This window comes from Engraulis encrasicolus, chromosome 24, assembly GCF_034702125.1.
Source record: "Engraulis encrasicolus isolate BLACKSEA-1 chromosome 24, IST_EnEncr_1.0, whole genome shotgun sequence".
NCBI lineage: Eukaryota > Metazoa > Chordata > Actinopteri > Clupeiformes > Engraulidae > Engraulis > Engraulis encrasicolus.
The window spans coordinates 45,186,262-45,302,417 of NC_085880.1; the positions used below are offsets into that span (position 1 = coordinate 45,186,262).

At 43.6% G+C, this 116,156-nt stretch overlaps 4 protein-coding genes and 2 pseudogenes across 10 annotated transcripts; 4 read left to right on the top strand and 2 right to left on the bottom strand.

Annotated features, from left to right (window-relative positions):
• Positions 1–13,547: 13,547 nt before the first annotated feature.
• Positions 13,548–16,461, top strand: LOC134441119 (uncharacterized). The gene is made up of 4 exons (XM_063191309.1): positions 13,548–13,634; positions 14,304–14,738; positions 15,261–15,830; positions 16,137–16,461. Exons 2-4 carry the CDS (start codon positions 14,323–14,325, stop codon positions 16,459–16,461), a joined length of 1,311 nt encoding a protein of 436 aa, XP_063047379.1. The 5' UTR covers positions 13,548–13,634; positions 14,304–14,322.
• A 387-nt stretch (positions 16,462–16,848) lies between these two features.
• LOC134441120 (uncharacterized) lies at positions 16,849–58,008 on the top strand. Its single transcript, XM_063191310.1, is given in 24 exon segments — positions 16,849–17,183; positions 17,602–17,901; positions 18,054–18,145; positions 18,365–20,141; positions 20,426–20,596; positions 20,730–20,903; positions 21,186–21,359; positions 21,451–21,497; positions 21,932–22,454; positions 27,836–28,414; positions 39,921–39,992; positions 44,072–44,230; positions 45,049–45,159; positions 45,428–45,499; positions 51,056–51,151; positions 51,560–51,652; positions 51,913–51,993; positions 52,390–52,482; positions 52,751–52,938; positions 53,101–54,886; positions 55,023–55,487; positions 55,582–55,755; positions 55,838–55,884; positions 56,078–58,008. Coding segments are annotated over 24 exon segments (8,082 nt in total). The 5' UTR covers positions 16,849–16,920; the 3' UTR covers positions 56,623–58,008.
• Positions 58,009–59,620: 1,612 nt separating this feature from the next.
• Positions 59,621–65,241, top strand: LOC134441890 (peroxiredoxin-like 2A; annotated as a pseudogene).
• A 516-nt stretch (positions 65,242–65,757) lies between these two features.
• selenou1a (selenoprotein U 1a) lies at positions 65,758–75,221 on the top strand. 5 transcript variants are annotated; one of them, XM_063190883.1, is made up of 7 exons: positions 65,770–65,859; positions 68,436–69,014; positions 70,470–70,649; positions 71,562–71,653; positions 71,991–72,131; positions 72,961–73,125; positions 73,931–75,221. In XM_063190883.1, exons 2-7 carry the CDS (start codon positions 68,522–68,524, stop codon positions 74,027–74,029), a joined length of 1,170 nt encoding a protein of 389 aa, XP_063046953.1. In that variant the 5' UTR covers positions 65,770–65,859; positions 68,436–68,521; the 3' UTR covers positions 74,030–75,221. The 5 variants fall into 5 exon arrangements, with proteins under 5 accessions (XP_063046959.1, XP_063046953.1, XP_063046954.1 ...); XM_063190884.1 differs by having other exon boundaries at positions 70,473–70,649; XM_063190889.1 differs by lacking the exon at positions 68,436–69,014 and having other exon boundaries at positions 65,758–65,859.
• Positions 75,222–82,209: 6,988 nt separating this feature from the next.
• sfxn3 (sideroflexin 3) lies at positions 82,210–101,652 on the bottom strand. 3 transcript variants are annotated; one of them, XM_063192308.1, is made up of 11 exons: positions 101,588–101,652; positions 99,925–100,103; positions 97,611–97,781; positions 94,528–94,626; positions 92,808–92,883; positions 91,650–91,735; positions 86,754–86,881; positions 85,409–85,458; positions 85,172–85,221; positions 84,869–84,916; positions 82,210–83,909 (listed from the first exon to the last, which is right to left on the bottom strand). In XM_063192308.1, exons 2-11 carry the CDS (start codon positions 100,086–100,088, stop codon positions 83,813–83,815), a joined length of 969 nt encoding a protein of 322 aa, XP_063048378.1. In that variant the 5' UTR covers positions 100,089–100,103; positions 101,588–101,652; the 3' UTR covers positions 82,210–83,812. The 3 variants fall into 3 exon arrangements, with proteins under 3 accessions (XP_063048378.1, XP_063048377.1, XP_063048379.1); XM_063192307.1 differs by having other exon boundaries at positions 101,479–101,624; XM_063192309.1 differs by lacking the exon at positions 101,588–101,652 and adding an exon at positions 100,657–100,691.
• A 2,738-nt stretch (positions 101,653–104,390) lies between these two features.
• Positions 104,391–114,387, bottom strand: LOC134441121 (deleted in malignant brain tumors 1 protein-like; annotated as a pseudogene).
• Positions 114,388–116,156: the final 1,769 nt, after the last annotated feature.

The window sequence follows — 116,156 nt, forward strand, 5'->3', positions numbered from 1 at the left end:
CTTTACCCCTTCCCCCAGTGGTGTTGTCTACTTTTTTATGGTGGGTATATTGTATATTTGAGCATTTTTGAAGTGGGTATACTGTATACATTTTGCTATTCAAAACAATGGATCAATCAATTTTAAGTGGGTATACTGAAATCCCTGAAATTTAGAAGTGGGTATACTCCGTATACCCGCGTTCTACGTAGACTACACCACTGCCTTCCCCTCTGTCTGAACGTGAATTGGGACGGCCCTAGCCCTTCACCCAACCGTATCTCACTCATTTCGTGAAGTATTCACGAAAAAAATAGATTAATTTTCGTGGTGCATTCACGTTATTGCCCGTTTTTCGTGGTAGGGCAAAAAAACGCTGCCTATTCACTTGAATTGCCCGACTGTTGCCTAGCGACCCACTAGTTTGATGCCCTTTCGGTAGCCTACCGTCACATGGTAATCAAACATTTCAAACAAGCAATTTAGGGTTAGGTTTAGGGTCAAGGTTAGGGTTAAGGTTAGGGTTAAGGTTAGGGTTAGGGTTAGATTTAGGTATAGGTTTAGGGTTAAGTAGGGTTAAGGTTAGGGTTAGGTTTAGGTTTAGGTTTAGGGGACATAAGGCGTAAGTACCGAAAGGGCGTAGAATTAGTGAGTCCCGAGTGTATCAGCAGTGTTCTGTCAGCACCCCCTCCCCGCCCCTGCAGACGCTTGGATAACCATAGCAGCAGTGGGGCAATTCAAGTGAATAGGCAGCGTTTCGTTGCCCTACCACGAAAAACGGGCAATAACGTGAATGCACCACGAAAATTAATCTATTTTTTTCGTGAAGACTTTACGAAAGGCGTGAGATAGGGCTCCTTCACGTGAACGAGCAAAACGGAGGGGAAGGGGAAAGGCGTAGAGCTAAGGAGTGTAATGGGATTCAGCCCAAGTCTCAAATAGATTTGAAAGTCAATGATAATCGGGCTCATTTCTTTCTGCAGCAACATCAATTAGGCCATTTTGTTACATTAACAAAAACAAAAACAGTCTCTCAACAGGAAACATTTTAGTAGAAATAAAAGCAAAATATTTTTTTTTATTTTACTTTTTTCCAAATGGGATGTGTAGCTCAGTGGGCCAAAGTACTGTATCATATCAGGAGAGACGAGTTTGAGTTTGATTCCTGATCCATCCCCCTATCTCTCTCCTACTCATTTCCTGTCACCATCTCTCACTGTCCTGTCCAAATAAAGGCATAAAAGCCACAAAATGTATTTAAAAAAAGAAGAAAAACCCTGCATTGCCACATCATGGCTACTGTGGTTAAAATGTTGCATCATCATATTGCATAGCAGACATTAGGGAAGAAATACACTAACTTCCCATCGCCTCATAACTCACTGCCACACTGATATTCATGGTGGAGGATAAGAGGTGATAATCGCAGAGCATCAACTTCCATGACCCTCAAAGATCTGGGCAGCTGTGGCCTAATGGTTGGGGCAGTGGTCTTATGATCAGGGGGTTGTAGGTTGGAATCCCACCATTACCTCTCCCTTTAACCCCCACCCCCCCAACTTGACTGAACAGGATTAGATACATACACTATGCCTACATGGAGCATGACAGGTGACAAAAACGTATGGAAACACGAGTCTTTGTCTGTGCCTGCTTGCCTTCCTGCCTCTCTCTCTCTCTCTCTCTCTCTCTCTCTCTCTCTCTCTCTCTCTCTCTCTCTCTCTCTCTCTCTCTCTCTCTCTCTCTCTCTCTCTCTCTACCTGTCTCTCTCTCTCTACCTGTCTCTCTCCCTCTACCCGTCTCTCTCTGTGTCTCTGTCTCTGTCTCTGTCTCTGTCTCTGTCTCTGTCTCTGTCTCTGTCTCTCTCTCTCTCTCTCTCTCTCTGTATTCAGCTACTGGGTCAGGTAGCCACTGGGGCTGGTTACAAACCAGTCACTTCCAGAGCCCAGTGGAGGGAGATAAAGCTGCCAGGGGGCCCATCGCACCTGAAGGCCGCGGCTGACCAACATGACATCTGGACCTTTTATGCAATACATGGTGATACTGTATGAGGGTGTTTATGCAATGCAACACATCTTATATAAATAACAAAGAAATTAAGTTGACTTATTCCTTGATAATCTTAAATGAATTCTTCATAATGTACACTTGATCTCCATTCTTTTTATTGACCCAGGTGACGTCAAATAAAACAGGAAAAGGCTTTTGTGTGGCCTTTGTCTTTGTTTTTGGATGCCTTCTGAATACACTATACTGATTGACTTTGTGTAACCTTATTATAAATCACTTATACAGACAGACTGACATGCATTAGTACCTAATATGTAAACACTAAAATAAAATGTAAACCTTGTTTATCTACAATTTGAAAGTAGTAAATCGTTACTTGTGCACTCATGCACAGAACAGTTGACCTACTTAAAAATATAATCCAAGACACATGTTTTACAAGATGCATGTGTTCAGGGCTCTAAATTAAAACCAGCCAATACACCAAATGCTGGTGAAATATCAATTTGACTGGTAGAAAACACGTGTTAGTGGCTAATATGCAAACACTAAAATAAAGTGTAAACCTTGTTTATTTACAATGTGAAAGTAGTAAGTCGTTACTTGTGCACTCATGTACAGAACAGTAGACTACTTCAACAAAATAATCCAAGACACATGTTTTACAAAAGATGCATGTGTTCCGAGCTCTAAATTAAAACCAGTCAGCATGCCAAATGCTGGTGAAATTTCATTTTGCTGGGTAGTAAACGCCAGCTTATTAGCCATTTTGACCCATTAGTGTGTATGTATTTGGCTGGTACAGTAAGATTAACATCTAAACATCTCTAGGTGTAATGTATGTATACTGTCTACGTGTATGTCTAAATGTCTATGTCCACACCTAGAGTCTAGAGTCTATGTCTGTCTGCATGGGAAAGTAAGAAACGTAATTTCAATTCTTTGTATGACAAGTGCATGTAAAGAAATTGACAATAAAACCAACTTGACTTGACTAAACCATTTTGGCTGGTAATGATAAAAGTGAATCTAGCGCGCTGCATGTGTTTATGGTTGGTTCTGCTGCCATCCTGTCATGAGGGGGGTGTTGTCGGACCAGGAAGTGGAACACTAGTTTGCCCCCTTCTGGGGTCCTGTGAGGACACTTGCCAACCAGCAGCCCAAGTGGATAGGAGTTAAGAGGAGAGCAGAATCAAAACAAACTGCCAAAAGCGTCAAGGGGGTGGAAACTAGCTGAAGGTAATGATTGTATACACTGCAGCACTTTGCAGTTGAAGAATATGCTACTTGACGGTGGTGAACACAAACTCATTATTTGGCTGGCTTCATTTTCCTCTATGTTTTTTTTCCCCTCTCCGATGGACCAAACCTCTCTCTCCTGCCACTCGATTGGCCAGCAGGGGCTTAGAGGAGTGAGGAGCATCGACCAATCATGGCTTCACTCCTGAACCCTCAGTAGGTGGGGTGGAGATCCTGCGAGCTGATTGGCTGAGTGTGGCTGCACGGTCCTCCGGTGCCCCCTCCCTCCCTGGGGAGCAGTCTATTGTGTGGAGACTGGAGAGAGGTGGAGATGAGGGGAGGAGGGAGGAGGGAGGCTGAGGCTGCGTCCCCACAGGATAGGATCTGGTCCAAGCCCCTGGGAAGCAGCCTGGTACTGGCTGGTGCAGCCGGTCCGGGATACAGAGGACCACGCAATCCTCCAGACCCCCAGTCCAATCCAATCCAGCCTCTCAAAACAACACTGTTTGCCCCACTTTTCTGTACCAAATTTTCTGTATTGACAGCCAGGATCTGCACACCGTGAATCAAGACGTGTACCCGTATACTAGGGTACACAATGTACTGTAGTGAGAGACGTCTTGTGCTGCAGACAAATTCCTTCTGTTGTGTATGTCAGTGCAATCCACTTTGCCTGTTAAACGAATTCTGATGAGAACCCATAGCCCCATAGTGCACACCATTCCACCTGTGAAATATTGTAATAGATATTGTGATAGACATTGAAAAGTGAACTACTATAATACTACACTATAACACAGGACCTTTAGTAAGTCAGTGCAATCCACTTTGCCTGTTAATAGCCCCATAATGCACGCTGTTCGATCAGTGAAACACTGAAATGGTCATTGAAAAGTCAACTCCTATAGTACTACACTACTATGACATAACACAAGGCCTTTAGTAATGCACTACAATTTGGTCATTGCCATTCTGGTAACAGCAAATTTATAGCGCCGTGTCTTAAGGTTAAAACGGTCACAGTTTTTGTATGTAGTAGACTAGTAGATTTGCATCATTTTAGTCAAGAATTGCATTACGGACCCCAAATGAAGGAACTGAAAGAATGAAAGCCCGATTGGGAAACTCCAACTCCCATTGTCATTGTGACACAGCACTCCACAGCACACAAGTGAACACTGCACACTGCACACAACGAAATTGCATTTATGCCTCACCCGTGCAAGGGGGCAGCCCTCAGTGGCGCCCCATGGGGAGCAGTGCGGTGGGACGGTACCATGCTCAGGGTACCTCAGTCATGGAGGAGGATGGGGGAGAGCACTGGTTGATTACTCCCCCCACCAACCTGGCGGGTCGGGAGTCGAAGCGGCAACCTCTGGGATGCAAGTCTGACGCCCTAACCGCTCACCCATGACTGCCCTTTTCACCCATGACTGCCCGAAGGAAAGAAGAAATGAAGGAACTGAAAGAATGAAAGCCCGATTGGGAAACTCCAACACACAATGTCAGTGTGACACAGCAATTCACAGCACACAAGTGCACACCGCACACAACGGAATTGCATTTATGCCACACCCGTGCAAGGAGTCAAACCGGCAACCTTTGGGCTACAAGTCTGACGCCCGAACCGCTTACCCATGACTGCCATTGTAATGGAAATGGTGAGCTAATACGTGTCGGAGGGAAATTCCTTGTAGGCCTACTGCATCTGATGTATCTGATTCTAATTTTAATTTGGATCCCAGTGAGTGTTTTTTCATGTGAATCGGCATGACAACAGTGGACGAGTGGGTGCGAGTCCTATCGCCACAGCTGTGTGTGTGAGAGACACATGATACAAGTGACTAAAAATACCACAGACACACTGACACAGACACAGACACAGACACGCACACATACACACACACACACACACTGACACAGACACGCACGCACACACAGACACGCACGCACACGCACACGCACACGCACACGCACACTGACACAGACACGCACGCACACACAGACACACACGCACACGCACACGCACACGCACACACACACACACACACACACACACAGACACACGCACACACACAGACACACGCACACACACACACACACAGACACACACACACACAGACTCACATTGCAAGAGCAGTAGGTGTGGCAGATGTTCATGACAGCTCAGCCTCTCAAGGGTTTGAGGTTCCTCTTTAGTGCATGAGGCCACAGAGTGAGGCCACAGAGTGAGGCCACAGAGTGAGGCCACAGAGTGCGTAGGCTGCCCTGTCTACTCTGCAGACCTCCCTGCCGACAGGGGGGGGGGCACAAAGGTGTCAATTGTCCCGGGCCCAGGGAGAAGGGAAGGGCCCAGAAATGGGTCCTCATTACATTGCATGTATTGGGTGGGGACAAAGGGGTCAATTGGCCCGGGCCCAGGGAGAATGAGGGCCCCAGAATTGGATCCTCATTACATTGTATGTATTGGGTGAGGGGGCCCTTTCAGGTGACTTTGTCCCAGGCCCAGCCAAAGCTGTCAGCGGCCCTGCCTACCTGCAATGCTCATTGGTAACATTTGATGTGATGTGATGGGCTGTTGGACAGAGATAGTGAAGAACAACAGGACTGTAAACAGGTATGGTTGAAATGTGGTTGAAATATGGTTGAAATATGGTGGGTGGCCAAAGTTATCTGAGGTTGTCCAGCCATACCTGGTCCTTCCTTAACTGGGAAGGACACGTTTTACTGTAAATTGTACAACACACACGCACGCACGCACGCACGCACGCACGCACGCACGCACGCACGCACGCACGCACGCACGCACGCACGCACACACACACACACACACACACACACACACACACACACACACACACACACACACACACACACACACACACAGAGTGAGAGAGAGAGAGAGAGAGAGAGAGAGAGAGAGAGAGAGGAGAGAAAAGAGAGAGAGAGAGAGGGAAAAGAGAGAGAGAGAGAGAGAGAGAGAGAGAGAGAGAGAGAGAGAGAGAGAGAGAGAGAGAGAGAGAGAGACACTCAAGGCTCTGCACCAGTGGTGTGCACAGACATTTTGAGGGGTAGGTGCTGAAGGGGAGGGGGGTATGTGGAACTTCCGGTCGCCTTCTGGAGTACCTAACTCACACCCTTCTGCCGTTCATGGGCCCTTACCTCACAACATTTTTGAATGGAGGTGAATGAAGCGAGCCAAGCTAAATCCCGACTCCGTTTGGCATGTGCTCTGGATTTCAGATGAGATAGCTGTGAATTTTAAAGATTTGGATTGGCGTCGTAAAATCATTTTCGGCAGGCAAGAAACGTTATTTTAGTGTGAGGCTAGGTAATAGACAACAACGTGTGCCATTTGTTATCATTAATTCTGAGGTACTGCATATGTGTGATCTAAGGGAAAATAGGTTTGATTAGTCTATTAGAGCCTTGTCAAAAATGTTTACTTCTCAGGCCCAATGAGCCGTCCGGATGGGGTGGACATACAGCAATATCTGATACAACAGCCTTTTACTGCAGATGGACCCACTGACTGGCCTATTCATTATTTCCTGAAAGCACTCAACTACATCACAACAAGACCACCGTAGCAGTAAGTAGAAGGGATAGGCCCAGTGGTTAAGGAGATGGACTTTAGATCAGAGGGTTGCAGGTTCGAATCCCACCATTCCCCTCCCTAGCTGCAAGGCAGCTAACTCCGCACTGCTTCAGGGACTGTAACCAATACCCTTTAAAAGAACTGTAAGTTGCTTTGAATAAAAGCATCAAATAATGTAATGTATTGTAACATCATCACTATGACAATGCAGAGAGTCTTAGGTAACCGGTTAAGACTTGGTCATTACCATTTTGGTGGCAATAAGGTTAGCCTATATCACAGGCTCATTGCTAAGGGGTTAGGTAACAGAGGGGCGATTTCATAATCTAAGCTGTTGTCAGATAATTATCTTCCACAAAATCTGTGGTCAGGTCACAGGTCTCTGTTGAGTAGTGACACAAGAACCATATAGGCTAGTTTGTTTTTTTCAGACACTGCGCTCAACTCCATCTCCAACTCCTTGCAGAAAATGATTGCTACTTGTAAACAGGTATCTGGGACGTGTCATTCAAACACACGGGTTCTCCTACCACTGCTATGCTGATGACACCCAGATGTACCTGTCGTTCCGTCCAGAGGACACCACGGTTTCGGAACGCATCTCTGCCTGCCTCACCGACTTGTCAACATGGATGAAGGACCACCACCTACAGCTGAACCTGGCCAAGACAGAGCTCCTGGTGATCCCAGCTAAAGAGTCGCTCAGTCACAACATCAACCTCAAGATAGGCTCCACCATCGTGACCCCAAACAAAGTCGCCAAAAACCTCGGCGTCATGATTGATGATGAGCTGTCATGCTCCAACTACATCAACTCGGTCACCCGGACCTGTCGAATCCAGATGTCCAACGTACGGAATATCAGACCTGTGCTGACACAATATTCTACACAACGACTGGTCCAGGCCACGGTCCTGTCCCGAGTTGACTACTGCAACTCACTCATGACAGGTCTACCTGCTTGTGCGCTAAAGCCTCTGCAGATGATCCAGAATGCGGCGGCACGGTTGATTTTCAATCAACCCAAAAGGACCCATGTTACTCCTCTATTTATTGAGTTGCACTGGTTACCGATCGCCGCCCGGATCAAGCACAAGGCACTGACCCTTGCCTACAAAACCATCACAGGAACGGCCCCAGCTTATCTGAAGGACCTACTAACGCCTTATGTTACTGGAAGAGAACTGCGCTCATCCAGCACAAGCCGTCTGGCTCTGCCATCCAGTCGCTCTAGGTACTCCCAGTCAAGATTGTTCTCCGTTGTGGTACCCAAGTGGTGGAACAGTCTCCCAGAGGCAGCAAGACTGAGCACATCTCTTGCAGCTTTCAAGAAACAATTAAAAGACATTCCTCTTTCGAGAGAATCTACTAGACTAATGCTTGAACTGGCCTTGCCCCAGGGCAGACTCCTGACATGATGTTTAGTTTAGTTTAGTTTAGTTTGTGAGTGTGTGTTTGTGTGTGTGTGTACTCGTTATTTACTCTTTATAGTTAAAAAAAACAAAAAAACAACTAACCCCTCTTTGCAACTGCACTTGTTGTTCTGTATATCTCCTGTGCACTTTGTATTTGCTTGTGATGTTGGCTTGATTATGTCCTCTTTTGAAAGTCGCTTTGGTTATAAAGCGTCTGCCAAATGCAATGTAATGTAATGTAATGTAATGTAATGTATGAAAGTGATGAAATACAGTGTGGGCTGTGGCACTTGATTTTAGTACTGTTTATGACATGTGCTCCATGAGAAAACCAGGACTTTTCTTCATGAAAAGTGCGCTAAATCCAGAGAATTGTGTGAAGTGATTTTTTGTTTAAAAAGTGTGCTTTAGAGCCGAGATTTCAGGCCTAACGGCAGGGCGCTGGGTTACTATGCCTGTGACTCGAATTTGATTCCGGTCCGGGTCATTTGCTGATCCTTCCCCGTCTCTCTCTCCCACTCGCTTCCTGTCACCATCTCCAACTGTCCTATCAAATAAAGGCAAAAAAGCTAACTAAACTAAAAAAAAAAAGAACTGAACTTTTAGTGTAAAAAAGGAATTGTGCTTGTTCAGTTCAGTGGAATTGGTTTGGGGTTTTCGGAAATGGGTGAGATGTTTTTAGAATTGTGTCTCCACTCAAGTACCAGAAATTGAGTGTAAACAATCGAGGCAAAGTGTGTAATCTGCGGGGGCTCACTGCAGCCCCTGTGCTCACCTGATATGGGAAGGCCACGTGAAGTTGCTTCTGTGGCTCCTTATCATGTAGGTTACGAGAACGCAACGCAGCGCAGCGCCGGGCAGGCCTGGTCGCCTGAACCCCCATGGCCCTCCTCGTCCAGATGGATCTAGTCTGACCCAGATAGTGCAGGGCAGGCTGCACAAGTGTGAGTGTACGTGTGTGTGTGTGTGTGTGTGTGTGTGTGTGTGTGTGTGTGTGTGTGTGTGTGTGTGTGTGTGTGTGTGTGTGTGTGTGTGTGTGTGTGTGTGTGTGTGTGTGTGTGTGTGTGTGCTTGTGTGCGTGTGTGTGTGTGAGAGAGAGAGAGAGAGAGAGAGGGAGAGAGAGAGAGAGAGAGAGAGAGAGGGGAGAGAGAGAGAGAGAGAGAGAGAGAGAGAGAGAGAGAGAGAGAGAGAGAGAGAGAGAGGAGCGTGTGGAGGGGGCAGCATTCAGAGACAGGTCACAGAGCAAACATGACTACTGTGTAGCCGGCATATTTAGAGAAGAAGGTGCTGTGCCCAGGAAAACTCCTCACTGTGGACATTGTGTGTGTGTGTGTGTGTGTGTGTATGTGTGTGCGTGCGCGCGTGCGTGCGTGTTTGTGCGTGTGCACGTACAAACACCCGCCAACATCCACACCCACAAACATCAACAAACTCAGTCACACATGCACATCAAGATACCCCCATACACATACACATACACACACACACTCACGCGCACGCACACACACACACACACACACACACACACACACACACACACACACACACACACACACACACACACACACACACACACACACACACACACACACACACACACACACACACACACACACACACACACACACACAAACAAACACACAAATCAAACATGGACACAGACATGGACTTAGACACATGGACTTAAGACATTGTTGGTAATCATCACATTCTTGTTTCAAGTTACTCAACTGCGTGAGGTCAAGATGAAATCATGAGCAAAGTCATGAGCGAGTGATCAAGTCAGTGTGTGGCCAAGTGAAGTGAAACTCCAACTCCCATTGTCATTGTGACACAGCTCTCCACAGCACACAAGTGAACACTGCACGCAACAAAATTGCATTTATGCCTCACCCGTGCAAGGGGACAGCCTCCAATGGCACCTCAAGGGAGCAGTGCGGCGGCACGCTACCATGCTCAGTGTACCTCAGTCATGGAGGGGGATGAGGGAGAGTAGTGGTTAACTACTCCCCCCACCAACCTGGCGGATGGTTGGTGTTACACTTCCCACCAATGTAATAATTTCCTGCCAACTAAATTAAGTTGGCAGAAAGCTGTCTATTGTGTTGGCAGGAGGCAAGAATTATTATGTAGGCAGGAAATGATTATGTTCGCCAGGCTATTATGTCTGAAATAGATTTTTTTTATTACATTGGCTGGGTTATTACATCGGTGGGAAGTTATTACGTTGGTGGGTGTCACACTTCCCACCAACGTAATAATTTTCTGCCAACGTAATACTTATTACGTTGGCAGGAAGCTGTGTATTACGTTGGCAGGAGGCAAGAATTATTACGTTGGCAGGAAATTATTACGTTGGCCGGGCTATTACGTTTGAAATGCACACTTTTTTATTACGTTGGCAGGGTTATTACGTTGGTGGGAAGTTATTACGTTGGTGGGTGTTACAAACCGGCAACCTTAGGACTACAAGTCTGATGCCTTAACCGCTTACCCCTCAAAATTAGACATAGGGCCTATCCACGCACTCTGTTCGCATACAACTTCCCACTAGCTCAATCATTAAAACCGAGGGAGAGAGAGCCAGGCAGTTCCACACATAGGGAGCAGTATTGGGCCATTGTAGCATCAGACTGTGAACACTACTGTAGTGTACAAGTGGAAGACACATGCAGGGTCGGTGACAGCTTTGGCTAACCGCTTAGTGGGTGAGTGAGTCAAGTAACCAAGTGAGGGAGTGAGTGAGTCAGTGAGTGATTGACCAAGTCAGTTAGTAACCAAGTGAGGGAGTGAGTGAGTGAGTCAGTGGATGTCTTGGTTGGACAGGGCATGAGTGATGGCGGAAGACAGAAGCAGAGACGAGGCGTTTATTTTTTTTTTACCAATAGGCAGACTAAGCAGTTACCTAGGGCCCCCACCAAAATAGGGCCCCCTAGTAGAGGACAGCAGTCAGCACTGGCTGCCATGGTGAATACAGCAAACACTAGTGGTGTCAACAATGATGGATTCGGCGATGCAATCCAATGCGGGGCATGGACGATCTAGAATCGATCCGGCAACTTTTTTAAAGTTTCAATTACTTCCATGGATATTTCGGGAGCAAATTAAATTAAATAAAAGCACTTCAAAACATTGCAAGACTGATACAGACTGATACAGAAAACAGCTAATAAATTGTTGCTCCGTATCTGACTACTTGTATTGCCTCATCATGACTGATTAAACATTTGCTTTGCTTTCAGTAGAAATGTGATGCATTGCAATGCATTGTAGAATAGAATCGAATCGAATTGAATCGCTACCTCCCGAATCGCGATCGAATCGGATTGTGAGGGCAGTGCCAATCCACACCACTAGTTAATACCAGTAAAAATAACTCGAGCACCCCATGTCTATATCTTGTTTCCTTTTGCAAGTCACCTAACCTCAGAGCCTGACCTACAACCTCACCTAAACTGAAAGTCACTTTGGATAGGTCAGTCATGGGTAAGTGGTTAGGGTATCAGGCTTGTAGCCCAAAGGTTGCCACTTCGACTCCCAACCCGTGAGGTTGGGGGAGGTCGTAATTGCTCCCCCATCCTCCTCCATGGCCAGAGGCGCATCTTGCCACCAGGCAAGGCAGGCAGCCGCTTGGGGCCCCCAAGCCACTAGATAGTGAATAACAGCCCACATTTTACCACAGTAGTGGCAATTTTGGTTCAAATGTTCATTCTTTTGCATTTTCGCTTGGGGCCCCACCTGACCCTGGAATCGCCTCTGTCCATGGCTGAGATACCCTGAGCATGGAACCATCTTTTCAAAGTTGCACTTGAAGAAGGGCTAAGGCTCAAAATGTTGTGCCACAAACAACTGGGAGCATTAACAGTGTTGTGGACATTCATCATTTCCTTCAGTTATTTTGTTTTGTCCAGCACCTGTGGCACAGATGTGCACACATACTCTGCTTTCTTGAAATCACTCATTTAGGATATTCACTTCCCATGCCTCTGCAGCTTGAGGCTGTGAGTCCTGAGTGTCAGGAGGTCATTAGTCAGAAGCAGGGCCACTGCTAAGGTTTGAAGGCCTCAAGCATAACTGGTCAGGAGGTCCCCCTCATAATTAGGCCTCTAAATACAATAATAATAACAATATATTGTGTAACTCTGCACCTTGAGATCCCTGAGTGTCAGATGGCCATTAGTCATCTGGGATCTGGGATCTGCAGGTCAACTCTGAGTCAAGGGGATGGAGGAGGAAAACCACTCCACAGATGCTGGAAAGACTCCTCAGTCATGGGTGCTGTTTTCACATTAGATATTAGACATGTTCTTGAACGGGGGAATATAGGGAGATGTCAGTAAAAGTCATGAGATCTCTCTTAATCGCAGACTTTAAATCAACACCCCACATCCATGATTTGGACAGGATATCCATTATTGCTACATTACATTTGCTTAACGGTCTTTTCCAGAGTAAGTTACAGGAATAGAGATTAAGGGTCAGTCTGCCTGCTAAAAACAAGTAAACGACATCCAAGCCATGAATGAGAATGAAGGGGCATATTGAGTATTAAACCCACCTAAAATGTCTCAAATTAAAGAGGAATTGGACCTGCATGGTTCTGACCACCACTGACCTCCACCACTCATTCATGCTTTGGCCACAACTTCAACGACAGTTTGTTTCCATTAGGGTTAGGGTTAGCACATTCTGCATAATTATTGCATGAAAGTGTTGCTTCAGCATTATCATTTCTAACAAGTATGTTACAGCACCAAGATGATTTGAAAAAAAAAAATCCTGGCCCTGCCATGGCCAAACGGTAGGGCACTCGTCTACCACGTGGCTGACCCGGGTTCGATTCCCGGCCTGGGTCTTTGGCCGTCCCTTCTCTGTCTCTCTCTCCCCACTTGCTTCCTGTCACCACCTTCACTGTCCTGTCATAAATAAAGTTTTCCTTTCATCGCCTGTAGATGGCACAAGTGTTCAACATTTCAACATGGTGAAGGGATCCAATGGGATTTAGGATACAGTGAATCCTGTTGACAGAAAAAAATATTACTTAAAACAAAAATTAAAAAGTAACGCGGTTAGTTGTGGACTTGTAGAGTGCACAAGTGCTTAGAAGATGATGCCATTACAAAGATGAAAGTAATTTTCCATACCGTCCCTCAAAAAAGAAGGGGGGGGGGGGGATTAAGAAACAGGTTCTGGAACCAGACAGACTAGATTATGCATCAACGTAGGCTATCTACCTCTCCCTACATTATGCTGTATTGGTGCTCACTACTCACTACTAAGACACCTTCATTTCCTGTGGGATTAATACGAGTTACTCTCCTCTGCAAAAGGTGACATGGAAAATAGAGGAGGTACAGTCTGAGGAGCTGGTGCCACAATGATCCTGGCAGGAGGTAAGATAATAATAATAATAATAGTAATAATAATAATAATAATAATAGTAATAATAATAATAATAGATCAGATTTATATAGGCTAGCACTTTTATTGGTACTCAAAGCCGCTTAAAATCATTGCCTAAAGTACTGTATGAGTTTTCCACTGTTTCAAGTCTCATTCAGAAAGCCAAGGGTGTGTCTGTAGTGGAGATAGGTGGAGGGCATTGTGTGGTCAACTTTACTCATCATTGTGTTTCAAAATCATATGTAGCTTTGTGGACACACTATTTGGTTGAAAATCTTAATTACAGGGTCGTTACTTGATTCAAAAAGCAGCGACACTTCAGCCACAAGCTACTTGAAAATGTAGTTCAAAGAGTAGCAAATGTCTGTAAACATGACTCAACTGAAAGTGAAAGGGGAGTTTTCATTATCCTCAGATGACTCAGAGCATGACCTGTGGCACGCTGTAATAGACATGGAAAGTTAACTACTATAGTACTACGCTACTATTGCCATTCTGGTAATAGTTCATTTATAATGCCGTGTCTTAAGGGGTTAAGTATTCACAGTATTCACAGCTCGTAGGCTAATTATGAACCAACATATTTTGGCGTGTTTTCCACTGACTCTACTGAAGTTGTTTTCACAATATTTTCTGACTTCATCTATTTTTTATTTTAGTGAAAGGAATGACTTCAATATGAATCCGTTGCCTCAGTGTGAGCGTGTTGAAGCCATCTCTGGGTCTGCACCGCTTAGGGGACATGATGGGAGCCTCAATAAAGGTCCAAAACAAGACTCAGAACATTTACACCATGAAGAACTCAGCACAGCCTCTCCAGCTCCACGGAGGCCTGTATCTCCATGCCCCAGTCTCCAGTCTGACAAGTCCATGGAGCATCCTCCCATCTTCAGCGGCCAAGCACCACATCCTGGGCATGATGAGAGCCTTAGTCCTCCTGGTCCAACACAGAGAGCCGTGTCTCCATCCCCCAGCCTCCGGTCTGACAAGTCCATGGAACATCCTCCCATCTTCAGCGACCCAGCACCACAGACACACGTTGGGGCCGCGTATGCCACTGCCTTTGGGGAAAAAGCTGTCAGCCTTGATCAAAGGTAGATACACGAGTTCTGAATATGTAGGCCTACAGTAGCTAATGTAGGGCTGTTATTATTTGTGTGTGTGCGTGCGTGTGTGTGCGTGTGTGAGTGTGTGAGTGTGCTTTCACACGTGAACCTTCTTAGCAGAGCTGCTGTGTGAATGTGAGAATGTCTATTCGAAAACACTTTCAGGCAACTGTTGTGATATATACATACATTATGATTGTGTTTTGATTTTTACAGTATTGCATATCTGGTGCATTTATTTGGTCACAGTTACCTTGTTCAAAATGAGCACCCAAGTTATTGCTTAAAAACATTGCACTTGGCACTTGGGTTTGCTGGTCATACCTGTCTTTTTAAGCAGCCTAGCCTACGTTTTTTAATTTACCTGATCAGGAAACACAAAAACATATCAGTGAAAGTGCGTAATACACACACTTACGTGCGCACGCATGCACGCGCGCACGCACACACACAACTATAAAATTCCCTTCATACAGTATATTTGTGGTATTTTGTGTAATTTATGCACAGGTCTAACCTGAACCAAGAACACTTCCACAGCACAGCCTCTCCACAACCACAACGGCCTGTATCTCCATCCCCCAGCCTACAGTCTGACAAGTCCATGGAGAATCCTCCCATCTTCAGTGGCCAAACACCACATCCTGGGCATGACGAGAGCCTTAGTCCTCCAGGTCCAACACAGAGAGCCGTGTCTCCATCTGCCAGTCTCCAGTCTGACAAGTCCATGGAGAATCCTCCCATCTTCAGTGGCCAAGCACCACATCAACATGTTGGGGCCTCCTCTCCACAACATCCACATGTTGGGACCTCCTCTCCACAACATCCACATGTTGGGACCTCCTCTCCACAACATCCACATGTTGGGGCCTCCTCTCCACAACATCCACATGTTGGGGCCTCCTCTCCACAACATCCACATGTTGGGGCCTCCTCTGCTGCAGCTGAGAGAGGGAATGAGGAGACCTTTAGTCCTGGACCAATACAGAGAACCGTATCTCCATCACCCAGCTGTAGATCTGAAAAGTCCATAGAGCATCCTCCCAATATTGGGGAGAGCCAAGTGAACCGTGGCCAAAGGTAAGAGCATCAATGTATATGCATATTTCATTTCTGATCTAAAAAGATGTGATTTATTCTTTAGTCCATCAGGAAATACACAAAAATGTCTGAAAGTGCATAATACACACACACAAACACACATGGACGGATGCACACAAACGGACACAGACACAGACACAGACACAGACACACCATAGAATCCTCTTAATATATTTTTTAATCGTTGTCTTGAACAACAAAAAGATCTTAAAGTGCACAATGCACAGACATACACACAATTATAACATTTCCTTCACAAAGTTGTGCTATTTGGTGTATGCACAGGTCTAACACAAACCAAGAACACAGCACACCCTCTCGACAGCCACGAAGGCCTGAGTCTCCATCCCTGAGCTGTCGATCTGAAAAGTCAATAGAGAATCCTCCCATCTTTAGTGACCAAGCACAACATCCACATGTTGGGGCCTCCTCTCCACAACATCCACATGTTGGGGCCTCCTCTGCTGCAGCTGGGAGAGGGCATGAGGAGACCTTTAGTCCTGGTCCAACACAGAGAGCCGTGTCTCCTGTACCCAGCTGTCAATCTGAAAAGTCCATAGAGCATCCTCCCAATATTGGTGACAGCCATGTGAACCGTGACCAAAGGTAAGAGCATCAATGTATATGCATATTTCATTTCTGATCTAAAAAGATGTGATTTATTCTTTAGTTCATCAGGAAATACACAAAAATGTCTGAAAGTGCACAATACACACACACATGGACGGATGCACACACACACACACACACACACACACACACACACACACACACACACACACACACACACACACACACACACACACACACACACACACACACACACACACACACACACACACACAGCATAAGAATCCTCTTAATATAGTTTTTTTTATTATTGTCTTGATCTACAAAAAGATCTTAAAGTGCACAATGCAAACACATACACACAATTATAACATTTCCTTCACATAGTTGTGCTATTTGGTGTATGCACAGGTCTAATACAAACCAAGAACACAGCACACCCTCTCGACAGCTACGGAGGCCTGAGTCTCCATCCCCGAGCTGTCGATCTGAAAAGTCAATGGAGCATCCTCCCATCTTTAGTGACCAAGCACCACATCCACATGTTGGGGCCTCCTCTCCACAACATCCACATGTTGGGGCCTCCTCTCCACAACATCCACATGTTGGGGCCTCCTCTGCTGCAGCTGGGAGAGGGCATGAGGAGACCCGTAGTCCTGGTCCAACACAGAGAGCCGTGTCTCCTGTACCCAGCTGTAGATCTGAAAAGTCCATAGAGCATCCTCCCAATATTGGTGACAGCCATGTGAACCGTGACCAAAGGTAGGAATATCAATACATTTAGAGCGTCCTTGCAAAAATTGTGTATATATCCATTTTGGAACATTTTTGGAAATCTACATTTTTGCATTGAGCGTTGTATGCAATATGCATGAATTGGCAAGAGTGGAAATAATTCACTTCCGAACTGTCATTTCCAATAATAAAATGCAAATGTCAAAAATGGTGGGTACAACATTTTGCGACAAAAATCCTTCAAATGCATGTTGCATATCTGACACGAATCCATTATGTCTCATGTAGTCTAGGTTCAGAATTCACCAAGTCCTCTTTCATTACAGTAATTTGTCATTATTTGCCTTTGCAATAGCTATCTTTTTTTTTCTTTAATCAAGATTAATATCCTGTATTATTGTCTGGATCAGGAAAACAAATCTCCCGTTCTTCTATTGATACACAGGCCTAAGGATGACTCACGGACCCATTTCACAGACCCCACTCAACCACAACGGTCCATGTCTCCATCCCCCAGCCTACAGTCTGACAAGTCCAAAGAGAATCCTCCCATCTTCAGCGACCAAGCACCACATCCACATGTTGGGGCCTCCTCTCCACAACATCCACATGTTGGGGCCTCCTCTCCACAACATCCACATGTTGGAGCTTTCTCTACTGTAGCTGACAGAGGGCATGAGGAGACCCTTAGTCCTGGACCAACACAGAGATCTGCTCTGTCCTCTCTATCCAGCTTGGAGGAATGGTAACAACTTCTGATTTGTTGAAGAAACCAATTTATTTAAGTTTCTTTAAGAACCATGTACTGGCAGCACTGTATTTGGGCCAAACAAGAATGCATATCCCACTTCTGAACTCTGTCAGAAATGAAACTAACATGTTTCGTCTTGTCTTCAGGACACCCGATGACACGGCTTGTCATCATCCAACGCCACTCCAACTGTGGGCCATGTCACAGCAAGCACAAACAAATACCAACGATTTCAAAGGTAGGGCAATTACAGCTAGGTTTCGTTTTAAGAGGACACACCTTATGCTCTTTGGAACACTATAACCTAAGTGTAGCTATTCAATAGCAGATGCCAAAGACTCGTTTAAAATTACATGGAGAAAAAAAAAGAAATTTAGACCATTTAAAAGAAAAACAACACAGCCTCTCATATTATCTATTAATCTCTATACTAACGTAAGACATTCACATTCAACAGATTTGCAAAGCATTAAGGTGTCCCACAAAGCCAACATGAGCAAGAGATTTGAGTATGTATGTGAGGGGAACGTTACACCAGGAAGTGAGACCCCATTGAACAGGATATTTACTCCAGTTTACATCACTGAGCGCTGCAATGAAGGGCTGAAAACAAGTGAGGTTCAACAGATCGAAGCATCAGGAAGACAATCGCAAGACACTGCAATTGATTGCAATGACATCTTCAAGCCACTAGGTGAAGAGAACATGTCCATCAGAGCTGTACTAACCAAAGGCGTTGCTGGCATCGGGAAAACGGTGTCTGTGCAGAAGTTCATTCTTGACTGGGCTGAGGAGAAGGCAAACCGTGCTGTAGATTTCATATTTGTTCTTCCATTCCGGGAAATGAATTTGATTATGGATCAGCAGTACTCATTCCACCAACTTCTGGTTGACTTCCACCCTGCCTTGACGAACTTGAGTGATACCAAAGATCTCTATGACAACTGCAAGCTTGTAGTCATCTTTGACGGGCTAGATGAGAGCAGAATTGGATTGAAAACAGCCAGTGGCCAACAGCAGCTAATTCATGACATTACAGAGAAATCTTCAGTTGGTGCCTTGGTGTCAAACCTCATCAATGGGAACCTTTTGCCATCTGCTCATGTATGGATCACATCAAGACCTGCAGCAGCTGGTAAGATCCCAAATGAGTGCATCAGCCGTGTGACAGAAATACGTGGGTTTACTGACCGTCAGAAGGAAGAGTACTTTCGGAAGAAGATCATTGATCAGGGCCAAGCAGACCAGATAATCTCACACATTAAGGCATCCCGAAGCCTTCATAACATGTGCCACATTCCTGTCGTCTGTTGGATCTCCTCAATTGTGCTTCAGGAAATCTTTCAGAATGAGAGAGAAGATAGACCACAGACCCTGACAGAAATTTTCACCCATTTCCTAATCATTCAGATGAACATGAAGAACAAGAAATTTCATGGGGAAATTGAAGAGTGTGCTCCCAGCAACAGGATTCTTGAAGCTAACAAAGATGCAATTTTGAAGTTAGCAGAGCTAGCATTCAAACAACTGGAGAAAGAAAATCTACTCTTCTACGAGGAGGACCTTGAGGAATGTGGCATTGGAGTTACTGAGGCTGTAGTATACACTGGCCTGTGCACTGAATTGTTTAGGGAAGAGTTTGTGTTCAGAAAAAGGAAAGTCTTTTGTTTTGTCCACCTCTCGATTCAGGAGTATCTTGCTGCTCTCTATGCATTTTACTCCTATGTGAACAGGAACTACAAAGTTCTAAGATCCATCCTCACGGGTTGGGAGAGGCAACACTTCCTGGAGAGTCTCCTGAAGGATGCTGTGGACAAGTCAGTTCGGAGTGAAAATGGTCACTGGGATCTGTTCGTGCGGTTTCTTCTGGGAATCTCACTTGAATCAAATCAGAGACTCCTGCAAGGCTTACTGCAGCAAACGGTCAGCAGCTCAGAGAGCATCGCAGAAACCATTAAATACACCAAAGAGATCATCCGCTACAAAGACATCAAGGAAAGATGTATGAATCTTCTGCTGTGCCTGCTTGAAATGAATGACAACTCTCTACACAATGAGATTCAGGAGTACCTGGAGTCAGGGAAAGAGCTGCTGCCTTCACACTGTTCAGTACTGGCCTATGTAATCCTGGTGTCTGAAGATGTACTCGACGAACTTGACCTCTCTAAATACAACACCAACAAGGAGGGTCACAGAAGACTTCTCGAAGCTGTGAGAGGCTGCACAAGGGCTTGGTTAGTAAACATATGATCCTCACCAAAGAACACATTTGGCTACGTAATCATTGATGGTCTGTCTGTTGTTATACTGTGAATGTTGTTGAATGTTTCTGGTTAACAGAACGTGAATATTATGCATAGTGAACATGGAACATTGAAATATACAATACAGTTCACTGAATGTAATATTTACAAATGATTAAATACATTCTAGCATCATAGTCAGAATAAAGTCATGACAAGATCATTTTATGTGTCATTTGATTTTACACACTCAACAATTCTCTCTCCTCATCCAGTCTGATCGGCTACCACTTCTCCAGGAATGTCTTCAAGCCAGTGGCTTCAGCACTTCAGTCAGAAACCTCTCAGCTGAGGCATCTAGACCTGAGCTACAATGACCTCAAAGGTGTGCAAGAGAAGCTCCTTTCTTCCCTCAGCACTGAGCAATGCAAGCTGGAAACTCTCACGTGAGTGTTCACTTCATGTCATTAGTGCAAGCTACCTTTAACGCACAGTACATCTCTAACTTAACATGATGTTACAGAAAATGTGATGTTACAGCAACCTGAAGTTGGCTTCCACTCTTTCCTAACTTTACAGGCTGAACTGCTGTGAGCTGACAGGAGACTTCTGTGGCTCCATAAGCCAGATACTCGAGTCCGGACACACACGTCTTACAGAGTTGGACCTGAGCAACAATGACATCTCAGACGCAGGGGTAGATCAGCTCTCAAATGGGCTGAGGTCTGAAAACTGTAAAATTGCCGTTCTCAGGTAACAAACTGAATGTTTAACATTAGACAAGCACAGAAATAAAAAAAGAAACACAAGGCCAGTAAACACATTTGGGCAGTTCATGATATTTTGACTTTTTAAAGACTCGTGATGATATCTACGGCATAAACTTATTTGAAATGGAAATGTGTGTGGCCACTAAATTGGGACATTAAACACAAACTGCCCCTTTATACATTAACAATATCGATAGTGTTTTTAGCAGGATCTATCTAATTCTAATTTTATCCTCTCTCTGTTTTGTATGATGGTCCTCAACAGGCTCTCAGGTTGCCTGTTGTCAGAGAAGGGCTCTGAGTCTCTGGCTTCAGCACTGGAGTCCAACCCAGGCCACCTACGAGAGCTGGATCTTAGCTACAACCAACCCAGTGAGGATGCAGTCTCTCGACTCTCCTCTCTTCAACACAACAAAGACTACAAGTTGGACAAGCTTGCGTATGTTGTGTTTTTACTGTGAGATAATGTCAGTCATCCATGTGATTGTGCTTGTATTTGAATTCACCGTGACTTTGTTTCTGTACCTCAGAGTTGATCCTGCTGGAGTTGAATGGTTGAAACCAGGATTGAGGAAGTGTAAGTTTTTTTTTCACATTTTAAATAAAAATGTTTTATCAAACAGTAAAGTCATATTACTAGAGTAATTCAACAGTTCAAAGTTCCATGCACAGCTTTAGGTGCTGGTAAACGATCAATGTCTGAGCGAACCTGATGACGCACAGAGACACAAACGTGTTGTTCGCTCTAAATAAACGAGCATAAAGTCAAGAAAGTGTGCGGTAAACTTCATATTACTAGAGCCTTTGATTTAAATGTAGTACTTACTATGCGCTAACTAATCTAGGCTCGTCCAAATTATTCCATTGACATCATCCTGGTGGGGGGGACTAGTGGTATATCTGAGATTTACCACTTCCTGTAGGGTACCTTAGTCTGTTTTGTCATCAATTAACCATGTTCTCAGTATACCCCCCTGGTGTGCATGTGTGAAACATGTTTTTCTGTTACAGATGCCTGTGAGCTCACCATGGACCCAGGCACGCCTCACCGAGACCTAAGGTTGTGCAATGACAACACGAAAGCCAAACGGGGCTCTGAACAGCCACATCCTCCCAGCCCTGACCAGTTCGAGATCTTCGAGCAGGTGCTGTGCAGAGAATGTCTGACTGAATGCCGCTACTACTGGGAGGCCGATTGGATTCACAGAGGGGCCTACAAGGGCATCACCAGGAAGGGAAAACAGGACAGTCAGTTTGGGGCAAACGACAAATCCTGGAGCTTGATTTGCCGTGAGAACAAGTACACCGTGAAGCACAACAGTAGAGACATCAACATTCCAGTGGCAGAGCTGTCCACCAGTCAGAACTGTGTAGGTGTGTATCTAGACTGGCCAGCCGGCACATTATCCTTCTACAGAGTCCATAACGACAAACTGACACACCTCCACACGTTTTCTACAACCTTCTCTGAACCCGTGTACCCGGGATTTGGACTAGAGTATGATTCACATGTCTCTCTTTGTCAGATCAAGTAGTTTTTGTCAGATCAAATTTCTAACTAGAAATGCACTCAGAGAGTGCAGACCACCGCCAATGAAGCTGTTTGATAGACCATTTGACCATGTTACACCTTACACATATTTGAAATGGAAAGTCTTCCTGCCTTGTTTTTGTGGAGTTAGAAACTGGAATGTCGAAATTCGGCCTATCCCGCAATGGGGAAGAATCTTTTTTTTTTTTATTCCTGGGTGCGGATCATGATCCGGATCACCACCAAATTTAATAACTTATTCCTATAGTTACTTCCAATAACTCCAACAAAATTTCATCAAAATCCGTTGATAACTTTTTGAGTTATTCTGACAGACAAACAGACCAGCAGACAGACAGACAGACAGACAGACAGACAGACAGACAGACAGACAGACAGACAAACCAACACAACCGAAAACAGCCTCCTTGGCGGAGGCAACTACATGTATTGAAAAGTGTCAGGAGGAGTCCAGTTGCTTACAGTAAACTCTCTGGATGTTTCACAAGGGTTGTTAGCATTGATGCAGATGCAGTTTGGTCAAAGTATTGCATCATGATTTCATACATACTGTATGTTGCCTTCATTTTCTCAGAAATCCCGATCTTAAACTTGCAATACTGGGTTGGGATTTTTTGACGTCGTCTCGTGCGGAAGAAGCCAAGACTGAGATACCCGAGTACTGTACATGTATTTTTTTATACAATTTGTGGCCAATTTGTGCTGAAACAACAAACTTCGAGATGTAGGCCTACCTTAAGATCATTTATTGGAGATGCATGCACTGTTGTATGATGTGTTTGACATTATAATCAATGTAGTTCAAAATCAAAGACACCCATCAGCAAACAATTCCCTGAGAGAACAATTTCACCGAATGTAGCCCTGTTGGTAGCAATAAACAATAACAACCGCATGAAGCGGCTCGTGGCACAGTGATCAGTGTTGCCAGATTGGGCCGTTACCTTCCCAATTCGGCTGCTTAGGAAAGCTGTAAAAACAGTAAAAGGCAGGTTTTCCTTTATAGAAAATAGAAACCCGTAGAAATCAATAGAATTTGTTGAAAATGGGCGGAATTTAGCGTCTCCAGGAGTTTTTTTCAGCACCGTTTGGACGAGATTTGATCAGACACATCTGGCAACACTGAAATTGGCACATTGTTCCAAGGTAGTAGCACCAGAAGCTAGAATTGCTGTCAGTAGTGCTGTCAGTGCCAGGATTTTTTTCTGAGTAAATGAAGACAGCAATAGTCATATAGAGTAGACAACTGTGTATTCCCCTAATGACGACTGCAATGTTATGATGCAAACAGGGTGCGAACTTCGTTATTTCCTTGTGTCTTGTCTGACTCTGAACAGGTTGAACAGGGACATGCTGCTAGAATAAAGCATTCAACAGACATCAATCGAGTGCTTCAGTGAAGTTGTTGTCTCGGTGGGCAGGAGTGGGGTGATTGACAGGTTCAGATCAACTTTTGTATAATAAATGTAGGCCTACATATGATTTTTATTTTTTCTATTTTTTTTTATTTTACTATTGCCATTTTTTTATTTTAATCTACCCTGGCCTACTCTGTAGGCCTATGTTTTGTATGTGTTTTATACTTGCCATTTTGTGCTGTTGTAATTGTCTATCCTATAGCCTATTTCCAAGTGTTTATTGTATGGCTCCCAAAAGATAAATTCCCTTCAGGGCAATAAAGGTTTTCATTCATTCATTCATTCATTCATTCATTCATTCATTCATTCATTCATTCATTCATTCATTCATTCATTCATTCACTTAAGAGATGTGTGACTTGAGTCCAACTCAAGACAGAGCATCAACACCAGCTGTAAATATTTAGGATGCAAAAGCGACTCCCCCTGCTGGCATGTTTTTGTCACTGAAAGCTTTTTGGAGTGAGAATAAAAAGTTGGATCCTAATGCATAGCAGGGATACAGGAAGAGCTGAAAATCAACTGAATAAATATTATCATTTGTGTACAGTTGAAGGTGAAGATTGTGCACATCCCAGGAAAAGGCCAGTACAAAGGCTGATAGCACTGTAGTTTCAAAGTGAGAGGTCTGCGCACTTAAAATCCTTTTTGTTGTCTTTTATTATTTCATGGCTGGATAACGTTTCCACTTCATCAGATTCTCGGAATCATCTCATTCATCAGATTATCCGAATCTGATGAAGACTGTAAAGTAGAAAGGTTATTCAGCCACAAAATAATAAAACATAACAAAATGGATTTAAAGTATGCTGACCTCTCACTTAGAAACTATTATCATTTGTGTAACCTAAGGTTATCAAAGAACTGTGCACTAAATTTTAAGATAAATGTGTGTGACAGAATATTACCATTCTACAATCTTTTGAAGACGAATAGTCATATTTACTAAAGCCTTGGAATAAATGCATATAGGCTGTGTGTTAAAGTAAGTCAGTAAAATAACTGTGTGGGGTTGAGAGGGTTAAAGGTACACTGTGTGAGATTTTTAGTTGTTTATTTCCAGAATTCATGCTACCTATTCACTAATGTTACCTTTTTCATGAATACTTACCACCACCATCAAATTCTAAGTATTCATTATGACTGGAAAAATAGCACTTTTCATACATGAAAAGGGGGATCTTCTCCATGGTCCGCCATTTTGAATTTCCAGAAATAGCCATTTTTAGCTGCAAAAATGACTGTACTTGGGCCATTAGTTTATTACTTAGTAAACTTTCATGTAAAGATCAAATTTGGCAATAGGCAACGCAATTTCAATAAATAGCATAGTTGCAGTACCTTTTTTGACCATTTCCTGCACAGTGTACCTTTAAGGTGAATTATTATACGGCCCTCTAGAATGTTGGGAGGGCTCCCATTCACTTTCAATGGGCGGTCCCAACGTTCGGCAGTCAATTATTTTTCTATAGTGCCTAATAATGATGAAATAGCAGTTTTTCTTTCGGCACTTCATGACAAGTGTGACGCCCACTGGTTTTCTAGTAGCCTACCAAGGTTCACAAAGACAACAGGTGAAATCACAGACACTTCGACTCCCAACCCGTGAGGTTGGTGGAGGGTGTAATTGCTCCGCCATCCTCCTCCATGACTGAGGTACCCTGAGCATGGAACCATCTTCGCAAAGTTGCACTTGAAGAAGGGCTAAGGTCCTAAACGTTGTGCCATTAAACAACTGGGAGCATTAACAGTGTTGAAGACATTTACCATTTCCTTCAGTTACTTTTTTCAGTTTTGTCCAGCACCTGTGCCACTGATGTGCACGCATTCTCTGCTTTCTTGAAATCACTCATTCAGGATATTCACTTCCCATGCCTCTGCAGCTTGAGGCTGTGAGTCCTGAGTGTCAGGAGATCATTAGTCAGAAGCAGGGCCACTGCTAAGGTTTGAAGGCCTCAAGCATAACTGGTCAGGAGGTCCCCCTCATAATTAGGCCCCTAAATACAACAATAATAATAACAATATATTGTGTACCTCTGCACCTTGAGATTGTGAGTCCTGAGTGTCAGCTGGCCATTAGTCATCATGGGATCTGGGATCTGCAGGTCAACACAGAGTCAAGGTGATGGAGGAGGAAAACTTCTCAGTCTCGTCAGAAGACTCCTCAGTCATGGGTGCTGTTTTCACATCAGATATTAGACATGTTCTTTAACAAGGAATATAGGGAAGATGTCAAAAGAAGTCTTGAAATCTCTCCTTATAGCAGACTTTAAATCAACACCCCACATCTATGAGACTGTACACTTGGACAAAGATATCCATTATTGCTACATTACATTTGATTAACAGTCTTTTCCAGAGTAAGGTATGAATACAGATTAAAGGTCAGTCTGCCTGCTGAAAACAAGTCAAAGACACCCCAGCCATGGATGACAATGAAGGGGCCTATTGGGTATTAAACCCACCTACAATTTCTCAAATTACAGAGGAATTGGACCTGCGTGGTTCTGACTCACTGATCCCAACCACTCATTCATGCTTTGGCCACAACTTCAGGCACAGTTTGTTTCCATTAGGGTTACGGTTAGCGCTTTATGCAGGATATTTTGCTTCAGCAATATAGTTTCTAACAAGTATTGCTAACTTCGGTATGCTACACAGTACCAAGTGGATTTGAAAAAAAGTTTTTTTTCATCACCTCTAGATGGCACAAGTGTTCAACATTTCAACATGATGAAGGGATCCAATGGAATCAGGAAACTGTGTGATTTAGGATACAAGTGGATCCTATTCACAGAAAAAGATGATTTAACCCATTTTAACCCAAGCCCTTTTGGGGAAAAGGCGCCCTCTCCCTATTAAAACATAAAACAATATCTCAGCCTCCGAAGCATAGAAAAACATTTGATAAGTAGCATTTAAAAGCTAGGACCCTCATTTTGAATGTGTTAATTCAGCTCAAACATACCCACATTTTTATTTAAAAAACTCAAATCTCAAGAGTCTGAATGCAGCGTATATGTCGCTCCAGGCTAAAATGGGTTTAAAAAAAAAAAAAAAAAAGAAGAAGAAAAAGAAAAAGAATAACACTGTCTGTGGACTTGTAGAATGCACAACTGCTTAAAATCTGATGCCATTACAAAGATGAAAATAACTTTCCATACCGCCCCTCAAAACAGAAACTGTGATTTAGGATACAGTGAATCCTGTTCACAGAAAAAATTATTTAAACAACAACAAAAAAGTAACATCTTCAGTAGTAGACTTGTAAAGTGCACAGCTGCTTAAAAGATGATACCATTACAAAGGCGAAAGTAATTTTCCATACCGTCCATCAAGATAGAAAGGGAAAAAAAAGAAACAGGTTCTGGAGCCAGACAGACTAGATTATGTAGGCTATCTATGAATTTTCAAAAGACTGCATTGCACATTCAGGAGGTAGAGTCTGAAGACTGAACTGGTGCCACAGTGATCCTGGTGAGAGGTAAGAAAACCTTTGCCTAATGTGTGAGTTAATTATAGCAGGTAGCAGGCTTCACTCTGAGTTTCTTGATTGTTTTGAAGTGGTAGCCCAAATAAAACGCTTCAAATCCAAAAGATTTTCAATGTTTTCCACTGTTTCAGCACTATCTGTAAAATCTCATACATGCCAAGGGTTTTTCTGTGGTGGTGCTGGGTGGAGGGCATAGCCAGGTTACTGTGTATGGTCAATTTTACTCATTGTTGTGTTTCAAAATCATGTAGCCTAATGTAGAGAGCTTTGTGCACTACTTGGTTAAAAAAATAGCTGAAACTGAAAATGAAAGGAGAGTTTTTATAATCCCCAGTTGAGTCAGAAAATGACCTTAAGTACGTATTCATAGTATTCATAGCTCATAATTATACACCAACAGATTTTTGCCGTGTTTTCTACTGATTGTTTTCTAAGCTTTTTTTCTATCTTAGTGAAAGCAATGACTTCAAAATGAATCAGATGCCTCAGGGTGAGCGTGTTGAAGCCATCTCTGGTTCAGCACATGAGGGACATGATGGGTCCCTCAATAGAGGTCCAAAACAAGACTCAGAACATTTGCAGCATGAAGAACACAGCACAGAGTCTCCACTGCTACGGAGGCCTGTCTCTCCATCAGCCAGTCTCCAGTCTGACGATTCCATGGAGCATCCTCCCATCTCTATTGGCCAAGCACCACATCCTGGGCATGACGAGAGCCTTAGTCCTCCAGGTCCAACACAGAGAGCCGTGTCTCCATCCCCCAGTCTCCAGTCTGACAAGTCCATGGAGCATCCTCCCATCTTCAGCGGCCAAGCACCACATCCACATGTTGGGGCCTCCTCTCCACAACATCCACATGCTGGGGCCTCCTCTCCACCACATCCACATGTTGTGGTCACCTCTACTACAGCTGACAGAGGGCATGTTGAGACCCTTAGTCCTGGACCAACACAGAGATACCTGTCTCCATCACTCAGCTATCGATACAGCTCCATGCAGCTCAGGGAGAGAGATATGTATTATTCCCCAAGGTAAAAGCACATGATATGATATGATATGATATATGATATATGATATGATATATGATATATGACATGATGATATGACATGATATATGACATGATGATATGACATGATATATGATATGACATGATATATGATATGACATGATAAATGACATGACATGATATGATATGATGTGATATGACATGATATGATATGATGAGATATGGTAAGATATTATGCACAGCATATGCATGTTGCAGATCTGATGTAAAGATGCAATTTATTATTTTGGTCAGGAAAATACACTAAAAATATCTGAAAAGTGCTTAACACACACACACACACACACACACACACACACACACAGACACGCACACACTCATATATAGTACATGCATGCACGCACGCACGCACACACACACACACACACTGACACATGCATGCACGCACGTACGTACGCACACACACACGGACACATGCATGCACGCACGCACGCGCACACACTGACACATGCATGCACGCACGTACGCACGCACACACACACACACACACACATACACACACAAACACACACACCTATAAAATTCCCTTCATGTATTTGTGTAATTTAGGTATATTGCCAGGTGGACTTGCCTTTCTTGCTGCAAATGCTGCTATCCCTCAACCATCTATAGGCCTAATGTCACATCAGACCGGGTATGTCACCAGCCACCATTTCCTTCTGTTTGTGGTGTGTGTGTGTGTGTGTGTGTGTGTGTGTGTGTGTGTGTGTGTGTGTGCGCGCGCGCACACGCGTGTGTGTGATGGCTGTTATTCGTGTGTTTAACCTCTGTGTGCAGGTAATCGGATGATCCAGCGTGTGGCTCTGTCCTCTGAGTGGACTGCTGTTTAAGATTTAGTTTTGGACAAATTGTGTGGATGAACGTGTGCATGAGTGCTTGAGAGGGTGGTGCATGTGTGTTCGAGTGCCCAGGAAACGTCAGTGTGTGATGGTTAGCGGTGTATGCGTGATCATTACTTTCTTTAGGTTTCTTTCATTTACTTGTTTTCCTTTAAGTTCATCTTTAATGTACACACGGTAACCTGATCGGGAGTGTATGTTCCCCGGGTCCTATGTTCAACAGGGCCTATGTTCCCCTGTCTTTGTATGGGGTTTCCGAGTTTTCAAATTGTGCCCTACCCAAAACTATCCCTAAACCTAACCTGTCAGAGGTGCAACAACAACCTGCACTTTGCCATGTGCCAGCAGTCTACTTGAAAGCAGTGGGGAACATAGAACCCTTTTATGAAAAAAGGATCCTAAGTTCCCCGCATTGTATGTTTCCGAGTTTTCAAATTGTTCCCTTCCCAAAACCATCCCTAAACCTAACCTGTCAGTAATGCAATGTTTCTGAGTTTTCAATTTGTGCCCTGACCAAAACTATCCCTAAACCTAACCTGTCAGAGGTGCAACAACAACCTGCGCTTTGCCATGCGGTAGTCTACATGGAAGCAGCGGGGAACATAGAACCCTTTTCTGAAAAAAAGGGTCGTCCCCAGCTGCGGGGAACATAGGACCCGGGGAACATATTGATGACCCCAGTTAACCTTGCGTTAGAGGTAAATCATCTAATTGAAGAGCCTCATTTTCTAAACTAAATGATGTCTACTGGTATATCTGAGATATACCACGTGTGAAAAATGTTGCAAAGTATGACACACAAAAATGGACTGTATAATGGGCTGGTCCAGGGAAAATAGCAAACTGCACAGGTTGTCTGGTAAGAACAAAAATGGATAATCCCCAATGAAAGGACACACACACAAGTTTAAAGGCCTTGATGAAACCGTGGTTTACTAAAATATAAAAAAATACAAACAAGACATAAATGAATAGTATATACATAATAATCATAATTAACACAATAAACACGAATGCACAACATTCATGAATAAATGAGAACACAATATATATATACAATAAAATGAGGGAAACTGCCTAAAGCAGGTTTCCTTAACCACACATTAATGTGTAAATGCCTACTGCAAAGTACACAACAAACCCAATGAAAACACAGCGAGTGTGTTTAGTAACAGAAAAGGAGCGCGGCTCCTTTAAGAGAGCTGGTCTTGCGCTCTTGCGTTTCTACAGCGCACAGAGAACAATCGGTGACGCAGCTCTTTAACTGAACACGGACCTATGTAGCCACTACTCTGCCACAGTAACAGATTACTGCACAAATCTGCACTCTGACAAACCCGCGGACATTGAGAAACAGTAAGTGCTATTATACAAACATAACAAAGTAAGACACAACGGAACACAGAAACGGTCAACACATACTCGCGCTGCCGACGCAATGTTGCAATGTAACAAACAATCGCGAGTACACACACAACACAATAACAACACAATAACAGCAACTTACATTCTCAAAGACGCACGGTCAACACACAGGCAAAGAAATGAGAATGATAGGATCCTGAATATCCCGAGACACAAAGAGAGAAATGAGAATAGGGAGAAAAGAGAGAGAGAAAGTCGGATCCACGTTACCAATGCTACCACAGTCCTGCATGGAGTCCCCGTTGGTCACTTCTGTGCTGGTGGGCATAGGTCCGACCCCATAATAAAGACTGTTTTTTGCGCGAAGTCTATGTAAATGAGCTCGTGCACGAACGTCTGCACCAATCATAGGAGACAATAACAGCGTGTGCAGCACTCCTGTGTATGTCCACAAAACGTCACTGGTACAGACTCAGACACCCTGACGCCAGAATTCTAAACACCACGTCCTCTAGAGCAGCGGTCCCCAACCACCGGGTCGCGGACCGGTGCCGGTCCGTGGACTATTTGATACCGGGCCGCACGACATAAGTTTTTTTTTTGTTTTTTTTTAATCCAGAAGACATGCCTTTGTTATGAACTGCAGTGCAGAACTTATCTCAAATATAACTTTTAGTATCGCCATATTAATATTTGCATTAGCCTAGACGTAGCACAAGTAGGCTATTTTAATTTTCAATAACAAGCAAACTTTTCTTTGTGCCGTCCAATCAGTTGAATGTCAAATGCGCCAGACGCATGCTCCGAGGTCGCGCCCACTTTACATTTCAATGCTGCAATGCAAAGTGGATGGTGGCCGTTTTGGAGAGTTGGCTGTCTTCTCCGGGCGGCTCTTTCTTTTTAAGGCTTTTGAACATTGCGAAGCAAACTTTTGGGAGCTATTTTAGAAATCCACTTCTATCATTTGTTGCTATTGTATTTCAGTTTTGTGACAACGCTGTGTTACAAACGTAATTGCGTTGCGAGACATGTTTTGTGGTTGCAACTAATAATGACCAACACTTGTTTCAGGAGCTCCTGAAAGTCAGCGTTAGCAGAAAATCAAGCGATGACATGCAACCTTTTGCCGTTTTAAAAATATTGCACATAAAACCACAGGCACTCGAACCGCGGTAGAATCAAACGCTGGTTATGCAGCAGTCCACACAAACGCGACGCGAGGGCACGAGCTGCTATTTAGACTAGAAGCATTTCCAGAAAAAGGCCCTTTATAAGGGTGTTAGAAGCATTTTTTAGTAAAAGTTGGGAACCTAGTTTTCTAAGACAATTAGAGTACCCTGAATTCAGCTAGCGTGGTTCCCAAGCTGAATTTTGAGTTTTTGACCATGAAATGGGCAAAAAACAAAATGGCCGCCGAAATTCTTGATTTTGGGCAGAATATGTAGAAAGTACCACTTCTCCATGGAAATAAATGTGCAATGCTCACATATTTGCATTTATCATGCATTCCTACACTTACACAAAGGCAAATTGTCATGGCGAAAAGATAAAAAAAATACTATAATTATGCCGTTCTAATAATAAGATATTCTCGTAAACTGGCATTCAATAGCAATAGCCTCCATGAAGCACATTATCATACAAAATTGTCATTCAATAAGATTTTGAAAGAAAAAGAGAGGCAAAGAAGATAGTATTATCTAAAAGACTAAATATTAGGACATTTATATGTCCCCTGTTCTTTGAAGGAGATGAGTGAGTCATCTCTATGGGAGCGCACTCTCAGCTGTACGATTAGCTGAAGACCTTTGCAATCACACCAAAGGTCCAATCAACTGTGTGGTCAGGATGTCCACTTTGTCAAAACCGAATGGTTGCGCGCAAATAAGCCAGTCTGATGCCAAACATCTCTTCGGCTGTCGGCAATAAGGTTGTCTTGAGAGATGGCTCACTCATCTCCTTCAGAGAATGGGGACATATTCATGTCCTAATGCTCTCTTTCAGTCGAATCGTTCGCATATCTATGGGAGAGTTACAATCACTCCCGATTGCTGGTCCAAACTAGGCAGAACTCCAAGAGCATCCTGTAATGATAGCGTTTCTATTACCTTACAGACAATCAGTAGTCCTGCCCAGAACCCTATGTTCCGGTGGCAACGTGGTCACATCTGGCCGGTAGAACCGGACAAAGGTGGCGGGGTTGGCCCAACCAACCGCTCTGCACACCCTTGAAACTGCTGCACCCTTGAAGAGAGGACAAGATGTAGAGACCTGCACTAGTAAAGTGAGCCCTAATCTGAGCCGGGGGTTGGCGACCCTTGGACTCATATGCCAGGGCAATGGTTTGAACCAACCATTTGGAGACCTCTATTTCAAAACTGTGAGCCCTGTAGAGGGCTTGATGAAGCACACAAACAGCTTCTCAGTGTTCCTAAAAGAGTGAGTCCTGTTCATGTAGATGCGTAAAGCGTGCACAGGGCACAAGTTGTGTTGTCACCTCTCTTCGACGGATCTGAAAGGTGGTGTGCAAAAGCAGTTTGGAGAGGCCCCTCTTGGAGGGGCTCGAAAGGGGCCCCACACATAGCCTCCAGTACTACAGAGATATCCCAGGAGGGTATCGTCTGATGTAGCACGGGGCGTAAGTATCTAGTGGATGGGCACTCAGAGTGTTGGAACCGAATCCTACATGGCACGATGAAATCGCTGCAAAGTAGACTTAAATGGTAAAGCCTTGTCTCCCCCCAATAAGTCTTGTAGGAAGGACAACACCATCGGTACTGAACACTTTCGCGTTGGTCACACTAGCGTTCGAAGACAGACCACTTCAGGTTATACAGTGTCCCAGTAGATTGGGCCCTGGCCCCTTAAATTGTCCTGATAACGTTATCCAGAAAAGCGGTTAGGTTCAAATGCTCCCTTGCCAGACCCATAGGGGCAGGTGGCCCCTGGGCTGGGGTATGTCCTCCTCCGGGTCCGTTGCCAGACTCGAACCTGCAGGAGAGGGGAAAGTAGCAGGAGGGGCTGAAGCCCCTATGCTCTCAGCTGAGGCCCCTGAGCCCCGTGGGCTAAGGGGGGACAAACCCTGAGAAATCTCGCTTCCTTGCAGGAGGGGAAAAGGGGAAGGCGAAGGCGAAGGCGAAGGCGCTCGTGGTGCATTATGCAGGACTTTTGGAGCGCGCCATGCCTGGTGACAGGGTGCGCTTTCGTGCCAAGCACAGTGGCCTGCGATGATGCCCAAGGGGCTCCAAGGCAGCTGCTTGAGCTGGGGAAGCCACATCAGCCACTAGGGTGGTGGTCAGTACTGTATGAGATTCTCTGTGGTGGCAGGGAGTTGGGATAAAGAGTCGTCCACCTTAGGCGGGAGATCGAAGCACTTTGCCAGGGGGGAGTCAGAGTCTGACTCCACTGAAATTCTTTGCCAGCAGTCGACCGTAGTCAAGAGAACAAAGGGACAGAGCAGGCTAGAACTAGTCAAGCTCTCGTAACTCGTGTCCTTCAGGGTACTCGTGACCTCAGTCAGGAGACGTGAGTCCAAGGAACCGGGTACGCACAAATGTTTGTAAAGAACTTTTACTCTGTATTGTTTCTAATCTGCCGTGAGTAGATTCCGTCATTGTGAAGTTTCTTGCTGCCATGGGGAGGACACTGTACATTTCATATGTTTGATCTGCAATGGGTGATCTCAGGTTAAAAGAGAGTGTCCACCTACACAAAGCTGAGGCTGTCTCGGTGATCACAATTATGCCTGTGACATTTACCCACTTCATAGCCTGATCAGAATCTGGCTAAACTTGTGAGCCAATCTCTTGACCACAAAGTGGCCTTTTTGGAATTCAGACAAAATGGTTCTGGAAGCTGACTCATCAAGTAGATACACTGGGCCCCATTGTGCATAATTAAGATGGCCATACCGCTTAAAGTAGGGCAACATTAGGCTGAAAGAGTGAAAATTCAGATCCCAGGTAGCTTCACGTTGTTCTCTGTTGTGTATTGCAGCAGAACAGTAACCATATCCATATACTGCCACCAGTTCACATCATCAGATTGACTCTCAGCAATATCATGCAGAAGATTTCTGTCCTTTTCCTGATACTGGAATGAAATCAGTTCACTAATTGTCTGAGGATCATCACCATTAGCCATCCTAGCAAGACAGGTAGAGAAGACTTGGCATGAGAAGACCCTAAAGGGATTGCAGAGTAGACTTGTATGCCATAGTTTTGTTGGATACCTTTCCTGCCAGAACAAGTTCAACAGGGCCTTATCCAAGCAATCCACCATCCATACATTGGTCAGTCCAGATCCATTCATATGTTCTCCTATGGCCTTAAGGAAGTTGATTGACAAGTGAAGTCCTCCTAGGCGAGGTATTCATCTGTTGTTCTATTCAGAAATTGCTCACTTTAATTCTTCAAGTCTGCAGTACAATGCTTGGTCAACTGTGATAACTGTTCCTGTCCAAAATGTTAAGATATGACAATGCATTTGTATTCAAAGTATAAAAACGTGTGCAGTAGCGAGGACTATTGGCAAATACCCCGCAGCAGTCTGTTGTTCCTTTGATGACAGTGACTGATTGAACACTGACCAAGAAGTCTTCATGTCAAAGTTTTGACAGTGCAAGAAGAAAGCTAGATCTGTAGCCTTTGCTTGTCTAGCATACTTATGCTCCTCTCCAGATTTTCCAAAGCATGATTAAGCAATGGGTGCTGAAAAAGTTGGCTTGAATGTCCTATGAGTAATCCAGAGAGGATGTAGCTCCATCAGGGCATTTGGCACATTTAATGTCTGTCTAGTAGACACCTCTATATCTTTAACAGAATCATCAATTGGTTGGCCTCTCTGCCATGCTGCCATTTGTGTTGCATGGGAAGTATTCTTCCCATCAAGTGTTTCATCCAGGATATCAATGTTATCACATGTGTAGTGGATGAATTTATCTGCCACAATGTTTGTTGGAATAATGGCACCACTCTCTTGGTTCAGTGTTTTAGAGTGCTCTCAGCTAAGGAGGATCTGGACTTGGAGGACCTGGTCGTAACTCAGACAATGACCTGCCTGATTGAATAGTCATATTAGGTCTTTTACCCAATAGCTTGATGAAGAGTACAAGCAAGGCTGACATGTTTCGGAGTCCATTTTTTGCCATCACTGACACAATAAACAAGGACTTTAGCCTCATTCAGAACTCTTCTTTGAGGAAGTTTTTCCTTGCCACCAATTCCATCATCTTCAAGAGATGTCTGGCCACTAACAACCAGGCTGAGTAGCATGTATAGACTATCTGGAATGTATGCAATAGTATCTGATAGAATATATAAAATATGTCTGAACATTTTTCAAAATTTACGTTATATGTAATATCATGGTGTCATCTAGCGATTTCTGGACAGTTTTCAGAGAGCCAATAGCAACTTTCAGTGATTTTTTGGAAACACTAAATACTTCACATAATGCAAAGTATTTCTAAAATACTTACATCAATTTTCTTAACCATATAAACACACATAGGCTACAAATATCTTATTAGAAAAGCTAAATATTTAAAACGTTTAGGCTAACACCTAGCCTACAATATTAGCATTATTAGCATTCTAGAAGCTATTTTATACTTTTTAAAATCCTCTATAGTAGATACATTCATCAAGAAACATTAATGGGACACAAAATGTTAGAAAAGAGCATTTATTTCCAAGTACAGCAATACTTGGTAAAAATGCTCTGTCAAAAATAGCGTATTTTGGCAGCCATTTTGTTTTTCAAATTTAACTGTCAAAACCTCAAAATCCAGCTTGGGAACCAGTCTAGTTGAATTCAGCACACTTAAATTATGTTAAGTACATAGGTTCCCAACTTTTACTAAAAAATGCTTCTAACATTCACAAATATGAAAAATGTGTCTAGACTAAGTGGCAAACTTCAGCGGTATCATCTCCAGCATCCAACTATTCCCCGTGTCGTGTGTTCGAGAAAACAATGACGACTGCTTGTTGGAAACGGTTGATCTTGAATTAATAGAAGCGCCACTTAACCAGGAGACCTATAACCCAGTCATAAATAGCCCTGAATTTCACTGCGCAAAATGCCCTCAATGAAAATGAACATGGCCAGAGCAGAGAACGCATAGGGCCTATTCTCGCATGGTGAAAAATAGTAGCAGTATGTAGTAGCCTAGTTTTGGGTGATCTCCCTTGCACCACTAGCTCTATGACCAAGAATGGCTCCACAAATTAGTGGGGTAATTGTCAGTTTAATAGTCAAATACTGAATGTTACACATTTTGAATGGAATGAAGGAAAAGGATTAGGCCTTATTTTTAGACCCTATTGATACTATTGATACTATTATTATTAGGCCTATTAATAATAACAATGATAACTAATAGGCCTAATAATAATAGTGTGGTGATAATAATATTTATTATTATTATTATTATTATTATTATTATTATTATTATAACGCGTGACTACCGGTCCGCGAAAAAAAATGGGACTCAAACCGGTCCCTGGTGCCAAAAAGGTTGGGGACCCCTGCTCTAGAGCAGTGTTTCTCAACCTTTTTTTTAGGCGAGGCACCCTTTCAATTACTGAACATTTTCAAGGCACCCCAAAGCAACAAGCTGTAACATGGCATCGCATCGGATACCACAAAAGCTTAGAAAAGTAACACATTTGGAGACGTCACACAACCTACATTCGAAGTTGCAGCTTACTGGGGCAACCTAAATTTACTTTATTGTGTGTAAATGGCAGATGAAAGATTCCACTGACTAGCATTAACTTATCCATTTAGACAAATATGTATTATATTACATAACTTTAGTTATCAGCCACGTTTCCGCGGCACCCCTGAGGGGGGCCCGCGGCACCCCAGGGTGCCCCGGCACCCCTGTTGAGAAACACTGCTCTAGAGAACCTCAGGGGCTGGCTATACGGGAATGATTTTCTATGCCAGTGACAACGTTCCCCTGGACTAACCATATGAAACCCACCAGAAACGTGGCACAAAACGAGTTTTTTGAATAATGGGTTCCAGAGTGCGAAAATCGAGTAACGCAGGCGTTTGCGTTGCCATTGTTCCAGGCGAAACGGATTTGTTTACATCTGCGTCACAGCCACATGGCCAAAAACAGTGAGGTATCTTCACAGTGACCACTAGCTTTGCGCACAACATTAATTCCATGCACAATGGCATCATCAGACAACTGTTTGTGTGGACTGTGGAGACTCTTTCATTTCTACCACGGTCAATGTTTCAAACTGCCCAGTGTGGGTCACTCGTGTTCAAAATCCCCAGTCCATATTTTAATGGGGCCGTGTAGGTTAGGTTTTCTGACCAAAAAACCCTGACAAACACGAAGCAAAGCTTCATAATATCTCACAGTTACTCAACTGTGTTACGGTCAACAGTGCAGGGGAACAAGTCTGCACTTTTTTAGGAGAAAAAAAACAGAGCAGACGAACCCATCTCCCTAGAACACAAATTATTTTGTTTGTTTGTCTGTCAATATGGAGATAAATTGTCAAAAACATACTCCTCCTCCACTGTCATCAGTGTTGCCAGATTGGGCTGGTTCCCACACAATTGGGCTGCTTAGGATGGCCGTGTGCGGGTAAAAATGGCATTTATCAGAAAACCCGCCCACTTTTTGCCATAGAAATCAATAGAATTGGGCGGGATTTTGTGCTTCTAGGCGGGTTTTGAACATTTTTTGGGCTGGAAATCATCAGCCTCATCTGGCAACCCTGACTATCATAGCTAATTGTAACACCATTGACGGTAACACGGTTGACATTTCAGCCATTTTTATGGTGTTGTGCTAACTGAGGACCTCAGAAGTTCCACCACAACACCTTAATCAATTCATGTATTTGTATGCTTTATCTGTGTTTTTCTACATGTGATTTCTAATTCAGATTCTTATGAATATGTTGATAACACAGTTGACAGGCAATTTTCCCGCTATGAGAACATGAAAAAGAATGGATTAAATTATGGAAGGATGGAGCTCAAAACTTATCAAAAAGTCTTCCCATATCCTGCCAAAGAGGTTATGACATCACGTGATGTTATTCGTATGGCCTAAGACCAAACCATTACTGATTTATGGAGGGGGTTTCAGACCGTGACACGGTTAACACCGTTTTCGTGGACACACACAAAATGGTAAATTTCATGTATAATGGAAAGGACAGTGGTCTTTCTGACAGTTTTGTCATATTGTGATGATTACTGTGAATCAACATTTGCAATCGTCTTGGGCAAAACAAGTTTCTTTACATGCTAATATGAAGACTGAATCTGACATTTGGAAAATGGGACAGCATGAAAACGCCCAAAACCAGTATTAAATATTCATTCTTGCTGAGGGAAATAATGCCATGTCTACACTTTCTGTATTATATGAAAGATAAATGTTTTCTAATGTCCAAAACATCATTGGATGCAGTTAATAGTTAGTGGAATTGGCAAATAAAATCCATGGACTTAAAAGCGTTGTCGATTCGTAGAATCACTCATATATTTTCCCCTTGGAAATCCAACTTTGAGAATGCTCTTAGTTCCGTTATGAAATCCACTTGTAGCAGTCAAAGTGAACAAGCTAGCCAACAACACCGACTGACTGTATTGTGAACTTCAGATTCGCTATGATGTAACTGGACAGCAAGTCTCTCTCAACGCCAGAAGGAGTCTGCGGCCAGGCTACTGCTCGCCTCACTACTGTATGTGTCAGTGGGCGTTATGCCAAAGCGTTCAGAGTAAAGAAATGATAATCACCCGTAGAAAATAGTAGAACATTATCAGGAATTGAGGGCACACCATACATACTTCTATTAAGTGTATAAAAACGTTTAATACAATATTACCAGGTTGCATTCACAGAACGAGCAAAATGGCGCATGCGCTCAAGCTTGTTAACGAGGGATTGCGCAATCCGGGGTGAGGCCAGTTCAGAGTTGCCCCAAATTCAGCGTATTCGGAGCAATTTGACATGAAATGGGCAAATATTACGATTTTGGCCACGGAAATGATTGAAAATGAGTGAAACTGTTTAAATACTGCTCAAATGGTAGTTATGGTGCAGATGCTCGAAAACAATAGCTGTTATTGTTACTATTAGCCTATTCACATTTACTGCAGCTCATCATTCTCAGGTCTGGCTGGTGAGGCCGTGCCTCCCCTGCCGTATTGGAGTGCACGTGCTTGCTATAGGCTACCCCCCAGGTGCGCATATGTGAAACATGTTTTTATTTATTCTGTTACAGAGCTCATCACATGAAGGCCGGCCGGCACATTCTCTTGACACACCTGACACACGTTTTCTACAACCTGTACCCGTGAGCCTGTGTACCCGGGATTTGGACTAGAGTATGATTCACATGTCTCTCTTTGTCAGATCAAGTAGTTGTCATTTGTAACTAGAAATGCACTCAGAGAGTGCAGACCACGCCATTTGACATTTGACCATGTTACACCTTCATATTTGAAATGGAAAGTCTTTCTTCTGCCTTGTTTTTGTGGAGTTAACTGGAATGCCAAAATTCGCCCTATCCCGCAATGGGGAAGAATCTTTTTTTTTTTTATTCCTGGATGCGGATCGTGATCCGGATCACCACCTTTTGTCCTTTTGTCATTTCCAACAACTCCAGCAAAATTTCATCAAAATCCGTTGGTAACTTTTTTTGTTATCCCGAATGACAAACAGACCGGCAGACAGACAGACAGACAGACAGACAGGCAGACAGACAGACAGACAGACAGACAGACAGACAGACAAACCAACACAACCGAAAACAGCCTCCTTGGTGGAGGCAACTACATGTGTTTAAAAGTGTCAGGACTCCAGTGGCTGTAAACTCTCTGGATGTTTCACAGGAAAAGTGTCAGGAGGAGTCCAGTTGCTTACAGTAAACTCTCTGGATGTTTCACAAGGGTTGTTAGCATTGATGCAGATGCAGTTTGGTCAAAGTATTGCATCATGATTTCATACATACTGTATGTTGCCTTCATTTTCTCAGAAATCCCGATCTTAAACTTGCAATACTGGGTTGGGATTTTTTGACGTCGTCTCGTGCGGAAGAAGCCAAGACTGAGATACCCGAGTATATGTAGCCTAATTTTATGCAATTTGTGTCATGGCCATGACTGCTGCATCTGCACTCTGCTGAAACAACAAACTTCAAAGATGTACCTTAAAGTGATACTGTCCCATTTTTGGAAATAAGCTTATTTTACACCTCCCCTTGAGTTAAAAAAAAATAGGGTTTGACCGTTCTCCTGTACTTTCAACCATTTTCTGGGTATGGCAGTGCAGATTTTACCTCCAAGCTAGCAGTTAACATTGAGTCCTATGAGACCAGCTGGCGGCTAATTGGTCTCATAGGACTCAATGTTAACTGTTAGCTTGGAGGTCAAATTTGCAGTTCCACACCCAGAGAACGGTTGAAAGTATAAGAGAACGGTAAAACCCTATTATTTTACTCAAAGGGATCACTTTAAGATAATTTATTGGCGGTGCATGCACTGTTGCATGATGTGTTTCACATTATAATTACAATATAGTTCAAAATCAAAGACGACACACACCAGCAAACATGTCCCTGATTTCACCGGATGTAGCCCTGTGGCTGTAGCGATAAACAGTAACAGCAGCATGAATAGGCTCGTGGCGCAGTGATCAGTGTGTTACAGCCGTTACTCGCCCAGTTGGGCTGCTTGGGAAAGCTGTAAAAACGGTAAAAGGCAGGTTTTTCTTTATAGAAAATCGATCCATAGAAATCAATAAAATTTGTTGAAATTAAGCAGAATTTAGCGCCTCCAAGCGTTTNTTGAGCATCGTTTGGGCGGGATTTGATCAGACACATCTCGCAACACTGACAGTGATTGGCACATTGTTCCAAGGTAGTAGCACCAGAGGCTAGAATTGCTGTCAGGAGTGCTGTCAGTGGCAGGATTTATTTTTCTGAGAAAAGGAAGGCAGCAATAGTCATATAGAGTAGACCACTGTGTATTCCCCTAATGACGACTGCAATGTTATGATGCAAACAGGGTGCGAACTTCGTTATTTCCCTGTGTCTTGTCTGACTCTGAACAGGTTGAACAGGGACATGCTGCTAGAATAAAGCATTCAACAGACATCAATCGAGTGCTTCAGTGGAGTTGTTGTCTCGGTGGGCAGGAGTGGGGTGATTGACAGGTTCAGATCAACTTTTGTATAATAAATGTACATATGATTTTTATATTTTATTTTGCATAATTTTATTATTGTCAATATTTTTATTTTAATCTACTCTGGCTTCTGTATGTTTTGTATGTGTTTTATACTTGCCATTTTGTGCTGTTGTAATTGTCTATCCTATAGCCTATTTCCAAGTGTTTATTGTATGGCTCCCAAAAGCAAGATAAATTCCCTTCAGGGCAATAAAGGTTTTCATTCATTCATTCATTCATTCATTCATTCATTCATTCATTCATTCATTCACTCACTTGAGAGATGTGTGACTTGAGTCAAACTCAAGACAGAGCATCAACACCAACTGTAAATATTTAGGATGCAACAGCAACTCCCCCTGCTGGCATGTTTTTATCACTGGAAGCATTTTGGAGCAAGAATAAAAAGTTGGATCCCTAATGCATAGCAGGGATACAGGAAGAGCTAAAAATCAACTGAATAGAAATTATCATTTGTGTACAGTTGGAGGTGAAGATTGTGCACATCCCAGGAAAAGGCCAGAACAAAGGCTGACTGCACTGTAGTTTCAAAGTGAGAGGTCTGCACACTTAAAATCCTTTTTGTCCATTTCATGGCTGGATATACATTTCGACTTCATCAGATTCTCGGAATCATCTCATTCATCAGATTATCCGAATCTGATGAAGACTGTAAAGTAGAAAGGTTATTCAGCCTGGGTGAGCATGGGTGAGCGGTTAGGGCGTCAGACTTGCATCCCAGAGGTGGCCGGTTCAACTCCCGACCCGCCAGGTTGGTGGAGGGAGTAATCAACCAGTGCTCTCCCCCATCCTCCTCCATGACTGAGGTACCCTGAGCATGGTACCGTCCCACCGCACTGCTCCCCATGGGGCGCCACTGAGGGCTGCCCCCTTGCACGGGTGAGGCATAAATGCAATTTCGCAGTGTGCAGTGTTCACTTGTGTGCTGTGGAGTGCTGTGTCACAATGACAATGGGAGTTGGAGTTTCCCAATGGGCTTTCACTTCACTTCACTTTAGAAAAAAAAAAAAGAAAAGAAAAATAGAACAAGAAGGATTTTAAATGTGCGGACCTCTCACTTTGAAACTATTATCATTTGTGTAACATAAGGTTATCAAAGAACTGTGCACTAAAATTTAAAATAAATGTGTGTGACAGAATATTACCATTCTACAATATTTTGAAGATGAATAGTCATATTTACTAAAGCCTTAGAATAAATGCATATAGGCTGTGTGTTAAAGTAAGTCAGGAAAATAACTGTGAGGGGTTGAAAGGGTTAAGGTGAATTATTATATGGCCTTCTAGAATGTTGCGAGAGCTCCCATTCACTTTCAATGGGCGGCCACAACGTTCAATTATTTTTCTACAGTGCCCACTAATGATGAAATAGTAGTTTTTCTTTCGTCACTTCATGACAAGTGTGACGCCCACTGGTTTAGTAGCCTACCAAGGTTCACAAAGACAACAGGTGAAATCACAGACACCTGTGTGACTACCACAAAAGCCATTTCCCATATGCTAAAACTGAATCTCTCAATTCACATCCAATAGATCAGTTGAAATCTCAATTAAAAGGAAAATCTACCAGTAAATTAATGAAATTAATGATTAGTTTTATGTCAACATGTTACCAGGAAATTCATGCCACAGTGTAGTGTTGACACATGATCTGATAGGCTATGCCTACATTGGAACCTGCTAAACCAGACCAGTCTATTGTTCCCAAAATAGCACTGTGTGCCAACTACACTCATTCCCAAAAGCCAGTGTGAGTATTTCTTCCAAGAGGTATATGCCATATTGCCTGTCCTGCCCTTCTCCCTGCAACGTCCATGCAAAACTGAATGGAGAGAGTGGCCACACTGGTGAGTGTGTTCATTAGATTTCATGTAAAATCTTAGTTTTTCATGTTTTATATTTGGATGTACATTAGTTATTAACTGTACATGCATCTTTAAAGCGATTCAGCTGTATGTATTTGAAAGTCACTAATTGACTGTTTTGACACTGATCAAAGAAATCTTTGATTATGTTCTTTCTCAAAGTTAAAAATTGCACCATACTCTAGTGCGTAGGCTACATGACACTTTACGTGTCCCCAGATGTGACTTTAATGTAATCCAGTGATTATCTTGGAAGTGAGAGTGGCTGGAGTGGAGAGTAGAGTATAGTCAGTAAGATGCCACTGGGGAGAATGAGGAAGGAGGGCCATCGCCAGTAACATGAGTCTCTCTGAGGAGGAAAACACCGGTGCCTTTACAGCGGCCATGCCACCGTCTCCCCCTCCACCAGGCACCCTGTCCCTTTACACCGATGATACAGTGGAAGAAGCTACAGGAGAAGGGGGCTGTTTGGGAAAGAGGTAAGGAGGACCACTTGAACATCACAATGGTGGCTCTAAAACACAAGTGAATTGGAGATTCAATAATATTACAAATGTAGATGGGTTAGTGGCAATTTAGACATCAGGGTGATGCAACCACGGCTTTTTGTATGGATCAAATGGGTTTTGTTTTGTTTTTCTGAATTATCAGAGAAACATATTTACTGCTTCTACCTAAATTAGTAATTATGAATTCATGTATTGCCATTAGGTGTGGTTGTAGGCCTACCACCTGACGTTAAGCATCAATGACCCACATACGGTGTAGGGTACTGTGCTGACTCATTTGTTTACATGCATGGGGGTTAGAGAGGCAGCCCTTGATGCATGGTTCAGGTTTCTGTTCACGCGCAGCCGTTCTCCTTCTCAACCACATTTTGTTTTGAGTGAACACACAGCTATGTAGGCTATGTCACTGGCAATGGCTTTAACATAATTTTGCAGAATAACTAAATGAAGCCCTGAGCATAAACTACCAAAGGTTACAAGACGATACATTTTTATTCAATATTTTTACAGCGCATAATTGCAAATATTCAGTGGTTTCTTACATTGGGATATTGAAAAGGAAATGCCCCAAAAAGCTGCTCACAGCTTCTTGACAGGGAAACCCAACAACATGTTTGAGTGGCGAGGCACGGTACTGTATGTTGGAACTGGTATTGCAAGTTTCCAAAATAAGGTACCTGTATATGACGCATGGAAGGGGAAATTAATTCAACTGAGACCAACTGAGAAAAACACTGACATACTGTATTTACTGTGAAGTCTCTTGAACTCTGTTCATTTCCCCACAGTGGTCAAATCATGCATACATGGACATCTCCAGTTCCCAGTAATTTGTCCTTGGGAAGTGCTGAATCCATGATGCAACAACTGAATCTAGCAGATGGCTCAGCAGATGAAAGGTTGTTATTGCTGACTAATGTGAAATCATGTTAGCGGAACATTTCCTGTTGTAGCATCTTTCACATGCTATAATGTAATGCAATATGATATTAGTAGGCCTAGGCCATAATTAATACAAAATACAGAATTACTTTACAGTAGGCCTACATGATAGCGATTTTTTTGTAGGCCCATCAGGCTGCAGAAATTCATTTACAATGTAAAAATGAATCGAAAAACATTTGTGTTGGATGAACGATTTTCCTTTTGTTCTGTATTTGCTCACAGACCAGTATCTCCAGTTCCCAGTAATGTATCTTTGAACAGCTCAGAGTCCATGATGCAACCTCTGAATTTCAGGTAGGCTATACCTTGTAGTGCTTTCTCAACTGACATAATTCACTTAATCATTTGTGTATTTGGTTATATGTTATGCTGTTCGTCATCTCCACTGTTCTGTTCACTTTATAGTCGCGGTCCCTTTAAGAGTTCCGATGACGTTTAATGTTGCCGGCTTTTCTGTCATGCGCGGCGCCATGTTTTTAGTCAGTTACAATAACTTAATAAACGCGACTCACAGAGTCTTAATGTGAGAAGTTGTACGGCTCGTTTCTTCGCCTTAAGGCAACTTCCACACTGGTGACCCCCGACGTTTGCTTACTGGACGTATCCAGATCGACATGACCGCCAACGCTGTGTCTCTCAAGCTCCCCGAGTTCTGGGAATCATCTCCTTCAGCCTGGTTCGCTCAAACTGAGGCACAGTTTGCCTTGCGTCAGATAACCGCCGACGAAACGCAATACTACTACGTGGTGTCTGCCCTCGGAAGTTCTACGGCGTCGAGAGTGGTGAGCCTTCTTAAACGTCCTCCTCTGACAAGGAAATATCAAACGCTGAAGGAAAAATTGCTGAAAACTTTCGAACTGTCTGACACTGAGAGGGCAAGTAGGCTTTTCTCTCTTCAAGGGCTCGGCGATAGCAAGCCATCGGAGCTAATGGACCGAATGCTCGATCTGCTTGGCGACAACAAGCCAGATTTCCTTTTTCTCCACCTTTTCCTGCGCCAGCTGCCTGCTCATGTGAGAGCTGCTTTGGCCAACACTGCCAGCACGGATTGCAGAGAACTGGCTGCTGAGGCTGACAAGTGTTTCCTGGCTAGTCAACAACCCTGCGCAGCCGCTCTCCTCCCTGTTGGTGCTGTATCTGAGGTTCTGGAGGATGATCACAATCTCATCGCAGCAGCGGCCCCGCGTCGGCAGCAGTCTTCAGGTTTGTGCTACTACCATGCCAGGTTTGGCTCCAAGGCCAAGCAATGCCGTTCTCCATGCAGCTTCAGTGGACCGGGAAATGCCAAGGCCGGCGCTCACTAGTGGCCGTGAGCGTCGGCCATGCCGGCAGGCTGCTCTTCATCCACGACTCCGTCTCCGGCCGGCGATTCCTCTGCGACACAGGGGCACAGCGGAGTCTACTGCCTGCTTCACAGGTGGACGTGGTAGCGGACACCCACGGCCCCCCCATGGAGGCCGCCAATGGCAGCCCCATCCGTACTTATGGCACAAGGCATGTTGAACTGTGTTTTGGAGGGCAACGCTTTAGCTGGGACTTTGTGACTGCCAAAGTTGCTGTTCCCCTCTTGGGGTCAGATTTTTTGTGTGCATATGGACTTTTGGTCGACGTTAAAAATCAGCGCTTGATCGACGCCGTCACTTTCTGTTCTTACGCATGCATGCTCAGTGACTCTGATACAGTACACCTCTCCAGCCTGCTCTCTGTCACAGACGGTTTCCAGCGTCTGCTCACCGAGTTCCCCACACTCACCCAGCCCACTTTCTCCTCGTCCACAGCCAAGCACGGTGTCGAGCACCACATTGACACCACTGGCCCGCCGGTTTACGCCCGTGCTCGACGCCTCGAGCCGAACAAGCTGGCCGTGGCCAAGACGGAGTTCGAGGCCATGGAGCGCCTGGGGATTGTTAGACGCTCCAACAGTCCTTGGGCCTCACCTCTCCACCTTGTCCCCAAACCGGGGGGGGCTGGCGTCCCTGCGGTGACTACAGACGGCTCAACGATGCAACAACGCCCGACCGCTACCCAGTGCCACACATCCAGGATTTTTCAGCGCACCTGGCGGGTAAGGTCATTTTTTCGAAGGTGGACCTCATCAGAGGATACCATCAAGTGCCCGTACATCCTCTCGATGTCCCAAAAACAGCTGTGATCACGCCGTTTGGTTTGTTTGAGTTCCTGCGCACACCATTTGGGCTCAAGAACGCTGCTCAAACGTTCCAGCGGCTCATGGACTCAGTGTTACGGGATCTGCCTTTCCTGTTTGTGTACCTGGACGACATCCTGGTGGCCAGTTCATCGCCTGCGGAGCACCTTTCGCACCTTCGCACTCTGTTCGAGCGCCTCACCGAACACGGGCTCATCATCAATCCAGCCAAGTGCGAGTTCGGCCTGTCCACCATAGACTTTCTGGGGCACAGAGTCACAAAGGACGGGGTCGTTCCGCTTCCGTCGAAAGTGGAGGCCATCACCACTTTTCCACGCCCTGTCACCGTCAAAGCCTTACAGGAGTTTCTTGGCATGGTGAATTTCTACCACCGTTTTCTACCCAAGGCCGCCCAAACCATGCAACCCCTGTACGAGGCTCTGAAAGGCGGCAAGCCTAAACACACAGTGAACTGGAGCCCGGACAGGGAAAAGGCTTTTGTGGACGCTAAAGCAGCCCTGGCTAAGGCCGCCATGTTGGCCCACCCCGTCTCCTCTGCCCCTATCGCACTGACCACAGACGCCTCAGACTACGCGGTTGGTGCGGTTTACGAGCAGTGGGTGGGCAATGCTTGGCAGCCTCTCGCCTTTTTCAGCAGGCAGTTACGTCCCAGTGAACGGAAGTATAGCACCTTCGACCGAGAGCTACTCGGGGTGTACCTCGCCATCCGTCACTTTCGTTCACTGCTGGAAGGACGCCAGTTCACTGTTTTTGTGGACCACAAGCCTCTGACCTTCGCAATGTCCAAAGTCGCTCAACCATGGTCTGGCAGGCAACAGCGGCAGCTGACTTACATCTCAGAGTTCACGACGGACATTGCACACCTTTCTGGAAAACACAACCAGGTTTCAGACTGCCTCTCCCGTGCTCTTGTGGGGGCGGTCCACCTTGGCTTGGACTACGGCAGCATAGCAGCAGATCAAGCCACTGACCCGGACGTGCAGGCTTGCCGTTCATCCACTACTGGACTGCAGTTGCGGGAGGTGGCATTCGACGACGCTGGCACCACTCTGCTTTGCGACATCTCGATGGGCTATCCTAGACCTGTTGTGCCTCTGAAGTGGAGGCGGCCTGTTTTTGACGCCATCCATGGCCTCTCACACCCCGGCACCAAGGCCTCACGACGGCTGGTGTCAACAAAGTTTGTGTGGCACGGACTTAAAAAGAATGTGAGGGAATGGGCGAAAGCTTGTATGGGATGCCAACGTGGCAAGGTACACCGCCACACCAAAGCGCCACTGGAACAGTTTCAAGTGCCTGAGCGACGTTTCGACCATGTCAACATCGACCTAGTTGGCCCACTTCCACCCTCGCAGGGGTACACTCACGTTCTCACTATGGTCGACAGGACCACACGGTGGGCTGAGGCTGTTCCTCTGTCGTCCATAACATCAGCTGATGTGGCTAGGGCGTTTATTGGCAACTGGGTGTCCCGTTTTGGCACCCCATCGGACATTTCCTCAGACCGTGGTGCTCAGTTCACTTCTGAACTTTGGAACGCTGTCGCAGGGAGCCTGGGAGTTAAACTCCACCGCACCACGGCCTACCACCCCCAGAGCAATGGCCTCTGTGAACGTTTTCACAGGTCAATGAAAGCCTCCCTACGTTCCAGCCTGAAGGACAGTGCCTGGGCTGACAAACTCCCATGGGTCATGCTGGGCATCAGGACTGCACCAAAGGAGGACCTCCAGGCCTCCTCTGCGGAGCTTGTCTATGGTCAGCCATTACGGGTCCCCGGGGAGTTCGTCCCCAGCACAACGACCCCGTGGTCCGCCACACTCCAGCGCTCCAGCCTGTTGGACAATGCCAGACTGTTTGCTCCGCTTCCTACCTCCTGCCATGGTTTACCGACCTCTCACGTCCCCAGTGGTCTTCAGTCCGCCGGCTATGTTTTCATTCGAGTCGACTGCCACCGCGGACCTCTCCGTCCGCCTTATGACGGCCCTTTCCGCGTCTTGGAGGCGGGGGACAAGCACTTTGTGGTAGACATTGGGGGCAAGCCGGAGTGTATTTCTGTAGACCGCCTTAAACCAGCTCACCTAGATCTGGCCAGGCCTGTCGAGTTGGCGCAACCCCCGAGACGGGGACGGCCTCCGACTAGGCCCCCTCTTCCCATCCCTCCTGCCCCTCGGCCATGCCGCAGGGGTGGCCTACTGACAGACACAGAGGGGGCAGTTCCGCCTTCTCTCATTCAGCGGAGCCGCACTGGGCGTTTGATTCGCCCCCCACGCCGTTGATGAACTAATTTATTATTCTTTTTTTCAGGTTCTCTCTTAATGTGAATTCTGGGGGGGCATGTGTAGTGCTTTCTCAACTGACATAATTCACTTAATCATTTGTGTATTTGGTTATATGTTATGCTGTTCGTCATCTCCACTGTTCTGTTCACTTTATAGTCGCGGTCCCTTTAAGAGTTCCGATGACGTTTAATGTTGCCGGCTTTTCTGTCATGCGCGGCGCCATGTTTTTAGTCAGTTACAATAACTTAATAAACGCGACTCACAGAGTCTTAATGTGAGAAGTTGTACGGCTCGTTTCTTCGCCTTAAGGCAACTTCCACAACCTAATGAATAATAATAATAATAATAATAATAATAATAATAATAATAATAATGAAGAAAGTTGGAAATAAGCTTGTAGTATTACGTGTAAATGGTAACAATTTACCCTGTCCAGACTGGTGTGTGTGGAGGGGTACAATTTTATACCAAAAGATTAGGTTTTTCATTGTTGTGATTGCCATGGCAATGGTTTTCTGACAGGTAGGCTATGTCTGACCAAAAATCACTGATCTAAGTCTCATCATACCTTTCTTATCACATAGGCCCTACTACTTATCATATATTTATTCCATTACATTCATAACTTTACCTAATGTAAAATCAGCTCCATCAATTATCATTAATTTATGTTCATTCCCTCTGCTAATTTGATGATGCCATCGCATGTATAATCAAGTGGTGGACTTTATCTTTACCAATGCACATTTCATCTCAATTTCATTAATTCTTTCTATTTCTCGTTTCCTACGTGTCTTATTTATATCATGCCCTGCAAATTTGGTAATGATATATCCATTTGTTGAGGACGTAGGCCTACTGCTTGCTGTAATGTTATAAGAAACTGAAGTCCCTTTTCCATATCTATGACGTCATTTTGTGACATAAATTTTCCTATTTTTTGTTATTTCCATTAGCATCAGAAAACATTGTGAACATTTAAGTGTTCTGAAGCACATAATCACTAAAATTGATGTGCATTACCTAAATGGGATGGGAAATAAAATACATTATGGTGACATTATGGGCAATAAAATCAGATATTGATGACATAATTACATCATAATACCAACCAATGACACCAAAATGATGTTTCCATAGATTTTTGGATGAAGGCCTATGTCATCTCCAAATGTGGTGGTCATACGCCATTCCGTTCATGTCTCCTGTAGTCTTTTCCCTTCCAACCTTGAGCATGGGCTTTGGGGTGGGGAGGTGTGTTTGTGCGTGTGCGTGTGCATGTGTGTGTGCGTGTGCGTGTGTGTGTGCTTAATTTTGTTAACAAGCACCAGGCAGCAAAATTCAACTAGCCTATGTCAGTCGAAATCCATGTTGAATCAAGTTGTTCATGACTTTTATCCACAGACCAATATCTCCTGTCCCCAGCAACTTATCTCTGAAGAGTACTGAATCCATGATGCAGCCTCTGAATTTAAGTGGTGGGAACGCGGGTGACAGCAGGTAACTCTATTATGTTACAGCAGTTACAGGAGTCCATTGTAATATTTTTACTTTTGTAAGACACTTTCCAGCCTGAAATAGCTCAACATTTGTATCCATTTTCCTTGTCTGGTGTTGGACATGAGTCTGAAAACAGACCAATGGGGTGCAATTCCCGAAACTGTATTGCTGTTTGCAATTTCCCATTGACAACTACCCAAGTTGTTAACTGGCCAACAACGCTTTCGAGAAATGCACCCCTGAATTATACCAAAATACTAAAGGCCATATACTGCTAATAGTAAAGGGTACTTAAAAAAAAAGATTATTTTTTTATGCATTGCCTGATTTTCAGTATATTATTCTCAAATAGGCCTATACATTGTTGAATACGATGTATTGTTATGTTTTTCATGTTTGTGCACACAGACCTGTATCTCCAGTTCCCAGTAACTTATCTCTGAAGAGTACTGAATCCATGATGCAGCCTCTGAATTTAAGAAGTGGAACTGCGAGTGACAGGTAACGTTATGTTACAGTAGTATGTTGTAATATTTGTAATTTGTAACTTTCATATCTGAAATAACACCAATTTTTATCCATTTTCCTTGTGTGGTGTTTGACATGAGTCTGACGAATAGAACTCTTGCACCAAAATACTAAAAGTAATAGTACTGGTAGTAGAATATATAGGGTATTTATTAGAGATTATTTTTAAATGCATTGCCTGACATACATTATTCTCAAATATACATTGTTTTGTTTTTCATATTTGTGCACAGACCAATATCTCCAGTTCCCAGTAACTTATCTCTGAAAAGTAATGAATCCATGATGCAGCCGCTGAATTTGAGTGACAGCAGGTAACTCTACTATGTTACAGCAGCCCATTGTAATATTTGTACTTTTAAAAGACATTTTCATATCATAAAAGCAATAATGGGGGGCGCTGTGGTGCTGTGGCGCTGTGGCGCAGCACACTAAGTCCCCCACATTTGGGCTTGCATGCCCACGGGGCCCCCGGTTCGAGTCCGGCCGGGGTCATTTCCCGATCCCACCCCGTCTCTCTGTCCCACTCGCTTCCTGTCACCATCTTAGACTGTCCTATCAAATAAAGGCATAAAAGTCCCTAAAAAATAAATAAATAAAAGCAATAACGACATAATAATATTGGGGCAATTTAAAAATATATATTATTTAAATGTTGCCTGATGTGTATTGTTCTCAACTGTGTATCTGTTTGTCTTGTTTGTACATAGACCAGTATCTCCAGTTCCCAGTAACTTATCTCTAAAGAGTGCTGAGTCCATGATGCAGCCTCTGAATTTATCTAGTGCAATCACGAGTAACAGGTAACTAGACGTTTTGAAATATCATTTAATATGAAATTTAATTTGTTAACATATTTGACTGCATTTACTGAAATTTCTGCATTTGAGAACAAAAAATATTTTCCTGAACAAAATATTTTAAATTACATTTCCACAACATTATACTTCCAAATAGATTAGTGTTTCAGCCCCCCAGAGGGCGTTAGAGAGACCTAGGGGGGCATTGTATGCCTACTTGCCTTGCCTGGCTTCATGGAGATGCACTGTTCTTCTTCTGTTTTGACCTCAGATCAGTAGAGGGGTCAAGGTGTGGAGTGTGTAAGGAAGAACTAGAAGAGCCGATGCCAGTTTCCTGTGGGCACAACTTGTGCAGGCAGTGTGTTAACGTATTCAACTGTGAGACTGGAGACACAGCAAATACCATCTGCACTCTGTGTAGCAGTTCTCAGTCACCGTCACCTCCACTCCCAAAACCAGGTCAGAAAAAGGATAAATCCTTCTTTCAATAGATATAATATATAATTCTAATGTCGAGTTCTGTGTACTGATGACAGGATAAATGTTCCCTGCATGTAGCAGTTAATATGTTGTAGGCCTATTTCTTTTCTCCGTAACTGGCTAACTTTTTTGTTTTAACAGCAGTTGGGGGCATCATGGAAAGAGTAAAAGTGAACCATAAATCGGTGATGGGAAAGAGGTTTGAGCACATTTGTGAAGGGAACATCAGTCGAAGCAGTCAGACATCCCTAAACAGAATATTCACACCCCTGTATATCATGGATAAATGGAGCGAAAGCTCTAGTGCGCATGAGAGCCGACAAATTGAAGCATCAAGGAGACAAAGGCAAGACACTGCAATTGAATGCAATGATATCTTCAAACCATTGGGTGAAGACAGGAACATTAGAACAGTTCTGACCAAAGGCGTAGCTGGAATTGGAAAAACGGTATCTGTGCAGAAGTTCATTTTTGACTGGGCTGAGGAGAAAGCAAACCACGACATAGATTTCATATTTGTTCTTCCATTCCGTGAGATGAACTTGGTCAGAGATGATCAGTATTCTTTTCATCAACTTCTGGTTGACTTCCACCCGGCCTTAAAAGACCTGAGTGATAAGGAAGATCTCTATGCCAACTGCAAGTTGTTAATAATCTTTGATGGGCTTGATGAAAACAGAGTTACCCTAAATGTTGGTAGCCTTACAGCCAAGAAAATTCATGACATTACAGAGAAATCTTCAGTTGGTATCCTGGTGTCAAACCTCATCAATGGGAACCTTCTGCCATCTGCTCATGTATGGATCACATCAAGACCTGCAGCAGCCGGTCAGATCCCATATGAGTGCATCAGTCGTGTGACAGAAATACGTGGGTTTACTGACCATCAAAAGGAAGAGTACTTTCGAAAGAAGATCAGTGATCAGGGCCAAGCAGATCAGATCCTTTCCCACATAAAGGCATCACGAAGCCTTCACAGCATGTGTCAGCTTCCTGTTATCTGCTGGATTTCCTCAATTGTTCTTCAGGTAATCTTTAACAGCAAGAGAGAAGATAAGCCACAGAGCCTAACGGAAATATTCACCCATTTCCTAATCATTCAGATGAATATGAGGAACAAGAAATTTAATGGGGGAATTGACAAGGGAGTGCCTAGCAACAGGATTCTTGAAGCCAACAAAGATGCAATTTTGAAGCTAGCAGAGCTAGCATTCAAGCAGTTGGAGAAAGGCAATCTTCTCTTCTACGAGGAGGACCTTGAGGAATGTGGGATGGATGTCACTGAGGCCTTAGTGTACAGTGGTTTATGCACAGAATTATTCAGGGAAGAGTTTGTGTTCAGACAAAGGAAAGTCTTTTGTTTTGTCCACCTCTCAATTCAGGAGTACCTTGCTGCTCTCTATGCATTTTACTCCTACGTGAACAGGAACTTTAAAGTTCTAAGATCCATCCTCACTGGTTGGGAGAGGCAACACTTCCTGGAAACTCTACTGAAGGATGCTGTGGACAAGTCAGTTGAGAGTGAAAATGGTCACTGGGATCTGTTTGTGCGGTTTCTTTTGGGAATCTCACTGGAATCAAATCAAAGACTCCTGCAAGGCTTACTGCAGCACACGGTCAGCAGCTCAGAGAGCATCGCAGAAACCATTAAATACATCAGAGAGATCATCCGCTACAAAGACATCAAGGAAAGATGTATGAATCTTCTGCTGTGCCTGCTTGAAATGAACGACAATTCTTTGCACAACGAGGTTCAGCAATACATGCAATCGGGAGAAGCCCTGTTGCCTTCACACTGTTCAGTACTGGCCTATGTAATCCTGGTGTCAGAAGAAGTACTCGACGAATTTGACCTTTCAAAGTATAACACCAATACTGATGGTCATGAAAGACTTTTAGAAGCTGTTGCAGGCTGCAGAAAGGCTCGGTGAGTATGCTAGACATTCATTTTAAGGAATCTAAGGAAACCAGACTTAAGTAACACCATCCATGACATTTGTTTTAAAGTTCCATTAGTGAGTGTTTTTTGCTTAATAAAGAAGTACTGTTTAATCTGTGTGTAGACTGGTAGGGTGTCGTCTCACCTTGAAAGGCTTCGGGATTGTCATCCAGGCCCTTGAGTCAGACATGTCACAGCTGAGAGAACTGGACCTTAGCTACAACGACCTACAGGATTCAACCACCCAAGCTCTCTGCTGTGGACTGATGAACTCTCATTGCAAAGTGCAAGCTTTGAGGTTCTTATAGTTCTCTTCATCTTCAACTCAACTTGAATTGCCTGCCTATTTCCTCAACTTAAATTGCCTGGAGTTTTTACAATTTATTTCTGCTAAATGTATGCATTTCCTCTGTAGGCTTGTTTGCTGTGGACTGACGGAGAACTTTTGTGAATCTTTAAGTCTTGTTCTCCAGTGGCCAAGCTCACAATTACAAGAGCTGGACCTAACAAACAACAACCTTAAAGATGCTGGAGTACAATCTCTCTCGGATGGCTTGAGATCTACAAATTGTAAGATGAAGATTCTCAGGTAAGGATGTTTAAATCAAATTATGTATATTGTTCCGTGACTACGTTTACTGATGAATTTAACAACTTATTCACATCTATTTTTGACACATCAGGCTCTCTGGCTGTCTCATCACAGAGAGTGCTTCAGAATTCTTATCTGAAGCCTTGCTTTCAAACCCCACCCACCTTAGCGAGCTGGATGTCAGCTACAATCACATTGGAGATGCTGGGATTGCACTGCTTTTATCTCTACAAACAGGCATCTGCTCCAAGTTGGAGAAAATAATGTAAGTTGAGATTCAGAAGGACATAATTTCTCTGTGTCTGTGATTCTGTCTTTGGGCTCAACAATGGATCTATTCCCCACAGTGTTGACAACGATGGGAGGCAGTTCCTGCAACCGGGCCTGGGAAAATGTGAGTGAGCACTTGGGCTCAGGATAGACAGTAGCCTAGTCTAAGAAGTAGTCTAAGACTTTGTTTCATCACTGAATCATTTGAAATTATTTATTTGATTGTTAAATGCTCCTAATCTTTTTCTTCATAAATGTATAATTATGGAGATAACACTATTCATACTGTACATGCATCCCTGTTCTGTGTGGTACAGATGCGTGCCAGCTGACCATGGATCCCATCACTGCTCACAACATGCTTGGACTCAGCAAAGGAAACACAAAGGCAACCAAACTCAGTGAGAGCGCACAGAGGCCTGATCATCCTGAGCGATTTGAGGTGTACGAGCAGGTTCTGTGCAGTCAAGGTCTGACAGGACGCGCTTACTGGGAAGTGGACTGGAGTTACCAAGGGGCAGAGGTTGCTGTGGCCTACAAAGGCATTGGTAGAAAAGAAGAGCACCACAGCCAGTTTGGAGTCAACGACAAGTCCTGGAGCCTCAGAAGCGGGTTGCGGACTCACTACCAAGCCAAGCACAATAACAAGACTGTGCAAGTGTCAGCACCCAATCCTAATGCAACCTCGGATAAAGTGGCAGTGTATCTGGACTGGTCAGCTGGGTTGCTTTCCTACTATCAAGTGTGTTCTCCAGAGTCAAAAGTCCACCTGCACACTTTCTCTGCCAAGTTTACAAAGCCTGTCTATCCCGGGTTCTGGGTTGACCATGACTCCTTTGTTTCTTTGTGTCTCCTTAAGTAGCACTTGGGTTGTGGGGTGATGGTTGATAGAGTTGCCTGTTTGGCAGTGCAAAATTTAGGTCCAAGATAGCAATTAACATTGAATCCTATGAGACCAGTTGGTGGCTAGCGGTTCTCATAGGATTCAATGTTAATTAATTGCTAGCTTGGAGGTAAAATTTAGACTGCCATAATCAGAGAACAGTTGAAAGTAAGGAGAAATGTAAAACTATTATTTAACTCAAGGGGGAGGTGTAATATGAGCTTATTTCTAAAAATGGTACAGTATCACTTTAGCGCCCACTCCAGGTTAGTAGGCCTGCCCTTTGCACACCTCCTATGGACAGGTGCGTATAGAAATGGAACCTCTGGGCAGTGTTGCCAGATGTGTCTGATCAAATCTTGCCCAAAAGGTTCTCAAAAACCGCCAAAATGAGCTAAATTCCGCCCAAATTCAACAAATGACATTGACCTCTATGGGCCCAAAACGGCTGGAAAAAAAAACGCCAAATGGCCAATTTTTCCCGTTTTTACCCGCAGACGTTCATCCCAAGTAGCCCAATTGGGCAGGCACCCGCACAATCTGGCAACACTGCAAGTAAAACGCTGCAAATGTGAACAGTGTGCGGGAACTTGCTTGTCTCCTACGTATAAATGCTGTAAATGGCATCTGCAGTAAAGTTGAGTTCTTGAATAGTATAGAAAACACGATAGAAACTTGGTTCATATTGTATGTGTCTCTGTGTGTGTGTACTAGCCTACTAGAAGTGTTGTAAACAAATATTTGTATACTGTACATACAATTAAATCTTGCTTTTTGTTTGAGGAAAAAGGAATAATGTGACCAATTAAACTGCTGTTTCATTGAATCACTGCAATTCTCTCTCTCTCTCTCTCTCTCTCTCTCTCTCTCTCTCTCTCTCTCTCTCTCTCTCTCTCTCTCTCTCTCTCTCTCTCTCGCTTAATAAGAGAGATAGTAGTACAAAATCTCTCAAACATCAGCAATGTCAAGTTAGCCAATGTTCACATGTACAGCCCTGAACTGAAGTATGAGACGTTAGACCAGCTAGGGGGTACCAATAAACACCAGGCTTAATCCAAAGGTCATTTGATTTATTTTTTTTACAAAGGCTTTGTTTACTATGTAGTATGTCAAATTTATCTAAGGTTAGCTAGGTAGGGTTACCTGCACCTGCACCTATAATGACCTGTCTTTAGTCACAGATGTATTCAGTAAAATGCAGGAGTGAAAGTAGTTTTCATTTGTTACCAGTGCCACCCCCCACCTAGCCTCGCGAGCCATCCTACGTACTTCCGCCAAAGGATTGGCTCCACTACGAAATGAAATGGTAGTATTATGGGATGGTCAGGACCAGGCTACCCCCCACCACCATCCGAAAACAAACAACAAACAAACAAAACATGAGCATTATTACATATCTTATAATCGCTGCTGACTATTTCAGGTGTCTCTAGGTAGGAGGACACTTGTTTCAAATGGCATAGTGTGGTTGTATGTGTTTTCTACTGAAACAGCAGACCTTCCTTTTTTCAAATGTGGGATTTTGGACAGCATTAAACCTATGTACTTTATTTTATACCGGTGCTGCGCACCTGTGCGCACCAGTCTACTTTCACTACTGGTAAAATGTAAGACATTACATCATATTGATCATGTAACATGTAAAATGGCCATGTTTACATTACAGCCCCTAAAGGCTCTGGGCAGGGGATTTAGTTCCATAGTAATGAGAGGCCTAACTAACATACAGTCAGTCCATATGGGAATGCGTGATCCCAGTACATTCTTGAGGGCCAAGCCTTTGATTCGATTGGCCGGTGGGGATATAAAGAGCTTTGTGTGAAAACAGAGGGGGAGATTCCTCCACTCATTAGTGCCTGGGGGAACCACACTGTGGTAAGTGGCAATTTCTCTGCAGCGATTTGTTATACTCTTTAGAAACTAAAGCAGTTGAATGCCTTTTTTTCACAGAAATTTGTTGTTACTTCATAACATGCGGATGCAGATTGAAAAAAAAAGTCATAGTCATGGAGTTTGATACAAACTATTCAGTCAAACTATTCAGTCTTTGATACAAACTATTACAGTATATACAGTGTATGCAGGGAGAAGTAGGCTAGTCTTTGTTATTGAGGGAAAGTTGTTTTCAGTCATGTTTTCCTTGCGAACTCAATTGTGGTGCCACCTTCAATGCTCACACCGCTAGAGCTAATAGTCTGTACTATCTGGACAGTAGGTCTACTATAACCAGAGAGCCAGAGAGACACCGATGACGATTGCCTCTTTTACTAATTACTTAATGTTAGCGGCAAAATACAAATACATTAAAGTATTTGTGTACAGTACAGCAGCATTTTCCTATCCTGTGTGTGTGTGTGTGTGTGTGTGTGTGTGTGTGTGTGTGTGTGTGTGTGTGTGTGTGTGTGTGTGTGTGTGTGTGTGTGTGTGTGTGTGTGTGTGTGTGTGCTGATGTGGTGGTGGTGGAGTGCCTATTTCTGCATCAATGCATCCATTCATTAGTTGCCCTAGTTGTTTTTCACCATCCACAAAAATAAATTAAATTCAAAACAAAATGTTATGCAACAGCATCAGTCTGAAAGTTTGGCAACACATTTTTTCGCAATGCTCTCTGGGGTGCTGTTGTAAAAATATGTCCAGCACACTACCCCTCCATCTTTTGAAGAAATGGTTTAGATGTAGGCCTATCCCTTTTGATCTTTTGAACTATGTTGGGTTTTGCTTTTGTTTTTGTTATATCCCCATATCTCTTGGCCAGTCTTGCCCAATGTAATTAGCAAATAAAATGAAATCAATGATTGTTCTCCTTCTTGTTGATTGTATTGTTATTATTATTATTGTTATTATTATTATTATTATTATTATTATTATTATTATCGTTATTGTTATTATTGATATTATTATTGTTATTATTATGATTATTATTATTATTATTATTATTATTATTATTATTATTATTATTGTTGTTGTTGTTGTTGTTTTTATGACTATTCTCTGACATGGTCCCTCTGCTGTTTCAGCCCAGTGTGGTATCTCCGTGGCGATGTCCGGCATAGCGCTGCTCTCCCAGGGGCTCCTGTCCTTGGGCCTCTTTCTGGCCGGCATCCTGCGCTCCCTCACGGATGCGCTGCTGACCAAGCCTGCCCAGGCCAACCTAGAGGCCCTGGAGAATGTTGATCTCAGGACAACAGGAGGTATGGCTGTTAAAACCCGTTAGCGCAGCACTATGGCTCTCTGTAATGTCATAGCAATGTTGTTATGATGTAGTTAAGCATTTTCTGCAAGTGAATAGGGTCACCCACGACCCCTGCTGCAGTAAGAGGCTACACTAATAATACAGTAACTGAATTTTTATAGCACAATTCATGCAAGAAATACAGCTCGTGCTGAACAGTTAGATTGACAACAATAATTTAAAAATAATGAAAAGAAATGAAAATAATTTAAAACAAAAATGTACCTAAAATAAAATAGCAAAATGATATAGTCTCACTCCTGTACCATACACCTTGATACCGTCCTCAAAATGGATATGCTCTTGTTTAGAAAGTGTGCTGGTTAGAAACTGTATGAATGAAACATTACATAACTACACACAGTAAAAAAATACAGTGTTTATTCAACACTTAAAGAGTCAATGGTCCAGAGTATACTCTCCAAGTGTTGAATTAGCATTGCATTTTTGCTGTGCATGCATTAAAATGAATATTATTGTTGTTTATTCTTGTTATAGTTGTTGTGTTAATATGAATTGTTATAACAAATACCTTTCAACTGTCATGTATAACAGACTAATCATGTGCTGCCTATGTCTGCAGTCCCAGAGAAGCAGGTGAAGGGCAGGAGTCTGTGGGAGAGGTCTGGGGCTGTCGTCATGGCCGTCCGGAGGCCTGGATGATTTTTGTGCAGAGAGGTGCGTTACAGTGTTTCACTTCTTTAGCATTATGTTGCAATCAGAGGCGACTCTATGTTCAGCTGGGGCCCCAAGCAAAATGTCTAAGGAGTGGACATTTGAAAGCCACTACTGACCATCCAGGAGCTTGGGGGCCCCAAGCGGCTGCCTGCCAAGCCTGGTGACAAGATGCACCGCTGGTCCAATGGTAGCCCCATAATGTACGCCGTTCCACCAGTGGAACACTGTAATAGTCATCGAAAAGTTAACTACTATACTACTATGACATAACACTGGGCCTTTTGTAATGCACTACGACTACTACGGTCATCGCCATTCTGGTAACAGCAAATTTACTATGCCATGTCTTAACGGGCTCACAACTCCATTTTACACGTTCATGGTAAAATCTCATAGAGAGTTCCAAACTCAAAAAGGACAGACAGACTGTATGTATAGTATTTATTATTATTATTTATTTATCATCTGTAATCCATGACATTATGTCCACCAATGTGTGGTCTACCAATCTGTCTACCAGTTTTCTCCTCCCAATCCCCCTTTTGCAATTCTGTAAAGCACTTTCAACAGTGTATACGGTTCATTTAAATGTGCTATACATTCATTATATCTATTAACTTACTTGGCAAGTAGATTTGCTGTCTCTTCACACACCTCAATGAAAGAGCTGTCACGTGGTACATAGCAGAAAATACAGTATTACTACAACCCTTGGGGAGTCAGTTTACCATTTTAGAGAGTATTTGGTCTTAGGGAACTCTCTTAGTGTTGAATTAACACTGCAGTTTTACTGTTTAGTTTAAGTAGAGGTTAACCCTATCCAGACTGGGGGGGGCTAAAAGTGCCCGCACCAACTTTGATGTCGTATAATTCCTTAATGACTTAAGCTATGACCACGAAACTTTGTGACTTTTCCTAACATTTAGTTGGCTACAGTTAAGTACCGAAAGATTAGGTTTATCATTTTTGCCTTTGCCATGGCAACGGTTTTCTGACAGGTATGTCTGACCAAAAATCACTTTACCATATCTATGACACCATATATTTTCAGATTTTTTTGTTATTTCCATTAGCATCAGACAACTTTATGAGCATTTAAGTGGTTTGAAGCATAAAATCATTAAAATTTAAGTGCATTACCTAAATTTGTTGGAAAATCCATTATGGCGAGATTTTGGGCATAATAAGATAATGATGTCATAATGACGTCATAATACCAGATAATTACACAAAAATGATGTCATTCATAGATGTCCATATGTAGATCATCTCCCCCAAGTTTCGTAGTCATACTGTATTCCGTTCAGGAGTTATAAGGGGGGGGGGGGGTCAAAAGAGCCCCCCCCCAGGCCCAGCAATGCCAAAAAAGTCCAGTCTGAATAGGGTTAATGACCTCTGGCCTTACCTTTGGCCTGTAAATGACCTTGAGGTGCGTTTGTTATTTTTCAGTAAATATTCATGAAAAGATCAAATTTCACAATAGGCAGCATGGTTTCAAAGAGCAGCACAGTTGCAATACCTATCTACGCTGGCCACAATCCTACACAGTGCACCTTTATGCAAGACGTAGAGCAGGGGTCCCCACTTTACCATGGCACGGCCCCCGGATATACTGACATATTCAGCCAAGGCCCCCCTTTTTGTGCCATATGATTTTTCTGGGCACCACCTTTCACAACCATAGTCTAGTCAGTGCCCCACAGGCATATATAAAAACATTACGTAACGATAATAGTTGTAATGTTCGGAGATGCAATAGATTATTGCCATGCAGTTCTTAACTAATGTTTTGCCTTGTTTTGGTGTATATGAATTATTTAATTTATTCAGATATTTATTTTGTTCAGCTATGCTTTTCCTGCCAGCCCGCCGCGGCCCCCCTAGCAACCCTTCGCGGCCCCCACTTTGAAAACCAGTGACTTAGAGAGACGATTTAAACTCTTCTAGTCTTGAATGTATTTGGTCCCAGAGTACTCTCTAAGTGTTGAACTAACTCCACACTGTGTCTGTGTTGTCACGTGTCCTCGTCCAGGAGGCCTCTGAGCTGTCCTCTCTGAAGGTCCAGCTGGATAAGCTGGGCATCCCCCTCTACGCAGTGGTGAAGGAGAACATCAAAAACGAGATTCACAACTTCAAAACATATTTCAACGGGGAGGTGTTCGTGGACTCAACGGTGATTAAATAGATTTGGATCATATGCATACAGAGACATGACAGAAGTTGATAGATCATGAGTCACTGGCGTGTGTACAATAGATCTCTCAACCTAGTCTGTACAGACAAACAGGTGTTGACCTTCTGAGGTCATGTATTCTATTGAATTGTTTTGCATTTTACCTCTTTATGAAACATGTTATGTTATGTAATTGTATACATAACTGTTAATCCCATGGCTAATTACTAGCTCCTTATTTGAACCCTGCTCTGTGAGCTGAAACATTCACACACACACACACACACACACACACACACACACACACACACACACACACACACACACACACACACACACACACACACACACACACACACACACACACACACACACACACACACGCATGCATGCACGTACGCACACATACACATACACACACACACACGCAGTGAGAGTTATCCCAATTCATGCATACTGCATATGAAATATATATAAATGTATACATTTTTAAATGTGTATAATGATTTTCTTCCACTATAGAGAGCCTTCTACGGTCCAGTAGAGTGTAAGATGGGCGTTTGGGGAATCCTCCGCATCGGGGTCTGGAGGAACTGCTATCGGGCGTACAGGAAATGCTTCCCCAACAATCTCAGGGGAGAGGGTTTCATCCTGGGAGGGGTATTCGTCATAGGACGAGCAAAACAGGTGCACATTAACATTCATACTGTAAATTGATAGGAACAGTGAAGCAAAGTGGGCAGTCATGGGTGAGCGGTTAGGGCGTCAGACTTGCATCCCAGAGGTTGCCGGTTCGACTCCCGACCCGCCAGGTTGGTGGGGGGAGTAATCAACCAGTGCTCTCCCCCATCCTCCTCCATGACTGAGGTACCCTGAGCATGGTACCGTCCCACCGCACTGCTCCCCATGGGGCGCCACTGAGGGCTGCCCCCTTGCACGGGTGAGGCATAAATGCAATTTCGTTGTGTGCAGTGTGCTGTGGAGTGCTGTGTCACAATGACAATGGGAGTTGGAGTTTCCCAATGGGCTTTCACTTTCACTTTCACTTTCACAAATAACATATACAACTACAAACAAACAGATAGTGCAGACCTCCGCCAAGGAAGTTGTTTGATAGAACATGTTACACCCTATTCTTTTCTTTTCTAAGTCTTTCTGCCTTCTTTTTGTGGAGTTAGAAACTTGAATGTCTAAATTCACCCTATCCCGCACTGGTGAAGAATCTTTAAAAACAAACAAACAAACGAACAAAAAAATCCTGGATCCGGATCGTGAGCCAGATCACCACCAAAATATAGTCACTTCTTCCTTTTGTCAATTTCACTAAATACATTCATAACTTTTTGAGTTATCCTGCTGACAGACAAACAGACAGATAAACAGACAAACCAACGCGACCGAAAACATAACCTCCTTGGCGGAGGTAATAATAACACTAATACGCCATGGCAGCCGTGGCCTAGTGGTTAGAGAGTTGGTCTTTCAATCTAGGGGTTGCCGGTTTGAATCCCACATGACCTCTCCCTACATCTCCATCCATGGCTGAAGTGCCCTTGAGCAAGGCACCTAACCCCACATTGCTCCAGGGGCTGTAACCAATACCCTGAACAATAATAGTTTTAAGTCACTTTGAACAAATGAAATCGTCAGCTAAGTGTATTGTAATGTAATAATGTAATAATATTAATAATAATTGATGTTGCTCCGGGTGAATGCACAGTAGGTGATGTGACTCGCCTTTGTAAATCACTTTAGACAAAAGTGTCCTAGTAAATCTGTCATATAATGAATTCCAGGTGTGTTTAAAAGACTTCTATCTTACAGATGTGTTTATTTCTTACAGGGTATCCTCCTGGAACATCACGAGGAGGAGTGGGGAGACAAAGTGAACCTGCTGTCTGTCCTCAGGGCAGCTCGCAAGATAAAGGAGATGTAAACTGCATGCCGCCATTTTGTGTGGCCCACTGACACAAATGTACAATTGTATGTACAGTATTGTATGATATTGTAATTGTATTATGTTGTAGCACCATGGTCACTGGAATAATGTGAAAGACTGATAATGCACACACAGGCTTGTGCTTGAGAGGTTTATTAGACTAAGAAACATTTGCTGAAAATGTATAAGGGCTTTTGACAAAGAGAGACTAAAGTTTCTCTCTGCTTTGCACTATACACCACTTGCAACACATATCTACGTTGTAGCCTACATATATATAGCACAGAGAGACATCTCACTTGAGTGGAACTGCTCCACTGATGTAAATTTTGCATTTAAGACTACAGGGAAAAGGTCAATTGAAGTGCCCTATTAATGCTGTGCGAGGACTAAGTGTATTTATGAAAGCCTGTGTTTAAACTCATCAGAGCGACCTGGTTTGATGCTCATACATCGTGTCCATCACAGCAGCATTAGGCCACTTCAAGACTTGGCTGTTTACTATGAGTTTGAATAAATGCATTTAAAACAACTGCAAGGTGTAACGTGATCGTCAGTCCTAATAAAATGTCCAGTGAATTGTCTCTGCGTACATCTGAATTATTTGACTCCAAAGGCGTGCACAGATAGGGATGAGGTGGTGCTAAAGCACCTGCCCCTTTGCCCTACTGAACAAAAAGTGCCCTTTTTGAACATTATTTTTTGTCACAAATGTACTTTAGTCCATGCTGACATGATCATCTGCAAATGCTTGATGATCAAAAGCATGTCACAATAATGACCCAGTACAATACACCCTCTGCCTAGAAAGGCCATCCTCCCTTGAGCACCTACCCCCCAAAATGTCTGTGCACGCTACTGTTTGACTCATATGATCCGTTCCACTTTTGTCTAAAATGTCATATGACAACACATTTTCTAATAATAGCCTACTTGAATTGTAACAACATAGCATAGTGACTTTGTGGTAAAATGGTAACTTGCTTTGGTAAAATGGTATGATTGCAAACAGTACAGGCCCACAAAGGTCACATCCGATTCTGATTGGATAGAAGGCCGACTCTATCGGAATAGATTGCTTTCCCCTGTGCTCTGCGCTGATTCGATTGCTAAAGGCTGTTCTCTCCCCTAGTTTGGTAACAGACGAGACGTGTGTTGGACAAGTGGAGGCGTTGTTTTGCTACTGTCAAGTCAGTAAGTGAGACCATTCAACTTTGAGGAAGATGTAATATTATGATATGTAACAGATGGTGGTTATATTAATTTAAAGGCAATCTCGTTGTTTGACACGTACGGTGTCGTATTTTTGTATTTTGAAGAACACGATGGCTAACGTTGGCTAACGTGCGGTTGGTTGGTTGGTCATGGTGGTGGTGTGTCAATTCAATTCAAATAGAGTTCTTCAGCGGAAGCGGAAGCATGTAGTAGATTGTAGTCTTTCATGTTAGCATTTAAGGACGTCCTGGTTCCTATCGGCTTCCGGCCTCCATTGGGAATGAATAGGGGTAAATTTCAAATAAGCTCCGAGTGCAAGCACGCGCTTAGCGAACCCCCGCAAACTGTCGAGGGTGTTAAAAATAGGCTGTAGGTATGACATGGTTGATCATTTTGTGTCAAACTTCGACATAAATACGATGTTGCGTCCATATGCTAAACCCGGAAGCTTTTGGCGACTACAGAAACGGCGCCAGTATCTAACGGCATGTACGTGCGGAAGGTTGTACCCATGGCAACCAAAGGAAAGTATGTAGTTCGGAAGTTTTAATGATCAGAAAGGGGTTAGCAATATTGAATTATAATCGTCATGATTTAACATGTGAATACACCAACATGATGATACGATCCGTTCCACTAATGAGAAAGGGATGCGGGGACACGCTAATGTTCGTTGTTGCCGTGCAACTTATATTTTTGCCAAACCTGAATCTCTATGGCGTTTTGCAATGTAAAAAATCGCCAGGGAACCGGTAGTCCAAACGCCGCATACAAGTTGACGTCAACGCTGAAGAGCTCTATATCGATTTCTGGTTGTGTAGTGTTATTTTGGACATGTATTTTTTTGCTCATTTAAATGTCTCTTAATGTATACATCGATGAGTAACCTGGACATTAATGAATCATTCGTTTGGCTTAAACCAATCGTTTCAAGCAGAGCAAGTGTTAAAGTGGGGCTCAACTAATACTAGACCTATAATATCTAACGACCCATAATAGCTAGCACCCTTTAACACGATTTATTTAAAAAATAAAATAAAATAAGGCAAGCCTTTAAAAAAAAAAAAAAAATTGCCTCACTTTGTCGGGAGTGTCATGGAGAGATACTGCAGATGAAGCGTGACCAATGACTGTATCTTTATCGTTGAGGGAAACTGGTCACACAAGCTATAGATGTGAGTGACGCGAAGTTATTCGGAATTCATATGCCTAGTTTTGTGGCCACATACTTCAGCCCAGGCTTGTTAACCAGATCAACGTCTTATCAAAGGGGATCTGAAATAAGTTGCCCGTAATAAGCAGGAAGAGTCTATCTATTCGAAATAATGTTGCGATATTACAACAAGTTTTTTGTGTGTAGCCTACATGGTGTGTACTAAATGTCAAAGGCGCAAGGGAGTTTCAAAGGAATGCTGTACTGCTTTGTGTCACACTGCCCTGCTGCTTGCATGGTTGTTTGACACAGTTGACAACCCCTTACGTTGACAGCCCTCCTTCAAGCCAACTTGGTAGGATTATATATTACGCAAGATGTGTACAAAGGACAGTTTGTTGTTAATGATCAGATTCGCCGTGGGGGTGCACTGTCAATGGCTCACGCCTCACATGTCAGTGGTTACTTAGCTAACTGTTTGTGGCAGATTTCGTTCAAGGATGTAGTTATAAACCCCATATCCTATTGGGAACTTCAGCAGGCCTGTTCTATCCTTCACACCCCAGCCATAAGTCCCTCTATAGCCTAATATTTACACAAAGATACAATTTTGCACACAGGGCGTAGACCAGGCCTACTGTAGGCTGGTTTGAAAGGCTTTACTCTAATCCGTATGAGCTGAAGTTGAACCGGTGTACACTCACTGAGCGCTGTTTATTATCCTGAGGGCAAGGAACCAAGAGGGAAGCTGAAAGTGAAAACTTTGTACTGTGTGTGTGTGTGTGTGTGTGTGTGTGTGTGTGTGTGTGTGTGTGTGTGTGTGTGTGTGTGTGTGTGTGTGTGTGTGTGCGATTACTCGGGTTCATATGTATCACAGGTCACTCACTGCTGGAAACCTTCATGATACACATAGAGCAGTAAGGCATTTGCAATGGCTTCAAAGGACTGTGTAAACTATAAACTCTGATGTGTGACTTGTGTGGTTTCACACAACGATGGAAAACCGTCCTTTTCCAAGCCAAGTTCTGTTCATTTTACTGCAAAAATGTATGAAATTAGATCCGGACAGCAATGTGCATAAGATCCTGTGTAATGGCAAAATCACTGCCATAGCAATGCCACGATAAAGCGCTGAAAATTTGAAATCAGTGTGGGTAGACAGTGTGATGAAGTGGTCCACACACTGGGCATCAGCTCCAAACATTTCAACTTTATTTCATTTTTAGCTTGAAGAAGATCCCACTGTTGGATCGAAGAGACGCGTTGCCGTTTGTAAAAATGAAATAAAGTTAATATGTTTGGAGCTAATGCCCATCAGTGGTTCGTGTTGAGGCTGAATGGCTAGGACGCTGTGAGGAACGTGCATCTCAGGGTAGTTCTCTCTCCTCTCTCTTCTTTTCAGAGCGAGCTGTGAGGGCACGTGTCTGAGGTTATATTTTTTGGAGACGTGGGGTGTTGCCTTCCCCAGCCCCTCCCATCCCCCCCGTTATGTCACTCGTACCGGCACTGTCCAAGTGCTCAGGTGGTCCTCCTTGGTGGGCTAGAAGACTTCAGAACCTCCATGGGTGCACTGCGACGGCGGCGGTGCCTACGGTGGTGGTGGGCCGCACCTTTAATACGAGTCCTGTGCAGTCAACATGGCAGACCAAGTCGGCAATAGGGCGCCGTCCTCCCGTTTCCAAATCGCAAAGCCTTGCCAGGCAACTCTGTGTTGCCCAAGGCGGGCCGGGTCAGGAGATTATTGGGCTGGCTAAAAAAAGGCCCAGCCAGTCGTGGTGGCTGCCGGCGGAGGTCCCTGTGCGCTGGCTGCACCTCGAGCCAAGGCTATGCGGTCGTCTTAGGGTCGACCCGTTGGCCCCCATGACCCTGTTGTCCTCCACAAGGCTGTATGCAACACACCCAGGAGAACGCACACCTGGGAAACAAAACGCAACCTCAGTTGGCCAAAATGCTAAATACCCAGTCCGTGGCTCAGGAAGAGGTACTTGATCCCACAAATGGATCAAATTATTGCTCTCAGTGTATGTGTGTGAGTGTTTGTGTTTTGCTTGCTTTTTTCGGACTGGGCCTTGATCGTAACACACATGCATTAGTGGATGTAGGCTAGTCAAAGCGGCTTTGGTTTGTAGGGCATTTTAGAAATCCAGTGTTTGCGTGATGGTATTTTTGGCTGCATGTGTTGTAATCAGGTCTGTTGCCTCAGGGTTCCGTGTGTGTTTCTCAATCAAACCCTCATGATGACTGTCTGACTCGCCCCACAAACAACTGCTGTTTCCAAAACCACATCTCCCTAAATAACACACCCAAACCCGCCTGCTTGCAGCCCAAGACCTTGCTCTGTGTTTGATTTTGTATGTCTATTTTGTGTCTATATGTTTTTCATTAGTTAGTCATTGTGTTTTTATTTTTCTCAATCCTCCTCATATTTGTTTGTGATTGTCTTCTCCATTTGTGTGTATTTCCCCAATCTCTCCTGTCCTCCTCCTCCCCCCATTCGCTTGCCCTCGTCTCACCTGTGCTCTCCTCCTCCTCCTCCTGTCCCCATCCCCTCCTCCTCTTCTTTCTCCTCCCCTGTGCTCTCTTGCTATCCTCCCACTCCTCCTTGACTCCCCTGTGCTCTCCTATCCTCCTCCCCCTACTCTTCCTTCACCTCCTCATCTCCCCTGTGCTCTCCTCCTCCTCCCCCTCTCCTCCTCCTCCTCCTGTCCTCTTCCTCCTCCTCCTCTTCATCGTCTCCCCTGCCCTCCTCCTCCTCTTCCTCCTCCTCCTCCTCCTCCTCGTCTCCCCTGTGCTCTCCTCCCCCTCCTCCTCCTCCTCGTCTCCCCTGTGCTCTCCTGTCCTCCTCCTCCTCCTCCTCCTCGTCTCCCCTGTGCTCTCCTGTCCTCCCCCTCCTCCTGCTTGTGTCTCCTGTCCTCCTCTCCTCCTCCTCCTCGTCTCTCCTGTCTTCCTCTCCTCCTCCTCCTCCTCCCCCTCGTCTCCCCTGTGCTCTCCTGTCCTCCTACTCCTCCTCCTCCTCCTCCTCGTCTCCCCTGTGCTCTCCTCCCCCTCCTCCTCTTCCTCCTCCTCCTCCTCCTCCTCGTCTTCCCTGTGATCTCCTGTCCTGCTCTCCTCCCCCTCCTCCTCCTCCTGGTCTCCCTTGTCTTCCTCCTCCTCCCCCTCCTCCACTCATTATCTCCCCTGTCCTCCTCTCCTCCTCCTCCTCTTCACCTCCTCTCCCCTGTCCTCCTCCTCCTCTTCACCTCCTCTCCCCTGTCCTCCTCTCCCCTGTCCTCCTCCTCCTCCTCCTCCTCCTCCTCCTCCTCCTCCTCCTCGTCTCCCCTGTGCTCTCCTGTCCTCCTCCTCCTCCTCCTCCTCCTCCTCCTCCTCGTCTTCCCTGTGATCTCCTGTCCTGCTCTCCTCCCCCTCCTCCTCCTCCTGGTCTCCCCTTGTGCTCTAGCAGTCCCTGCTGGCCTGGAGGGGGCTCAGCTGGCTATGGGCGTGTGGTCGATGGGCCTGGGAGCTGTAGGCGCCGCCATCATCGGCATCATCCTTGCTAACACTGATCTCACTCTGCCCAGCTCCACCATGGCCTCCCTAGACTACCTGGAGGAAGCAGACCTCAAGAGCACCACCGATGGTGGTAAGGAGAATTACATTCCATTAGGGCTGCACGATTGTGGAAAAAAATCATAATCATGATTATTTTGGTCAAAATCGTTTGATTTTCGATTATTGATTTTTTTGAAAATTATAACAAGATGAAATATAACCAATCATTAATTATATACGGGATGAGCAAAATAAAATATAATTATGTAAAGGCAATAGCATGAAACTTAGGCAGCCTGTCAGTATGTTCTGGTTTCAAGGACGCTCTCAAAGGTAGGTCACTATTGCCACGATTAACTTAAATGAAGATTGAAATCACGACTTCTATATCACGATTTTATCACGATTCGATTATTTTTGATTAATTGTGCAGCCCTACATTCCATTCCATTACACTTAGCTGGGGCTTTTTCAGACTTAGTTATTGTAGGCACAGGGTATTGGTTCCAAGCCCTAAAGCAATGTGGGGTTAGGTGCCCTGCTGAAGGGCTCTCCAGCCATAGATGGAGGTGCTGGTAAGGGGATTTGAACCAGCACTCTATCCACTGAGCCATGGCTGCCCCATTGGTAATAAACCCGTCCACTAAGCTTAACTCAGATGCCTCTAAACTCGTGTTTCTCAACGCAGGGACTCTGCAGTACCATAGTTGTCTTTCAAAGCGGACGGGTGTTTGTCTACCTACAATCTAGGCTTTTTTGTGAATTAAAGTTTAATTTTATATTGGGCAAGTCAAAGAATCACACAATTTAATCCCTAGACATTCACTTTATAATCTGCTGGAGATTAATTTCTATTCTATGGTAGCAAATACAGCATAGTAGGTACATGGCATGCATTTCTACATTCTATAATAAACACATTTTTATGTTGTTCATAATCTCCAATGTTTTATATGCATCTGTGTTTGTAATAAATCTTGGTGTGTGTGTTTGCTTTCAGACTCGCCCAGCTTCAAAGCCAAGACGCTGTGGGAGAAGTCTGGAGCAGTCATCATGGTCGTCAGAAGGCCTGGATGATTTTTGTGCAGAGAGGTACGGTGATGAAATATGATGTTTTTGCCATCAATTCATTGGCATCACTGCTTGTCTCCTAATGCCTTAACCCATTTTAGCCGAAGGCACATGCCTTAATTCAAATCCTTTGAATACTGTAATATGTCCTTTGGAATCACTGTGTGGCCAACTTTTATCAGTGAGCAACCCTCTGCAGTTTATGGCCTGTTTCTTATCATAATTATGTACATTATGTTTTCATCACTCCTTTTTTTACTCTGTATGTGCGCGTTTGTGCGTGTGCGTCCGTGCGTGTGTGTGTGTGTGTGTGTGTGCACGCGCTTGCATGACTGTGTGTGTGTGTGTGTGTTGTCAGGAGGCCTCTGAGCTGTCCTCTCTGAAGCCCCAGCTTGAGGAGCTTGGGGTCCCCCTCTATGCCGTGGTCAAGGAGAACCTCGACACAGAGATCCAGGACTTCAGACCGTTCTTCGCTGGGGACATCTTCTTAGATGAAAAGGTACATTAGTTGGATCAATGTACAGGCTAGATATGGCTGCAGCCTAGGGGCCCCCACCTGCCAGGAGGCCCCCACAGGCTAGATATGGCTGCAGCCTAGGGGCCCCCAACTGCCAGGGGCCCCCACAGGCTAGATATGGCTGCAGCCTAGGGGCCCCCAACTGCCAGGGGCCCCCACAGGCTAGATATGGCTGCAGCCTAGGGGCCCCCAACTGCCAGGGGCCCCCACAGGCTAGATATGACTGCAGCCTAGGCGCCCCCACAGGTTAGATATGGATGCAGCCTAGGGCCCCCACCTGCCAAGGGCCCCCAGAGGCTAGATATGGCTACATCCTAGGGGGCTCCACCATAGGCTAGATATGGATGCAGCCATTGACCCCCTCAGGCTGGATATGGATGCAGCCTAGGCGCTCCCACAGGTTAGATATGGCTGCTGCCTAGGGGGCCCCACCAGCCAGGGACCAGGAGGCCTCCACAGGCTAGATATGGCTTCAGACTTCATATTCCAGTCATTTTGGGCTACTGAAGTGCATGTTAACAATGTCCCTGACCGTTCACAGTATATGGCCACAGAAAGAGTAACTGTCTGCTGTTGTTTTTATCTTGTACTGTAAATGCCATGTTCATTTCCTATGGAGCCCCATATACATTTCCTTGTTGACATGCCAACTTCCTCTACTCACTTTTTGTTGGGTGTGAAGGAGATTGCTTCTCCCTTCTCATGCCGAGAGAAGATGTAGTAGGTGAAATATTGTATGTTATGAACTGGTGGTGAAATACAACAAATGAGTTTTCAATCTCAACTAATTTCTTTTTTTTTTCCTCCTTAGAAATCCTTCTACGGCGAGCAGCCGAGGAGGAGTGGTGTGGGGGGCTTGTTCCGCGTGGGGGTGTGGTCCAACTTCAGGCGCGCGTGGAAGGGGGGCTTCGAGGGCAACATGAAGGGAGAGGGCTTCATCCTGGGTGGGGTCTACGTCATCGGATCAGGGAAGCAGGTAACTAAACCATGAAGATACATACAACGCCACTAGGGCTGTAACGATATTGTATCGAATCCAGAAAGTCAGAAGAAGGCCGTATCGTCATACGCACTTTCAATTTGACAAAGTTGTACCCTTCATTCCAGAAAACTACCACATGATATGATGTGCTTTCAATCATATCATTATTATTTTTCAACTTTTTTCATTTTTACATGATTACAGTAGTAACGGCTTGTAACCTAGTCTACCTATAAACGATCATCAAAAAGATACCGTACTTTCTAAAAATCGTAGGGTGTACTGAACCGTAGGTCAAAAACGTGTTGGGAACCGAATCGTGAGTTGAGTGTATCGTTACAGCCCAATTTGCTGTTACCAGAATGGCAATGACCAAGTCGTAGTGCATTACTAAAGGCACTGTGTTATGTCATAGTATGGTAGTTAACTTTTCAATGACTATTAGTGTTTCACTGGTGGAGCAATGTGCCCCAGGCCATCTTAATCCGGCCCTGATTTGATTTCACACGATGTCTTGACTGCATGTCACTGCATGACAGCTGTGCGAGTCATGGCATACGTACCTGTGGTTTCTGAGGAACCTCATCTTGAATTTTGTTTACCCTTCCAGGCAAAAATCTCCAGCGGAATAAATATAGCACCAGGAACGATTCTAAAATGGCTTTCTTTCTGTGCAGTGTCCAAAGGGCACCTCTTGGACTGCTTTTGAATGATTGGCAAGAGTTGTTGATGCTATTTTTAACGGGAGAAGTGATTGTACTAATTGTCATCGTTTTTTTTTTTAAATTGGTTTCCCTAGGGAATACTGCTAGAGCACCAGGAGAAGGAGTTTGGAGACAAAGTCGACATCCCGTCTGTATTGGAGGCAGCTAAGAAAGTTGTGGTTGAGAAAAACTAAAGCTGATATAAATTTGTAGCCGTTAGTATTTATAACAGTTCGGTAAGCAACTTGTGTAATGAAGGAATGTGTCTAATTTTGGGATAACAGTACAGTACACTTAGTGATCACTTAGCAAGTATGACTGTGACTACACACATGGTTTACGCAATAATTTATAATCTGCACACGGGCTTTACCTTGCTAGTAACAATCTCAGTCATCAGCAAACACCATGTGCATGTGTGTGTGTGTGTGTATGTGTGAACTGAAGTAAACCTCATTACTTGTAGTGGACTGCTGTGTGTTGCCACATGCCCCAGCTTAGTGACCCTGGGTATTTCTCAGGGTGCATTCCAATATGCGACCTTGCGTCCTCCACTTGTGCTTGTGGCCTCATACCAGGAAGTAATTATTACATCACTGACAAGACAACAGCATTATATTTCAATACCTCGCGGGGCGAGGCCACAAGCACAAGTGGAGGACGCAAGGTAGCATATTGGAATGCACATTCAATGTGAAGTGTACTAGCCTCGCTTGGACGAGTAATGCCTATTTTTCACGGATTTCACCAAAGAGTATCCAATAGCTAGTTCTAAGTGTAATTAATAATTGAATACATCGGGCGGAAAAATGGGCATTTACTCGCCCTAGCAAGGTTAAGACTCTTCACTTTGAGAAATGCCCCGTTTTTGGGGGAGAAAGGAAGTCAGTCATAATCACTTGTGTCACCTATTGTCGTTTTCTCTCAGTGTGAAATGGCAGTAGGTGCCAGTAGTGTCTCCTACTATTTAACATTCCTGTTTAGATCTGACTGCACTTAATGAGCCATTCCCCACCACCCTCTGCTGTCGTTACGTTGTCTATTATAATATGAACCTGCCTGCCTGGCTAGCACACCTGTGTGTTGTTGTGTGGCTGCTGCGGTGGCGTGTTGTCGGACCTCGCCCTGGGGCGTGTGATAATGATAGCTTGCCCGGAAACTCCTGCGCGGAGGGGGCAGGCTTGAGGAAACCCCACACGGCCAGGGCTCTGCTCGTCCGGACCGCACGCATGCAGCCAGCCACACACACTTCACCAGGACGACGGCTCACCAGGTGGATATGTGTGTGTGTATGATCCTTGCTGACTAATAAAACTGACCTCATAATGTACCATAATGCACCTCCGAGCTTTATTTCACAATATTCAGAATTGTGGTTGTTAATAAACATGACAACAGACAAGCATAATTGGGTCCTCGTTTTATTATTTTAGGGTCTGGGTCCTTTTCAGATGACTGTCCTGGGCTCACTACAGAGGGCAACTTGTAGAGCAGGGGTGGAGAACCTTTTTCATTCGCGGGGTCACTTCAAATTCATCCGAGGGCCTTAAAGGGACACTGTGTGAGATTTGTAGTTGTTTATTTCCAGAATTCATGCTGTCCATTCACTAATGTTACCTTTTTCATGAATACTTACCACCAGCATCAAATTCTAAGTATTCATTATGACTGGAAAAAAATGAACTTTTCATACATGAAAAGGGGGATCTTCTCCATGGTCCGCCATTTTGAATTTCCATAAATAGCCATTTTTAGCTGCAAAAATGAGTGTAATTGGACCATTCTAGGAAATTTGTTTATTACTTAGAACACTTTCATGCAAAGATCAAATTTGGCAATTGGCAGCCCGATTTCAATGAGCAGCATAGTTGCAGTACCTTTTTTGACCATTTCCTGCACAGTGTCCCTTTAAAAGTCCTCCGAGGGCCGTACTATGAGCACAAACCAGGATTTCCCCCTGCACTTTAGGCCTATATTGAAGGCAGCCACCTTTAAAACAGACCCAACTTTCTCTATGTCCCCTGAATATAACTCAATTGTATTGCAAATGTATTTTCTAAGATTACATTACAAAAATGTCATTTCATGTGAAGTTGCATAACATTAAAATTGGCCCTCGAGACATAGGTTCCCCACCCCTGCTGTAGAGCAACATTGCCGAGCAAAATCATGATCATGATCGGCTATTGATTTTCTAGAATCGCTGACAAAGGCCTGCTGCTACTGTAATGCAGGTTCTCTTGCTAAAGCTGTGATGTGATAGTCTGAACTAGGGGTCGACCCATACAGGTTTTTTAATGGCCGATGCGATACCGATTTTTTTTTCCATCACCCTTGGCCGATACCCGATTTCCGATACCCGATATTTGGGGCCGATATGGGTATTAAAAAAAAATAAAAAAATATTCCAGGTCTCAAGTTAAAAATAAACATGCCTTTAACACTAAATTGGGGTAGAACTTGTAACATTTAAACACGCACTCTAACAATCAAGTAATGTCTAACAATCAAGTAATTAAAAAATAAAGTGTCTTGGTGCTTTTAAAAAACCCGGAATGACATAAAATAATAAATATTACGTATCGGCCAAAACCACACGCGTATCGGCTGATACCGATACACTTAAAAAATGCAAATATCGGCCTGATACCGATACAGATACCGATATAGATATCGGTCTATCCTTAGTCTGAACAACACGTTACAGTATACTACTAGTTGCCCAGATACATTGCTCAGCTCTGTGTATCATCACCTTTACATTCATGTGATTTCTAACGCCCTTGAATAAAATGCAGATTGTTATTGCATGTGTGTAAAGTATATCATCGCGGGACTGTCACTGGCCCCAGTTTAGCTCCATCATTGTGTTTCAGAAGTATGACAACGCAACATGATATAGACATTATGATAGTACTCTTGATGTGTCAAAAATATATAGTAGGCCTACCTTGTAATACTTCACAAACACATTTTGAATAATGAAATGTGAAGCAGTAAACTTGAATTCACAGTTCAATTTAAATCTGAACCAACACCCAGCCATGCCCTCTAGTCTAAACCCTCACCGACTCTTGCTTGGGCAAGCCAGTTGCCAGGTCTAGCTGTGAGCCAGTTTGACTTCACACGCTTGCCAAGTCTTCAATGGTGCACATCGGAGATAAACACTACCTCAAGTGTACTGTGTTAAGCCTAATGTGTGGACTGAAGCAATGTTGCCATTACAGGCTAAGTAGCTATGGCCAGTAATCCACCTTCATCTGAGTCCTCCCGCAGTACAAAGCATGTTTCTTTCTAACTTCACACCACTTAAGATTCCTTGTGAAGGGCCCTCAATACACTAATCTTTCACAGCTGCTGCAAGTGCATCTAAGGGCAATGTTCCGTGCCGGACAAATTAGTAGTGGTTGCGTAATATTTATAGAATGCTCAAAGGTAGAGTATGTAATTTTCTTCTGTAGTTTATTCTTAGAATTTACGCTGCTCATTCAAAAAGGTAATCTTTTTCATGAATATTAACCACCACCAATATCTAAATATTCATTATTGCTTGGACATTTACACTTTTAATACATGAATAAGTGGATTTCCTCCATGTTCGCCACCACAAATTACCAGTCATAGTACACATCCTCGGTTGCAGAGCTTGCAGAACAAATAAATAAAAAATAACTGAAATTACAGTAGCCTACATACTGGACCTCAAGTAATTAACGTACAAATATGTACTTATTCACGTCTGTAATTTTCAGACTTTCTTAGAGTCTCCTCCTCTGTGTGGGTAACTGGAGAGAATAACCAACAGAGTTGTTATTTATAACAAAAAAAAGTTTGTTTAGGAGCGCTTCCTGGACTTCTGGACTGAAGTTTGGTTGAGGTGCTCTTTGGATAAGGAAAAACTGAAGATGCAAAAACTGAAGAAAATCCAAGGCACTCTCCTTCAGAAAAAAGATTAAAGCTTTTATTGTGATGGCTTGGTCATACGAGACATTTAAAAGAGCCCAACGCGTTCCGGCAGTCATGCTTTCTTCAGGGAATCAAACAGTGGTAACTGTGAAACAGATGGTCTTAAAATAATAAACAACCAATCAGAAGCTGAGCAGAGTTGTTATAATATACCTTTATTTCATTGTTCAGGCTAAATACATATCCAATGGAGTCACAACATGTCTTCAGATGAATACAAAATGGAGGACAAACAACACATGTGAATGAAGTAACGACTTGCACCTAATGAGCAACCTTTAGTAACAGAAATGGCCGAGTGTTGTGCTGAGGACATTCGTGTGTGCATGGGAAATCTTAAGTCTTAAGTCCAACCACACCTGACTTTAAGCTGTTGCTTGCAAGTCTCAAATCACTCACATATAATATACACATTGTGCTTGTGTCCCCTGTATACATGTGCATGTATACTACCCATAACTTTTATCTTTGGCTGGGCCACTGCGACTGTGAAACGCACAGAGATGACAACCTCAATTCGACACTTGAACATTCAATGAAAGGCGGATTTTGTTCTGATAATGTAGCCAGTTTACATGAGAAAGCAAAGCAGTGAACGCAAGACATTTGAAGTGTATGAGATTCATATTTTCATAGCATGTCAGTCAAACATCACTTTAAAATATGACACAACAGGTTAAGCAAAACATTTAAGTCATTGAACACGATATAGCAGCCTTTTCATGACCTGCGATTTGACTTCCTATAGTGGGCCGATGTATTAGTGCAAAGGTCAGCCTACACTTGGCAATTCAGACACTACCTAAGGTTTTGGAGATGTATAATCCTTCCAATATATAACCATATCCACATTTCCATTTTGTGTACAGTGAAGCTAAGACACAAGTTAGGCACCACAAATGAAGTTAATATGCTGCCCAGATATTTTAACTTTGGTTTAACTTAAGAACCAGAACTGGTGGGTTGAGCCAAATTGTTATATATATATACATATATATAGATAAGATAAACTAAGCATAATATGTTCTTTCTTTGTGCATATCAATTGAACTTCTTCAGCTCCACTGGACATTTTCTCATGAAGATGTTATTGAAGACCACCGATATTATACCTGAATACCCAAACAGGCTACACAAACTATAAGATGGTGCTTCCCAAAACTAAACAAAACCACTACTGACACCTTGCAAAGACTCCGGCTCAGATAGTCAGTCCGCTTTGCAAATACCAATCATAAGTCTTCTTTGCATAATATTTCTACAGGTTTCTGTTCAATGAAAGCAACAGAAAAAAGCATAAATAACATTTAGATGTGCAGCAAAGGAGTGTTTCAGAGTGCACTGGAGTTCAGGCCTCAACATATCCACAGACAAACAATCCCTCACAATCAGGATAGAGCACTGTTATACATACAAAGCACACACACTACACACAAATAAAGGAGTTTCCAATGGTTGTCTTTGCTGCCCCCCGAAGGATACAACAGGCAGTGCATTTTCTTTTTTTCTTCAGTACACTCACAAGATCACTTAAGATCAGAGAATTACTCTCCTTCTCTGGTACAATGACACGTTTTTGCAGTAAAGTGAAGCCAAACATTAAACACAAGCAGAAGAGTTGTTTTTGCTGCCCCCTGAAGGATACAACAGGCAGTGCATTTTCTTTTTTTCTTTTTTCTTCAGTACACAAGATCACTTAAGATATAACTATGATAACTACTCTCTTTCTCTGGTCCAATGCACTTTTGTAGTAAAGTGAAGCCAAACATTAAACTGAAACAGAAGAGTTACCAGTACACGCCAAGCAGTAGGCTATAGTCATCTCGACTAAGGAAGTATGTCAAAGTCAAAGCGAAATCAGAGCACTTCTTTTGATCTGTTTGGCTTGCTGACTGGCAGTACACTGCTGCTTAACCCTGGGAAGAAAAGGAAAGTAGTCCTTCCTCTTGCTGCACTTAGATCAGTGTTATTGCTTTGTGTGCACAAGGACTTCCCAATGTGCAAGAAGGAGACATTGAATTAGCATACTGTACTAAAACCATGATGCATCAGCAAAAATCAACAGCGTGTCAACTGTCAAGGGTTCATGAAGTGTCACTGAATGGAAAAGTAGTGCACGTGATCAGTACTATAGAGTGACAATTTAGTCCGATAAAACATTTAATCCACCACGCATAATAATAATATATTCAATAGTCACACACACACAACGATCATTGGATATTTAAAACATTCACGGACATTCATGTGCTACGTCACAAAAAATCTTCCATTAAACATCACGGGACCGTTAGGGACAAACAGGGGCAAACAAACTCAACAGCTGATAATGAGATGTCCTATCCTGTCCTGAGATATCTGATCAATCGTCTCCATCTAAATCTTATTGGTTATTATGGGGCATACTTCCAAAGGATCGAGAAATTTGTGCTCATTGACATACTGCCCGCAGAGTAGAGGTCCTGTTAGTGAAATAAAGAATAGGTACCACTATCCCCGCACGTGTGTGTGCATTTGTGAGTGAGTGTGTGCGCGTGAGTGTGAGTATGCGTGAGTGTGTGTATGTGCGACTGTGTGTGTAAATTATCAGGAATAAGAGCACTTTTGTGAGCACAGGACAGAGCATTGCAAGTGCGTGTGTGTGTATGTGCCTCTCTGTGTGTGTTTCAGAGACAGAAAGAGAGCGTGCATTAGAGGGGTTTGGGAACAGAAGCAATACCTTGTAACCCGACTGTAGAAGTTTCAGCTCAGGTGTAACTTCATTTAGGACAGCTAAAAATAATATTTATAGTATAATATAATATAATATAACTATAATATATTTATAGTAACATAAGCAGGTAACGAGGGGGGATAACAGTACTGTAACATAAGCAGGTAACGAGGGGGGATAACAGTACTGTAACAACTAGAGGTGCTCCGATTGCTCGGCAGCCGATCATGCTCGGCCGATAATGGCCAAAAATAGCCTGATCGGTGATCGGAAAAACATGCCGATCAAAAAACCGATCCAGAGATATTAAATTCCTCACGCAACCATTTCGCCTTTACACCTGGCGCTGCCTGCATGTAGCCTAGGTGCTGGCTCTGCACAGCTGCTGCACCAAAATAAGGCATCTTTACTTGTCTTTAACTTTTTGGAATTCCCTCCTTCATTTTCACCATTTATAATCATATCTGCATCAACAATTATCTGATTTTCCGATCCATGCGCAGTTTACATGACGCTTGTAATTTGTGAATGACGTGTCAGTCTCGCCATGTTCACTATTTTGAGTTACAGCCTGTCAGCACGCAACAACTAAACGTTTCCAAAACAATCATCAACTGTATTGTTTTTAAAGTTGTAGCCTAATGGACAGCCAGGTCATTAGTTTTGTAGTCGCTGCAACACCAAACAGCAACTAGGGAGAATGGACGGTGAAACTCAATGAGTCTGTGCAGGGAATTCTACATTCTATGACAGTGTTACAGAGAAAGAGCTTTCCTCGCAGACACGCTGTGTTGTGCGTGTTCCCTGTTCTTTCAAGTGAAGTTTTTTTTTCTTGTTTTGTGTATGTAGAATCTCAAGTGTTTCAGTCACAATGTAATTTGCGATAGACTACTTCTCGCCCGTTAGCCATTTTACGTTATAACCTGTGTAGTTGCCTCGGTCAGCGCGCGACAAGTTCACGTTGTCCGCACAAGCATGCCAACGTTATTGTTTTCAAAGTTGTAATTGACAGTCAGTCGATTAGTTTGATAGTCGCTGAAACGCCAAACGGCGACAGAAGTGAGAGGGAGAGAGCAGAACGGTCGCGGAGCACTGCAGCTGTGGACAGTGAGTGACAGAGAGGGGAGGGGCTCTCCTCACGAGGCTGCTCATTTAAAGCGACAGGGTTTTTTCTCGTATGCAGAAGACGAGAGACTGAGATCCAGGTGTCTGAGCTTCAATTCAATCTCAAATAGTTAAGTAATTATATTCAATAACTTATAAATTGATGTAATGTTTCAGTTTCAATTCAATCTTAAATAGTTTAGTAATTATATGCAATAACTTATAAATTGATTAATACTGTAGACTTACTTGTAGGCTATATTACCAACACTAGTCTGAAAGAGCTGAAAGATAATAATAATAATAATAATAATAGCCTAATAATAATAATAATAATAATAATAACAATAATAATAATAATCATAATAGTAATAGCCTAATAATAGGCCTACATTGTGAAAGCGACATGTGCAAATTAAGATTGATTGGTTTATGGGCAGAAATATTCAATAAGGATAATTAATAGGCTATTAAAAAAATAGGAAATAATTTCTGTGATCGGCAATGATCGGTGATCGGCAGATAAAGATTTTTGGTGATCGGTATCGGTGATCGGGCCAAAAAATGGTGATCGGAGCACCTCTAGTAACAACCCACTTCACCAAAAGAGCAACCATGGGAAAACACACAAAGAAGCAAATTAAAGCCTTAATAATAATAGCATAAATAAGAGTCAAATAAATACACGTCAGGAAAAAATGTCAAAACGCATGGAAAACCAAAGGGGAAAAAAACAAACAAATGAAACCACGCAAAGCTCAGCTGCAAGAGAACAAACAAAAAAGGATCCCTCTTTATAGCACGTCACCCATCCCCCGTCCGCATCTCAATTTTGCAACACGCAAAGAAACGTCATTCCTATTCTACACAGAACCCCATCATCAATCAGCCCAGCCAGTCACCCACTCTATTCCCTATTTATCAAGCTATATATACACATACAATACGACCTTCATCATATCGGAACACATCACGTGTGTGCAGCATAGTTCAGAGAGGGCACCTTCCATGTGTATGAAGCAGAGGTGTCAACAGTAACAGTAAAAGTAAATTCATGGTGTAAGTACTACACTAGCACATGATATTACATAGCTGTTGCACTATTTACTCAATAGCACCTAATGGGTGTGATGGACTGTGTTGTTACTAACAAACATGGGTGTAATGTTAGGTGTGGATGGTGGGGACATGTTCATACCACTTTTGGGATAAACCTATCTTGTCCACCACCTTTTCACAAACATAATGTAAAAATAGCATGCCCAGACAATTTGACATTGTAATGTCTTTGTAATGTCGCCAAACCTACATCTTTACTAACAAGGACTAAAAACCTAACAAGCACAAACTTGATCCAACCAGTGCAGTGAGCCGATTGTCCAACAAATGCACAAGTCTACTGGTTACTCGGATAACTGTGTTTCCTTTTCTTAACTTTTACTTCTACTTTTGACACCTCTGGTATGAAGACGGAGTTAGGAGTATGGAAATTAACACTGTAGTACAATATGAAATAGCACATCTGTAGTTGACCTACTGAGTAGTCTAAACCCGGGCTCAAACTACACAACTATCTGCCCAATTTTCGGCTGAACCCCACCCCTTACGGCAATAGGTGGAAGGTTACCCCCCCAGGATTGTCGGGCAAGATTTCCTGGTCGTGAGTCGCCCATTGCAAATTGTAGATATCAAACACTTTGATATTTACGACTCAAAATTATGCGTGCGGTGCAACCTGACGCAGAATCGGACACGATTTTAAAGTTGTGTAGTTTGAGCCTGGCTTAAAGTAAAGACTGGTATGTGAAGGGGGAAGGTGACCAGGGGGGTATTCCAAAAAAGCAGGTTTAGTCTCTTCCTTGCGTATGTTAACGCTGACCCAGTGGTAAATCTACTAATACAAGTGGCCTATGGCTCTGCTTTGACTGAAGGATGAAAGCCAGGTCACTTCTATTAGGTGTTTTACCACTCAGTCTGTGTTATAACCTTGCTGGCTTAGTCACTAAACCATGTTTTTGGAATATGCCCCAGGAGGTTAAGTTGTGTTTGTCTAAGGGGGACACATGATGGTGTGCCCTGTGGAGAGGAGTGTTGGGTGTGAGTAGGAGATAAATGGTGTGTGTGTGTGTGTGTGTGTGTGTGTGTGTGTGTGTGTGTGTGTGTGTGTGTGTGTGTGTGTGTGTGTGGTGGTCATCTACAGGCCCTTGTTGAAATAGACGGAGGTGATGTTTGCGTTGCTCGCTCGTATCCGCTCTTGAAGATCTGGCTCTAGGCTGCTCACACTCATGGAGCTGAGAGAGAGAGAGAGAGAGAGAGAGGGACAGAGAGAGAGAGAGAGAGAGAGAGAGAGAGATAGAGATAGAGATAGAGATAGAGATAGAGATAGAGAGAGAGAGAGAGAGAGAGAGAGAGAGAGAGAGAGAGAGAGAGAGAGAGAGAGAGAGACACACACAGGTCAGAAATGGCCCCCTACTCATCCAGACATCCTATCTTATCGGCATGAGAAGGGAGGAGCCCTCTCCCTCACACCTTCAAGACAACAAAAAGTGAGTAGAGGAAGTTGGCATGTCAACAAGGAAATGTATATGGGGCCCCATAGGAAATGAACATGGCATTTACAGCACAAGATAAAAACAACAGCAGACAGTTGCTTTTCTGTGCCTATGTACTGTGGACTGTCAAGGACATTGTTTACATGCCCTTCAGTAGCCCAAAATGACGTGAATATGAAGTCTGAAGCCATATCTAGCCTGTGGACTGTATACCGCATGTCTGACCCTGTGGCCACACTGGCTCCAGAGCAGGAGTAGAAGTCTATACGTCTTGTCTATTTGTGTTGAATGTAAGCAAACCACCAGCGTTTCCAGCTGTAGTTTAGTATACGCTGATCCAGCAATCAGAATCATCCATTTGCCATTTGTCAAATAAAACAAACTAGATGATAAACTATTTATCTTAAGAATAGATTGGTATCTCAATGTACACGTGGTCATTACTGAACAGTGATGGGCAAATTGATGCATTAGTTACGATCTAGGGCCACATATTCCAAATGACCTTGGTTTTTTACCTGCCCAATTCAACCAGGTGACCATTCGACCAGCCAATCACCTGGCTGACAAGGACAGGTAAGCCAAGTCATTTGGAATATGTGGAACTGGATTGTAACTATTTTGCCAATCAGTGAATACGCTGAAACAACATATTTACAAAATAAAAATAAATTGTACAGAAGCATCCACATACATACCTCTTCTGGGGGAACAGTGCGCAGCAGAGAGGAGTGGCAAACACCAAACTACAGGGAAAGAGAAATATGAGTTTGAGTTGATCATTATCCACTGTAATACAACACAAAAAATACAGAATGTTGTTTCGTGAAGGAGTAGGTTAAATCCCACACATCTGAAACATCTGACCCAGGAGCAGGACAACCAACTAACAGATAAAAATGACAAAAAAGGTCCGCTTAAACCAGGAATTTTCCAGGACCAGGAACCCTTCATTTTTTTGGGCGAAGCCACCAATGTGCAAACTGAAAACTCATACTCACCAGAATCCGACCAGGCCAACCTGAACTGGAGCGTTGAGCACAGGGAAACGCTGGAAACAGACAAGAGGAAAAATGTTTTCAAAAGGATAAAAAAAATAAAGGAAATAGGTGTGGTGAATGAGTGTGCGTGTGCGTGTGCGTGTGCGTGTGTGTGTGTGTGTGTGTGTGTGTGTGTGTGTGTGTGTGTGTGTGTGTGTGTGTGTGTGTGTGTGTGTGTGTGTGTGTGTGTGTGTTTACCTTCATGAAGGCTTTCTTTTCCAGTGCATCCATAATAACAGGAGGGATGGCTGCAGAAGAAAAAAGAAAGTTAATAAACTGACTGAGACAAGCAGCAAGTTCATTTTAAATGTGTAAAAAACAATTTGGTAAATAAAAATCTGTTTTAAAAAAATCTGTAAAAACGACTGAACAAGTGCAGGTATTTAAGCAGTGTTGCCAGATTGGGCTGTTTCCCGCCCAATTGGGCTGCTTAGGATGGCAGTGTGCGGGTAAAAATGGCATTTAGTAGAAAAACCCGCCCAATTTTTTGCCATAGAAATCAATACAATTGGGCGGGATTTTGTGCTTCTAGGCGGGTTTTGAGCATTTTTTGGGCTGGAAATCATCAGCCTCATCTGGCAACCCTGTATTTTAAGTGTCTCCGCTGCCCTTGAGCAGTCGTACACAGGGGGCCAGCTACTGTACGCGAAATAAGTGCCTCATATTTCTGCCCCCACTGTTGACCTCATGCCCTGCCTTTGGTGCAGTGTCATAGTCAGCCACAGGGAGGCGTTGTGCTCTCCACTCAAAATTATCAGCTGCCTTAGAGCAGTCGGCCACTGTGCTCTAGTGATTAAGGAGATGGGCTTTAGACCACAGGGTTGCAGGCTCAAATCCCACCTTTACACTCCTTATCTCACTCCATGGCTGAGGTGTCCTTGAGCACGGCACCTAACCCCATAGTGCTCCAGGGACTGTAACCAATACCCTGTACTTAAACAAGTCGCTTTGGATAAAAAGCGTCAGCCAAGTGTAATGTAGAGTAATGTGCTCTCTCCTCACCCATGGCTGGCACAGTAAGTGTAATGTAGTGTAATGTAATGTAACATAATGTGCTCTCTCCTCACCCATGGCTGGCACAGTAAGTGTAATGTAGTGTAGTGTAGTGTAATGTAATGTAATGTGGTCTCTCCTCACCCATGGCTGGCACGGTAAGTGTAGTGTAGTGTAATGTAATGTAATGTAATATAATGTAATGTGTTCTCTCCTCACCCATGGCTGGCACGGTAAGTGTAGTGTAGTGTAGTGTAGTGTAATGTAATGTAATGTAATATAATGTAATGTGTTCTCTCCTCACCCATGGCTGGCACGGTAAGTGTAGTGTAGTGTAGTGTAGTGTAGTGTAATGTAATGTAATGTAATGTAATGTAATGTGTTATCTCCTCACCCATGGCTGGCACGGTAAGTGTAGTGTAGTGTAGTGTAGTGTAGTGTAATGTAATGTAATGTAATGTAATGTGCTCTCCTCACCCATGGCTGGCACGGTAAGTGTAGTGTAGTGTAGTGTAGTGTAATGTAATGTAATGTAATGTGCTCTCCTCACCCATGGCTGGCACGGCCATGCCGATCCTGGACACCACCACCTGTACGATGGCCTGCTGGGCCGCCTTGGCCGACTCCCCCAGACGGTTCCCCTCCTCATCGGTCACCGGGATGCCGAACTTCAGCTCCCTGACAGGAAGAAACGTGAAGAGTGAAGAGTGACGTGAAGCCTCGGATTATGAAGGTCCTATTATGGCTTTTTATACCGTCTTCCTCTTGCTTCATAACACAGTTTGATTGAACTACCCACAGCCATGTGTTCTGTGGAATGGCAATTACCACACACACACACACACACACACACACACACACACACACACACACACACACACACACACACACACACACACACACACACACACACACACACACACACACACACACACACACACACACACACACACACACAGTATGACATGTAAACATCTAGGACTCAAGTTTGTGAGGAAGTGTAAATAAATTAATTCAAATGTAAATAAATGGTTGAGAGGTGCTGTGCTTTGTATGATGGCCCACATTACACATTGTAATGGTATGTGGATATACAAACATTCGAGCGAAGCATTTCCTTTATCTACAAGTATTACCTTCAAATTGTTCCAGTTCCAACTGATGCCCTTAAACTCCTCCCCCCCACTGCATTTGTTTTTGCCAGTGCTACAAAACACATACAGTATATCACGAAAGTGAATACACCCCTCACAGTTTTGCAGATTTTTGAGTATATCTTTTCATAGGAAAGCATCACAGAAATGTAACTTTGACACAATGATTAGTGACCTTTTAACAACATATTTAACCGCTTAAATTTCTTGTTCACTCAGAAAAAAACAAAATACAGCAATTAATGTTTGAACATGTACTCACAAAAGTGAGTACACCCCAGATTAAAATCCGGTAGAGAAGGGGCTATGTTGGCTCGAATCGTCTCAAAATGAAACGAAATGAAAAGGGATGACAAGGGAGGTCATCAGTGTGCGTTTCAACCTTTCTTTGCATTGAACTTTTAAATTTTGAGTCTGCATCTGGCTTAAATAGATTGGTGTGAGATTTGAATGCAATCCTTGCAAATGTGTTTATCTTGGTCTCAAGAGAGATGAACAGACCAAGGATATGGATCACTGGAACTATGTCATATGATCTGAAGAGACCAAGATAAACACATTTGCTTTCGATGGTGTCAAGCATGTGTGGTGGTAAACAAGTGAGTTTTACAAAAAAGGTGCATCCTCTCAATAGCCAAGCATGGTAGTGGGACTGACATGGTTTGGGGATGTATGAATGCTGTCAACATTGGCAATCTGAAATTCACAGGGATTAAAGCAAAAAAAAGTAATCTGACTGAACTTTTTTACCGGTTAGGCACCCGATCGAGTATCACTCCGTAACCCTACGAAAACCAATGTAGCCAGGCTCTGCCCTCATGACAAAACATACATGCAAGGAATGGTGCCAGAGCCAGCGGCATAGGCAGACGGGGCAGTCGCCTAGAGCAGAATAGGCCTATGTCTTGAGGGCGCCAGTAATACCAAAAAGTGCCACAAAATCAGAACTTCAACCAACATAAATCTTTACACTTCACATGAACAATGAATATTCATTATACACTCAGTAGACCTATATAGACTCAGTATGAGTGTACCTGTAGGCACTAGATCAGATGTGCTCAATCAGATGTAGGCCTACAATGCTATGTTTACAGATGCCAATTTCTAAATACAAAAAAAGGAAAGAGGGCGGGCAGGCCTAGGCCGCTCACCAGATTGACTAGAACTGGCCGAGAATGGAGGGATAATGGATACTATATCAGACTGCAAAGATTGAACTGAAATTTGGGGCATGTTTTGGTTATTTCCTCTTATTTCTACCCATTGTTTATGAATTGTTCACAACATCATGCAGAATGGATTCACAATGAATGCTGCTTCAAAATGGTAGCTGATCTCACAGAATTATTGACTTGGAATTGCAATGTGTTGATACAGTGAGTGATCCCATTACGGGTTTTTTTGTTGTAGTAGTAGGCTATATTTTGTCTTTCACATTAGAATGGGCAAACGCTGTTCTGGTGAAAGCACTGGTGCGCATGGCTTGCAGTTGTATTTCTGACATTTAAAAAGCCCTGATCATAGCAATCAGAGGGAGAAAACTAGCTTTAATTATTTGTATGTTTTTCACCCTTCGGCCTTTTTCAGTATTCATCCTGTTACAAATAACTTGTTGACGTTTACAAACAGGGTGCGGTATGTCTACCTCTGTGTTCTACCGTTTTGAAAACTACTGGCTACTTTTTTGTTTCTCGATGTGCGGTGCCAAGCGTACGCTTACCATTGATTTAAAAAACGTCCCCGATTCTTCCTATGCGCACGTGTTCTACAAGCTGACAGGACGCAGCAGACACGACAGTCACATGCATACGTCTATCGTTTACAAAAGTAACACACTTTCCCAAGCTTGTCGCGCAGCTTTCCACTCGAATCAAGGCAAATCACCCACCCATCAGTCCTGAGTGCGCAGTGCGCAAATAGGCTAACTGAACTCAAACGAAACGCATAGTCCGAGAAGATGGGCACAGACGTTGAGCCACTCAAAAACAAGCGCACACACAACTGTTGCTGCTGCACACTATTCCAGTTAGCAGAAATAGCGTCACACAGTAACCAGCCTTGAAAGTGAAACAAACGTCGAAACGGCATTTATCGACCATGAGTCCACCCATCAGAACACTGCTTCCCAGAACAAGACGTGGCATAAATTGGCTCTGCCAGGGATAGCCTATCCGTTACCCAAATGCAACCCATTTTTAACTTATTTCTTGAATATATATATCGGCAACAACAAAGTTAATCTGCTATGAGTACAGATGAGACTGTGAATTATCCGTTGTCAAAAAGACAACTAGCTCTACACGCAGCCAGTCAAACGCGCTAAACTTTGAGGATGAAACGCATGGTAGGATACTGATGAGTGAATGTTGTATCACACCGCCAATGGTGGAGTGTAGCCTAACTACATCCGTAGGCCTACACCAAACACACCTCTCGTCCCCTTCTCATGACCAGGAGTGCTCTCGAATTGAGTTCAGTTGTAAAGTAAAAATTGTAAATTAATTGACATAAATTATACGGACGGAAATCCGTCCAAACGAAAATCCAGTTGACGGAATTCCGTCGTAGCGACGGAAAACTTTAATCCCTGGAAATACACCTAAAAGAAACATGCATGTCAACATGCACTGTGACTACTGAAGCAGATCATGATATTCTCCATAGGATTGCATTCAAATCTCACACCAATCTATTTAAGCCAGATGCAGACTCAAAATTTAAAAGTTCAATGCAAAGAAAGGTTGAAACGCACACTGATGACCTCCCTTGTCATCCCTTTTCATTTCGTTTCATTTCGAGACGATTCGAGCCAACATAGCCCCTTCTCTACCGGATTTTAATCTGGGGTGTACTCACTTTTGTGAGTACATGTTCAAACATTAATGGCTGTATTTTGTTTTTTTCTGAGTGAACAAGAAATTTAAGCGGTTAAATATGTTGTTAAAAGGTCACTAATCATTGTGTCAAAGTTACATTTCTGTGATGCTTTCCTATGAAAAGATATACTCAAAAATCTGCAAAACTGTGAGGGGTGTATTCACTTTCGTGATATACTGTATTAGTTACTGACCAATGCAGTCGTTCCATCATCTAATGACATAAAACTCTAAACCAAATGCATGAAAGATGGCACTAGACTGAGTGTGGAGATCTGTCATTGCATGTAAAAAAAACAGCAAGCCTTAGAACAGTGGTCAAAATTAATCATTTCCCCTTGCTATGAGAAGTACTATTTTGACACATTTGCTGTGGTCATCATGACGAGCATTTTGCGCTTGTCATCATTACCGTAACTTGCTGTCGCCACCACCACCCAAAGATGACAGTTATGTTGCCCAATGCCCAAGATTGGAGAGATAGCTCGGACGCCGTGGGCAGAGGAAGTGACAGAGACATTCAAGAGCAATGAAGGCCATTCAAGAGTAATGGAGGCTTCGAAGAGGGGATGTCTGCGCTTCAGTCTTGGTGGTGCTCACAGTCGAGAACAGCAGTATCGGGACAAGCTGAGCTACTTCACAGTGACTAGACCCAGGGATGACTGGAGCACTCAGCAACTTTTTTTAGAGGTTTTTTATTATTTTGGTGCAAATAATGACTGACGTTTCGACGCACCTCAGAGTCCTGTAATGGAGTAATGGAGGCCATTCTGCTGCGACCCACCTCTAGCACCAGACCTCTCTCACTGTTTTCAGGCCGACCAGGACAGTGCCAGTGCCAGTTCGCAGTTTCCATTCGCATTGCAAACCAACTTTCTGGTTCACTGACGCCAAGATCTGTAGCGTGAACACACTGGCCGGTTTGCAATTAGCAACGGGCACCGCCTGGCATGGTTCTCGGTCAGTCTGAAAGCGCTCTGTGTGTGTGTGTGTGTGTGTGTGTGTGTGTGTGTGTGTGTGTGTGTGTGGCTCCGGAGCCCCCTGGTGGAGCTAAGCGGAAGTACACCACACACATACTGCAAGTCTGGAATCCTGAGAAGGTCTCGAGCCAGAAAATTGTCGGAGCATTTATCATTTCAATATCAATGGCGGCTCGCATTGAGACCTCACAGGACAGATTATAGACTATATTGACTCTTTAGAGATGAACAGACAACGTTTCTGAAGGAAACTGTTGGTGGCAAGGACAGACAAATGATAGATAAAGACATGCATTCTGAAGACAGAGCCAATGCGTGCTCTCCCAGAGTGGAGTTGACGAAGCTGCGTGGTACTACACAGGTCAGGAGAGAGTCAGGTAAACTCACCTCTGCCTCATGAACTACACAGGGTGGGCGCGCCAGGTAAACTCACCTCTGTCTCATGAAGGGGATGTTGATGCAGTTGGCCGCGGCAACAGCAGCGAAGGGAACGAACCGACTGATGATGGGAGGCAGACGCTGGAGAAGAGAGGAAGAGAGATGGGGAAGAGAGGAATGAGGAGAGAAAAGGAGAACAGTGGACAAGAGAGAGGAGGGAAGAGATGAGGAAGAGAGAGATGAGGAGAGGAGAGCAAAGGAGAACAGTGGACAAGAGAGAGGAGAGGAGAGAAGAGTGGAAGAGAAAGATGGGGAGAGGAGAGGAGAGGAGAGCAGTCGGGGAGAAGAGAGAAAAGGAGAGCAGTGGAGAAGAGATAAGGAGAAGAGTGTGGACATAAGAATTACAATATCATTACAATATATCATAAGTGAACAAACAGTGACATGCAATTTTATAAGGCCAAACAAATATAGATAGAACATCTTTCAAGCATAAATGTGATGATATCATCTAAACAAACGGAGATGTTTAAGATGGGAATTCCTTGAAATTCCTGGTTGTCAGCTTCGACACTGGTGCATATCTACATTTTAACGCAATTGAATGAGATATGATTTAAGACTCACACTTACATCTCTCAACCTCTCACACTATACCGGCACAGTGATGGGATAAATGGTATAAACATGCTCCAGATTTGACTTGACTTCACCTTTGCATAAGCACACCAAGCAACCATCAGCCATAAACTGGCGGGATAGAATTGAATCTTACAAATCAAATCTAAATCAAGCCAATCAAGTCTCTCTCTCTCTCTGTCTCTCTCTCTCTCTGGTGTCAAAGTGTAACTTAGTGAAATCTTTTTAGAACACAGGACGATGTTTTTTTTTTCTGATTTTGTACATTCAGGCACTGTTCCTTGAACACAGTGCGAGTGTGTGCGTGTGTGCGTGTGTGTGTGTGTGTGGCCCTCAGAAGAGTCATGTGGATGCTTGCGAGAGCCCCTTCTGGCTGGGTCTATGGCTCTGGGATTGGATGTCACTGGGTGTGCTTGTAGTGGTAGCAGAACACAGGATGCGTCATAACAGATAATTACGGATTTTGTGCATTTGTACACATACAGTATATTTCTATATAGAGCTGTTTTCCTATGTGTGTGTGTGTGTGTGTGTGTGTGTGTGTGTGTGTGTGTGTGTGTGTGTGTGTCCATACCTTGGCTAGGGCCTTGAGGCTCAGCGCTGTAACGACTGCTCCAGTGGTGGCGCTGACGTACGCTGCCCCCAGCTGGCTGTGGAGTGAACAACACACAGGTCACGAGGGTCACGTCCCACACAGGGCACGGGGGTCATGTCCCATAATACACTTCTGTCTCATCAAACACTCCCTCATCCCCTCTCTCACAAGCCCTCCTCTCTCTCCCTCATTCTCTCTCTCGCACACACACACACACACGCATATAAATGCATGCATATAGACACACAAACTCGTATATACGCACAAACGCATTCACACACACACAAACGCATTCATACGCAAGCAAACATTCACACTCCTCTGCAGTGCCTCTGTGGGTGGATCTGTCCTGATCTCGGGTGCATTTCTCGAAACCGAAGTTGCTAACTACGTTAGCTGCTTTGTTGTTTGCAGTGCAATTTCCCAATGGCAACTACATACTTTGCTAACAGCTAACAACTCTGTTTTCGAAACGCACCCCTGTGCTGTCCTGTGGCGTGCTGTTGCTGTTGCCAGGGTTGCCAGATGAGGCTGATAATTTCCAGCCCAAAAATCCTCAAAACCCAGATAGAAGCTCAAAATCTCACCCAATTCTATTGATTTCTATGGCTAAAATTGGGCGGGTTTTTCTGCTAAATGCCATTTTTACCCGCACTCGGCCATCCTAAGCAGCCCAATTGGGCGGGAAACAGCCCAATCTGGCAACACTGGTTGTTGCTGTTCTGTCATTAGCAGCCTGAGCAGCATTCCTCCCGTTCCCACACCACAGCTCAACACTTCTCTCTGAATGCCACAGTCACAGGGGACACGTGAGGCTCGAGCGGGCCATATGCCATGCCCATGCCCTCTCACTCGCAAAATCATTCAGTCCTTTATTTATTTAAAAAGTATAAAGCTGCATGGAGGTAACGCGTACTACATATGTGTGGTGAATAATAATGAAATTTTTTAACTGAAGAACTTGCAATTGGACAGAAAATCTAAACGTCATGTCATTGATCCACATACAAATTACATGTACCTATTGACAGTAAAGGATTTTCTGCTAGTCAATCTCTTCCTTTTAAGATTACATCACAATGTAGCGGAACAGGCAGGATGACATGTCCAAATAAATGCAATCCATGACCAGAATATCAGGCAGATTATCGTAGCAGACCATTACATAACTCCACCTCTGCCAAAGCTCTCTGAAACCCAATATCAGGAAACGCATGGTACCATAGGCAGGAAACATGCACAATGCAATTAGGATCATGTACAGTATGTTATGATCAGTGTTTCCCATACATACACAGACCATTCTGTGGGGTAGTGCCACAGAATGAAAATCGAGTACCACAAATTGACCAAACATGCATGTCAATTGGGGTTTACACATAACACCTGCACTAGCTCGACTTGTTTTGCCTGTAGCACCACACAAAACACTGCGTTCCCATCAGCAGAGGTGTAGTGAAGTCCACTACTAGCACCACGCAACATAATTGTGCTAACTAGCTGCTAATTGCTATCTAGCTCAGGTCAAAGGTCGTGCTGAGGTAGTAACTTTAGGAAACGTGCGTTTATACCGCAACACACGAGCGACGACAAGGGGCAGGGGAGCTGTAGCTCAGCACAGAGGAGGAAGAGGAGGAAGAGGAGGAGGAGGAGGAGGAAGAGAAAAGGAGGAGGAGGAGGTGTGAGCAGCCGGCCCTACTTGACTGTCATGGGGGCGTCTCCGCTGCGGTTGGTGTAGTTGACGACGGCGTTGAAGGACTGGTTGACCCACTGCCAGAAGACCACCGCCGGGGTCGTCCTGCAGAGAGGGAGAAGAAGGGAGAGGAAAGAAGGACAGGAGAGGGATAGAAAGAGAAAAAAAGAATAGAACACAGAGCAGAGAGGGTAAAAAGGGGAGAAATACACAATTCAATACATACGAAATAACGGGTTAAAAATAAGATGACAATGCTTGTAATTTTATACGGTACAAATGGTAATTTTATGTGTATGTAATTTTATACGGTACACTGAGGCTTTTACAGCCCCATGCTGGTCCTTTGAAACATGAACTGTGAGCTCAACAGACACATTAAGGCAAACGGCACCAGGCTCCATGGAGCCTTTCAGCTATAAATGTTCCTAAACGACTACACATATATATGAGGCAGCGCAGACCAAGACACTGGAAATGTGTAGGCTTGAACATCTTTCCACATTCCAAAGATTCCTCCTTGAAAAGACGCCGACGTGGGTCAATACCAACATACTCAAGTTACACTTCATGCACGCACACACACACACACACACACACACACACCGCTGCAGGGGGGGTCTTTTGTGTAACCCTGCCCAAAGAAGACCGAATAGCCATAAATAGACCTGAGGAGTAGGGGCTAGCTCTAACCTTATGGAGCGTGAGGCTATGAGATCAATGGGCCGTGGCTATCATGAATCATTAGGCTTAAGAGGCTTCCTGTTTAGTTAGCGTTAGCGTGTTTTGTTGCGCTGAGCTACAACCCTGCCCACCAGGACCATATGGCTCCCTGCCTGACCTTGCATGATCAGGTCGCCCAGGGAAAGGGGAAAGCGGTGCAATGGGCCTATAGCAGACTGGAACCAGACCAGAATTGACTGAATGCATTTGGAGAGGAAAGTGAATGGGGTGAGTGATATGTCTATGTCTGCATGGTAAAGTAAGAAACATCATTTCAATTCTTTGTATGACGATGAAGTGACAATAAAGCGACTTGACTTGACCAGAATGGACTGAATGCATTTGGATACAGGGGAGAGTGAGCAGAGTGGAGGGGAGAGTGAGGAGAGTGGAGGGGAGAGTGACCAGAGTGGAGGGGAGAGTGACCAGAGTGGAGGGGAGAGTGAGCAGAGAGTGGAGGGGAGAGTGAGGAGAGTGGAGGGGAGAGTGAGCGAGAGTGGAGGGGAGAGTGAGGAGAGTGGAGGGGAGAGTGAGGAGAGTGGAGGGGAGAGTGACCAGAGAGTGGAGGGGAGAGTGAGGAGAGTGGAGGGGAGAGTGGAGGGGAGAGTGGAGGGGAGAGTGAGGAGAGTGGAGGGGAGAGTGGAGGGGAGAGTGAGGAGAGTGAGGAGAGTGGAGGGGAGAGTGACCAGAGAGTGGAGGGGAGAGTGAGGAGAGTGGAGGGGAGAGTGGAGGGGAGAGTGAGGAGAGTGGAGGGGAGAGTGACCAGAGAGTGGAGGGGAGAGTGAGGAGAGTGGAGGGGAGAGTGGCCAGAGTGGAGGGGAGAGTGGAGGGGAGAGTGGAGGGGAGAGTGGCTAGAGTGGAGGGGAGTGGTGAGCAGGGAGTGTCAGGTTACGTAAATATGGAAGTGCACCTGCTTCCTCTGGGAAATGGGTCATTGTAGTGACTTAAGGGATTTGGGGAAATATGTAGAGTAGAGTTGAGTACTTTTATTAATCCAGAGGGAAATTAAGGTGCTACAAAAATACACAAACTTACAGACCTAATACACATTATTTCACATTGCAGTAAACATATAGCACACATACATTAAACATAGTGAACATTAAAGCAGGTCCTGGGAGTCAAAGGGGCTACCCGATTTGAGGAAAGAATCGCTGAACCTTTATATGTGCCAGTTTACTAGTCTCCATCTATGTATAATACTTTAACGCTCCCACAAGTGATTACGAAGGGTCATTTAAACCCATAACCCAGCATATTTTTCCATGTCATCACCTTGTATTTTTCTAACACCCCCTTTCCAGGTGTGTTTAAACCATGTTTCAGAGTGGCAGGCTTTTCATCTTCGAGGGAGCAGCTGTAGCCTAATGGTTAGGCAGGTGATCTTAAGATCAGAGCGTTGCAGGTTCGAATCCCACCCTTACCTCTCCCTACACCTCACTCCATGGCTGTAGTGCTCTTGAGCAAGGCACCTAACCCCACATTGCTCCCAGTACTGTAAATACTATCCTGTAAAATAACTGTAAATCGCTGTATGTAATGTAAGGTAAAATGCAATGTAAGGTAATCAGATTACCTGTAGAAGGTGAGCATGCAACCGGTGATGGTCATGATTCCCTATAGAAGGTGATGGTCATGATTCCCTCAGAGTTCCGACTCTAATTCAGACATAAAATTCTATGATTTTCCATGACTTTCCAGACCCAAAAAACTGAATTTCCATGACCATTTCGGTAAAAAGAAATGATATTAAAAAGTTGTTTTAAGTGTGAAAACTGAAGATTATCTGTCGAAGCATTGTAGTATAACCAGTAAGAAATAATGTTATACACCAAACAAAAAAGTGTTTTGCTTTTAGACAACTGTTAAAAAAATCCATGATATTCCATGGCTGTGCATGCAAAATGGTAAAATTCCATGACTTTCCATGACTGGAAAAACATTCATGAAATTCCATGATATTCCGGAAATTCCATGACCCGCGGGAACCCTGTTCCCTATAGAAGGTGATGGTCATGATTCCCTATAGAAGGGCCCCACCGTAGCGCCAACAGTAGGGCACCGTCTCTGTCTCTGTCTCCCGACCCACTTCCTGTCCAACTCTTCACTGCACTAGCGTAATAAAGGCCAAAAAATGCCCCCAAGGTTCTCTCTTCCACACATCGTGCTCTTCCTTCTTATTGGTGCGTTTCTGAAGTAATCAAGTAGTTAGGAAATGGATCACACTCATTTTTTTTCTCCAGGAAATAGACAGAGACTGTGACCCTGAGGAAGGCTCTTGCAGCCGAAACATCTGTCTGTCTCTGCAATGTTTGAACAANATGCCCCCAAAAAATACATTTTTAAAAAACAAAATAAAAGATTACCTGTAGAAGGTGAGCATGCATCCGGTGATGGTCATGTTCATGGGCACCTGAGCAGACATGCGTCCCACCAGGATCATCTTCTCGCCGGTGTCCGGGTGGAAGGCCGAGTCGTAGATGTACTTAGCCCTCCACAACTCATCCTCCGTCAGGCCGGGCCGCACAATGCCTTTTCTACAGATACACACACAAACACACACCATTACATTACATTACGTTTGGCAGAGGACTCCATCCAAGCGACTTAATCAAAGCATACATATCACACACACACACACACACACACACGATTACATTACATCAAAGTTTGGCATATACTTTCATCCAAAGCGACTTACAATTGAGGACATAATCAAAGCATATAGCACACACGCACACACACACACACATGTACATACACACACTTGTTGAGCAAGTATTAAAGTTTATAATGACTGTAGTCAAGCTAAGCTAGTGCTATTGCTGAACCATTGCATGGTGCTAGGGCATTTCACGGTGACTGTAGTCAATATTTCACTCAATCACTAAATGACAGGCTGAACAAATATAAGAATGCTTAATGACAGATAGACATGCTATGCAGTGCAGTTTTATATTTTATACATTTTATGGATTATATGTATTAATTTCTATGTATGTGAGTGAGGGTGCATGACTACTGCATGTGATGCAGAGACTGTAAAGACCAAGACTAATTTCCACTTGGAGACAATAAAGTCTACTTTACTATCATATTACTACTACTGCAGTAACAGCTCTGGTCTTCCTCGCTCTACAACCACGGTGCGGAGGAGGAACTGAGCTGTGGACGTCTGTCTGGCCCGATTTAAGCCCTTTGGTGAAGCAAAAGATAAACAAACAAAAAACAGCTGTTCCTCCACGAAGACCTCATTAAAATATATTCAGGTACCAGCTGCCACCGCACAAAGTTGGATATTTCTGGAAACGACAGCAAAATGTATAAAGCCCTGTTAGTAGAAACGATAACTGTTCTGAACATTGAAAGTGCATTATAGTTAGCACACTTTTATCACCGTTCTATAATACACATATTAGCATGATTTCACATGTAACCACATGTGAATGAGAAGATTAAGTTACAGGGGCTTAACACCCCATTAATGATAATAATGACCATCGCCTTCTGTCTGTCTGTCTGTGCCGTTTTTGAGCATATGTGTTTCAAAATTCTACAATTGTGACCTGAAGCTGGCGCCTATGCATGTTATACGTTTGTAAATATAGCCATGATAGCCATCCCGACCCGGCCCCTCCCACAAACAACACCATTCTGTATCCCAGACTAACCCCACATGGACACTTAACCACAACACAACAATAACTCTCAAAGGCAGTTGCATGGAACAGTGACGCCCACCCCTCATCAACAGCAGCACCCATTGGTTGGTGATACGGTGACACGGTGACCCTCCCCCGTGCCAACCAACCAGCTTCTCTCAACGCTGACCTGACTTTAAACTCTTACACTGCACTGTTGTTTTATTTATAGCAAGGTACCTTGTACTCAAAGTCTATTCGACTGTGTTGTGGCTTGCTTTTCAAAGAAATCTAACCCACTTAAGTAAAAAAGAGGACAGGACCCAGCAGCAACCTACTATCTTGTGATTTCTAAGCCTTTTAGTTTTGTACACCCAAAGCCCTGTCTATGAACAGTAGGTCTGGGGGTTATTCCAAGAACATATTTAATTGATTCACTTGGCTAAATGAACCTATATGATGTGGAAAACATGATTATATATAGCCTGCATGTGTTGTTAATAAAATATATATATATTTTTAATCTTTTTTGGCCCGTTTGCCCCAAACCTCCAGGTTAACTTAACCCGGTTTGCAACCAAACTACCTTCTTGGAATATCTCATTGAAGAACGCAACACAAACAAGCTCTGTATTCTGCTGAAGATAGTTTGACCTTCAAAATGTTAGTCCCTATGGTATGTTGTGCAAACTTGAATTTGTATAGGTCACACATTTCAGCACATAACTGAAATGACCAAGTGTACAGCATAGTACAGCATAGTAGAATAAAAAGGGGGGGGGGGGGGAAAAAGGGCATCTGTGCTGCTCTAGCTTCTTCTCTCCGCTGTAAGTTATGGAATGTGCGATACAATTATCGTCCGTGTAGAGAGAGAGAGGCATCGATGAGTTGCATCTGTGGGTTATCAAGTAACCTCAGGTGCTCATCAGCGTAAAAAATAAAGGACTTTCAACTTTACTTCAGAGTGCCTCGAACCTTCTCTCTGCTCTCTACAATCAGGTTCCGGTCGCTCTTCGTCCCCTGACTTCGTGCGACTGACCTGTAGTCCTCGATGGTGACCCGTGCGTCCTCCAGCACAGCGCCGGACAGCAGCACGTTCCTGGGGTCGGTCACCGTGAAGAAGTGCTGGGCGCGGCCCATGAAGGTGCCCTGGTCCCATCGCGGCTCCGCAATGTTGATGTTGAGCGGGATATCTCCAGACATCTTCACCGGGTTAACCTGAACACAAAGAGGTTTCGTATTCAAAAGTTTGGGACACAATTAATCAATAATGAATAAATAAGTGAACCTTCTTCGTGCAAAGCTGTTTGACATTGTGGCAAATTCATCCCTCTAGTATTTTCGACATCAGCTTACAAGCACTCATTAGCAACCTACATAGTTGCATTCATTCAAAGGGGAGTTATTTGCATGCAGGAAATTAAAAAAAATAGGTATATTACTCTCCCTAGTAAAGCTTACCTATTGGAATACAGTATCTATGGGATAACTGCCTTTTCAATATGTCTAGTTAAGGAAAGAAGAAAAGAAAAACTTATAGTGTTTAAAAGGTTGAATTTGTATAGCTCAAACATTTCAGCACATAACTGGAATGACCAAGTGTACAGCATAGTACAGTATAGTGGAAACAACTACTGAAAAGTGAAAACAACGTCCTCTGTATCTCTGTTTTCATCTCCAGCCTGCGAGAGGGGAAATGTGGTCAAACGCATTCCAAAACACTGAATCAGAAGGGAAGGGATGACTCACGAAAAGAGAAAAAAAACCCTACTTTATTTGAGCTCACAAACGCCTTCAATGGCCCCTTCCTGGAAATGCAAGAAAGACACCACCATGCCACTGCCCGAGGCCCAAGTGGAGTCATTGACCAAGTCGTTGGAGTGATACAGCAAATACATGCTGATAAACGACAGTTAATGCAACTCACAGTGCAGCAACAGAGTCGTGCCAACGTGACTAGCGCTATGCCCTGAAAAAACTGGCTGACAGATGGGCATCACGCGTCACGCTGCGAATGCATCTCAAGAAAAGCAATTTATGGCTACCAGGTGTAGAAAGGAAAGGGGTCGATTGTTCGGCGAACACCAACTCCAGAGAGTCACATTGCATGTAAAGACGGCCTGGATCTGGCGTCTGTCAACAACCGTATCGATTATTTTGACAGGAGTATCCAACATCACGAGCTAACGTTAGCTACATCACGACTACCAGAACATCGCTAAATTACACCCGGTGGCATTAGCCGGTGATATTCAAGATAGCCAAGCAAACACGTTGCAAAAACATCAATAAAGCCAGGACATTTGAAGGAGCTAGTTGTCAAACTACAGTAGCAAAAGCCATGGTCTAAAGTGGTAGGAATGTCCATACCAGAGGCGAAACACATTCCACTTCGCATAATTATGATCCACAATTCACGGCAGATTAGCCAAGCAGGCAGATTAATCACTACAACATGGCCCATAGCTATGCATGGGAGCTAACCGACCACCACCCAGCAATGAGAAGTGAAAGAAAGATGACTGAAACTCGTTTGTGTCTAAAAGAAGAGAAGCAATTCAAGAGCACATGTCTAGGACACATCAGAACATACCTGGGTCTAACTACGTTCGTCAAAACTTGCACAGCTTAATACAATGACCTCTCAGAAATATATTTGACAGCTCATGGGGTTAGCTACTGCACACATTCAGCATATCTACCTTGAAATCAGAGGGAGATAAGTCACCTACAACAGCGGCAGCCCGGTTACGCTCGGCCGACGTAAAAATATGATGTCACCACACAGTAACTTTGCGATTGGACAGTTTGACAAGTTGGGGAAACCACGTTGGATTTGATTGGTGCAGGCTCGCTTCCTGTTTGTGAAAGGACTCCTTGGGCATGGGCACTGGTAAATAAATAAATAAATAAATAAATAAAAATAAATAAATAAATAAATAAATAAATAAATACACAAAGTTTGTAATGACTGTTGCTGTTGTAGTCAAGTATTGTAGTTTATCTTATTCATACTGACAAAGCTAACATGATTATGTTGACATTATAATTTATTGACAAACCCTGGTAGGCTATGGGATGGGATGGGGTCATACTGTAGGTCAGAGGCTGACTCAGAGAACCACTTGGGGAACAGGTGAACACAGAGCTAGCATGTTTAGAGACTGGCTGTGTGCCTGAGGACACTTGGGACTTTTGTGGACCTATAGGCTACTTTGTACCTTCATCATTTAATGTATTTGTCAGATATATGAGGGACACGAGGGACCCCAGGATAGGTGGCCCTGGTGCGAGGGACCCCTGTGTTGCGTCACACTTCGGATGGGTGGGCCCAGGCTACCAGTGATGAGTGAAGCATGGATTGGTAGGGGTGCTGGATGGGAGGAAGATGTGGAGATACATACACTGTGAGGGACACCTAGAGTGTGTGACGTGTAGGCCTGTAGTTTGCTGGTGGAGAATGCAGTGTGAGGATGTGATCAGGGTGATGTGGGTATGCCCTGACTGTCCCAATGGGGCACCTAAGTCACGCCCTCTACTTCCTGGTTCATGGGGCAGGGGGAGTCAAAACATGATAACTGGGCTTGAAAATGAGTGATTTCTGGATTTGTGGTGCATAAGTGGAGGTCCAACGTTTGGATTGGTGTCAAGAAAACACTAATTTTCAAGCCCAGTAATTATTTTTTGACTCCCCCTGCCCCATGAACCAGGAAGTAGAGGGCGTGACTTAGGTGCCCCATGCCTGGCTGTAGGTGGTCAGAACCCCTGTTTGGTGGTCTGTAGAATCTGCAACTCTATTACCCTTTGCTACAATGATGATTGATGCATATAATATATACCGGACGGTAGTATAATGTATAGCATAATGTATAATGTAGGCCCTACAGGCCAAATTCCATGGAAAATAATAACACCTTATGGGCCCAGAGAGCCAGAGGTTAGTCAACGCCCCCGTGTGGTAGGGACGTGTTAGTGCACCTTTCATTTGATGTTTCAGGCACATCTCAGGTTGGTGGTGGGTCACTGCTCTGGTCTCCCTGCCATTCCTTTCAGATGGCTTGTAGAGCTGTCAATCACGTTCTGTCCTCTATCCTGCATGGGTGCTATATTCTCTAGAGACTATGTATGAATGGATAAGTAGTAGTAGGGTAGAGTAGAGTAACTTTATTAATCCCCAAGGGGAAATTCAGGGATAAGCACAAGTAGCAACAGTAGGCCGAATAAGAAAACTCTGAAAACTGATAAACTCCAATTCTGTATTCCATGATTGACTGGAACCCATAATTGTATTTGAGAAACTGAGTCTGTGACCTCTCCTCTTGTGTAGCCTTGACTATGTGAATGACACCTGGGAATTCGAATAAATGCTGTACAGCTGAGCAAAGCCTCATGCAATGCAATGCTGCTTTTATTGGTGTGTGTTGGTTATTGTGTGTGTGTGTGTGTGTGTGTGTGTGTGTGTGTGTGTGTGTGTGTGTGTGTGTGTGCATGTGTGCATGCGTCTGTGTATTCCTGAGTGTGTGTGTGTGCATGTGCCTGTGGTGTGTGTGTGTGTGTGTGAACTGTGCACGCGTCTGTGTGCATTTCTGTGTGTGCGTGCCTCTGTGTGTGTGTGTGTGTGTGTGTGTGTGTGTGTGTGTGTGTGTGTGTGTGTGTGCGCGCGCGCGTGTGTGTCTGAGCATCCTTATTGCTCTCATCGCATAATATCAATATGGAGTCTTCTCAGCATTATTGCAGTCTCTTGCAGAGGAGCGGGAACTTCACCAAGTATAAAAGTATAAAAGTTTGGTTTTCAGCTGCATCAGCGGGTCTTTTTCCCATCACTTTAGTGCCTATCAAGGTAGTTACTTTGCGTCATTCCATTGTACTAAGAGGAGAATTCCTGCCAATTTCAACATGCAGTTGTATCTCTGACGCTACCATTGACTTGTCAGGTTCTGACGATGCAGCATTAATTATTAAACCCTTACTGAGATCCTGGCCATCACAAACAGCACCCCAACCCCCACAACCACACACACACACACACACACACACACCTCTACCACCCCCAACATAACCCTGTCATATGACTTAGATACTGCACTATGGCATACTACAGTGACTGTGCTAAATGTTTAAAGACACCCCCTACATAAATAGTTTGGTAACACTTGACTTTACGGATCGCTAATAAGGTGGTAATTTCGTGTTAATTTCATAGTTATTTCAGGGTAACAACAGCAGAATAACCATACAGTTTCCAGTGCAATTAAGTTATTGGCATACCCTACCATAAAATTAAGCCTACTGACACTAGCTGTTTCCATTGCTAGGCTAAGGCCTAATTAACTAGAAACTACAGCGTAATTGCACTGGAAACCGCATGGTTATTTTGCTTTCATTAACTAGAAAGTATAGCATAAAGTAAAGTGTTATCAATAGTTTTCATGTTCTAGTAGTGAATTAGTGATAAAGTGGATCGCCAACACTGATAGAAGATACACACAGTCAGCTTGTTGCCTTTTGGAATGCTTTAATAATCATTTTAAAGTACATGGAAGGAAAAAAAGAGCAATATAATAATTTCATCATACATGGGTTTCCCGTTTGTAAACAATTCCTGACTGCGAGCCTCTGGCTGCACTGCTCACTCTTCAACCTCTGATTGTTGGAAACTGCTGTCACTCAAAAAAGGACTCACGTGGTTGGCTGTTTAGCATCTTGCCCCTCCTCACAGCGTGGATGTTTCTAAACGGGAAAACTACTGTATGTATAGAGTGCCTCTGTGGCAGACATGATTGGTTGATAGTTGAGCAGGAAAAGAGATGATTGATTAGTTTGGGCTGATGAGGTCATCAGTGGGTTCTTCAGGCCTCTGCCTTTGCCACCAAGTCCTCCAGCTGCTTCGCCACAGGCTTCTCAGGATCTGAACACACACACACACACACACACACACACACACACACACACACACACACACACACACACACACACACACACACACACACACACACACACACACAGTTAACAGGATTTGTCTCACAACGTTTCTGCTGACTGGTCTTTTTTCTCTCTCTTGAATTTGGACAATAGGGAATTTGTAATCGGGAAACCGAATTATCCATATTTAACCAAATATCCAGTGTACATTTTCTCTTGAGTTATGATCAGCTGTGATTTTTATACCTCTGAGCTTGATGGGTCCCAGGACCAGGGTGTCTGTCTGGTGGCCAGGAGAGTCCAGGCTTCGAGCCTTGCGGCTCTGGCACTGCTGACGACAGCGCCATCTCTCGCTCGCAGGGCAGATGAGGACCTTGCACTGCAAGTACACAGTGTTATGGGTCCGCAGGAACATGAAGGCACGGAAGCGGAACCGTGCGGAGGTCTCGTAGCCGTTGCTGTAGACCTGGTACGTAGGGTCTCTTGGACACCTGCAAGATGCAAAAACAGCATTTGATGACCAAAGGCATATCAGCTGTTTAATTCTCAAAATGACATCACCTGTTTACCTGTCAGGCGTTTTCTGTACCTGCCTTAGTAACATTTGAAACATGAAAACTCTACAAATTCTTTATCTTGGTGCAAGTTATGACGTGACAATAAACCGTTTATCATCAACTTTTTAAGGCAATAATAATAAGGTATTGTCCGCAAGTCACTACAGGAAAATATTATATATATTTCATATCATAATATATCATAATATGTTCGTCAATATATTCGTGGGTCCATTGATAACACATGAATAATAGCCTACGCCAGGGGACAGACACAAAAATAGCAGATGGGTCTTACCCATTCACCACGATGTCATAGGAGCGGTGATCGGCATAGTCGTGTGGATTTGGGGAGGCCACGCAGGTGTCCAGGAAGAGGACAAGACTGCTGTCAGGTCTCCTCAAGCTCACCTTGACATACAGGTAATCATTCAGATCAACTACATAGGGGTCGGCATAGATTTGCTGATAGAAGCTGGATGAAGTATAGAAGGCCATAGACGTGTTGAAACGCCCTACTCCAGTGATGGTAGAGTTTTCGATCTCACGGGCTCTATACAATATCTGTGACACAGAGTCGGAATCCATGTGGCAGACGGCAGACAGCTTGAATGTTGATTGATGTGTGATTTCCCCGTTGTTGGTTCAGTACGCCCGCACTGCGTTGTGATAAATCACCTGACCACCTTTAAACTGAACACAGAGGACAATGAGGATGTTGTAGTTAAACTTTTAGACTGTCAGTGTTGTTTCATACAGCTAAAAATGTTGCGGACTGAGTACAGCAAGGATTACGTTTTACAGTTGTTGTAGTACTATAGCCTGGAAGTATTGAATTCTCAGCTGTTGTGGGATACAGCAACAAAGATTAGGCGTCTTGCTTGCCATCCATTCTGAAGTAAGCATTTTCCTACTGACTTATTGACCTGACAACTTAGCGTTTGCGATGCAGATTTTAATCAGTCATAACAGTGTCATGACACAGCCATGAACTAGTCATAAACATTATGCCAATGTTATAAACGTTTTATGCTCATGAAAAGTTGACATTGTTTAGGCCGTCTTTACCATAACTGAATGTCACTCAATGGCAACAGTCATAAAAGTGTTCATGGCATTAGCGTAATGTTTGTGACACGTCCATGACTGTGTTACGACACAGTTTTATGACGCTATCATGCCATACGTATGTGTCATGTGAAGTATTACCGATTTAATAATCTAACAACATACAGCCATACCTCTCTGACAGTTCCACAGCGGTTGAGGGGGAAGTTGAAGACGACTTGGTAGCTGGTGATGGATGGTCTACAGTGTTCATCATTGACGTACAGGTCATTGCCATTGTCATATCCCTGAGAACTCAGGAAAGCTCTCGAGATGACAATGTTCATGTTGTCACCTGAACACTGAACGCGACCTACAGACAGTGACATGAACAGAGTAAGGAGGTATCCCATTTATTACACAACCAGTACCAATTCTCTTACAAAAAACAAGTAATATTCAGTTAATTACTCATAAATATTCATGAAATGATGAACTTGGGAAACCGGCAGCATTCAGTAGTTGCAATTAGCAGCATAGTTGCAATTAGCAGCATAGTTGCAATTAGCAGCATAGGCAGGGCCGCGTTAACCCTCGCCGAGGCCCGGTGCAGACGCAATCCGGGGCCCCTACAACACATTATAATGAGCCATATTCAAAACGCATGAAACGCAGGCTACACGTTTACTCCAACACAAAAAAGGGTGCGCTGAACCCCCTGCTGAGTTCACAAGTCACAACGCAGGAAGCATAGACAGCTGACAGGGAGGAGATTCTGTGCACTGCCGTTTGTCGGCTCAGCTAGAACTTCCAAACAGAAGCACAACCAAAAAGTCTCTTATTCTTGCGACGTTGCTGCCGACCAATTTGTCGAATCGAAACCGTCGTGGTAAACACGTGTTAAATAATTTAACCTCCAATGGCCTTGGAAAGACTGACTGACTGTCAAAGGAAAGTAGCCTAGCCTAGCCTACTCAGCTGTGTCGCTTGTCGCAAGGAGGGAATCCCCTTAGCAGCGAACCACTGCAAAGCGAAGCTGTCACGAAATCCCCTCAAAATGTAGTCTACCATATACCAATTAAGAAGTCAGCGGTTTTCATCTAGATGGTGCATTACACTGTATGCAATCATTACAGTAGACTACGGTGCAAATTCGTAATGTTTAGATGTGGATGTATCACACACGTTTTTTTTTTCTTCCAGATAAGAGCCACTTGCTAACTGAACAATCTGCGAGTGGTACCCAGGCATGTTTTAACCGAACACAAACCCGAACGCAACGATATAGGCTACGCTGACAGAGCATCGACATTATTACAGTGCTTTAGGGAAATGGCCATAACAGTGCTTTTGGAAAATGCGACTATATCATTTTAGTGTTTGCTAAATCCTTGGCTTGCCCTGTTGTTGTCAGACTGTCAGAACTTTGAGTGCTGGTTGGTGCACTTTACGCAGCATTATTGTGAACACTTTTTTAATAACACCTCAGAAGTGATCCTCGCCGTGCCATGCAAGACTTTTGTTACGCGAACGCAGTTGGGTGCGTGATTTATTTCCCCGTGTTTTGACTATAGAATAAGATAAAGTTAGGTTGGTGTGCTGTGCTCTTGTTTGCTTAGCTTACATGATTGCACAAGTCCATGATCGCTATGCAACCATTACAAAAAGCGATTATAACACTGACCTTACAAAAATGACTAACGTTGCCAACCTTCTCTTCAATGCGGTAATCCATGCCGGGCTGAAGTTTATCCGTACAATCTGAAGCAAGTGCTGACGCCGAGTTTCTCACATCTTTTTTAGACAGTATCCCATCATCAAACTCAAAAAATATTGACCACTGCTTTCACTGGTGGCACACAACCAGAAGCATCTGACTGAAATGATTATTCCGAAGACCTCCGATTCCTGCGTGCATCGCAGAGGCGATTCTAGGCTCAGTAGGTGGGCCACGTGAAAATTAAAAAGAATGAACACTTGTAACAAATTGCCACTTCTGTTCCCCAGCTACAGTCTTGGGGGGCCCAAGCTGCATGTCTAGCCTGGTGACAAGATATGCATATGCGCCTCTGCTTGCCTACGGATGGCGAAATGCATCAAAAATACAATTTGATTGTCTCAAAATATCGTTTCATATTTTCCAATCTCACGACGTCCGGGGCCCCCTCTAGTGGCGGGGCCCGGTGCTGCTTCACCGGTTGCACCATAGGATAACGCTGCCCTGAGCATAGTTGCATTGCCTACACTGACCACAGTCCCACATACTGTGCTGAAGTCATAGCTTCTCCAAAACAAAGTACAGTACATCTGATTCCTCATCATAATATCACCCCCTCACCGTTATCAGTGGACAGGGAGCTGATGAACTCAGCCTGGAAGCCACGACTGACTCCAGAGTTGTCACTTCTGAAGAGCACAGTCAGGTGGTTGGAGGAGGAGTGGAAGGCAGCCTGGGAGGAGTTGTGGCAGAGTTTCCCCAGCTGACTGTAGCCTGTGGACGGGCCGTCGTAGACAGTGACGTAATCGCAGGTACAGCAGCGCTCCAGCCTGAACACAGAAGCAATTGGAAAACTGGTTAGACCATTGAGCTACAAAGACATACTGCAACAGCGTCTTCTTCAGAGCCTGAATAGGGAAGAGTATTATATGGTGATGATGAAGAGCTTTCCATTACATTTTAGGGATAAGGCAAGTGAAGCCCGCTGTACGCTTGCTGCTAGCCGCAAATTACTCGCGCCACCGCGAGCAACCGACTGCACATGCTTACTTTAAAAGCAGTAGACCAACACGCAAAATACTGGCGGTGTCATCCAGGGGGCAGAGAGAACAGCATTGTGATCCGGAAATTGGGAACACAGACTGTAAACAAAACATAAAGTAGATGATACTGCTACTACTTCTACATTTGCACGCTCCTTTGTCAAAGTGCAACAGGGAATTATGATCACAAATGTTTATAATTTCGGACAAGCTCGAGATGCTCTTGAAAAGTTGCCGCCATCGTCATTTCCTCCAGGAGCATGGAACTGTGCCGTCTTTCTTACAATCGCCCCCAGGGAGTCTGAAGATATCGCACCTAACGAACACATTTGGTTGCAGTATTTAATGTGCATAAATTGACATGAACTACGCAAGTTAACGCGCTCATGCACGAATCGTGCGAGCGCACGCGTATCCTACAGCAAGCATGCCGAGAGCCTAATGGTATAATGATCAGGGCACAGTGGAAGATGGAGGAGAGCGCTCAGTGAAAGACATTGTTGTGAATTTGTTCCTTTTTGTTTGTTGTTATTAGATCCCCATTAGCTTTTGCTTTTAGCATTAGCTATTCTTCCAGGGGTCTTTTCAATTAATCATTGGCAATTACAAATTAGTCACACGGCGTAGCGGCAAACATAACATTAGCTACATTCTTCCTGTGGTCCTTCAAATTAACCATTAACAAATATCCGCTACAAAGAGTGGTTAACAGGACATACATATCTACTACATCAGGAAAGACAACACAAATAAAGTAAAATACAAGAAGAAAATAAATAACACAAACAATACATAGGTGTTTTCCTCATAAATTATCCCTGAAAGTTACAAGAGACAATGAGAGACATAGACGGCTAAGAAAAATGAGAAGACAAAGAAAGCTACTCTACATAAAGTTGCTATTCATACAATAATTTGATTTGCACTTTGAATGCATGAATATTTAGTTGCATAATGCTATGAGATATGTGTTCCATTGATGCATTGCCTGTACGTAACAGAACATTGCATTGTTCAATAAATGATTAGTATCAAGTACCATACAATTAGTCTAATACACATTTAGTATCAGTTCATTTTTGTTTATCCAGTCTACAACTTTCACTGTCTCACTTGCAAGTGTTTCATTTAAATCATCCACAGTCGCTGCAGCTAAATATACAGTGGTATCGTCAGCGTACATTGAAATATTGGTCATGGTTAATACCAGTTGCAGGTCATTAGTAAATATTAGTGTTGCACCGATACCGATACCAGTATCGGCCGAGGCCCAGATACTGCACTAAAATGGTGGTATCAGTATCAGCAATTACCAAAAAATAGGGCACCATTACCATGTATTGATACTTGTATGACACTTGAACACAGCCTTGAACTTAGTTTTTGTAGATCAAAGGTACTTAAAAAGTAGAAAAAGTTCTGCTGGATTCACTTTGTAAAGCAGCGGCCTGACAAAGCCATGATTGCAAGGATTTTACATCCAAGTAGTATGCAGCTCTTCGTATATACATTTGAAACAGAGTGGTATCGGTATGGTGTAAGTATCGGCAGATACTGCACGGCCAGGTATTGGGTATCGTATTGGGGACAAAAAATGGTATTGTGTAACACGAGTAAATATAGAGTAAAGAAGAGGGCCTAAGCAGTTACCTTGACGGCACCCCATGCTTCACAGGTATGATGTCTGAAAAACTTCCATTAAAATACTGCAACTTACTCTAGTTCTGTAAAAGTCAGCAGAACCCTCTGGCCAGAGGGAGCAGACAGCCTCCACACACAGTAGGCGTTGTCATGGTAATAGTTTGGATAGTAGGGGCTGGAGAATGTTCCAGAACCACTGAGGTATCCTCCACATTCCGGGTGTTGTGCTGGATCAAGACAGAAAAAGTTCAGTTCAATTGAAGCATTATTTATAATTGTGAGAAAATTGCTGTTTTTGTTTGTTTGTCTGTTTTTTGTCCAATTCTATCCAAGTTATACATGGTGTTCAGTATCTGCTGTAGTTGCTTCTGGCTCTCTTGCATGGAAAACACTAGCATCATAACTGATGTAGCCCTTGGGTTGATATCGTGTTTGAATGCATAACTCTGATGATAGTGTGTTATACCTGTTGTGTGAACTTCTGGATAGTCAGTGGTTTGATAGCAGTAATCTACAAAACAGGAAACAACAAATGTTAAATACATTTTATAAACAACATTCTGAATGTATTATACGCAGGACATCCAGTATTTCATTAACTTACCAAAGTAGTCATGGCAGCAGTTTCCATAGTATTGACATGAGCTGGAGCAGGAGCAACCGTAACTGTAATAGCCACAGCCACTGTGCCTACAGGAACCTTAAATGCACAAAATGTAGTTTTAAAATCATACTCTTATTTGTTATTTCTGAATTGGGGGCCTTCAGTGCGACTGTGGTTGGAAAACTACATGGTTGGAAAATGCTGTAGTTCGCTTACTTAGCTGGCAGTTTGTTGCAGGGGGATGCAGGTACTTTTCAGGGGATTGTTCATTGTGGGGGGCAATCGCTATTCCGACACCTTTTAGGGTTAGGGTTAGGGTTAGGGATGTCGGAATAGCGGCATGTAGGAATAGCGGCGGACGGTGGAAAACGTGTCGGTATTCCGACAATAGACATTAACGTCGGAATAGCGACATGTCGGAATAGCGCCACTTAACCGTTCATTGTTCCATACTGTTGTCTCTCCCATTAATCCAGTGCCACCGATGTCAAAACCAATCAACTTTTTTGAATTCAAAGACCAATATAACAAGAAACTAAATGTCCAAAGCGAGACCCTGCGCTATCTCACAGGTCACTCATCTGAGATCCCACTTTTTTACAGTCCCTGGAGCAATGTGTGGTGAGATGCCTTGCTCTAGGCTAGGGCACTTCAGCCATGGAGGTGTAGGGAGAGGTAGGGTAGGGATTCAAACCTACAACCCTCTGATCTTAAAGAAGAAATGAAACGAATATTAATTGTTGGAATTTTACAGTTTGTGCTGCATATTACAAAAGTTCCAAGCTTTGTGATTAAAACAAGATATTGTGTGTGTAATAATTTATCCGGGAAGTCATGTTAAAACGTGCTCAAAATGAGCAATATTTTGTCCAGTAGTGCGAATTTATTGTCTTATGCGTGACGTCATAAGGTTGACACAGTCCAACTCCGAACCCACAAAGTTATAGTAATCAATGGCGGCGTCTATGGCTAGTAAATCAAAGCACAGTGGAAAATATTGTGTTCGTGGCGGTCCAAATGGTACAGGTTGCAACAAGTACAAGCTTCACTGAAGGCATCTCTCTGCACAAGTGTCTTTAAGTCAAAATTACTGGAACTGTTGCTGACAAGGAGAAGGCAAAACAACGCTGATCGTGTAGGAGGCATCGGCTTTTGAAGTGACCTAGATCAATGTTGTGCTCCGGGCGTTTTCCACCCCTCCTGTTGTTTACCTTAAAAAATCTGGAGACCGTGGACATGGTTGGAAATACACTCCTAGGCTACCACAAGCAGTGTCTATGGATAGCAGGTGTGCTGACGGATATCTCTAGCTCGAGTGCGACCACGGGTGAGTCTGGCCGATAGCCACTTAGCGGGATAGCAGCATGCTAAAGATGCTATTCCTCTCTGCCATTGTAGCACCCTAGTACTAAGGGTCCTCGGTCAATGCGCTGCGGGTCGAGGTGTTTCGTTACGACTCCCTGGCCGTCGTTCGTGGAGTTATTGCTTTATATGCAACGAAATCGCCCCAGCATCCGAGCACGAACATCTGTGTTGTGTAGTTATGACTCTATCCATGGCCGGCGGTCGTGCAGTTCTTGTGTTATGAAACAACAGCCCCTAAGCACGAACATCTGTGTCAAAATATACCTACCGACTTCCAAATTGTCGCATAATGATGGGTATAACGCCATTGTTTATTAAGATTACATTAAAACCATGCTATTGAGCTACTTAAGCATACGTTTTTAAAGTAGCTGATAGTGCAATTTCGCTAGGTTTCAACATGTCAAAGACAGAGTGCAGCAGCCAAAGCATCGTCCCCCCCCTTGTCACGTTGCCATAAACAAAAAAACAAGTATGCCGCGCTGGTTGATCGATAAGTTGTCGGCATAATAATTGAGATAACGCCATTGTTTAATAAGATTTTAAAGCTGGCTTTCAAAGTGCCACTTCGGTTTCAACCTGTCAAAGACAGCGCGGACTGTCACATGATCTGAGAAACCGGCAGCTGGCTGGCACCCTAATATAACATGCTCCCATATTTTCCAGTTTACCACAGCACATACAGCCTACACTAATAGTGTCATATGATTGATAATATCTTAATAATGATCAGCGTGTAGCCTTCGTGTAGCCTAGTAGGAGCGCGGTGCTGTTTTGTGCCCGTCGATCCTGTGCCGAATATTACCGGTATCTTTCCAACCCATATGGCATATGGTGGTGCATCATCAAAGAAAAGTCTACTCGGCTTATTTGTGAGGCTTATATTCAACGTGAGTTTTTGTCACATAATGTTAGAGGTGTGTTCTTTCGACATGTCGATATTTGTATCTTAATGTTGGTTCCTTAATGAGATATGGGTCCTTCAAATGTATGATATTTCCGCAGCCAACCATACTCGCAAAAAGAGGGTGTCAACCGCATGACGTCACGCCCCTGTAAATATTGTCGCACCAAAGGCACGGTTTTAAGTTGCCGTTTCAACAAGTTATGTCCGGAAAAATTATTTAAAGTTGGATTGATGTTTTAGAAATAGGCCCAATATTTAATGTGAATAATAGATGAATATTCGTTTCATTTCTTCTTTAAGACAACCTGCCTTAGGTCACAGCTGCTTCAGAAGTATAAATCAGATCTTAATCCATTTTAGCCTGATGACTCGTATATGTTATTTCACCTTTGGTGCCTGGAGACACATATATGCTGCATTCAGGCTCTTGAGATTTTAGCTTTTTCATTACAAATGTGGGTATATTGCAGCTGAATGAACACATTCTAATGCAAGATGAGGGCCTTAGGGTTTAAATACAACAATGTTTCATGTTTTTATGTGCATCAGAGGCGAAGACATTTAGGTTTTTTATAGGCTGAGGGCAACTTTCCCAACAAGGGCTTAGGCATTCAGCATGTGTTTTTGCAGGTGTTTTAGGCATCAATGGGTTAATAAGCTGTGTGGTTTTAAGTACCTGCTGATGTCGGAGTTGGCCATCCTGGCGTCTCTGTCTCTGATACAGCTGTAGAAATGAATTATATGAATAAGTGAGATATTCCAAACAGATACACAGTTACGGTAACACTTTATTTTAGGGATACATCTATTAGCACTAATACATACAATGTTAATGCCTGCATAAGTAACTTGTAAGGCATGTACTAAGCAAGTGCTAAGGCCTACTAGGTCCTTACTAAGGTTAAATTGGTAATAAATCCCTTATTGTGCATGGTGACATTTGCGAATACATGCCTAACAAATGTTTGATTTTGCTTTGTACATGCCTTACAAGTTACTTATACAGGCACATTGTGTGTATTAGTGCTAATAGATGTATCCCTAAAATAAAGTGTCACCACAGTTACATCATGGGCTGATTATGTTTAATAATAAGCTGTGTGGTGTCCAGTACCTTCTGATGTCGGTCCTGGTGTCCCTGCAGCTGTAGAAATGAATTATATTAGTAAATATTTTCAAACTGATATAAATCATGAACTGAATATGTTTAAAGGAATGAAACTGTGTTATACCTGTTGTTGCATCTGTTGATGAGTGGCAGTGATCTAAAAAAACCAGGAATGAAACAAAAACGATGAGCACCTTTTAATATGCCATTCGTAATGTATTCAAATGTCAAATGCCAGGCAATCTGAAGCGAACTTCTTACCATAGTAGTCGCGACAGCAGTTGCCATTGTATATGCAGCTTTCAGTGCAAGAGCAGGTGGCGAAGTTCCAGCCGCAGTAGTATTGACAGGTGTCATATTGGGTATCAGCTGGAGAAGACATCATAATAAATGCAGTTTAATAATAATAATAATAATAGTTAATAAGAATAATAGTTTTAAAAAAATTATCATCGTCATCATCCATTATAATAGTTCAACTTACTGGTTGGTTCTGGATAGTTTGTGGTCCACCAATAGGCTGTAGGGGAATTGTAGGGGAAACGTTCATGGTTACAATCGCATGCACAGACTTACATTATCATGCCATTTCATGCGCACATCCAAAAACACTTGTTGCAGGTGCCAGACAAAAAGTCAGACAGTTGGAAAAGGTATGCCGATAAGCCAATAAGCTCCAAAAATAAACTTTATTATTTAAAAAGCATTGTTTCGATCACGCTGGCAATGATGATGCCTGATGAAGATCCAGCGTGATCGAAACGTTGCTTTTTAAATAATAAAGTTTATTTTTGGAGCTTATCGGCAGTGTGCGGACCTATCTTTTCCAACTCTTGTCCATGTACACAGGATTTACAGTGTATTGGTTACAGTCACTGGAGCAACAAGAGGTTTGGTGCCAAATGCACTTCAGCCATGCATGATATGGGACTCAATCATGAAAGTTTTGATTCCTTGACCAACTCCGTAACAACAGTCCCACATAGACTACTTACATAATATAGAATATCAAAGAATATCAAAATCTCACCTTGGACCGTGGTCACAGCAGCATAAGAGCAGCAGAGCATCAGCAAGGTGAACCTCATTCTGAACTCCATCTCTCTTCTCAGCTGGAGAAGCTTCTGGTTTCAAGCTCCTCATGCCAGGCCTTTTATCCTCATCTTCAACAGGATCTGTCCCTGCTACTGTCATAAAGTCACCCAGAGGGGACACCCATGGGAACAACCACACCTGTGTCACAAAGCATTTTTGTGGGATTTTGTGTTTGCTTGTGCAATTCACAATCATCATCATCGGCAGGCTTGTTGTCACAGGGTGGGGCAGAGCATCTGAAGGAAAAAACAGCCATATTCTGGGG

Excerpts from the sequence above, each read along its gene's own strand:
- LOC134441119 (XM_063191309.1), top strand. The coding sequence starts at position 14,323 with ATGAATCCGTTGCCTCAGTGTGAGCGTGTTGAAGCCATCTCTGGGTCT. Across the intron at positions 14,739-15,260 it reads GCTGTCAGCCTTGATCAAAG|GTCTAACCTGAACCAAGAAC; the intron begins GTAGATACACGA and ends ATTTATGCACAG. Across the intron at positions 15,831-16,136 it reads CAAGTGAACCGTGGCCAAAG|GTCTAACACAAACCAAGAAC; the intron begins GTAAGAGCATCA and ends GTGTATGCACAG.
- sfxn3 (XM_063192308.1), bottom strand. The coding sequence starts at position 100,088 with ATGTCTGGAGATATCCCGCTCAACATCAACATTGCGGAGCCGCGATGG. Across the intron at positions 97,782-99,924 it reads GTCACCATCGAGGACTACAG|AAAAGGCATTGTGCGGCCCG; the intron begins GTCAGTCGCACG and ends GTGTATCTGTAG. Across the intron at positions 91,736-92,807 it reads GCCTCAAGGCCCTAGCCAAG|CGTCTGCCTCCCATCATCAG; the intron begins GTATGGACACAC and ends TCTCTTCTCCAG.